Here is a 144,179-nt window from a genome sequence, read left to right as displayed (position 1 = left end):
CTGCAGAAAAAGCTAAAGGCTATTGTCTTAGATTCAGGTGCCCTGTGCAGTGCTCCTGTTCAAGTGCTCTGAGGCTGGAGACTGTATCACTATTGGCACCCCAAATGACTACAGGGTCAGAAAAAACACATATATGTTGAAATCATTGTGTGTATAAAACGAATACGAAACTAATACCTAAAAACATATCTACATTTTTGTAAGCGCTAAATGCATATAGGAGAGGTCTGGAATATTTCCTACTACAACCATCAGTGGATTGTTGTAGTAGAAAACCTGCAACATTACTTAGGAAATATATAGCAATAAGAAAATCTGATGAATCCCTGCAATGACATACTACAGCAGTGAACTTACCAGTGACTTTCAATCAGGGTATGCTGGGAATTCCCCTTTTGACATGTTTAGAACTTCTAAAAAAACACGACATCTTTTAACTGCAAATATGCAAACTGTCAATTGCATAACAGACTAAACATGATGAAGTTCTTCCTGCACGGAGCAATTAAAAGATAAATGTATTTTCACTTTATTTACTTCAAGGAGACTCTGAGTATAGAGATTTTTAAAAACATTATTGATAAATACTTTAAAATAAATCTGGTGTTCTCCTACTCTTATGATTGTGATTTTTTATTTAAAGTGTTTATTATTGCATCAGCAGAGGTCAAAAGCTAATCTATCCATCCTTTCCTTCTGAAGAAAATTCCACTGATATCTCCATGTGGCCTCCCTCCCCTTTTCAACATACTTTCAATAAAAGTGGACTTCCCGATAGCCTTACAGGTTTCTAAGTGCACCCACACCATCACTAACAAGGTTTACCTGGTTATTCACTAATCACGCAAGAAGATGGCTCTCAACATTATGACTGCCAGAGAAAGAGTTCTATGGCACAGACTGAATATGAGTATCAAAGAGAAAAAGAGACTGTAATGTCATAGGAAGGTGATTAATATCTAATAACTAGTTATGACTTAAATCTAAGAGAAAGAGACCTTGCAGGCAGGCCCTTAAATGTTCTATGCTGCATGCAATAGTTTATTATTTCAGAGATCAAACTGAGTGAGATTTTCTAGTTTCAGAAATTCCTCTTCCCTCGCTGAAAACATTATGCTTCTGTCAAGCCTGAGCTCTTTCAGATATGAGTGCAAATTCTAAGGTACTCCAGTGAGCAAATACTGCCCAGTTCAGGTTTTCCAGTTTACCCATCTTACCAAAAGCCGCTTTCTTAATGCCCTTCTCAGTAATTTGATTGTGACTGAGATCAAGCTTTTCTAGCTCTGACAGCTCACTGAAGACATCAGTAGGAATTAATGATATTTTACTGGCTGCTCGATATAATTCCTTAAGGGCGAGGGGGAGAAGTGGGGGTATGAATGCTCCTCAGTTGACTAAAGTTCATCTTCACCATGTGCAAAGATGTTAGGGAATGAAATGCCGCTTTGATGAAGGGTTGGTGGGTTAATCTGCTGCTGTGGAGGCTCAGAGCAGCCAGGTTCCTGCACTGAGTCCAAGCCTGCTCCTGCAGTGCCGTGGGTGCTGCTACTGCCCAGCCCCAGCTCTGCCATGGCAGTGGGCAGATCTGCTGGGATGCTACTAAGATTACAGTCACCCACGTGAAGACACACGAGCCTTTGCAAGCCTTCATAGGCTTCTTTTACAGCTCCATCACTGAATTGCTTGTTCTTCAGTACTAGGAAATCTGGTGACAAATATTCCTTCAGAAAACCCAGCCGGATGAATTTTATCCTGTTATTCATAAGCTATCTGGCACTAAAGGGGATTCCTTCAGGGATATCTGACAGCCTTTTGCCTGAGAACGAAACCACTCTGAAAATAAGATAAGAAAAGTGAAACCACCACTGTTATCAGTAAAAGCAGAGTTTCAAAACTATTTATGTGTAAATTCCTTTCTAATATCCATTTAGCTGTAATAGATGTATTGCCATTTACTTCCCTGCATCAGTAGTATGAATACAAAATTGTTACTATTTACAGTTAGACCACTAGTCATCTGTCCTCAGTATGTTTTATAAACTAAGCTCTCTAGGGTTATATAATTTGTTTTTATTTTGAGCTGATTTTCTGCTTCTCTTTTTTGAGCGTATAAGATGCATGTTCTGACTGATACCAGTATCCCCCATGCTCTCTTTGAGCATCTGCTTTCTACATTTTTACAATTTTTTTCAAGAAAGGGAAAATTATTAACTCATGCTTTGAGGTATGCTGACGTACAGTTTGTTCGTTTGGTAATCACATGCATGGGATATATAACCACAAAGGAACTTTATATTAAATGTGTCTCTAATTATTTATATCCTATGCTATGACCATTATTCACCTATGACTTTCCACCATACATCATCAACATGTATAGCTACATACCTTATGATAATTATTTTCAAAGAGCTTATACTCAGAATGTTACTAGATGACTCTATCAGGAGGGCTCAACTGCCAGAGCAAGCACACTCTGGAGGGCAAGAGTCATCCTCAGAAAAGGCTGGTAGTCTGATCTTCTCATCTTCCATGTCCCTATAGCATGACTGCTTTTCTTTACATTATTCTTCATCCTTTCACTTCCTTTGCTAGATTACCGCGTGTTTCTGAGCTCTTTGTCTTTGCTTTTTTATGGTTTAATAGTTCTTGGCTCACACATCCTTTTCTATTTTTTTCTTAACTCTTCGCTTCTCTTCCATTTGCTAGGAGGAATGTTAGTGGTCCTTCTCCTGACATTTCCTTCTGGACTAACAGTCTGACTCTCTGGCATGAGAAAACACGCACCCTTGCTGGATTTGTGGGGATGCTCCTACCCAACAGACTGGCCTTGATCTGTGCAGGAGAGGCCGTAGAGGCATGTGAGGTGTAGCGACAAACAGAAGATCACTGAGCGATTCACAGGTTGTACCCTCGCACTCTTCTACAGCTGTGGTCTCACCCGCACATTTCAAGACTTTGTGCTATTATGTTTCAAAGGCAAGACTGCATTTTTAAACTTCTCACTGAACTTAACAACCAATTGGAACATCTTCACTGCAATTTTTCCTGTTTTCAGGATTTTCCCTTTTCCTCCTACATTTGTCTCTGTTAAGGAAAAGGCACAAATACTTCTGGAAAAAAGACAGGAATACATATAAGCATAAAACATAAAACATACAGTCTATTAACATAAAAACCTGTGGATTCATTTTTTTAAATGACATAAATTAAGAAAACTTTTCTTGATGCTTCTGTTTTTTTTCTGATTTATAACAGCCCTGGGGACCGGGATCCTCTGGTAAAAGAGAATGCAAATTCTTTTTCTGTTATAAATGCTCATGGATTTTGAAGCAATTAAATACATTTCCTGTATTTCAACATGGGTCAGAATAACATCGCTTTTTAAACTGGAAATTGTATTTAACCCACCTTTTAACATACTATCAAGTCACTTCAGTATTTTTAGATATATGGCACATAACCTTCCTGTGCTGGGGGGACAAATTGCCAGTGGAGGTGTAGAAATAGTAAAACCTTGTCAGACAAACCAGTTTGTCTACATCTGTTGGAACTGTTTTTTAAATACTGAATTATTGTCTGTCTGCTCCAGGAAAGTAGAAAAAAAATTGGAATATTTATTACAGGCAATTATTTACATCCACACAATTATAATTAAGAAATTAATTTCTGCAATTGTTACATTCTTTCCTACCTGTCTATCTATTCATCCATCCATCATTTGTCAACAGACAGTCCACTAGGCTATCAAGTGTGACACAAGAGTTATTTTGTTTTAACTCCTTGTCCCCTTGTAATTTCTGAAAGTGCTCCCATCCTAGGTATTCAGAAAGAAAATCTAAGCTTACTTAAAACTCACTGTCTTGTTTTGCAGCTGAGAGGAAGAGAAGTGACAGAGTCATAATGATCTTCCTCACCAAGTCAAAAGTTTCTATCCTTTGCTAAAATGGATATTTAAAGAAAAACAAAAAGGAAAGATTTTAAACTTATAACAATTACACTGAAAATGGTGAAAATGAAATTAAAGTATTTCTTGCAACATTACTTTGGTTTTATTCTTACTTATATCCTGTGAGTATACTCTCCCACAGCCTTTCATTGGAACACAGAATTCAGCTAAACCCACCATTGAAGACTCTGTTTGGCACTGACCGCTGCGCCGCAGGCAGCAGCAAAGGGCATCCTGCAGCTTGTGTGCCTTGGGCTACCCTTCCCAAATGGAGTGCTTGCCTGGAAATGTCTCACATTAATGTTGACTTGGAAAAAAAATTTACAAGTCAGATCAAGAAGGGTTGGGACTTAATAAAGGGACAAGGCTGATGATGCCACCACCTTTGTAAGGAATATGTTTGACGGTGGTTGAGTTGCTGCAAGACTCACTATTGCTTCAGTATTGAAGTCTCAGAAGAGAATTTGAAAAGACACAATTTTTTTACAGTAACGAATCTCTAATGTGATACCCTAACTTCCCCGTCATGTTCCCCACAACTCCTCAGGACAATATCCTGTGGTAATCGCCACAGCCCCTGCTGCCTGCGACCACAGGGAATGCTCCCAAGCACCTTCCTGCAGAAGGTCCCATTTTTCTCTCTTTATGCAAGTTTAACTTCCTACAACATGCTCAGCTTCTTCCCATGCCACAGGTCTCCTCTGAAAACCCTGCTTTTCCCCAGCACTCCTGCAGTAAAGCATCTGCAACTGTCCTCTCTTCCTCCTGCCTAACTTTGTTGAGCCCGAATCTGAGCACAAGATACAAGATGCACTGGCAAAAGGAAGCTATAACTGCACTGCCGGGCAGCCTGCTCCCCCGGTGGGAGCCCCGTAATGCTATTGTTTCCTCATCCAGCAGCTGATTTTTTAATGGAAATTCTAAGACCTTAGTATTTAGTTCTCTATCAAATTTGACTGAACTTGGCCAATGGGATTAGAAGCTACAGGGTTGGGAGACAAACAGTATGATTGGGTAACCTCTGTTTTTTTGAAACAGAGTGAAATTAGGGTAAAAGTAACTTAAAAATAACATGTCTTATTATCAGTTTATGTAGTAGAGCATGATTTTAGCACAAGCTTTAATTCTTTAAGAATTATCTGGGTTTTCCAAGCAAAAACCTCACAAATGAGGTTATGTAAAAGTCAGGATGTTTAGAGCAAGCCAGATATTTCAAATCTCTCTATCATCAATGGAGGAAATTAAATTCCTTTAAGTGTGTTATTTATACCCTTTAAAAGAGTCTAAAATATATTAGGATGTGGGATTTCCAACCAAATATTGCAAAACTTCCTTTTTTTCCCCATCATAATTTTATTTTGCAAACCCCCCTAACTGCAAACAAGGTATAGTTAGGCTTTCTCACACTCTGTAAATTATTTTTCTTCCAAGGGAACAAAGATTATTAAAAGAACAGACTAGAAAAAAAAACCAACCAAACAAACAAACACACCAAACAACCCTTGATAATTAATAGAAATTAATATCTTCATTTTGTTAGCAAGTATGAAAATTAAGATGATTTTCACTGCTTGCTTTCATTTTTTTAATCTAAGATGCACATTTCTGGTGGTACAGTAACTGCCTAATGATTATGTGAAATAGATTTCCTACCACTACCTTCCGTAGAGATCTCTCATCACCCTGATGTGTGGCTCTATGTTATATATCTGACTCCAGCACTTTTTGATACAGTAATTAACATGGCCATGAAAAAGGAAAAAAAAAAAAAATCCAAAATACTTGCATTTTCAGAGTGCTCTGAACTTTTTCAGAGGTAGTTTCAGTAACAGGACACCAGCTTGGTAAGAAGATTGTGCCCAGCACATCCTTCACCTGCAGGAAATGCAAGAGCTCTCACTGCTGTAACACTGACCCCTGCAGCATCCCATAGTACTGATGTGCTGCCTCAGCCTGCACCCCTGTGAAACCACTGCACACCCCAGCAGCACCCCACCTGTCTGGCTGACAACAAGGAAGAGGGGCACGAAAAACACAGGGGCAGGGGCAGGGGCAACAGCACAAAGATTCATTCTCAGCTTGGGCATGCAACTTCCCATCTGAAGCCCCTCTCTAGTGGGGGGTGCCCCACAAGAGTTCTGTGCCCACAGCCCATTGAGCAGTATTTACCCCTTGCCCTGAGGGACTGCAGGGGCTCTCATGCTGACAGCTTTCTACAGTGTTCAGAGGGTTTCAGGAAGGCTGCTGAGTGCAGTGGTTTGCCAGGGAGCCTTCCATTTAGATTCAACAGCACCTAAATGTTTATATTAAAAGAGGTTGAGGATGGTTTTGCAGGGAAAGCAAAGGCCAGGGAGTCAGACCACCGTGATGTTACAACCCTGACAGTGGCTTTATGTGAAACCTTAACCTGAGTGTCCCACTCCTTGTTCCTGGAGTGAGATCTCTACAAATGCATGCGGGCAGCACCGCAGAACCACAGGTACCAGTGGGGTTGGGTATGGGAGAGAGAGCCAGGATGGTTCTAGCCAGAGACAAACCACAAACATGGGTTTTGGCACTTAATTCCCTTACCTCTAAACCAGAGATATAACCATAATGTTTGCCATTTGTACTGCTTAATGCTTTCGTACTTGAAAACTGTTCTGGGATCACTGACCAGAAGGTCTGTAGTAGTGCTTCGACTTCTGAACCTTCATTAAACAGACTGTCACTGAATTTTTAAAAAAAAGGAAAGAAAAATCTTTTTATCAATTACACATCTTCATTAAAAAAAAAGGCAACACACCACACACTTGACTGAAATAATTAGAAAGTAATTATATCACTGCATAAACAGTTTTGATTTCAGACAGGTAAGATGAAAATCCAGCAGTCACTTTCCTCCCGAATGCTTGAAATAGGAAGGATTGCCTCAAGGCTTTACATTACAATTATTCCACTATGTATTATTTTTATAATCATTTCCACTCCAACTATGTGCTGACATTTACATATTATGTTATAGGTTTCAGCATGTTCCCAGCTCTGACTGTGTTTTGCACTGTAGGCTAAATTCTTCTGTTATTACTGGTGTTATTTTTCTAATGTGTCTGCCTGAACTGTCCACATGGAAGACACTCTGGTCTGATGATATGCTTTGTTGGGATTAAAACTGGCTCAATTAATAATGGTCAGTGATCAGAAGCACCTCTCAGTTAGGTTACATAGTTTAACATGACAGCATAATTCTTCTGTCTTCTTTAACACGTCACCTGTCCCTAGAATGACATAGTTCAAAATATAAGAAAAGACTAGAGGCAATAAATACATATTTTGATAATGGTACCATTAAGTAAATGTACCCAAATCCCACAGAAGCCTTCTCTTATTGTCTCACACACCAGTACAACAATAATGTCTACAAAAGTCCCAGCTGTGAAAAAGAAAGTCCCTTTTCTTAAAGCCCCTTTCTTATGGTCATCTCTTAGCCTATTAAAAACAGAATATCCCACTTAGCATTCCCCTATGGCTAGAATAGAATACAATTGTGTGATGGTATGGTGGCATTTGCACACAAGAAGGCTCTGCGAAATGCCTTTGACCCATGCAGCATGGGCTACTCATGCAGTACTTATTCTTCGTTTTTCCTCAGAGGAGTTTCTGCCAAGGTACAGATTCTCATGCCACTGTGTCTACAGAAATATATATTAAGCTGGAACAGGACCAAATTTGGAGGCCTCTACAATGCCTTGCGTTGTCAGAGTACATCAGAAGTCCAACTTCCACTCCAGTAGCGCTGGAGGATCTTAAGTATTATTTATCATAAAACTCTCCCCTTGATATCTTTTCATGTAAGTTGTCTTTAAGATCAGTATCATTTTAGCCTCTGTTGCAAATTTGTTGAGTCACACAAAATATAGGCAGTATTACTGGGTTTGGTGGGGAGAGTGGTTGGGCAGAGTTAGGTTTACTAAGACTACCACATAAATGTTATGTTCAATTCTCACAAGTCAAGGTGGACATTTGAAAGGCAGAGATGTCCAAAAAGATTAATGAGAATGACTGAGGGACTTGAAGCATCTCTTTTCTCCTTTTCTAGGCTCCAAAGGATCAGTCTGGTGAGAAATACTTAGGCAACATGATCACAAATGAATCGTAGACATGGAGTAAAAAAAGATGATAAAAAGCCACTTTCCCACTTAGCAAAAGAGGTCAGACAAGATTAAATGGCTGAAAGTTGCAACCAAGACAGCTTTCACAGAAAATGCAATATCCATTGATCTCAGAAGGCAATTAATTATTGCAACACCTCATCAACTGTTGCAGCTCATTCTACAGTAACAGTCTGATTTTTTTCTAAAATTGGATGTTTTCCTAAAAGACATACTATGTTTCATACAGGAGTTAATATGAAAGTCTCGATGCCCATGTAATAGAGTAATTCAGAGATGATGTTCCCAGTGTTTCTATCCTCAGAAACCTGATCATAGATAGATCCTTGGCCTACAAAGCAATCCCTTAGGAACCATTACTCATTGGTACAGAGGAGAGCTGTGCCCTGTAATCCCACCTTTGACCTGCTCTGTTTCTCTGAGACACTGGATTATCACCATGTACACTTTCAGTAGATTTTAGATGATAATGTTTTTCTATTTTTATCGAGGGGCACTCATTTTCACTAACTCTCAATTTACTTAGTAAATATGCATAAAGGCATGCAGGGTTTTGATACTGAAGGTGATATTCTGCTTCAGACAGAGATATTGAAATTTAGGTCTGGATGTGTAACCTCTGCATGTAAGCTGGAATTGATCTTGAAGTGCTTTTCACCCCTAATGTCTATTTCCAGGCAAGCAGAACTCTGCTTCAGGTTCTAAGTCTTCCCCACCTGTATTTTACAAAAGACGAGTGTAAAGTGCTTTTCTGTGGAAAATGGCACAGGCTGGTAACATCAACACAGAGATCAGCCAAGTGGTTGATGGACCTAGAATGAATTTCACCTGTTCAGTGTCTTCACCAAAGTTGATCACACATGTGGATTAAGCAATAGCACCTTCCTCTGGCACCTGAAAAGCCGCTGAATTAAAAGTGGACGACAAGCTGTGCAGAGGGTCCTGAGTCACTGCTCCCTGCCAGCACAAAGTGGGACTGGGTTTGGTACATGTATGGGTGGTGTGTCACCTGAGGCACACACCAAACAAATACTGTGAAAGCAATATCTTTTTATCTGCAAATGCACCCTCTTGTTGCATCTCCCCAGGCTCATGACCGTGTTCTCTAATAAAGGTTTCCTTTATTACATCTTAGTCTGCCTTTATACTGGTAGAGTAGATGTGCCCAAGAGAGCCAATGATCATAAATCCAACAGTCACAGAAATGCCCAGCACCATCTATGTAAGTATTCTTGTCTTTCAGAGCAGGTGAGACACCCTTCCATGTTCAGACTCCCTGGACCCTGCTATCACCAGGGCTGGGATTCATCTGAGACAGTGCAAGCTGGCCTTGACCAAAATTGTGCCAGGAACGGACACTATCTATGAACGTAGTCTACAGTCTAATTGTAGCTGAGAATTAAGAAAATAAATAAAGCTGAAGATGCAAAAAATCATCTAGGAAAGGTGAGGCATTTGGGGTAATTAATACTTTGAAAGCTTTTGCTCAGTTTAGCAGGGGCTCTTCTATAGGCTGTGAATGGAGGAAGGAGGCCAAGAAGGGCAGGGACCAGCAATCACCAGCCACCACAACTTCATCTTGACAGAGGTTCTGTGTCAGGGAGCTTTAGCAGAATGTCTGCCACAAAACATGTAAGAAACTTCAATGCAATTTACATGGACTGAACTATACTGCTGAAAAGGCACTTACAGAAAAATGATTTCTGACCCAGCACTACCTGTGTCTGGAGCATTGTGTTTCCAGGGAGACAAATGGGGTGTTAGGCACAGCTTTTTTGCTTATTTTCCCTGAAACTTAATTGTTGGCTCAGATCAAAATGCAGCTGAATGAATCAGAGATTAGTCGACATGTGTAGCTTGGTATTGTAATTTCCAGAGCATTCCTTCTAAAAGCAGCCTTTCAGAAAGTTGTTTATTTGGATAGAGTGCTAAGGTAGCTCATATACTCAAATTTTAAGTCAAACATTTGAGGCTTGCTGGTTGAATGAAAAGTTGGAAAAATAGCCTGAGCTAAAATTTCTTACTTGATCAGTTTTCCTTGTGACAGCCACCCACTGCCTCCAAAATCTGAACCATTTTTCCTGAATATTTGAAGTGTGTCTGTATGGAATTCATAGCACATGAGTGAACGCAGAAACGGGTAGCAGTACCTACTGTACCTTGGCAGTCACTTGTGATACCTAACACATATTCAGCTGTTAGCAGTGCTGGTGCCTCAGTCTCTACTTCAGGTCACCAAAGAGGTGTGAGAAGCCAGGAATGGTTACAAATGACACTGCCTCATGCCACCACCAAAGCACCCAAAGCGTACTTGCTTGCCAAGCAAATACCATTCCCCATTCCCATCTCACAATTTTCTGTTGTCTTACCACCTGGCAACACAGCTGAGGTACAGGGTTTTGTGGTGCTGCTTCCCTAGTGAAAGCAAGACAAAGATGAGCCCAGGACTCAGAGAAAGTCCTACTTCAAAGCACGTGAGCATTGACTAAAACTAATTTATAGCTAGGGAAATTATCTCCATGTTCTCAGACCTGTTCCAAATGCAGTAATAAAGACACTGTGAAAAGCAAAGCTTTCTGTTCAAAAGTGGTTGCAGAGTTTCCACCTTGCCTGCCAGTGAGATAGTACTGCACTGTAACTGGGGAGTGCTGTAAGATTTTTCTGAGCTGTGAAAAAATTTCAAGTTTCCAAAAAGGACATGCCTTTCCTATTACATGGGCAAACTTTCAAGCACAACTATATACTTTCTTTAGGTTATATCCCAGTTTGAAGAAGCATAAAGATACCCCAAAGTCTTTTTTTCCCTGAGCTAAGGGGCAACACTCTTCCCACATTTCTTTTTATGAGCCTTGCCACAGTCACAGTAAGAAGTTCCACTTTCACCAATGTCTTTTTATCCTTCCAAGCTGTTTCCCCAAGGAATGGAATGCTAACAAACCACATGGTTTCCGTCCCCTTCCCCATGTCAGTACATAGCTGTCTTCCTGACTCGCTGCTTTTGGACCATCTGCTGCCAGCTGATGATCATCTTATTTGAACGTCTCCCCTCCACTGACAAATCCTCCCTCCTCTTACTTTTCTTCACTGCTGTTGACAACTGCACCCTTTCCTCCCTCTCAGACCGTGTTAATGTTCGATCCTGCCTCCCCAGTCTCTACCCTACATACAAGTTCTGGCAAAATGATGCTCAGACACTGATAGGGTTTTGGTTTGCTGTATTGTGTTCTGGGTCTTTAAAAATTATAAAAACATGACTCTTCAATGAAGTCTTAGGATAATAAACTGCTTATGCTTTGACAACTCTGGCTCCACATGTTACAACTTTGTCCAGTCTAACTTTGACTATACTGATGTCAATGCCCTTCAAACAGCTCAAGAGTTGAAAGTCCAATCTTAGCCTGACTTTGTGGTCAATTCTGTCTTTAATGTTCCTCCATGCAGCGAGTTTAAATTTCTTTAACCTGAAGGTCAGCACATTGCTGACCAGCTACAGAATTCATAACCTTCAGTCCTCATGCTAGCTCCAAAACTTCTCTTAGTTTTTTTATCACAGCATTATTTTTTTTACGTTGTTTTCCAAGATACGCTAAAGGCTTACACTAAAATCATGTCTTACCGTTTATTTACAACACACAGACTTCTCTCTGGCTTTCAGATGGGACCTCTCTGATGGATGCAAGCCTTCTGCTTTCGCATGTCATGAATAGTCTCAGATTGCACAGAAAGGATTTAAGACCAAGGCTGGGGTAGAAATCCAAGTCTGCCAGCCTAGAGGCTCCAAAACCCTAGAGGGATCTTCTAGCTGAAGTCATGAGCACTCAGACCCACCTCCTGCACTGATCAGTACTCAGAGGATAAATTTTAGGCCTCTGCTTGCTCACTTTCCACTCAGCACTAACTACATCATCCTTGTGGGTCACTTAGGAAGACAAAAATAAATATAGTCCATGGCAACCCCTCCTATATCATTCTGTGTCTGCTTTCTGCATTGTAAATGGTGTGTTATATGGCTTTTTTGCCACAGCTGTCTTTTCCAGCTCTGAGTCCTTTATCACTGTACCTATTCTCTCCCGTTAGACTGAAGTGTGCATCCAACTGATACATCTCATAAAAGATTTTCTGGGATTTAGCACTTCCCCAAGAACCAACTACGGAGAAATCTTCCGCTGACAGAAAGACAGAGATACCCAGTGCAACTATACGGGAACGTTTGAGCAGAAGACCACCTGTATTCCCCTTTTGGTTACTCATTCTCCCCTTTTTTCGAGCCAAAGAGTTGCGTAATCATGCACATCTGTGCAAATACAGCGTGTGAAGAACTCCTGGTAATCTGTGTCAGCTCGCTCTCTCCTCCTTGTGGTTTTGGCTGGAATGGAGTCTGATGATGGACAAGTCAGCTTCAGATCGAAGAGATTTATCAGACAGCCTTGCACGGAAAGTATATGCTGTCCATGGGCTTTCAACCAGCCAGCTGGACACCCATTTGATTTTGTTTTCAGTTCCAAATCTAAAATAGTTTTAGAGGTCACACCAGTGTCTACCATTCTTATTTTTTCACAGCTGTGAAGAAGTCACTGACACGGTACAGGAAAAAATAACATTAAGGATTACTCAATGCTAATGCAAAAAAAAAAAGTATCTAAAAACTGAAGTTTAATTATTTTAACTCTTTCCCTTCTGGAACCTGTGCATGCAAATGCAGTAGGGTGTGACTTGGAGTAGGGGGAAGGGCAAGGGTGGTAATATGTGTGAATGAGTGAGTCTACCAGGAGGTACCTGTGTAAAGTCAGTATTTTTCCTATATGGAAAGAAAAGTCCCTGAGAATTAGGTTCATAGCATGGGCAGCTGACTAGTGGCAGAAATGGTACAGAAGTGTATTCTCATAGCTGTCTGTGATGCTATTTGTGAAGGAAGACTGGCCTCAAGAAGATCAGTTTGTTTCCTGGGGTCTGGAAATCTTGCTTCTTTCTTTTATAGAAAAGGCTGTAGTCTGGAGGCCCAGGAATGTTTCTGGGTTGTTCACGGAGGAAAGGATTATCCCTAGGACCTCTGCAGTACTGTGACAGGTGACTCATAAACCACAAGTCTCCAAACTGCAACTGAAAGCACTGATCTGTTAGGCTGACAAAAGTGACTGCTTTTGTGAGTCCACATGTAAAATACAGAGATTGACATAAATTCATACAACCACTTCATTGAAATGATTCAAGTGATCCATCTTCACTCCTGAAGGCCCTAATGGTTTATCTCCATCCAATCCATCATCTGCATTTCATCAGCTGTGATGTCCTTCCATTGCAGTCAGTCTCCACTGTCAGGTTAAAAATTTCCAAGCAAGCATTTTCAGTTTTCTCCTATCTGTTCCTCATCCTTGGGAAGAGCTTCCAGCAATCATACATAAATCTACATCATTTCCCTTTCCCTTCCTCCTAAAAGCCTACTACCTCTGCTTCAAAGCCAGCTGAAGCATTGGGATTGCTTAGGTTGCTGTGGACCAAGGCAACTATATATCCCATTAACAGGTAAGGTTTCCTATTTCTCTCCCCTAGATCTGTTTACACTTTTTCCCTGACTGCAAATGCCTTTTTGCTCAGTGTATGCTGTGCCTAACGTTGCCTGGTCCAGGACTGGGCTTTCATGCAACACAGAAACACAAACAACTATAAATTAATGTGAGTGTGCACATGTGGGAGTGGGGGAGCACATTCCCAAACATTTCTTGACTATAGAGCAGTAAAATATATCAGCGGGGCAAAATATAGTAATTTGAATTTAGTTTAGCTTTGATTTCACCTGTCAGAAAAAGAAAACAGAGTTCAAATTTGTTCATTTGCCCAGTCTCTGTCAATGTCTTGCCAACAACAGAACAGATAATGAAAGATTTTACTTTTTCAGGTGTAACAAAATTGCTCTACAACAAGTAAGAAATCAGAAATTTAACTCAGTTTCTTCCCAAGAAGGCAGCTTATTAAGCTTCTCGACAGGGAAAAGCAGTCTGTTAAATGTTGCCCAGCACATGGCAGAGCTTCAAAGAGATAGTACTTTCCTTCTCAGAGGGGCCTTATTCTTAAAGTATGTAGTCATAAAAAATGAGGATTTAACAGAATGAATTTCTGTGGTTTAAGAGTTAGTTGGAGATAAAAATGTAAATGAATTATACTAGACTTTGCTATCAGTTCAATCAGTATGCTCATCATTGAGAACATCTTTATTTTTCAGGCAAACAATGACCAGATATACCTTCTGTGCTGATGCTAGAAAGCAATAATCTTACAATGGGCTTCCTTCCATCTATCAAGTTCAAAGCAGGGGGGTGTGGGTGTGTGTGTGTGTAAGAAATCCAAACTCACATCATGAACACAAAACATAAATTCCAGGTTGACTAATGAATGTGTGCACAGAAACTCATCTGTTAACAATATCAGCTTACAAAAATCAATTGGTTTAATGCATGTGAAAACATGTGGGAGGGATCACACACCAGCAGAGCTATTTAAATTAGAAAAATTTGTGCTTCAAGCAGAGAAGTTTTTGATGTATGATTAAAAAAAAGATTATATTGGCCATAATATGACTTATTTTGTTAACAGACCTCAGCTCAGCTGACACATTAAATCATCTCTCTTGTACCTATAAGATGTGGAATAAAACCCTATCCAAGCCTTAGTCCAAACTTTGGGAAACTTAGTTTGAGATCAGACTTCACAATTTCACTGTTCCTAATTATTTGGTTGTCAGGTTTTGGCTTTAGTTTTTATTAACTGTAACAAGCAGTTCTGATTTCACCAAAGTCCCCGTCCAAACCTATTAAGTCTGTCCTTGAGTAGTGATTTAGGACCACTAAGCTAATTCATTCTGTCTTCCCTTTCAGCCTGCTGCTTGATCTCATGTACTCTCACTGAATTTTTTGTTCACTTACTTTATTCTGATCTTCTTTTTTACCATGGGAAAAACTTCATTGGTGTCTTACAGAGCTATATTTACCTGTTTGGTGTAACCTAGGGACTGATATCCTGAAGCTCCCCTCTAGGCACTGAATTCAGGTATGAATCATTATGAACGATCTGAGGAACCACCCTAACTCATCCCTCCCTTTCTCCTCTTTTTTTCCCTGTCAGCTGACCGGAACAAATGGCACCTAAAGAATTCTACCAAATAATTCCCTTTTTCATTGTTTACTCTTTGCTGAATGTCAAGGCATAACCTTGGATCATGCCTAGCATAGCAAGACTGTCATTCCCATTCAAGAAGAAGAGAAGATTTTGAAGCAAGCCTGCCTGAATTTTCTCAAAGCATAAGCACACAGTGTCTTGAACTACTCACGCAGTCACGGGTTTGCCAAACATCTTTCTTTTTTTGGCCATACCTGTTCTGAAAGCTGAACAAAATACCACAGGTATCCAAATGCATGACTGCAATTGCAGCTGCACCTCCCTGCGACTGAAATAGCTGAAACAGCTTCGACAACTGGAACTGCCATATATAGTCCACTGATGGAACTGTGGTCAGTAAGTCATTTGACTTTCAGGAACATCATCCTATATTTCAGCCAAGGTCAGACACATTTATGGGATCTATAGAGACATTGAGCAAAATTCCATCTTACTAAGGAATACCATGAGATATTGTAGTGAAGCCAGAAGAAAAGTTATTTCAGTTATTCCCTTCCTTTAGATCAGACTTTTTGTTCTTTTTCAACAACATTTTCTAAGAACTATAGTTGGATTTGTAATAGCAAACATAGCTGTTACTTTCTTTGAAGTCTGTGTAAAAACCTTCAGCAGCTGTCCATCACTGTGTCTTTAACTTCATATTGTCTTCCCTGAACAAAACATCAACTTAAATACTGGATGCTGCAGAACTTGACTCATTTTTCCCCTTTGGAAGAGTAAGTAATGTGTTCGTGCCAAACAAAAGGTGCTGAAAGCTGTCTCCCGATGGCATTGTAAAAGCTATAAGCGTTGCTTTGTCAAAGACAAGCTCATTTGCCAAATCCACCAGCTGCACGTAATCAAGTATTGCTGTACCAGTTTTCTTGAACCTGTGTTTTCCAAGGTAGGAAGGATTTATTGACCCTTTCTTACTACTTCTGTCTGTTTATTTGTTTAGTATCCAGCTGAGGAGAGCATGTGTGCTATTTTTCATGAAAAGTATCATAGGCACAACACTGCTCTGGACCAGGGAAGCATCACACACCTAACTTCAGTGGTATTCTGCCAGATCAGTCCTTCACATTCTACCCATTTTGGAGACTGGTGAGTTCAGGACCCTCAGTGCAACACTGGACTACAGATCATGGACAATTCTGGGAATGTGATCAACACCACCTCTTACTTTTTCAGGCCGTACCCAATTTCACTGTTTGCAAACCAAATTTTAGGAGGTTATTTTTAACGAACCATATTAGCGTATGTTAAAGAACATAAAACTCCTCCTGATGTTAAGAGAGCCAAGAGGCTGTTTCCCTGGATTATTTTCATAGTCTGTCCGTGTTTCAGATTGGGTGCATTCATTTTAAACCTCTTGAGAAATTGGTTATATATGATGCAAGTTTGATTTTAAATTAAATATTCTTTATTATCTTGATATTAATTGTTCAGCCTGTTCAGGTGGGGAATCTGAATGGTTGAACAATAACCTGAATCTTTAGCACACGTGCAGCACACGTTGCCATACTGCTTAAAGGTAAAGATATCAAGTAAGCAACTGTTCCACTGTGTCTTGGCTCATGTAGCAGGTTGTAAAGAAGAGGAGAGAGGAAGCTAGTGCTGGTGTCTCCTTGGATGGAGATCCCACCCGTTTCTCTGCCAATGCCTTGATCCCATCAGCTACACTACACCACAGGTGCATAAAATGATAGCCAATGTCTCGAGCCATTTTAGTATTACTAGATCTATCACTAGACCCTTGGAAATGTGAAGATGTCATTAAAATACACAAATATATATCAATGGAAAATTATCTATAACATCCATCCAACTCTGGCAAGAGAATTTGAAGTCCTCTGTATATTAATGCTATACAATGAACTGAAAATACCCAGTACAGAGAGATGGAAAATTAATGAACAACGTGTACATATTTTTAAGGTGGTCTTGAAGTCTCTCCAACATAAAAAGGAATTTCCCAGGAGTGAAGTCTTACTTTTTCTCATTTGTGTATAGCATACTGAGGCCATAAATCACACACAATTTTCCAGCTTGTAATGGTCAGAATTTCAAATAGTTCTGACTTCAGATGGTTTTTCTCATTTGTTTCTCTTCTAAGCTTAGGGGCAACATTTCAGTGATTGTGAATTTGGGCTTACATTCTATCATGTTCTAAAGATTGATTTCTAAGAATGGCTGCAGTGCAAAGGTATGACTCCTGTGTGAAACAGGTGCTTGTAAAAACCCTGAGCAAGAAAATCAAGGTCAGTGTTACTGATATGGTAAGAAATTCCTTTTTGAATGGTTTTCTGTCTCCTAATGCTTTCCAGTAATAAGTCACTTTACAGAATACAAGCAAACCACAGTTAGGATAGAAACCAAGTACTCTGTAGAACACTTTACACAGAGAAAACTATTACCCATGTATAAGTTTAAAACATTCCTGAAAAGAGTAATTGGTTTTGGCTGTCATAAACATCACGTCTGCCTCATAACAAAAGGTGATTCTCATCTTTAGCTGAGTGACTGATTCACTTTTAACAGATTCTAAGAATGAGAAATGGAATTAAAAAATATACTGCCTGGATTGGAGCACTCTTGTACTCCTCAAAATAACATTCTATATTTACTTTTCAACTGAAGGATCGTGTCTTCTCTGATTGAAAGAGTACAGTATCTCACTATGCCACACAATCTGCTTCGATTTCTGTGCACAAGGCACAGCCTACTTCACATCACTCCAGGCCAAATGCAAAGTTGCTCAGTGGTAAAACTACTCAAATTAAACAAATCACAATAAATAGATTGTGTTGTGGGGAGCACAGAACAGGGGAAAGGAAAGCAGGCGCACAAGTAAATGCTATGTTTGCTGAAGTAGTGAATATCTAGTGAAGGTTATGTCATGGATCTAACTTCAGGAAGAACAGGGGACACAGAAGTCTAACCAAAGAATATCAGCATTTGAGAGTTTCAAATAAAGCAGCAACTTCTTAACTTTCTCCAAAGTGAATGGATTCATTTCACTGTGAAAGCAATATGGATCAGCTCTGTAAATTGTTGGAAAGAATCAAGCACTACAGTACTGACATTTTGGGTGACAATCCATGACTTTGATTCCTGACTCTCTTCCTCCCTTTCCAATGCCACAGGATATTAATTCTGCTGAGATATTAATTTCTATCCTTTTCTTTTCTTTTCTTAATTTTTTTTTTTTTCTTTAACAAACTTGGTTGATTTCTCCATTCAGTGACATCTCATTTCCACAGCACCTTGCAGCAAAAACACTTAGGATTAGAGGAGACAAACAAAACCCTTGCTCAGATAGCATGTGGTCCATGATATTTCCCAGTGCCCCATATACAAAGGACCATGTCGCTGGTCATGCCCTATGGAAGGGTGGTCTTTCCAGTTGCAGATGTCATACCTCTTCTATTACCCCAAGGTGTTGACGATTCAGGATGATTCATGTTGGTTCCTAAGTTCTACTTTTCTCCCATCTCTCTCCACTGCTTAGAACCCCTCAGTCCCATGTCTTCAGATTCATTTACATCTACGATAATTAAGATTTATAGAAGCAGCCTTCATTCCTTCACTGAATATTTTTTCTCTGACTAAGAACAGAAGGTAAAGTTTAGTAATGATGGCTTAGATCTCCCACTCCAGAAAGCAAGCCTGGGCTTCTTTTCTGCAAATGTCTGAAGAGTATCTGCAGAAACAGACACACAGTCTATGGGCATGGGGATGGCTGGCAAAACAAACAATATGTAAGACTGATAAAGAAACCAAATCTTTATATTAAAGTCTATCAGTTAAATATGCTTATGTATTTATATTAAATTTAGAATATTGAATTTTTTGGCTACAAAATAGCACAGTTATGCTGAAAGGACTAATGAATCCAAATTATACATACAATGTTCTTTCAGCTGTAAGAAAGTTAAGACATCTGCATCTTTTGTGGTTTAGAGGTGAAAGTCAATTTTGAGGAAGAAGTTGTTTGCAGCCAAAAAGGTTGAGTATCTTTTAACTGTGATCCACTGTATGGCGTCAATAACTACAGGGCCTGCTTGCAAATACTTCTATTTGGCTGAAATATTTCCATATCATTTTAAGGTCTGGCACCAGTATTTGTTTGGCTATCCATGGATTTTCTTACGGAAACTGATGTAAAACTAGTGGAGTTAAAGTGAATTTATGCTGGGGCAGCTGAAAAATGTGATGTAGCCCTCGATGCCTGTGATCTGGGATGAAATGATGAAACAAAGGCATTCTGCAATTTCAGTCTTGAAAGGTGGATTAAAAGCTGGTAGTACCATCTAGTGGGAAAAGAACGAATTGAAGAGCACAAATACAAGTAGCCAGAATCCTGAGTATCTAAGTACTATGCTGAGATTTAGGAAATATAATGGCAATAGATACTGCTTATAAGATTGATATGTTTTCAAATTAATGTGACAAATATATTTAAAGGAAGACATTTAGGAAAAATATAAAATAATTTGATACAATTTTTTCATCAACAGTGGCAAACTTCAGCTAAATATGATTGCTTTATAGCTTCTTTCTCCTAATTGTCAAGCCTTTTAACTCTGTTGGTTTTGGACTGTCCCATAAATATGACTAGACTCATTTAACTTTGGTTTAGATTCCTTCTTCTCTTTCTTTTCCAAAATCTACATCATAACTGTTACTGCCTCATTTTTATTTCAATGTAGCTCAAAAGGAAGCAGAACAGATTTCAGTTTTCTTTTCAAATTTATGCAGGATATTTTGTCCTTTTATCATTTTCTGGCTTAACTCTTTTAGATTGTATCAATTCTTGGAGGTTTCACAGCTCCTGGTTATATATAATATGTTAGTCTTAAGAACTAAGGAATTCTTAGTATGGACTGCTCAGTACACTCGGCACTGTAAAATGGGAGGGTAAAATGCTATTTCAAATTGTTCATCTCACTTTTGGTGACTTTGCGTAATCAAATTTATAAATTGCTCTTCCCTTTCCCTGTCTGTGCAAATTGATGAATCTTTTTGTCTCTTCTGGAAAATCAGAACTGAGTTTTGATAAAAAATCTTTACAAAATACTATTTTCAATGACTTTGCTTTTCTTCCTTCAAAGCCATTTATGCTTATGCATACCAATCGCTACATAAAAATAACATTCTTCAACAACTAGAGTGCTAGTAATTGATAACTAGTTCTTCACTTGGGACAGCGTCTCACAAGCAAGGATAAGTGAAGTATTTAATGAACATTTCTGGGTCCCTGCAAATACTCTTCTCTGATCTTTCATTTCTGTCTTGCTGATGGTGAGTCACCAAATTACAGTCATCTCAAGAGGACCGTGCTATTCTCACAGGATAATTTATGAGTGAAGAGTATGAGCAAAACCTGCCCTTGAGAGCCCATCCCTGTTTGCAGTCAGCCTGCGGAACCTGAGAGAACTACGCATTCCTAGATATCTTCAACTAACCAGTAGTGCCTGAGGATGTCTCAGAGAGGCAAAGTTTTTACAGGTTTACTTAAACTTCCTGGAGCAAATTCTTAGCTCGTGTTAATTGTCATCTGTTCATCTCAGACAGAGCTAGGTCAGTTTACAAGGCCTATGTTTCTACCTCTCTCTTCCCCCCACCAACTTATGCAGTGAGTTGTTAATAATGAATGTGTAGCATATGTTCCTGTGGTTTATGGGACTTGGCGGTTGTGAAACAGTAGTCAGTTATAAGCAAAAGCCCAGATGAGTGACAGGAGTAAAAATTATTTGGAAGGATATTACTGCAGAAGTTGGTGAAAAAAATGTGAACATCAGGATTATTGGTATTAAACGGTATTTTAATCTGGTGGCAATGGCAAGAATGTGGCAGACATCTTGTCTATAAAGAGCTTGCAAACTATTCACCTCCTTTTACTGAAATGAAACTCAAGATTAACTTAAAGAAAATTCAGAAGTTTAATAAAGTACAAAATCAGTAGGTGGCAACTCCCTGTGTTGGACTGCAAATGTTATTTAAGAGTAGTATTTCTACTGTAGGCTCTACAGTGCCACTTCTGGAGGACCTAGAAGTAAATCAATATATAGTAGTCTTAGCCTCAAAGAGTTCTTCACGTAAAATGTAATGCAAGCCCTTAGTAGCAGACTTTTCCACATGTCATATATAAATTATGCTACAGGATCCATATTCTGGTCAGAACTTTACCATTGTAAAGAACTTTACCATTGCCATTTACCACCTCGTCGTGTATCCAGGACTTTAAAACGACATTCTCAGTCTTTTATTGCTGTGGGTTTGCTTCAGGGGAGAGCAAGGGTGACATCCAGCGGTCTATTAAGCTATCTGTACAGACGGACTAAGCCTTCAGTGAAGTGAGATCCCACCGAGGCCTTAGGGACATAAAATGATAAATCTTAAAGCTTAGATCAAATTGACACTGCATGATTTCCCACGTGGGTCCCAGACTGCATCTTTTATTAAATCATTTCCTTTTCTCCATACATTTAAATTCAGAATTAGGAAGCAGAGAACATTAGTAAACAACAGGAGGCTAAAGAAATATTCTGAAAACTGGCTTTTGCTCAGATGAAATAGTTTCCTCCTCAAATTCAGCGACTTCCCTAGGGTGGATGTTCCAGCCATAACTGTCACTGATCAATGGTACCTGTTGATGCAACATTTATATTTGTAGGGCTTACCCTCCCCAGATTTCCAACAGAGAAACAGTGAGAAAAACTCACTATTTTCTTAATTTCCTTCATTTTCATGCTGGTTTTGAGTATTTCAGTATCAGGGCAGTATTATGTATAACTATGAAGAGGGTAGTTTTCAGCTTAAAACACTTAATTCTTCCAAACAATGCCTTATAGAAGGCTACTTTCTCAGTCATTCCATATTCACAGAGCTCCTAGGAATGGGGGCACTTTACTGGTCAAAGATATGCAGTGAATATATTTCTGTAACTCATGGCAGCATGTATTCAACATTTAATTTTAGGAATAGAAGCAAGCATAACATTTTTTTTCTGCTCTGCCTGCCTTCCAGCCCTCTATATGTCTCAGGGATAGCCTGCAGCATCCCTAAGGCTGTTCAGGCATATATTATGGCAGACAAATGCCATACATGTGGGGTCTTGTACATTCTGCAGGGCATCCTCCAGCTGCTTGTCAGGCTGTCTTTGGGAGAATGCTCACTGCAGGTCTTGAAAATCCACAGAAGGTGGACTAGATATCATATAGGGGAGGCAGGTTCCTCAGTATTAATTAACTTTCAAAAATGAGACTTAGGCCTAAAATTTTGGAGTTACGTGAGAGCCTGCTTTTCACTGAAACACAACACAGTTCCACCCAAACATTACAACTACCAAAAGTCCTCCTGTTACCCTCCCCTTAGAGGAAAAAAAAGGGTGGCTTTTAAATCTCAAACTGGCTTTGAAAAATTTATAGTAATGTCACAATAGATTTTTTTAAAAAAAAAAAAGCAAATAGTTTTTCTAATTAATTAATTAATTCAGAAAAATGGGAGCAAAAGTCATTGAAGTATATCTACTCATTCTAATATTCCTATGTCCCAGTTCTGTAATTGCAGAATAAGGATTTCTATGACAAGTGGATTGTCTCCATCTCTGTTCAATTTACTTACAGATTAATCAATTCATGAAGATTTGACAGATTGAACATTCATTCACTAATAACCCGAACTGCATTCACTATATTAAAACATTTTTTCTGGTCATATGTCATTGTGGTACAACTTCTGCTGTCAGGGTTAACAAAAAGCGATTTTAATAAGCTTTTGCAGTTGTTAAACCAAGGTTCCAATAAAAAAGTGTTGTTGCATGCACCTTCATGTACCATTTCTGTCTGATACTGGAAATACCAAGACTATGATGATCCAGATCAACAAAATTACCTCTGCGTCCAAACTGTCTGGTGGTATCCCAAGCCCTGATTTAGGCAGGTAGGACCCCAGTAAAGTGAGGAGGGCTCAGAGTGAAGTTACATCTTTTATTAGACCAGCTGATGCCATCAGAAGTAGATGAGCCTCTGGACTGATGACTTCAGACTGAACTCAGTGTAAAGACTGAGGCATACTATGAACAGAAGCAGAAAAACCTATGGGCTGAGTGGAGATATGCCCCCACTGTAGAAGCTCAGGTGCTTTATTTGAGCTTCTCCGCAAGAAGGTGTTACTTGGGGCTGACAAGAGGTGCCGATCTCAAGATGATTTTTATAGCACTGACCTTGATCTCTGCCCATCACACAAAGCCGAGGAGGGAGGAAGGAGTACGCCTCTCCCTTTTTCACAGCGATTCACTGGTTAGCTCTACTGTTCAGCGGGAGGGAGACCTGGACTACATCCCTCTTTGGTGCCTGTGGAGACCTGAAGGTCCATCTCAAAGGCCCCAGGTGAATGCTCCAGCAAAAATTATATTCAGAGTTACAGAGACAAGGCTCCCACCTCTGCTCTCACAAGTCTCTGAGCATTTCACATTTAGTGTTCAACAAAGCAGGAGTCAAGCCACCCCCATCCTTGTCCCCAGGCCATAGACTCATGCTTTCTCTGCCCTAATAATTACTTAATTATTGCCGCATGGAAAAGTTTCAACAGATGGTCTAGAGCTGAATAAATTCTATTCCTGCAGGCCACGGACTGAACAAAATTTGGACCCCACACCTCAGTGAGCCCTGTAGCAGCTGAGCCTGTGGAGCTTGCAGCAAGCCCTGAGCTTTCTACCGGATGATGTGTTTTGTGTGTGTTTTCCGTGAGTGCCTATCAAGGCTGTAGATAAAGGGGCACTGGGATCTGGGCAGCAGTTGAAGCAAGCATTTTAAGGATTGATGTTTTGGATCTCAATGACAATGAGGTAGTTCATAGGCCCTTGTGTCCTTTATTGATCTAACTGGAAACAGCTAAGGACTGTGCACATTTACAGCTTAAATCCCATTGAAAATATGTAGGGTAACTCCTTTTCATCAATGAATAGGAAAGGCTTGCCTCACACCTGATCCTTTCATTACTTTGTTTCCCCCACATTCCCCCTTGTCCTCCCTGCAGCTGCTCCTTCTCCGAGTCCTGGGTTTACAGTAATAGTCTGCACTGTGGAATGATGCTGTCCACTGAGATAATTTGTCCTTTTTCTTTTCTTTTTTTTTTTTTTTTTTTTTTTTTAACATTAACATGTGAACAAAGCAGGAAATCGATTAACAGATTTTAAACCAAGAGGCCATCATGATCAGCTGCTTTGACCAGTTGTATAAAACATGCCAAGCAATCTCACCTGGTCCTTTCCACAAGGAGATGCATGGGCCAGAGACAGGCATGTCATGTAGCACAGACTGGTGCTCGGCAGCACCACAAGAATACCTCAGGAGGTTCTGACAGGGCAAACAAGGCTGCGAGAAGGCAGCCCAAGCTGCCAGAATAATACCGTATGGCAGCTAAAACAGCAACACTTATTTCAGGACTGGCTTAAATATCACAGATATCCAAAAGCAATTTCTGGGGATGAAAATGAAATTTGCCTTATATGTGATGATTGTAACAATATTGGAAAAGATTGAGGGCCCACTGTACAGTTTAAATACATTTAAATCGGGCTGTGACCTGGGGAACAAGAGAGGATTGATACAAATTCTTGTTGGAAAAACCCATCAACGTATTCTGTCTCTGTTGGTGTAATTGAAGTTACACAAGATGTGAGTGAAATTAACTCAGCATCATCTGGAAAGCACTGTGTAACAGCTAAGGACTGAACTTATACAATACATACAGGGGGAAAGCAGCTTATTTTTAGCTGACTGTATGTAGCAAACAGACGTAGAAACTGAAAATGAAATGTGACAAAACAGCATTATCCTGAAAAGAGGAATGCAATAACTAAAACCAATCAATCAACCAACCACATAGCAATAAGAAAAAATGCAGGACTGACTACACAGTGCGGGAAGTCTTGACGTGTTCAAAGTAAGGAAGAGTTAAAGAGAAAACTATTTATTAAAATGAGCTTTGTATGCTGTGCTTGTATTTTTACAGATCATTAAAAAGGCACTTAACAGTGACTTCACACCACACCACCTTGAGATTTGCACCTCAAGTAGGATTAATTTTTGTTTCTACTCCAATCCATTTCATTTCTGACTCCTTACACATGCTCTCACCACCCAGCCAGGGATGAAAATATGGGATACTGTGAAATGCCTTTCAAGCTCTGCACTAGAGCTGACCAAGGACAATTATATTTTGTTGCAACTCAGAAAGGTGTTAGCACGTGGTTTTTCCCACTAGTTGGTTAAAAACAAAACCTTTCAGTCCATGACATGAAAATGCTGCGGTAAAGTGTCCCGTCTGCCTTGGTAGCAGGCGTATACCTGGGTCCCCCAGCAGACTCTGCTAAAGTCCTTCCCAGAGCTGAAATACGTGGGTGGGATGCTTGGCTCCATCAAAGAGACTTCTGCAAATGCCACTTCCATGAGGGGTGAAGGGTGTCACACCTGGCAGAGGATAAGCACTTTGCTGCAGTGGGCAGGAGCAGCAGCCCCAGGTTCTTTATCCTGACCTTTGCTGCTTCACAAGCTTGCGCCTGGTAGATTTTGCACAACATTTCACCGCTTAACATTATTCAAAGTGCAATGTTTGGGGCAGGTCTAGGGTCTGAACAAAGGACAGCTACCACCACCTGCTTTGTCTTGTGGGGTCTGATCAGACAGTGGGGACCAGAGGCAGCCTGTGCCACCAGGTTATCACCTCCCTGGCCCTGGGCTCTTCCAGAGACCCACTGGTGATGAGGCCATCAGGCACAGCAGGGCAGAAGAGACAGCACAAGGCAAACACATCTGCACTGAAAGGCTCATCTCTACCAAAAACCTCTTTCCACAGGAGAAAATTAACGAATGAAAACGAAACAATGCTGTCAGGGCCTGTTATCAGTTCAAACACTTGTATTAATAAGAATCTCCGTTTTAGTTGTTGTTTCTGTGCAAAGTACCCTTTCCAAATAACCATGATCTAATGAAAGATAAACTGTCCAGATGTGCTTGTATAAAAAAATGAAAGACGTAAGACACTTTGGACTCAATAAACCCTTTAATAATAACAGAAAAAAGCTGACAGAGGAACTTAAGAATCACTTGAAGTTTTCCAAGGGAAGAAAACAAATCTGGTAGGGTCAGCCTGAAATAGTCTAAAGTGATAATCTGAAATGTGCTTTTAATACTATAGATTTCGCTGTCACATCTTTCTGCATCCTGCTTAGAGCTACCTGCATAAGTAATACATGCGTTAATTAGCTAGATATATATAGGCAGTGACATGTATATATGAATTTTATGTAAATTTTCTGTAACATACAGCTTGACTCTTGTGTCTTTCATCTGCTGATAATCTCCAAGTGTGTGGATTTCAGCGGGCCAAATAATTTTATCTCTGGTGGGAGGACTTTTGGCAAGTTTTCTATTAGTAGGAAATGAGCTGGAAAACTGGGGAAACTTCAAAGCAACAGCTTAAGGTGATCTTTCATTTCATGAACTTCAGACTGTCTCTGCTGTTTAACAACATACTGAGTTCTTTCTCCCTAATACACTTTTAAAAACTGTGAATAAGATAAATTTATAAAAATCATACATGAGAGATGTGAGAGATTCTGTCACTCTGGAATACAGGGCAATCTCCAAATTATAAAGGTACTAAGGGAATTATTACAGCCTCAAATGCTGTCTCTTACTAGTGTATTCGTTTGTACAAATAAGTGGATCGTTTGTACAAATAAGTGGACTTTAAATCCTTTTAGATCTCAAGAGTCACATTTGCTGGGGCAGGAGGCACATTGTTCATTTGTTTGATTTCTGCTTTATTTTTTCTTCCTGTTTTGTTATAAACATCCATTCTTCTCAATCCCATATCCTGTGACAGTGAATTTCTGAGCTCTAGTAATGCCCTCAGGTACATCTCATGTGGCTACAACAAATTAGGGACAACATGAAGCCTGCTGTAACTCACACTAGGAAGGGGGGAAATCCAGCTAAAAATCCAAAGGGCACAAAAGCAATCTCTTCCAAGGCTTAAAGTGGCAAGACACAAGTAGATATAATTATAGGGAGAATGAAAAAGAAGTCTCAGTAGTCATCTCTTCAAAATATCATAAAAGGTCACTGGGACTCAGAGGTGAATGATGTGCAGAAAGCATTTAACTGTGCTTTCTCTTTGAGCAACTGATCCAGTTATTAATTGTCCAGTCATTAACTGGGGCTGTGCAAACAGCTTCACATGCCATGTGAGATCAGGATATATTTGTCATCTTGAACATTATGTGCAACTGCATTTCTCTCACTTTTAGTGTAATCATTATTCTTAAAAGAGTCTGCTTCCTTCTCAGAAGCATCACTTTACAGCAAAAATACTACTGAAAGTCACTGAAGTTACTGAAAGAAGACTATTTACATAATTATTGTTCCAATTCTTGGCTAAACACCTACAAAGCAACACAACAGGGTCTGAACATAGCGCATAATCCTGTCCCAAGAGAAATTAGAAACCACAAAAGCTTTAAAAGCAACCAGTTAAAAAAAAGAAACTATATCCATATTAACAGTTTCAGTGTTTCTTCACTTAATTATGACAATCTTGAAGGAAAAACAAGGAAATGATGCAGGTCTGGGAGATTACTTATTTTTTCAGAGTGCTGGAAGAACGTGGGATCTATTGACCTGGAACAGCAGCATGAACAAAAAGTCCAATGACAGTGCCTGGCAGCAGCTAAAAGCTGATGTTTCGTGGAAGGGGGAGGCTAGGATCCAGCACACACCAGCAAGCTTTCCAGAGCCACAGCACCACTGGCAACAGGGATCAATTTGGGCTTCATCTCAGTTGTTACCTTGCTGTACAGCTGTTTCTGCCATACAGTACAGCACAACTTCCCTAACCCACATTGGGTTGTGTGCCCTGTTTCTGCCTAAAGCCATCTGCAGACAGATGAAGGATACACCCAGAGATCTGATTATCTTCTCCTCAGTTCATAAAAGCGTGCATCAAAGCAATGATTAAGCAGGGAGAGAGGCAAGGCAGGTTAACTATTCCCTGATTAAAGGAAGCATTGGCAAGAAACAGAGGGAGGAATCAAATCAGACCCCCAAGGCAGGATCTGTTCCTGCACACCCCAAGTGAAGGAGAACAAGACTGGGTACCCCACAGATACTACATCTGTAGCTATCTTGTGTAACAGAAGAAAACCCTCCAAATTGCTCAAAACAGGAATAGGCCCAGATATTATTCCTCAGCTCTAAAGGACCATTACAGATGGCTTTACTGAACTGGCAGCAGCACCAAGGAAGCAAAGAACTCCAGACACCGCTGGATGGTGAAATGGGACTGGAATACAATCTCAGACCTTGGCTGGGGCAGTCAGTAACCGAGTCTTGTTAATTTGGGTAAGAACTGACACTAAGGTCAGGTTAGTCAGCCCTTGCATGTGAGATGTGGCTGGAATAGGATGGGACCAGTTCCCACCCTTACATTGTTCTACTACCATGACAGTACTGTAAATTCTATCAATCTTATCCCCAGTCTGTAAGGCAGAGCACATTTCCACACTCTCAGAAGTGGGGAGAATGCGAAGCTGACCCTATTAGCTGATGTAGCCAGTTCTGCTGCTCGTGTGTCAGGGATTGGGGACTGAATGCGGATCTCTGAATTTCCTCAGTGGATGTGCCTTCCCCATCAAAGAACTCCTTGTCAGGAGTGGTTCAGATATAGAAAAGAGCAGAGGAAATCAGCTTCTAATTCTAGTACTAAAATGAACACTCCCAAAGGATCTGTCTCTTGTTTGGTAAGTGCTTATCACTGATGCTTCCACCATTTCAGGTTGCACCGTACCTATGTAAGGACATCCTGCAAGACAATGCTAAAAATGAGCCCAGTTCAGTCAGAACCAAATTCAAATACTAATTCCCTCTTAAACCTTCACTAACAACTGCAAAAATAATCCACCCTGTATTCCCTCTGTTCTTCCAAAGCCTAGTATATGGCCCTTAATAAGGTCTCATGGTGAGATGCGGTGGCTCAGGACACTAGGGCTAGGGCTACGAGCCATTGCTTTGTCAGTTCACCAGGGATTCCATTAGAGAAACCACTTTCATTCCACTGGTATTTTAAAGGCAAGCCATCATAGGTTTGTACAACAAATGCTGTAATTCAGGGTAGGCCAGATTTACCCACCTCTTACTGTTCAACCAGGAACACCAAACAGGTGAGTTTGCCCTTAGGTGACTGAAACAATGATGACTTTTTCCCTGTGAAAATTGTTGCTATGCCTCCATTTCAAAAATGAAACAACCACAGAATGTCCATAGCTTAAAAATGTGATGACACATTAATGCTTCTCTGAACTTGAAATCCTTTTAAAAGTGGCTTGGAGAATAAAGGAAAGCAGCTTCCAGAGTGTTTCACTGGCACATTAAATCATGCATTCTAAGTCCTGGAGGTGAAACATTTTTAGCATTTATGGGAGCTCTGGGCTTCTAGTTCTCATGCTGAGCCGACTATTAATATGTGACAGAAAGCATCTGTGATCTACTGCTCACAGGGTTCAAGCCCCAAAGCATCCCGAAAGCCTGTGCATAATCCTTCACTCACACAGCTGATTGACCGCACCACATATAAGTCAATGTGATGTATATGCTCTGATGTGACAGGTCCAAAATATAATGTACTCTACAAATTATTTGATCTTAATTAGAACAAGGGTCTTTAACATCACAATTTTCTTTTAGAAAAAGGCATAGGGAACTGAGCAATATTAATGTCAGAATCTGTCCTCAAAACACAGAGGGAAGATCTGTTTTAAGGCTTGTGGATATGAAGTACACATTAACAAGAGGATTATGCTACTGTTAATGGGAAAATGATTGCCATTCTCACTTTGCACTAAACCAGACCGGGGTGTGTCATTATGAACACAGTAGCTTTTTACGGAGAGAACATCAGCATGGGTCTTCTGCTGGAAAATGCCTGGCCCATTTCTCTGACGTCCATCCAGGCTTCTGTTAGTCTCCATGGGAGTGCACAGGTGAGTGCATCATTGCAGGACCAGGGCCAAGCAGTTAGGCCAAAAACCAGACCTTTTTGAATCATATAGCCTTCGTTACATGAATGTTTCTACCCTGCACTGTTGGGTTTTTTTTTTTTTTGCTGGAGGACTGAATCAAAGCTGTCTAGCTAGAAAGCGATTTCATCCACTTCAGTCAGCATGGAAATATGTCTGGTTTAAACTTGAATTTTGAGGGGTGCATTTTTTCCCCACTTTGGTCTTCCTTGAGTAATCTGATTACTCTTTTTTACCTATTGTGGCATTGGTGCCTGATATCTAGCACCTCTTCCCTGTTGGTGCAGTTTCTGCCATTAAGATGTCAAGCTGATAAGCAGGGAAATTATGTAAGTGATGTCTGTGGGAATTCTGACTGAATGAAAAAAAAAGGGGGGGGGGGGAAAGAGAAAAGGTGTTATGATAAATACTTGGCAAAAGTAAACATCTAAGTAGAAAAGCATGTCTCCCTTTGCCAGCTTGTCTCAGAGCACTGCATGGGAGAACAGGATGTGGTCTCCTGATGCTTTGCCCAAGGAAAGCTTAGGGAAGGTCTGCAGCGCAGCTTGTGAAGTGGCTCATCACGCTCCTGCCGCAGGGATGCGTCCCTGTCGTGCCTCTTGCCTTTCTCAGGCAGCTGCTCGCTTTGGGTGGCTTGGGTGGGTTTTCTTCTGTGGGAGAGCTCGGAATTAGGAAGCTGTGATTGCAAGTCGGAGCCACGGAAAAACTTACTTTGCTCATCTCCCTGAAGTCACGGCATGGAAACATGGGTGTGAGACCCCATGAGCTGGAGAATGATTTTCCAAGGGACAGTCATTCTTTGCATTTCAGGGGTGCTGACTCTGTGATTTTCCCAAATGTGGGTAACTCAGCTGTGTGACTGTGGAGTGGGGGCCAACTCATGCACACCCTTCCCCAAAAACGAATAGCTAATGTGCACAGCCATCACATGCTCGGTTAAGTACACTCCACACATTGCAATGCCAATGGAGGGGAATGGGGATACAATCCCCTTAGCTCACCTAGAAAATCTGTGCCTGTTCTCACGTGCTGGAAACACAGTCTGAAACATAAGGCAGTACACCTGGGAACAGACCACAATAGCAATTTCCTTTACTGGCCAGATTAACAATTGTGGAAAATGGACGTGCATATCCCAGGGCCTGTTGAGGATTCACAAGAGAATTGCGGTCAATTTTACCACGTTTGGGCTAAATCCTCTAATGTGTAGTCATTTTAACTCACTTGATATGGAAAAAGCCTTTGATTTGACTACTTGCCTCCACAAAAACACATCGCATTGTTCATGTTATTTTCACCAATTCCAGTTCACCTCAATGCACAAGCAAAGCCTTTGGGTGGGAGATCAACAGAAACTGCACTAAAAAAAAAGTCACGGATACAATTCAAAGCCTACCAAAATTTAAAAAAAAAACCACATAATTTGAACTCAGAGTGATCAGAGTGAAAATTGGAGTGCTGCCACCCAGGTGTTCAGTATGGCCTTCGCATGAGCCAGAGGCCATGACATTTGCAGATAAAAATGCCATCACTTCCAAACAGCACATTAGATCATTTTAATGTCCACTGCTATACATTGCAATAGGCTGCAACTTGTCCTAGTGACAATTCATGCGTCCAGTGCTGTTTGTGTATTTTAGTCTTGCAAATGCGTTTTTCTACAAATGGGCTGCTCAGCAGTAATGATTATTCAGAGAAAAGTGGCAGACAGGGTCAGGCAGCAGCAGAATGAAAAGTGAAAACTTGAAAGATGCTAGATGAATATTTATGCAGAGCAATCTTCACTCTCGCATTATGGTGCATAATGGGATCAGCAAAGCTAACGGAATTCACACTGCGTGAACTTCCTCTGTGAAAACTTAAGTTTAATCTGCACATAAGACTGACAACCCGTGAACACAGAGAAAATGTTCAACGGCATGTAAAAACTTCATTGAAATAATGTTTCTGACTATATCAATGCTCTGGCAATGACAGAATAAACAACTTTTTTTCTTTTTTTTTTTTTTTTTTCTGGGCAGAATTTAAATCCACAGGCCATTTTTTTTTTTTTTTGAAATGGCATCCACACATTGTCACAGCAGACTTTGTTCTTTTGTTTCACTGCTGATTTGGTATGTCCTACTGGCAGCTGAAAAGCATCCATAGGGATCAAGTAATGAGGACAAGGACTTCAGAAGAGCCTGACACTGACCATCACTTAAGGGCTAATGACAATGAGGAGCAGCCAAGCAAATTTCTGCTCTGATATTGCAAGATTCGTCAGGGAATACTTTTCACTGCAAAATGAATGGCTGTTGGCTGACTTTGGAGAGACTGTCTTATTTTGCAAGACGCTCTTCTCGAAGCATCCAAAACTCTATCTCAGTGCATACAGGCACTGAAATCCATTCCTGTGCTGTAGGGTCAGCACAAAACCTGCAGGTCAACTTACTCCTTCTGGGCATTGCAGATTTACTGCACAGATAGGTCTGCATTTCATCCATTCTTTATATTTTCTGTAAGCAGGTCACCACACAGCCCCAAAAGCTATTACGATCCATCGTTATGCACAAAACCCCAAACAGCTCATCAACTGTGTATAAGTACCCATGTATTTACACAGATATCGAAACCCTTTATACAAGACTCTTTAAAAAGACCACTTTTTCTACAAGATACTGACATTGTTACTGGTTTAAGTCTTGATTTAAATATTAGAAGGACAGTTTTTCTCACTGTACTTTAGCATTTCCTTTCCTAAACTAGGAGCCCTGCTTCATCCCTGTACTTCACAGAATGCTTCAGCACGTCTAATCCTTCTGAGTTCAAGGATATATGAGGATGCTCTACTGAATCTGAACCTCTGTAAGAAACTGAAAATAATGCAATTCCAGTTATCTGAAATACCTGAACCCTCCAAATATTTAGTGTGTTACCTAAGAGTTTGTCTCATCTCTCTTCTCCAGAACCTACACCCCTATTCAATATTATTCAATAGTGACCAACAACATATCGGCAACGCATGAGTAACAGAGAAAACCCATCACTTACCTTATGTGTGACTTTAAACAAGAATATACACAATAAACTTTTAAAGACGCAAAATTTAGCTGTTACTGGTCAACCCAAACTTTCCCTTCTGCTACTGGCTTGTACAAGAGCCCACATACAGCCCTGTGACCCTGCCGAGGCCCACCACCCACCCCGCCGGCCGGCGCCCCCTGCCCAGCGCTTCAAGGCTGGGGGAAGCCAGCTGGGCGAACAGGGCGCTGCGCGGCCTGCACAGCCATCCTCGGTTGAGGCAGCCGCGGCAATTTAAGCGGTTTTGTTTGTTTGTTTGCTTTTTTAACAAGGTAACCTTTTATTTCAACAGCTTTTCTTTAGCAAGCATCGCTTGAAGCAGCGGGGTCTGGGTTTCTTCCCCGTGCCACTCCGCGGAGAAAGCGGGGGATCGCCCGTGACAGCCGCCGGCCGCCGCCTCAGCGATCAGCCCGCCTAACAGCAGCCGCGCACACCCCACCCCGCGCGCGGGCTTGTGCATGCTAAAAATAGACGGGAGAGCCTGACAACTGCCTTCTGATTGGCTGTCGTTGAGGTGCCGCCAGCCTATGGGGGCGAGGCGGGGCCTGGCGGCCGATGGCCGGCTTGGCGGGCCGGGCCGGGCCGAGCCGAGCGGGCGCGGCGGGTGGGGGCAGCCTGTGGGGGCAGCCTGTGGGGGCAGCCTGTGGGGGCAGCCTGTGGGGGCAGCCTGTGGGGGCAGCCTGTGGGGGCAGCCTGTGGGGGCAGCCTGTGGGGGCAGCCTGTGGGGGCAGCCTGTGGGGGCAGCCTGTGGGGGCAGGCGGCCGGCCAGGAGGGTGGGGGAGCCACCCGGGGGAGGAGGAAGCGCTGGGACAGTCCGGTGGCGCTGCGGAGGCGGCCAGCGTGGGGGCGCCGGGCCTCCGGGCCCCGTTGTTTGCTTTCCGGACCGGCAGTGCTTTCACCGCCGTAGAGCCTAACACCTCCTAAGTGAGGCCAGGGGTGCCGCCCTTGCTCCGGCCGCAAGCGCAGCCCTCCTTCCCGAGCGGATCCCGCGCCCCGCCGGCCGCCCGCCCCCGGCCTGTGGGGGCCGCTGCCCGCCCGCGCCGCGGCGGCAGCCGCCGGCCGCCCGTGCCCGCAGGGGGCGCTCGTCGCCGCAGCCGCGCCGCGGGCCTGGCCCGGTGGTGGGGGCGGCGTGCCCCTGCTCTTGCCCCTGCCCGTTCCGGCCCCCCGCACGCACACGGGCCGGTGTCACCAGCGTTGCTTTTCTCACTGGTGTCACGAAGTGACAAAGGCTCCGTCGTGTGAGCTTAATCGCTTCACGGGGACCTGTTACGGAGAGGTTTTCACGTGTATTGTAAGTTCTAAAGACATCTTGTGGACTTCTGTGCATGAAGTTGTGCCCGAGGCAGCAAATCCATAATCAGGGAACCAGTAGCTGAAAGCACCAAAAAGCAGTAGAAATGCAAGTTGTCCTCATGGAATTATCAAGAAACAGTGTTAGGGCACACAGTGGAGAATTGGGGAATGCCCTGGAATTTAATGTGAGATAAAAATAAGTATTCACTGTACCATAAATGCATCAAATCAATGGTTTCACTGGGAGGAAGCATCAGCTTTATATATAAATATAGTTACGTAGGCATACATTAAATGTAAAGTTTGATACCTGCTAGTGCTTTATAGTCTCAAAAAGTATGCTGGAGGGGCTCGGAAGGCAGGAGCGGGAGCTGATTAGGAGGATGCTGTAGCCTAATTTATTCAAGCACTGTGTAACACCTCTGGAACTGTTATAAGATCTCAGAGTCTCGAGGAGCAGTTTGACTCCTTTATATCTCTTTTCCAGAACCTCTTTTTCTCATGGGTGCCACACAGACTGATAATCACAGAGGTGCGAGTCCAAGTGTAGCGAAGGTAAAAACTGTAAAGAGGGGAAATGAAAGACTTTCTTCTGAAGAAATTTGCATCTGCTGATATTTTCTGTGAGCCTGTGCCTTGTTTCACACGGATAGAAGGAAGCAAGCAGTTCTGCATTCTGATCCACTTGAAGTTAAATGCTTTGACACTTCTAAAAAACATTGCTTTCTATTGCTTTTACGTTAGGCACAGGTAGCTGTCAGTGCGTGAGCATCATCTTGTCCATATGAGCTGTCGATGTCAGCTTGTAATTTAAATACTAATTGCTTGCAATCTTTAGCAGAAGAAAAGTTAACTGACCACAATTCAAAGGATTTCTTAATTATAAAAGGAGAGCACTTCACAGCAAAGAGTGCAGCCAATAATTATCTACTGCCAAATGCCAAAACACGTGTGAAATTAATGTTAACTGCTGGGAACAGAAAGAAGCTGATACCTGGTGTGGCAGTTTGAGGCTTCTAGTATAAAAAAGAAAATGAGTGTTCATGTATTCTGTTAGCTTCAAATGTAACGGTATTTTCTGTGTGGTGATAGCGTTCAGGAGAAATAGCATAATAAGTCGGGTGCTGTTAATTCAGAGGTGCTGCAAGTTATCTACAGAGGTACCATTCTCCACATGTATTCTGAGCACTTCTGAGGGCTTGTATCGCCCCTTGCAGCTGGTAGGACTTTTGCAGTGTGCACACAGTGACTACTACTCTTGTCTGTGGGCAGCAGCAGAAATTCTGTGGGTTTTATCCAGTTTCCCCATCTGATCATAGCCTAATCCTCTCCTGTGTCATCACCTCACAAGTCCAGCATGAAGGGGTTAAGGCTTTTTAGCAGGGTATATGTTAGTGTTTTTCTTGGATTTAACTGAAAAATTTCTCATGCAAATCATAAATGTGAAACCTTTCTAGATTTGCCCTTTTGCTATCTAAGTGTCCAGCTGGGTTTGGTTTTACTTTGTGCAGCTGTCGATACTTCCAAAGTTTAGGGAAGTGTAACAGCTTGGAGATCTGTGTCTAAAAAGTTTATACTGAGTGTACCCCTCCTTGAAGATTTATCACAACACTAGTAATAACTTTTTATATTTGTCCTTCAACGAGTACATCTTCAGCTTTTATTATTTTTTATATATTGCTTAGTAAACTTTTAACTTTTATTTGCAGATTAATCCCACCTGTATTTTTAGTTTTCTTCTTAATCTTGTCCTACACTTTATTTTCATCTTCAACACTGTTTCTTGTAATGTCATATGTAGTTTCAGTCTCTTATAACTTCTGAATAACCACTTTATGGTGACATGTCTCATAACATGCTGTGTTAAGTAAATATGATGGTTTTTGTTGATTAAGGTATACAGTTCTTAAGGGCATCTGTTCAGGGATGCATATATAATTTCTTTCACTATAATGTTTTATTTAGACCTTTTCTGAGACACCTGTATTAAATTTTCTTTACCTTTCTGCACAGTCAGTGTCTCTCGGCTGCTTTTCTGAGGGCTTTAATTATCATGCTGTTTCTAAGACAATTACATAATTAAGTGGTTTTCATTTTCATTCTGAATTTGGTAATTATAACTAAAACACTGAAAAGTGCATTAGCTGCAATGTGAAGAGACTCAATTATTAAAATAAAAGAAAAAAAAGAAATTAAAAGAAAATTAAAAGAAGAGAAACACAGTTGAGAAGATTCTACTAATAACCCATAAATTAAATTAAAATTAAAAAGAAATATGGAGAGTTGAACTTACTGGACCCCTTCAGTATGTTGCTTTAAATTACAAACTTGAAGAATAATAAGAATAGAGTGCTGGAAGGACAGTGTTTCATTGTTTCGTAATTTTCTGTGTTTCATATTTTTTTAAGAAAAGACTCTTATTTGCTCTCCCTAGTTCTGGCACTGCCCCAATCATGTGTGTACTTCTGTACATGAATACTTTTCCTTTTTTATTGAAACAGATGGCATATCTTCACTTTGAAGACCCAGGCAAGGGGGGCATAGGAAATATGATAGGATTAAAATTATTTTGAAACAAGATAACATCTTTGTCATATCCTATTTCCCACACACCTGTTAGTCTTTCAAGCAAGCAGTGACAGTGAACACTCAGAAACAGGGAGCATGTTTTGGTTGTGGTGTTCTGAAACCCCTGCTCTGTTCTTTGAGTCATCTTAGGTATTCAGTTCCTATGACTACCTGTTTCTCAAAAACAGAAGTCTTAAAAGTTAGCAGCTGAGCTCCACTGAGCTCAGCAGCAATACTATCAACCACAAAGGGAGCAGATTAGGCATTTGTTCCAGCTGTATTAGAAAACCTTTCCCCTAAATCCGCCAAAGTCACCTGAGGCTCAGTGCTTTTAAAAATCAGGTCATTTCTTAAAGCATATAAACATGAGTTCAGAAGCCTGATTTTCAGCCTTTTGTTGTGCAAACATTAGACAAGCTTAATTTCTTCAGAAATACTACAAAGTCAGGGTTTCTAGAATTTAGAACATGTATATGTGCTCCAGGGAAGATTTGGAATGCTATAAGTAAAACGCATATGAGTAAAATATTTCTGGCCTCTGTCATACACATATGTATGAAACATTATCCACGCGACTGTGCAGTGCAGGACATGTGATTGGAATGGTAGTGACGTCTCTGGAAGTCCAGGTGAAAAAATGGCTTGAAGCAGTTAGGGGTCCTGATTCAGTCAGAAGTTTCACATATGGTTATGCTGCCAACATCAGTGGATGTTTAGGCAAGCATTTATGCTGTTTGATGAATTTTCACTTGGTCCTACAGAAATGTCTGTTCAAATGCATGTTTGAGATACTTAACGTTTCTATCAGAGCAGTGGCTGTGAACGTTTTGAATTTTAACATCTATTTTAACACTTACTAAATGAATACAAGAGTTACATAAAATGTACAAGAGATGTTTCTTTGGGGCCTCAGTCCTAACCTACTACTGGTAAAACAGATTTCCCAGAGCATGTGGAATTCTGTATTTGTGTCAGAATGCTTGTGGATCTATCGTCAAACTTGATCACTGGAAACCTGGACAGGCGATTGTCCTCTTTACTCATGTGAACGTTAGCCATAGAATTGTTTGGCTTCAGAACATGTTTGGAAATATATTTTAAGAATGTAGTGCTTCTAAAGCTATAATTCACATCCAGATTTATGATAATACAAATGCAGAATGAAGAGCAAAGCCTGCAATTTAGCATTTAAGTCAGTCTCCGAGTTACACTGAAAAACAGAGTGAAACCTATGCTGGCAGGCATGAGTGCCTAGCTTTTTAAGTCATCAAGTTACCAAAGAAAGGATTAAATGGCTTGGGGTCTAATTTAGTAAAACAAGTTTTCCCTGAGGTTTGCAGGGACCTTCTTGGTGAATACTGGGGTTTTTTTCTGAGAGACAAAGCATCAGAAATTTTAGCTGGTGGAATGAAATCTGCTCAGTCCAGAGCTGTGCATCTCTAACTCCAAGTCACATGGCTTTGGTATGTGGCCCATAGCTAATCTCTGTATTCTGTTAAACAGCAAAACTGGTTGTGTTTTCAGTTATGAGTTTGGTGAGCAGGCTACATGACAATCCATGAGGAACTTGAAAAGATTGATGATTGTCCTTTGGCTCCAAAACTTGGGGAGCTGGTTTGAAGGACTAAGGTCTTATGTGATTTTTTAGGGCCTTAACCACGCGTGTCAGGCTAAATTTCATATCAGAAATGTTATAACCACAATCAAACGTTCCTCTAGTTTTCCCATAGCCACATTTTACAGTTGTGTCATAGTTCTTTCTGGTAAACCATGCTTCAAATATCATATTTTTATTCAACTTTCACAAGCCCGTGTTTGCCACTCAGCTTTCAGCGAGCAGTGCCAAGGTGTCAGTACCAATTCGTAACTGAGAAGGCAGAAGATCCCACAGACACATTAAGATTCATTATTGATCAGGACTTTGTCTCCACAAACTGAGGTTATTATTTTCACTGGAGTCAGGAGTCATGCTGCTTTGATGAGGAAGTAGCTTGGACCTTATCCAGCTATTGATATTTCTAAAGTGATGATCTGGCTGTAAATCTGGCCGCAACGATGCATTGCTTCACCACACAGATCTTATTACATGTGCCTGCCATTAGTAATGCTTCTGACTTTGACTTTTGAATGCCTTGAAAACAGAGCCTGGTGGTTTTAGTTTTAATAGGTTTTGTGTGTAGGGCTGTTCATCCTTTTACTCTTGTATAGTGTTGCCAGTGGATTGCTTGCTATTCACAATCATGTAAGAAAGTTGCTGTGTGTGCAAAATGTGCTGCTTGGGAGAATTGTGCAGTACTGGACTACTTTTGTAAAAAAAGGTAAGCTGCACTGGTTTTCACCACAAAACTTCAGAATTCAATATTAAGATCAAAATGACATGTCTTCTTAAAATTATGATTTTTCATATTCATAAATATCTCTGTATGAATCACTCAACAGTATTATGGGCTACTAAGAATATTTACTGCAGCTTGGAGGATTCCAGAGTCAGTGGTCCAAAGTTACTTTTTTCTTTGTTAGAGTTTGCATGAGTTGATGGAAATGTCACCAGGCTACAAAATGAGTAATAAAACCTGGGTTTGGTCTCATGTTTTTGGCTGCTGACAAGTGTGCCTCCCTCAGCTCTCACTGCGTGAAGCACCTATAGCACTGCAGGAGTACCCGTGTTCCAGCAGAGCTCTGGCAGAGCAGCCACTGCAAATCTACTCCTGCACTGTGAGGCTGAAATGCAACCCAAGCAAGGCCAAGGTGGTGTTGGTTAGAGAATGAGATGGTATGAAAGCCATCTTTGTTATGTGTATGCACACGCATCAAGTCAGTGCTCTTGTCTGACTGCTGAGTCAGCCTACATAGTTAGATGCAAGGTGATACTGCTTTCACACCACTGGTCAATATTTCAAGTAAAAGCTTAAAAGCTTGATGTCTGTACTGTTTGTCTCTTCAGGTGAGATCCTCACCAAATTTAGCTACCTGCTTTATGGTGGCCTGTTCTAGGTCACAGCCATCTCATTTCAGTGCACACATCCAAGTGTACTACTGTAGGTAATGATGTCTACTGATGTAGGCATTATTATTAATAGTTTGGATCCCATATTCCAAACTAGTGCAAAATATGACTGCCTTCCTCTTTGTATGCTACTTTATCAGGAGTACTTTTTTTTTGATTCTTACGAATCTATTTGTGATGAACAAGCCTATTCAAGGGCTTGATCTTCAAGCTCATTAGTAAAAATAGAAGCACATGTGATTCTAATACTAATTCTGTCTGAACCGTTGTCCAACTTAGCTGGCTTTACATGGACTTTGTCAAAGCCTGATATTGGAAAAAGTCTTTTTGATGTCCCATTAATTCCAGTTGGGATATATGTGACAATAGGAAAGAGATATTTATTAATATTTTATTTAAAGGTATACCCAGGCTTTGTGCTATGCATTTCAATGTCAAGATTTTTGTGTATTTTTTGTTGGTCTGCATGTTTTGGTGGTAATAATAGTAGCCCGGCATGCCTTTTGCCATTTGGCCTGTGCTCACACATATTTCATAAGTCAACTAGCAGAGTCATCACTGTAATTGTAGTAATTTTTGCTTTTTTATTTTATTTGGCATAAGGAACAAAAGACCTAAGCATATTTCTAGCTTTATATACCTTCTTAAATACTTCTTATGCATAGTATGGATTCAATAAACGCTTTGGCCTGGTTGAAAGGTTTTTCTCATTTGTTTTTCTTTCCTAATTTTAAATGAAGGTAAATTAATCCAATTTTAAACTGTCCAGTAGAAATATTTATTAACCATTATTTGGGTGAGTAAGAGTCCACCCACTTTGGCTTGATTTTTATGTAAAAGTACTGAAATATTCTTTAAATGAAGCCTGAGCAAACTAAATTATAGCAGTGCTTTGCTTCCCTGAGTCTTGCACTTCACCCGCTGCAAAAATTAGAGTATGGAAAAAATAAAAATGTAATACCAATTAAGTAAAACTAGCACAATGCAAAAGAAGATAATTGCATTGCTCAGCTTTCACAAGGCCAACATAAGAAAATGAAGTGACTCATCTTCCTTCACATGCACAGCTTGCTCAAACATACAGACATTATTATTTATTTGTATGGTTTTGATTCTTTAGCCAAATGTCGCTACTTTATAATGTGGTTTAACCACTTAGGGATTTTGTTCAAAGTGTTCATTTGTACCTTTATCATTGAACCACATAAAAGTGTTCTAGCCTTCAGTGTAATGAAGTTGCATGCAAGTGTTACATATCATTAAATCTTACTTTGTATGAGTACATTAGTTCAAAGATAACTCTTCTGCAAAGATAAGATACAATATGCAGTGAACAAGGGCTGCTTTCTAGTGAAGGCATGTTCCTTATCAAACCAGTGTGTCAAGTAAGGGTATGCTCAAGACATAAACAACAAGAAATCTTCATATAACTTTGTAATTTTGACTTTGGAGGTAAGCAGACAATTGACTTAGATCATTTCTTAAAAGAAAGTGACTAAGATTTATAAGTCAGTTGTGGTTTTGAGAGTTTTACCTATGATCTTATGAACAAAATGTATAAAAATCTGCAATACATAAAAATTCTGGAAAGGAAGAACAGTGGTTTAAAACTTTTGAATTATCATTGCCATTGATTTTAAAATTCCGACAATATGTAATACTCCCATTAGGTGGAGAGTCTGAAATAAGGAAGAAAGATTTTCTGGGTTGGAGATGTAAATATACTTTTGTAGAGAGTTTTTATGCAATGTTCAAGCTGAACAAAGTGTAACAGTTTTGCCTCATAGAATTTAATGTAAAGGTTAAGGCTGAGCAAATGGTATTCATGCTAATTTCACTTTTTCTTTTCTGGCTGAGAGTCATTCCTGGGTTTTGGGCAGTGTGTTAGTGGTTCATGTTTGCTGAAGTTACTTGAATGAATTTGAATATGCAGCCAGTGAGTTATTTACAAACTGTTTGCGTTGACTGTGCACCCTGCTCTATTAAATATTTGCTTTGGTTCATTCTATTGAATCTAATTAATCAGTGTCAGTACCAATATGTGCAATGTCTACAACTGCAAATGAGAGGAACCCTTTTGCTTCTCTGACTGGCATCAGGAGGTGCTTTGGCAAATCATATTGCACTGACACACTTCAGCATCTTTTTCTTTGTTGAAACAAAAATGAGGAAAAAAGGTAAACCTAGTACAAACAGATCTTTTTGTGATGTTAGTAGCAAACCCAGAAAGCTACTGTCAAAATAAGAAACTTTCTGAGCTGTATGAAAGTCAAACCATTCAAGATAGTATGACTACAGAGTGAAAGTAACTGTAAACAAAAAATTGCTGACTGGTGTCATTTTCTTGTCAGTCTTGGCAAGTATCTACTCATAGGCAAGCATCATAAGTAGTGACCCACTTCCTAGAACTGATTTTCCCTTTTTTTTTTTACAAATCTTTTGAAAGATTAGTTCAAAGGGAATAAAAAGGGTGACACTATGGTTGAACTTTCTGTAATCTAACTTGACTGAGGAAATGTGGCTGTTCCATCTGAGTTCCTTCCCCAGTTAAAGAGGGAAAATAAGCACTGTCAGAAACCAGTTCAGCTGGTGCAATAATGGGTCTGTATGGTAGGTCTGTTGAGGCTATATATTTCTTCCTTTAAACTAGAGATGCAAGAAGAGCTTACTTAAATGTAGGTCCTCAAGTTACATGAGATGGAGCCAATGCCAAAAGGCATGGGGAAACTGGCATGAGTTCAGCCAAGACCCACTGCTGCAGTCCAGGGCTGGAGCACCTGCCCTGTGGGGAGAGGCTGAGGAGCCAGAGCTGGCTCAGCCTGGAGCAGAGGTGGCTTTGCAGTGGCTTATGAGGCAGCCATCAAGAAGGTGAGGCCAGGCTCTTCACAATGAGGCAACATCAATAGGTTGAAACAAGAGCAGCTGAGACAGAATACAAGGGAAAACTTCACTATGAGAGTAGTGAAGTAGCCCCTTCCAGTCTGAATTGTGATCCTGTTTTACTGGAAAGTCTGACTTTCCAGGCTGAATCTAATGTTGGGTGAGTTGTTGGATCTCCACTGGTGCCTTCTGTCTCATTAAGTCATTAAAATGCTAAAAAATGAAGTCACATTGCTTCTATAAGAACCTTTTAAGACAGTTCACTGTTGGAAGATACCCCATAGTATCCACTCTGGTTGAGAGTTGTTTATTGTAAGCTCCTTTCACATCATTACAAAGGTGTGACGTTACAGTGTTCCCTCGTTTTCTCTTTATTTGGCGTATTTAAGATAACACTTGAACTATATTTCACTGTGAGTTTTATGAGCTTCTTAATACAAATGCTGAGCTTTTACCTGATCTTTTTTTAGTCCTTGCACCTGTAGTATCTTTATTCTCTCAAGGGCCAGCTGATGTAGCTCTTTGAACGTATGTATCTTGACATGTCTTTTTGTTCTCTGCTTCTCTGTCTCTCAGAGTTGCTCTATTAATATCTTTTCAGTATTGCTAAGGTAATAAGTTTACCAGCCCTGAAGTAGACCACAAATAAAGCAAAGCTCTTGTGTCCCTTATGTATCCTATTCCCCTTAAAACATTCCTAATTCTCCATCCAAAAGTCTTTCTTTCTCACAGTACAGAACTCATCCCATCGTTGATAAAAAAAAAATAATAATGAAGTCAATAGGTTAGGAAAAAACACGTAGATGCAGTGCTTAATGACATGGTTTAGTGATGGACTTGGCAGTCCTGGGTTGACAGTTGGACTTGATGATCTCAAAGGTCTTTTTCCGCCTAAATGATTCTATGATTCTATATTAAATGTATCCAGAGATTTAAACCCATTCACTAATGCTATTGGTTTTTCGGGAGTTTGTTGATTTTGACCAGTTGGTTAAGTATGATATCTTATTTTTATGACTTCCTCTCAGTTACCATATGAGAAACCTTGTATGTGTAGGCCACAAAGATGCTAGCAACACAAAGAAGTGGCATCAGACTTTAAAAGAAGGAACACAAGATACACTTTGAAGGTCAAAATCAAAGTGACAGCTCAACTATGAGTAGACCATTCCCACTTTTGGAGAGGTGAGAGTTTTCCGAGGAGAGATACAGTGTGCTGTAACATGATCAGCTTCACATACTGACAGCTGAAGTACGGCAGATGCAGCCTGGGCAAAAAAAGATCTGAAGGTTTAATTCCACCTTTCCCTTCAGACACAGTGCATCTTATTTCATGTTTCATGGGAGGTGAGGTGGCAGGGGATGGAGAAGGAAGACCTTCTCCTCTCCTTGCATTCTTTTTTCAAAGAGATGTGAGGCCTGGGTTTCAGTACAAGGTAGTAGATGGTGGACCACTGTCTTGTGAACCTGAAGAGGTGAGACTGAGTCCTGGGTCTGTGAATAACCATGTGTATTATGCAGGGCAATTACACATTTTACTGTGCTGATCGTCTGTTGCCCCTTTTGCACTTTGCATGTCTGCTTTCATAGGAATACATTCAGGAAAAAATGGGAGTCTGGCTGTGTGCTTGTTGAGACCCTCTAATGTTCTCTAAAATGTTTGAAAATCATATTCTGGCTATTTTCAAAAGTTAACTCAAGTCGTAAAGACAACCTGTGTTCTCCACAGCTTGATGGATTTTACCAATACAGTTCTTAATTTGATTGGCATAATTACTCATTAATGCAAATGTGTTTCTGTCATAAGCAACCTGTGCTAATTTCACAGTAAATAGAAATGAAACACTTAGGAAGAAAAACTCCAAGGCAGTTAAAATGTTTTTGCATAATGGCTCAAAAGCTGAGTATTGCACAGTTGGTTCTTTCAGTCCCTTCACAGGAACTGGTTGTGTTCGCAGCACCATCAGCATGCTTTATGTAGAACAAAGCTCTTCTGAAAGTTACTTGTGTTAAATCTGCAAGGATTTGTTTCTCTTTGTAGAGAAGGCACAGAAAAAGATTTGGAATTGAAGGTGGGGATGACCTACTCCATATCTGATATTGAAAGCAAATATAAACCCAAACCACACTCTCCCTTACCTTTTATATCCTCTGTGTGTGTCTCAGTACTAGGTACTACAGCTGTTTTTTTGACCAATTTCATTCTGTTGTTTCTCATTACTGCTGTTACTGGGAGTTCTTTGGGGGCTTGCTGCAGCACCAGTGTGCAGCTACTGTTTCAGGAAAAACTCCTTCAATAAAGCAACCATTGAAAGGTGACTTTAAGCCTAAAGGTATACATCTGGTGGAGTGCTTGCTCCTAAGTATTTTGGAGGGCATACTCTTGATGCTATCAGTGCCTTCAGGTCCAATGTCTGCTGCTTTCTTGCTCATTTGGAGGATTAGCATCTGAAGAGATTCTTTGGGATGTGTGCTGCTTAACATGTGTGATGAAGGTCAAAAATCTACCTCTGCTATGCCTCCTCTCCGTGATCCAGTAAAGGTTTTCCACCAGTTGTGCAAAGTAAGCATGGAAAGGGGAGAGTTTCCAGTGTCTGCTAGTCTCTGCCATCCTCCAAAGACGTCTGAAGGCCGTGTGGCTGGATGTGTCCTGTCACACGCTCTGGTTCCAGTCCCAGAGCTCTCCTTTCAGGTGTTGTGCAAGGCAGCTGGAGTCTGTGAAGCCCTGTGGGGTGTCAGTAGGCAGAGTGGTGGTGGCTGGATGTCAGAAGTAATTGGTGCTGGGGCTTTCTGTGAATCCTGATCCATAGCTGTGTAAGTGTGTAAGCCCTCACTTCTGGCAAAGAAAAATCTTCCCTGTCTCACAGAAAAAAAAAAGAAGACAAAAAATACTTTGAGCTGAAATACAGATCACATTTCTCCCCCAAGTGGTTACTCATTTCCAGGGGAGGGCAGAGTCTGTGATTATGGATCTTGACTTTGAGAGGAATGAGAAATGCTTCTTGAATTAACTGATGTGCAGGGTGAGGATGAGTGATACAGAAAGCTGGGTGATAGGCTTAGAATTACGAATTATAGCTTCAAGCTAAGACTGGAACTCAGATTTTAATTTAAGGCTCAAAGCAGAATCAGGTATTTTGTTTATGTTTTCTTTTTATGACAGAAATGCATTCCGTTTTCAATACACATTTCTAAAGATCACCTGTAGCCTAAAAATGAAAAGACATTTGAGTCAGGTGAAAAAAAACCCTTGTTGATAAGTCTCTTTTGTTATGTCCTTGTGCCACTTCAGAGTTTTTATTGTATTCCTAAAACCTTTTCAGTTACTGTTCTGTAATGATGAATCTGAGGGCATGGTATTGCCTTTACATCTGTCTTGTCCTTCAAATCTGTTATAAAAACATGTGTTCCAGAGTTCAATTGAATGTCTATATGGTTCTGGAAAAGGAAAAAAAAAAAAAAAAAAGAGAGAAACAATTAGGGAGACAAAAAAACCCACACCAACCTTCAATTAAAATAAACTGCAGAGTCACTATATGGGGCAACATGAGTGCACAGTGAGATTAGGAAATTTAAGGGAAGGAGAGGGACTACAGAGAAAGAAAAAGGAATGTGTTTAGTGTGTGATGTCTGTGTGTATTATATGTGAGAAGTTTTGCTAGTGTAACCAATAATAGTGTATTTTCCAGATCGCTAAGTGCTTCGTATTACAAAATACACTATTCTGCACTTGGAATTAGATAGGCAAGCTGAGTTTTCTTATGCTGGTTGTCTGCCGCAATCTGGGGGTTCTCTTCTTGTCTTCAAATGGTTTAGGTATTTTTTTGTGAGAGCTGTTCATTTTGCTTTCTGTTTAAAAATCCATCAATACTTGACTGTGCTGTAAACCAGGTAAAATTGTCTACTTTATCTGCTGAGCCCTGCCAGACATTAAAACTAAGCTATGTGGTGGGAGTTATATTTCTGGTTCTCTCATCTTTGCCCAGTAGTAACCCATGCACATGGGAAGAAAGCCATTCAGGTTGAATGATGATGGCACAGAGATCTGATCTAAACTAATTGGGGTGAAGAACATCACATAAATAAATTGAGACTAAAAGTTCTTAGTGTTGGAAAGAAAGGCTGGTTTTGAAGGCTGGTGCTTGCTGAGAAGGGAAAGGCAGACTGGTAATTGCGAAGGAAAGTAAGTAGCACTGGGAATCAGTAATGAGGAGAGACAGGCATATCAGCACTTGGTGGAAAACAAAGGTGAAAATATGCTTAAAATTGGTAAAGTATTGCCTGATCCCACTGAATTAAGGTGTCTCATTGTATTTCCTTAACTCTTGTGAGCTTTAAATTGTACTGTTAATGTCCTTTTAAGGCAGTTAAGTGAGTATAGCCCTCCTCACACACCCACTTATAAAAGAGCGATGTTTTGTTTTTCACCCATATATACGTAGACTCCATCCTAACTGTCCACTTCCATCATTCAAGCTGTGAAATGTGGAGTGATTTTCACTACTATATCACATGGCTGAGAGTAAAGAAAATACTCTGAAGTGCTGGCAGTGGTAAAAGCACTACAGAATAGTGCTTTAACAGAATATTCCTTCTTTTTCCATTGTGTGTTTCTGTAGAAAGCTGGTAATACCTCCAGAAGTTTATTATAATTACAAAACACTATTAAAACCAAGAAATCATTAGCAGTATAAATTGAAAACAAACCTAAATGATTTAAAAAGAAGGGGGGAAGAAATACCATAGCAGTCTTCTAATAAACTCACATAAAATACAATGATTAATAGAGATACAAATGTCATGAACTTTTCTGGCTACAGAAATCCATAATCACATAAGCAGTTGGTATGTGTTTCATTCATTCATGTTAATAAAGAGGTCATTTGTTTTAATTCTAGGGTCTTTTACGTGGGCTCAAATATGCCATTTATTTTGACTTTTTTTCACATGCTTTAATTGCCAAAGGATATCTCAAATGTTCCATTCTTCCATACGGCAGAAAATGTCTTTAGAAATAAATTCTCAGTTCTTTCAATGACGTTATTTGAAAAATCTGGGTACACTGGAACAGGAAGTTTAAACCCCCAAGACTTCACTATGCTTCTTTCACCTGAATTCAGTCATCTGTCATAAATGAGGAGGGAGTCCTGTATTCACAGAGCTGAAAACAGGCCAATTTGAGAAACTGGCTTACTGGCCTACTTTCAGATAGTATCTTTTAAAAAAATAGCTTTAATCCATTTGTTTAGTGCATTATCTTTGATATAAAGAGCTGAAGAATAAATGATCCATTTCTGTGCAAAAAAATACTTGACGTTCCTGTAGCTTTCCTTACGATACTCAATCGCTTTAATCTATTGCCACTGTTCCCTAGTGTTTGTTTCATAGTTTAATTCAGATATTGCTGCAGTCTTCAGAATTTACCAGTAAAAAACTTTCTTTAAAGAAGCACATTTTCCTGTGCTAGATACTTACAGCACTGAACATCCTCTTCAGTCTCCAGGTGGATGCATTACTGAACTTCTTCCACAACCTTTTCTAGACCAGACCTCTAATGGTTTCTCAGAAAACTGCTGGGTCACCAGTGGTACAAACACAGGACTAGCAAACTCTACCTGGTTTATGATAACTGCCTCACTAGTGTTTACTCTTCCTGATGACTTCACTGATAAAAGAATTTCCATTTGGTTTAAAGCATGTACCAGACCCTTTTTGTAAAAGTGATCCGTGTTCTCCACCTATACAGCTTTCCGGTGGAAGTGTCAGGCAGGAGACATCTACAGGTCCCACTTCCAGTTCTGCTGTGGGTCTCCTGATGGCTCTCGGTTGAGCCCTTTATGCTATTTAATGCTCACTGTTTTACATGGACAACAGAAAGGGTAACCTATCTTTCCCCTTGTGTCTTGACTCTTTTGTCTTCTGTGATTATACTGAGGGCTCTTTGTAGCAGAGATCACTTGTAAAAGATGCCTGTAATCACTTCTTGTAAATGTCCTGGATCTTAGCTCCAGTCTTTATCATGGGTTTTAGCGATGTAGCGCTTGAAATGTCATCTTTAGCTTTTCTGAATCAAAACATATTGTGCTGAGCTCAGAGGTGCTAGATATCATCAGTACCAAGAAAATACTTCCAGATAGCAAATAGTTCAGTCACTGTGAGCTAAAGGTATACAGCGATCCCATCCTTCTCTTTGAAGAAATCAATACGTCTGTGCTTCTTGACCTAGTGACATTTTTTTTGGTTTTTTTCATATTGAACTTCAAGTATATGAAATACGAACAGTAACTTTCTCAGCCTTGAAGGGTCTTTTAATACATCCAGAGACAAAAATCATACTATTCACAGCAGCCTTGGTGCTTGTTAAGTGTGAAGAAAAAATCTGTATAATTGCAGCTACCAACACTACTGCAGGAGGATAAGAGAAAGGCAATGTTGTGTATGAATCTTACTGAATTGCAAACTGCCTTCTCAGCAGTCAGCACTGCACGCTGGTGCAGATCGGATGCTTTCATAATGCTGTTATGCAAGGAGGGTGACAAGCACTGCAGTGATTAAGATACTTTTTGTGTGTTCATACTGTGTTTCTTTCACTTTGGAAAAAATGGATAAATCAATTGCTAAAAATGGACCATTCTAAAGTGACTCAAACATATCTCTGTATGGTGCTGACTTTTCACCTCATTTTTTGTTTTGGTTTGTTTGGGTTTTTTTTCCCCCAGGGTGCTGTGTGGAGCACAGCAAGGTGAACAGCCCCTTTTCCATGCCACATCTTGAGAGCACATGCATGTGCTGTGCAGGATGGCACAGGGCTAAGATTAGGATGTGGTCTTTAGCTGACATACAGATGAAAGAGCAGTTTCTAATTTAAGACATGTGCTCTGCATCACTACACATCCTGATTAATACAAATTATTGCATTTGTGTAGGGTCATACAGTAGTTATTTTTTGATAGAGCCCTGTCAGGAATCAGATTAGAATATAAACTTTATTCTTTTGGTTAGTTAGTACCAAAATAAGCATATATATTCTAAACATATCTAATACTGCTTGAAATATCTAAAGAGATTTTTTTTTCCTTTTATTTGTCTTCCTCCGGCATTATCTCTTTGCAAAGGGACTCATCTCTGGCAGATGAGTTGAAAAGCACATCAGATAGTAAAGACTTTTTTTTACTAATAAAATCAGTTTATTTAGAACTGATAAATCTGATGTCCTAATGGAAACTGTATTTGTGTGGTTTTGCGTGTCTGTGTCCAAGTACAGTGTAAAAATACAGTGTGAATTTTTTACATTTCACATATTCAGTGGTATCAATGAACTGCTTGTGCAGGGTTAAAAGACCAAGGATTGGTAACAGAGATGGTAGAACTACTGTAACCAACTAATTAGAGATATAAAGGTATCTCCTAGTAACTCTTTTTCATTTCTAGATGACATGCATAAGCATCAAAGCTAGCTCAGATAGCCTTAATCATTTTGAACTGATGAATTTCTCCATGTTTCTTAGATTAATCTTACAAGATAAAGCAAGTAACATTTCATGCAAAATGAATTAAGATAAAGTTAATACGGAATCGAAATAAAAGCTTATTTGCAGTTTTGTGATAGTAGCAGAAATAAACGGAATATGTTAAGTTTGGGAAAAAAATACTGAGAACATTTTTATGCTAAAAAGGGTGTTTATAAGATATTAATCTGTAGGGGGTTTTTTTAAGTTCCTTTAGCATACTCCTTTCCAATAAAGTATTTTTACAGCAATGTGAAATTGGTATGCAAATACTATAGATAAGGCCAGATCATAAGCAAGGCAAAATGTTACATGGTAAAGAAGAAAATATATCAGTAATTTGGATGATCTCCTTTTCCCTTCTCCACGTTTCTCCTGGGGTCACCAAAAACAAGAGTGTAGAGTCCTTTTTCTGCAGAGAGTGATGAATGAAGCACCAGTAGCTGTACCAAGTCAGGAAAGGAAACGGGAGGAAGAAGACAAAAGAGGAAACAATGGTTGAAAGAGCACCAGATATATTTATCCAAAAGTTTACACTATCCGTATGGAAGTGGTACAGGATTGCTATTAATTGCAACATACCTGTAGATTTCAGCTGAGATTCTGCTGTCTTGGCTGTTATAAAAACACATAGAAATGAGAATCTGTGCCTAAAATATTCTGAGCATTTGAGACAAAGAGGGTTCAGAAGAAAAGCAGGTGCTAACGCACCTTAGGTTCTGGTAGTGATTGTGGTATTGAGCTGGTTTTGATTGTGGTCTGACTGCTGGCCAGAAACAATATATTTTTAATGTCTATTTATATATAAAATGGTTCATCCTACATCAGTATTCAGATCTATGGCAGAGCCTGAAATAGATCCAGGTCACCTGGGAAACTAGTTTATTTCCTTATCCTGAGGTTAACTTTTTATATATAATATAGTGATCAATTAGCTGAATGAAATCTTCTTCCACCTCCCTTCCTTGTAACTATTTGGTGACATTAATTGTATTTCCACATTATCTGACTTTCCATATTTATTCCAGTGTATTAACATTCTTCCCAGAGAATTTAATCTCTGTCTCACAGGACAGCTCTGTGTGAAATATTGAAAAAAACCCCACTATTAAGAAATGGCAAATAAAAAGAACCTGGTACCATCTGATCTTACGTCAAATGCATCCTCTGACTCATAATGCCATAAATAAATAAAAGTCACTGATGTGAATTACATTATGTCTTTCAAGCCTGCTGCTATTATAAGTGACACTTGGATGGAAGACAATCAAAATCAAAAGAAGTAAAGACATTCCACCCTTCTCTGAGCTTTTACTATAATCACTGATCCAAGTGAATGGGGGCGTTTAGATGTAGCATTTGTGTCTTTTTGTATTTAATAAAATATGAAAAATAGCTTTACTTTATTACATGAAATAGGCAGCATGTTCAATGTTGAGGTGCATGTTAACATAAGGTAGTATTGCGTGTAGTTGTTCTTTTGGTATGCTGTTGCCAGATATTATAAATATTTTCATGTCCAGGGTGTGTATGAAAACTCAGTCCCTGACTACCTGGAATATATTGGAAAAGGAGTAAATGCAAAGGGTTTCTGTGTACAGTCTGGAAACAGGAGGTAATAAATTGTCAAGGGCATGGCAAAAGTGCTATTTCTGCATTCCCTTTGCAAGGCTGCTTTCCTTCTGATGGGGAAAAGAGAGGCTGCCCTGAGAGGAGCCCAGGCACAAAGATGAGTGGAGCTCCACTGTCTTACAGAGCCAGATGAGCCAAACGCACAGCATAAGCTCCTGCTTCAGAAACAAAGAGGGGTATTTGGTACATTGATAGGCACCAAACTTAAGTCCTATTTGTAGTCACTTATTCAAGCTGGGTATCTCAGAGGGAGCTGAGCTGTGGGTAGGAGAGATGTCATGACTAAAGCTTTTGACAGTTGGTTCTTAAGGAAATTCCTGATTTTTACAGTCCTCCTTTTGATTTTCAGAACAATTTGGTAAATCAAGATGCAATATTTTACTTGGGATTTCACATTGCCAAGTCAAATCAAACACAAAAAAAAAAAAAAAAAAAAAAAAAAAAAAAAAAGCTTTTGCTTTAAATTCAGTCTGCTTCTGTGTCAGGCTTTGTGAGCCAGGGGTTACCACACAAACACGGATTAAGGAAGACGTTTCGCAGTCATCTCTGGGAATGATACTTCCTCAGCTTATTTGTTTTCAGACAAAACCTTATCATGTATGCATTCTGTCATGGCACTGCTGCCAGTGATATAGCATTGACTGGCAAGAGGTTTCCTCTGTTTTTCACGAAAAGTTTTATCCTAAAATGGATTAATATTTTCTCTGCTTTCCTCACAGCTTTAAGAATATTTTTAAATGGATTCTATTTTTTAATGTGCTTTTCTGTTCTTATTACTCCCTCTGTCTCCAAAATGAGTCTGTAAGGAGAGTTGCTGCTGTTACGGTATTGCTATAACTCATTATCCACAGGCAGAAATGAAAACTGACCATGGCACAAGATGAATCTGTTCCCATCCCAGCACCTCCAACTGTAACACGAATGGAAAACGACAGCGTATTTGTTCATTCAGGCTGTGACAGGAATGAAAAATGGGACAAAGGCAGCTCTCTTTCCATCTAGGGGTATGCTTAGAAATGCTTTGGGTCCTGAAAATCTCAAAAAATAGCTGGTTTATAGAGCTTTTTTACTTGCCCAACTTTTTAACCAAAACATTAACGTTTTCACTATGGCTTGATCCTACAAGAAACTGGCAAACTGCTTGTAAAAACAGTGAAGGTGACAGAGAGTGTACAGAAAAGACACTCAGGACATGGAAATCGTTCAGAAACAATCTGTAAAGCTTTCCCATCTTCACACTGATGGAATGTTGGCAAAAATTGTACTGGTCTTGTTCGTAGTAAGAATAGTCAAAGTTGGATTGAAAAAGAGCCCGTTCTTGGTCCGTTGGGTGAACACTTTTGTAAGGATTTCTGTATGTGTGCACCATCCCCAGATCCTTAAGTTCTAGTCTGAAAAATTTCCTGAGAGGCCACACTTTTGGAACAGATTTATGTTGCTGATTTATAGTTAGTCTAATTCTAAAGTGTTGTCCTCTATTTTTTGTTCCTTGGCCGTCATCATGGCATATGCCAATACTTGGTGACAGTCCTACCCATATACTTCAGCTCTGTACCCTTTGTATACTGTGTGTTTCTGTGTTGTTCTTTCAAAAGAACATTACATAAAATGAGTCGATAAAAAGACATATGATAATAAGCATACATGCCTCAGGCTTCATGGTTTTAAAATGTCATGCTTACACAGAGAGCATTGTTTGCTGGAAGTCAGCAGTCTCAATAACCTATTATAGCTTTGTTTACTCAAGGGCACACAATAAGCTCTAATTTCAACTCCCAGCCAAACACTCCTTTGCTTAAACCCACAGTACCCCATCATGCACTCAGACTGCCATTTACCTCACGGGCATTGTTTCAGCACATGTTTTCCATAACATAAAGTTGCACCTCATGCTAGCACAAAAACAAAACTATTCTGTGAATCAAGGGCACAATTATTTCATGACTTTGGCCTTTGGTTAATTAGCCTTGAAGTAACATGTTTCTGTTGCTCTGGATCAAGACAGCACAGTAAGTGCCATGCTCTGAGATGATGAGGGTAACAGTGAGACACTGGAACAGCCACATTTTCAGAACTGCAGAGATTATTTTTGCAACAACACACACCAAAGGACAGGAGGACATCAGAATGGGTTGTGGGTGGAGTGAATTGTGTGGAATAATTTTGGTAAAGGATTTGTGCACTGAATGATATTCTCACATCTGGAGGGGAGAAAAAAAAGGAATAGCAGAAATCAAGCAGTCAAGTTCCTTTGATGCCTCCTTTTCCTATATTCAGGATAAAATACAGCAGCCAGCAGTAAAAAAAAAAAAAAAAAAAAAAAAAAAAAGGAAAAGAAAAAAAGTGGTGAGAAGAAGTGCATTTTTGTGCCTTTTAATACTCTGTCAGTTCCAGTCCATGCATGGGATTGTCTCTCTCCTGCCTGTTCTAATATTCAGTCGGGTCAGAAGTCAGCTGGAAATTCAAAAGTCTTGGTGGAAAACATTTTGTGTCATTCACATAACTGCACTGAAACAGGTTCCAGGACAGTTTTAGCACTCTGGCCCCTAATTCCAGGAAAGTAGAGAGGCATGTGGCAATTAAAAAATTAGAGAAGTTATCTGAACTTTGTGAACCTCAGATGATGTTTAATTTGGGTTCAGACCAAGTTTTGGCAAAGGTACCAAGGTGTCTTATTAAGTAAGAGCTTGTTTTATGCTCCCTGTAATTTGGACATTTGCATTATGCTAGATGTGTATATTAAATAAATATCACTGAGGTTATGAATTTTGGCAATCTTCATCATGTCTTACATTTGAAGGTAATTTGTAGTTTCATAATTTTCATAACTACATTTTAATTTTGTTAACTGCTAGAGGAATTATTTTTCTCCCTTAATTTTATTAAGCTGCAAAATGAATTCATTTCCTTCCCTCTAAGAAAACTGGAAAAGCAGGGAAAAGTCTGTTCTTGTACTCAGCTGGATTCTGTAGTGAGAGAAGCAGTTATGGGACTGCCCATGGTGCTCCTTGAGGATATGACAGCTGGTCACTGAAATCATGGATGACTTCTTTCTTGGGGATGCTTTACAATTGTTTTAGGAGCATGTTTCCTTACAGTTGTGTTTTAGAAGCACATCTTTGCCTGTTTTGGCAAGCTTCTCCGTTTCTTGTTTCACTTTTTTATCTCTGGTAAAACTTTTCCCTCTTAGTAGTTTGTTTCAGTGTTGAGTGTAACACAGCATCTTGTAAATCTTTTTTCAAGCAAAACAGAATTACAGAGGTAGTAGGGAACCCTGTGTCAAAGCAATTTCACAGGGCCTAGTGAGCGGCACCAGTGACCACTCTTCCTTCTAACCCACTGGGCATGCTGCAGTTGCTCCAGTTGTGTAGTCTATGTCTTTCAGTGTGTTCTCTCCTTTTCTCTAAAAGACTGTTTGCCGTCTTTATTCCTGCCCAGCTCCTGGCCTCTTTTTCTGGACTGTGACTGAAAATAAGCCACATTTAGGATGCATTAATTTGCCTACACTTTTTTTTTAATTGGAAATTGTGGTCTTGGCTCTTATGTTTGCTGAGCCTTATCACCGTTTCTATCTTCTTTTTTTCTTTTCCTTCCTATTTTGTCTTTTTCACTTGTGTTCTCACCAGTGGTTGCAGATAATGCTGTGGTCCCTACAGAGTGGTGTGATCCTTCAAATACCCAGTTGGAGTGGGAGTCTTCCCCACTGAGCTTAGGATTTAATGCCCATGTTGTAATGCTGTTGAGTTTGGCTTCGTGCACACACCTAAGCATAGCCAGAGACACGGCCTGCCCAAAAAGCATACTGTGCAAGCAGATGTGCAAAACAGAAGAAACCCAGGAGAGAAGCAAATGAAGGGGCTCACTCCATTGCAAAAAAAAGTAGTATTTATTCCTTTATTTTTCTATTTTGAGATACTTCCATTTAATTCCTTCCTTTCAGTATCTTAAATGGAGTTTGGATCTGTCAGGGGATTCTGAATTGTAGGATAGAAACCACTAATGGTACTTAAATGATTATTCAACTTTCTTCCATAAGCCTGTGTGGCTGAGAACTGGTCTTTTGTTGCCGCCAAGACCTATTATATTGAATGGCAGAGCAGTTGAGCAAGGTATCAGTATCTGGTACACAAATAAACAGTTTCTCCAGGCTGGACAATCAAAAAGATCAAATGCTATGTTTCCAAGCTACTGGAGAAGCTGTTCCTCTTTTTAAATGAGAATGTCCTACCAAGTATGACCAAAAGCCAAGACAACATGGTATCCTGACAGTGATGGGATCCAGAGTGGCTGCCTGCAGGAGAACAGGGCGAGAGAGGACTTACCTCCTGCCATAGAGTGCCCTCCAAGAGCTTTCTGTGTCTTTGTATTCCCATGGCTTGCCACTGCAAGCTAAATGGCCAGACATTACTGCGGTGGGTTTAGGTAGAGAACATGGAGGTTAATTTAACTGCCCGTGCAGCAGAGCTGGGAGAGTGGTTCATGGGAACACTTGCTTCAGTGCAAAGATGGCCAGCATAGAAAAACTTCTCAGTGGAAGTCCTCCTGGGTACAAGCCATGGCACTCACAGTGTCATGTTCTCTTCTCCTCAGTGAGGGAAAGGCTCTTGGAAAGCCACCCCACTTCCAGTCACTTCTAGTCAGGCGAGCACTGGGAGTTGATCTGTGTGATACATCTAAAGGTCCCGCCTGTCCTTCAGTGAAGCCGTGGTGGTACTCTATCCTCTGAAGGTGATCGCAAGTAGCCCAGCGAGGGGGTGTGCTGAGAACAGTACACCTCATTCATCTGCCATCAGTAAGAGAGGAATGCTCTTACTCCGTTTGGGGTGGCAGGTTACCTCATAGTCTCTTCTTGAACTAGACTGTTTTATGAGCATCACAGAACGCAGATGCATCAGAGTGTGAAAATAAACATGAGTTGGGTAGTCATGCGTTTAATGCACGCTGTGGTCCACCATCTCTTGAAAAGCTATTGCTTTGCTCCCTGAATTGCTGGTAGGTGCAATGTTAATCTATTTCAGGAAGAACACTGAGGACAAGGAGAGGTTAAAAAAGATTAAATCAGCACAATGCCGGGCTGATCTTGATTTTTTCCATAAAACATAACCCTAATTCCTCTACCTGGTAGGGTGACCAAAGCTTTGGCTCTATGTCACAGCTCACTGGGTGTGACATTCTGAAAAAAAGCATCCACTCTTCTCCTGGCAATGATTTTCAAAAACAATTTGCACTTTATCTCTGCAATACCAAGAGATCACACATCAGCTAACACAGTCAGGTATCAGGAGTGCATCAATGGCTGACATACCTCCCAAGGTCTGTCCCCTGTTTTTGTTACTGCTGATAGTGGAGCCAGCAGTTAAAAGGGCAGAGTGAGATGACCAATTTGTAGGTAACACTAGGTTTTGTACACTAGCTGAGCCTACTGGGGCACAGTTTCTGTTAGAGCGATGATAGTATTAAAAAACTTGCAGCATAAATTTGCAAATAGGTAACCCATTTTTGTCTGCCATGTGAAGCCCCACAAATATTTTCTTAAACAGCAGGATAAAAGACAGCAACAATAAGAATAACAAACCCAACAGCTATGTATGAAATATAGCAAGAAGCAGTGTCTTGAGAAAAATACACTTTTTAGCAACTAGAAGCAAAATCCAACATAAACACATGAAGTGGGTATATGACATGTGGTACTGGGATATAGCACCACATTTTCCATCGTCTTTCGGGAAGGCCACGCATATTGTCTGTGAATGTGAAGCAGCTGGGAAGTAATCTTTATCAGCCTGAAACTTATACTGGCCATCTTTGCAGCAAGATATATTTTCAGATTACAATTCTTGCACTGCTATATGGAAAGATGTTTAATGTGAAGAGTTTAATAACGAAAGGATTTTAAAGTAAAACTAAAAGATCCATTCTTAGCTCATTATTCTCTGATATGGGAACAAAAATACTTGTTAAGGATAGTTGAAGACTATCCCTACTCAAAAACCTCTAGCTGAGTTGCCTTATGTGGTCCTATTGAAACTAGCAGTAAATCCACTGACTTAGGTAATTTCTCTGCATAGTCTTCCATTGGCTCATCTAAGCATGAAATTCTGTCAAAACTTATGTTATTTCTACAATTTTTTCATCATTTTCTGCATTTTGTTACTCTGTAACTTGTGCTCATCTTTGCTTCCCACTTGTTCTTCTGGTCTCATGGTCTTTTTCCTTCTAAAGATTTAAAACCATTCTGCAGTCTTAATCCTAGATAACCCTGAACATTAACGACAGAAGAAGTCTTTTCCAAATATGAGTATAAACTTACTTAGTCCCTTGCTGACCATGACTTGAGAGCCCATTTTAGTCCTGCATGTTTTAGATGGACGAATAGTTTGTGTGTCAATTAGCAGCACTTCAGTGTTGGCTTTTTGTTACAAATCAGATGAAGAATCTGCGGCCAGGATGAATAAATAAAAGGAAGTCCTACAGAATCACACAGATTTTTTAAAAATACTTTGAACCATGGTGCTATATTTTCAATAGACTGTTTCCAGTTTGGTGTGAGTTGTGTCATTTGGAGTTCAAGGAGAAAGATGCCTCTGTATGTCAGCGCAGCTGCTTTTCTTAAACATGGAAATGCGAAGGATCTGAGGTGAAAGTGTCTGTTACTCTTCTCTTCACAAACACATTAGCTTATTTTATTTATTATTTTTTTTTGTCATAACCTGGTTTTAGCAGGAGTGGCTTTAAAATAATGCTTGTGAACACACAGATAAAGGGTGGCTGTGACTGCAGGTGGCAGAGCCTTTAGATGATTTATCAAGCTTTGTGCCTTGCCTGTGGTATTACCCAAGGTGGTCAGTCTGAAGGGTATGTGGAATAGTTATGGGGTGCATGTGAGGGGCTGGGGACAGAGCTATTTTGTTCTTCTAACTTTTCACAGTACTTTTACTTTCTGTTCTTTCCCCCATAATTATTGCTTTCCTTGTCTTCTGCTTTCCATCTTAGCCTCGGCTTTGACAGGAAACTTCTGGTGATATCTAAATATGAGTCAGAACCCACCCAGAAACATGGCTTGCTTACCATATTGATAGCCTTAGGCTTTTGCTGGGTTCTTAATACCCATTGTATAGAGCCATTTTTAAAGCACAGTGTGGCTTAAAACATATATTAGATCTAAAATCTAGGTCATCCTTCTTACTGAAGGGCAGATAAGAGGTTTGCTCATTTCCTAGTGAAAAATTATTTTTACTTGAGGATTTGAAAAGGAAAATAATTTAAAGCAGTGAGAGTGTAGATAATTATGCAGTTTGAGTTCAGGAGTGGTTTCTCAGCATTAGGCAGAGTATTGTTTAAATGCTATGGATGACAATGATTAAGGCAAATAATTGATGTCCTCTTTTAAAGTGCTACATCGGTATTCTAGGATGCAGTCAGGTGCATGCCAATGAGTTGGTGGGGTTTTTGAATGTGTGGAAACTGTGAAGGCAGGACTGGGTGCAGAAAACAATCTTTTGAGAAGTCTGTAATTTGAAGTATCAGACATGTTTGATTTTACATAAATTAAAATTTCCTGGGAGACACTGGGTATTGATTTTTGTTCACTTTGGTGAATGCTCCGATCTTCAGCCTTCCTCATTTGGCATTTGTGTAATACTCAACAAATCTTTCATTACTTGGTACCCAATCTTTTGCACACACGCAGAAAAATAGACATACTTTTATACACATATTTGTTCATACTAGGAATACATGTGGATATTTAAACTTTTTACCACGCATGCTAATATTACAGCATGGCTTCACACACAGTAAACTAGCTTTTGGAAATTCTGGTTTTAAAATAAAGAAAAAAGTTTCTTTCAACAATGTGTCATTGCTGTTGTTATGCATGTGTGCAGGACCAACTCAATGGTAAGCAGGTCAGAAATTTTGAGGTAGATCTAGTGCTGACAGCAGCAAGGTCTTCCACACTAAAACATGAAAGAACACTGTAGGAGCTCCAAGACTCAAAAAGTACCATTCATAAAAGTACTGAAGACGGCAACGATGTCTCAAATAGAAATTTCACTGTGCAAAGATCGGTGTAATGTGCTCTTTTAGAACAGCACAATTGGAAAGAACCCCAAAGCTGTTTTAAACTCATTCCAGATATGTTATGGATGCCCTTGAGAGTGAAAGACCAGAAACTGGGTAGGAATTCACATGTTGGAGAGAAATAAAAAAAAACCAAACAAAATGAAGCCATGGCCTAGTTGAAAAATTCAGTCTAGCATATCAGAATCTGCCTTTACATCTCTGTGTGCAGCCTCCTAGCACTCAACTTAGTTGATGCCTAGGAGAAACTGGGGGTCAGTCTGTGCCCTCAGAGTGGGCATGTCAAAGGGAAATTAGTACCTGCTTTGCAGAGGCCACATATGTAAAGTTTGCTCAATCTGGCCAGTCTGGCCAATAACTCATTAGAAGAATAAACATAATCAGTGTTGAAAAGATCTCTGGTGCTAAATTTACTTTTTAATTAATTCTGCAGAACAGTAGTGGATCTAAAAAAGAATACTTACTCTTACAATACACTCAAGATTTTTTTTAAAGGATACCATTTTATTGGTGGGATTCAAATTCACACAAATGCCTAAAGCTTCCATAGATTCCCATCCCAGAAGTGAGGAGCCTGTGCTCAAAGCATGTGGAGCAATAAGCTTCATTCCATCATACCTTGAATGATGTCTCTGTGGCCAGGAAAGTTAGAATTCATTACACAGCCCTTGAAAGTTATCTGTCAGAAGTCTAGAGTCCCTTTATAGTCCAAGGAAAGAAAAAGACATTTCTAGGACATTTTCTCTCATCCCAAATTAGATAGGTCAGATTAAGCACTCCCTAAGAGTACCCATTTGTCTCAATGTTCTATAAAAGAAACTCAAAAAGGAGACATCTGAATCATAGATACTGGAGCTTTCATGAGATCAGTCTCACGCAGCCTGTCTTGGCATGTCACACGTTGATGTTGATGAAATTGGAAACTGAAAAATGGAGAAGTAAATAGCAACTCAGTTTCATAATTTTTTTCCCTGAGTTTGAATTCACTGTGTTGTAAAAAAGTTAAATGTTAAGAAAAAAAGACAAAACGAGAACCCCCCTCTGACTAAAAGACAGGTGTTGGTTGGGTTTTCCTACCATTTATATCTGTAAAGTCTGTTTTTGTGGGTAAAGTGAATATGAAGATGTGTCCATTCTTTGGCGTTCCCTCTTTACAAATTGTGTGAATTTAGGCTGTTACTTTGACAGGAGCCTCTACAACCTTTTACGTTCTGATTCTTGAATCTAATCTTTTGATTCTGAACCACCATATTGACAGAAACAGACAAATCCAAGCCAAAAAATGAAGCCAGAATGCCTTGCCCAAAGTGGTCTTTTCAATAAACTAAAACAAAAGTGACACCCCCCCATCTCCCTCAAACAATCATGAGTTACACCGAGAAGGGTGACTTCCCTGACTCAGTTTGGCTTGATTTTGGATCCTTCATATTTCCTTAAGTTTTTCATTGTTTGATTTCCTTTCTGCTGCCAAGAAAGAGAGGAAGAAATAATCTTGTTTCCACATGAATTCTCCTCTTGATTCTGTAATGTGAGGTTGTCTAATAAATTACATAAACAGATACTCAAAGGGTACCTTGTCCACGGATTTTTGGCCTGAACCACTGGCAATACTGTTTTCTCTTCACCTTTCTGCTTGAAAAATGTTGAATTGTTGGTTCCGCAGATCTGCACATGTTGAGTAACTCCTGTAGTAACAGAAAATGGTTTATGTTTCATTGTGGGACCTCAAGATTTTATTGAGACTCCTGGCTCTAGGATGACCTGAGCTATGTCTTGCCCCTTATGGCATGCTCGCGCTGCTGTCGTGCCACCCCTGGTGCAGGGAGCAAGCCCCAGGCACGGTCTGGGAGGGAGCTGCCTGCACGGTGCTGCTTTCCAGCTTGGAGATTGATCTGGACGCTTGTGGGATCATGAGTGTGTAAGGGTTGTGGTGTGGACCAAATCTCACTGTTGTCTAGATATTGCCTAATCCTGCTGGATCCTTTAATTTAGGTGCGTAGGTGATGTTTTGGATTACGCTATAGATGTCTGCATAGAGGAGGCAGAGCCACAGAAGATGCTATTCTACTGTGTGACATGGTCCAAGGCTATATTTCAACTGTGCAGTGTGAATGCATATCAGGCTACAATGAATTTTGTATGTTTCAGAGATTTTTTGGTTGTAAAACGATATCTCAGACACTGGCTAGTAAAATTTGTGGACTTTAAATCTCACAATATAAATCACTTGGGGGAAGCGTTAAAAGAAGTGGTTGGAAACAACAGTAACTCATCTGAGGTAATTGAATTAGTTTATGAATAAAGGAAAGATGTGTGACCCTTATTGAGTTTTTCCTCTTTGAATACAATGGCTCCTGTTTGGAAGGAAGAAAGGAAAGAAAGGAAAGGAAGGTAGGGAAGAAGTTTTTTGCCAACTTAAAGTGGAAGCACCTCACAAGGACAGCAGTAAGGAACAAGATACTGGTGACCTAAGTATAATATGGGCAGGTTTAGAATTTGCTCACAACGTTGCATTGCTGAATGTTTAACAAGGCAGTCCAAACTTAAAGCCACAACTATTCTATTTTCAGTTAATCAGCACTAGTGAATTCACCCTATTTTAATTATCACATACTTAATTAGCTCTCACTGGTAGTGTCTGTGCTGCAATGTCTGTTTACTTTGACCTGTGCTTTTCATTTCTGTTTGCTGATTTTGGAACCTCTTAGAGCATATCAAAGCACCATGGGCATCCAGTTTTCATGCTAGAGGACACTGGGATGCATGGGGATATACTGCAGCCAGAATTCACATAGAAAATCATAGAGATCCACTCATTGTCCTGTGGTATAAGCACAGCTACTCTATCGTGAAATAAAGTTTCCATGATGTGTTTGCTTATTTTTCGTACATTTTAGATACAATTTAGATATTGAGTGTGTACATTCAGTAATAAAATGAGAAAATTAAAATTAGCAATTATTTTTGGAAGTCATTCCATTCTGCAACTGGAATTTGGATGTTTGTGTGTGTATTCAAAATATGATAGGACCACTTGCTTTAAGTTACATAGATATGACAATCTATCCTGATGGAAATAGTCTGTAACCTGAATTACCTTTTATTAAAAGAAAGGACGGACAATTTAATTGCTTTCTGTAATGCAAGGACTTCTCTGACTAGCAGGCTGAATTTGAGTGGCAGATCCCAGCTTCCCCCTGCTGATAGATATTCTTCTGCATTGCAATTATTCAAGTAACAAAAAGAGAGTAGTTAAAAAATGAAGTTTCTGGTGCTGATTTGATTAAGGTTGCATGCCATGCTGATTAATTCTAAAATGTATTTTAGAAAACCCTTATCTTGTCCTTGTTTCTTGTCACCTTCCTGTTTATCCCATTCATCATTTCAGCATTATCTTTTCATATGGGATTCACCTAACTTTAGCCATCTAGAAGTCAATAATCTAGTCTAACTGAGAGTCAATGAATGGAGAGTGTCGGGAACTTCCTGAGGGTGTTTCAGTTTATCCTGAAAAAGGTAACTTGGCCAGATTGGAATGAATTTCCCGCTGAAATTGGGCTACCCACTTAACTGTTAGACAGAATGCAGTCATCTAGCTCGGAGGAGATGCCCAACTGTAGGCAAAAGTAGGTGAAGTGTATCTTTAGAGTAGAAGCTGGTTGAGGAAGAAATTCAGGGCCACGATGTAAAATTTCTGAATGTTCTTTAGATACCTGTGGGATTTAAAAAAAAAAAAAAAGCCAAACATCAAAACTCATGAAAAGAAAAAAAAAAAAAAGAAATGAAAAGCACAGCTCAAAGTAAACACACATTGCAGCACAGACACTACCAGTGAGAGCCTTACAAAAAACCTCCACCATTCCAAAACAACAATAAAACTCCTAAACCCATAGAAGCATCTTTGGCTTCTACCAATAATGTTCTGTTGGCATCTTCCCAAGCTACTTCGAGAATCTTGGAAAATCTGGCGCTTTATGTCTGGATGCCTGAATAAGGCATCAAGATCTTGGGTCTGCTTGAGACCTGCTGGAACTACTGGGAAGCCCAAATCTTAAATGTCCAATGGTACTGTACAGTTCTTGTCAGCTAGCTCTTTTCTTAAGTTGGCCTGCTGAAGTTCGTAGCGTGCATACCTGATTTTTTAAATTTACTTTTGTGTGAAAGAGAAACTAGAGATATTGCATCAAATTCTTTTGTCACTTCAAGTGGCTTCTTTTTAAAATAAAATTTGTATTCATTAAAAAAAAATAATCATCTAAGAGTCTCTTCTTCCTCTTCTTGTCCTACACATAAAAGATTTAAAATTCACTTGGGAAAGAATGAAGAATTTTTGCAGTAATTTAAATTTTGTTGTGGGGTTTGGGGTTTTTTTTGGGGGGAGCAAGTTTTCTGAATGCATTTTCATCAGCTGTATATAGCCAAGCTGCTTAAATCATTATTGACTAAACACTTTGACTTAATTATCCAGCAGCATGGAGCTTCTTGATTTTCTCTGCTGGCTATGCTCAGGCAGAACACAGCCACTTTTCACTGCCTCAGAGATATGAAACAGTGAGACCGAAACCAGAAATCTGCTTCTGAAACGTAATGTCTGCAAGAATGATGGTGAAAAATTGTGGTTTATCTCTGATTATTTTAGAGGAAGGTGTCTTTACTCCAGGGTTATGAAGATGTTGTCCTGCAGTGTTATTACAACTGATGTTTACTCATTCTTTCAGGACCACTTCCTTCTAAATTCTACACATAAGAATTAGTAATTAACAAAAAATTAATCTTCCCTTTAAATGTTCTTGATATTGTGCACTGGAACATTTGCTTGCTTTGAAACAATATTTTTGATCCTCAAAATTAAAAAAAATTACTGCTTAGTTAGTCCTCCCTCATTTTATAGAGAATATAATTTAATCCTTCCTTAAACAGAAACCTCTGCTGGAGCAAGAAACAGCTACTGAAGCCAAGAGTATATAATAATAAACTTGTTTATGTCAGTGATGATGAGATGAGCTAGTATAATCCACCAATATGTGCTTGTTTGTTATTAACTGATGGTAGGCAGTCAGAGGCTGTGCATGGCGAAGCTCTCACCCAGCACTTCCCCAGACCTGCAGGCACAGTTGGCTGAAGGAGCATTGTCACCCCTCTGCGGAGGGTGGGGGAGAACCTGCGGGGCAGTGTTCACTCAGTCACAACACATTGTCCTAATATGCTGTACCTTGCAAACCTGAGGTTTTTTTAAGAAGACTTCATTAAGGCTCTTAATCACCAAAATCAGGTTTAAATAAACCAGCCCGAGACCCCTTACTTAGCTATTTTCTACATCTGTAGGTGCCTCTCAGGCTTTTAAGGCTCCCTGGCAGCTAAAATTCTGTTTCCTCCAGGACCATGAGTGTTGTGGTTGGATGTTTCAGCATGTATCTTCCATTCAAACTTGAAGGGAGTTCAGCAGAATGGCACTTATCTGTGTGAACCCCCTCAAGGGAGTAACCTGGTGTAACAATACAAATTAATGCTACAGCTTAATGGCAAGGGCACTTTCCCAGCATGTGTAGGGTTCCTGGTCTAGGCATCCTCTCAATCTAAAAAAGTTCAAAGGCCAGCTTTTGCTTCTGAAGTGGTGGCCTTTACCATCAGGTTATATGTACTTTTGGACAGGGCAAGCTTTCCGCCTCTCCTTCTCAAGGCATTACAGCCAAGACTCCAGAAGAGGGTAAGCAAACAATACAGAGGAGCCGAGTCTGCATCTTGGATATCGAGCTGCTTGTCTTTAACTGAGGCAGCCTGCATTGTGATCCTTACATTTTAAACTCAACAGCCATTAATTAAGTTAAACAGAGAAAAAAAAAAATAATATCCTGGAATCAAAATCTAACACCTGGTCAGAAACATAGACATTAGACAGGTCAGTTTACCACACAAGCTTTTGTTCTATCCCTTTTTATCCCTCTATCCCTTTCCAGCTTCTGGACCTTAGAGACCAGATCTAAAAATGCGTTGTTTTTCTCTGGGAGTTTTCTACATGAGTGACACCTTTTCATAATGCACTTTTAAAATGTTGCTTTCTGTAATTACAGTGGAATAGTGCTTAAGAAAAGGAAGAGGAAAATAACATTTTTAGAGTAGAGAAAACATTTGATGAGATCAGAATGCTGTAGAAATAGAAATGCAGCTTGACTGCAAGCAAAATTAAGTGAATGAAGCCAGGAGGTGGAAAAGCTGTGTTCCTCATCATAACTCTGCCACAAAGGTCCTGGCAGAAGAAAATGTTGAAAGCTACAGTTTGTTGGAGCTGAAGCTGCCTTCAGAGAGCAGCTCTGTTACTTTCTTTATGTAAGAACTGCATGTTTTGGTTTGGACTTTTTAAAAATCTAGAATTTACTGATAGTCTCATACAACGTTGCACAGATGATATCTTGCTACTAAAACAACTCCTGAGCAATAAATCTAAACTCATCATATTGGACCTTTCCTTGGCCACAATTCTGTATTCACTTACTCACTGCATAATTAAGATTGATTTACATGGGTAATCTGTCATCCATTCCCCTTGAAACGAGAAGAAACTTATTCTTGTTGTAATGTATGTACATGAATCCCTTAGAGGAACTAATAATTCTATATACTGCATAAATTTTTTTCAGATAAATCAGTATTACTAGTACTTTTGAGTAGAATTTGTACTTTTGAGGCTGATGGTGACTGATGCAGTTTCTGAAATGACATCATCCCAACTTTGACGGGCCAGTGGAGACTGGCATTTAAAGTAACACTGCTTAAAAGTAGAGCAGTAAAACGATCATAGCATTTGCCAGGTTAAAGGTTTATAAAAATAAATAGAGCATTCTTCAGATAAAAGCGAATAGATAATATATGAAGAATATGATTTATGAAAATGTGATGTGCAAGTATTTGCCATCATTTATTGAGTTTGTGCTGAAAATCCTAAAATTATTTACTTTTCCTAACCCTGTGATGTATTGAAAACTTTTTGCCTATTGTCACAAATGTTGAGTCTTACAGAATCACTCATTTGCAGAATGTAATCTGTCCTCTTCCCCACCACCACATTTCATTGTGCTCTATCAACCACACAAGAATCACCTCCCCCTCCCCTTCTTTCCTAAGTTGAAACACACGAGTATCGTAAATAATTTTCTCACACAGGCTGAGACACAGATATATGCTGTCAATGGAGGGATTTTATACTAAGTAACCTCTAAACCTGGGTTTTTTTCCTTTAACTGATGCTAAATAGGGGACCTCAGTCATGCAGACCCTCTGGTTTAATTTCCAAAGCAGTTATAGTCTTGAGTTCTTAGGTATCTTTTTTTGTGTACCAAAACAATTGTGTATACTCTTGTTGAGTGGCACAAAGGTTAATCTAAATAAATTTGTGAGGCTTTTCGTGGAGACTTGATTCTGATTGATTTGCTAGAATCTGCTGTTAAACAAGGTCTCCTGTTTTAGCAGCTGGCTAAAATACTCACAGGTGAAATCCTTCAGGAATCCCATAGCTTATACTTAATAAGATTTAATTATTTTACAACTTATCTCTCACATTAGCACTCCCCTTGCATTTGCCACATCCAAAGGAGCAAGTCCAAGTGGCGAATTACGAAAAATAATTCCAGTGTAGAAATACGGGTAAGATACACAAGGTCAAAAAACAGGCAAGAGTAATTTGCAACAACTAAATTGCTTGATGTAATACTTTGGCTTGACGGTCTTTAAGAGGAGGCTTTACATAAGTCAAAGGTCTTTGGAGTAATATGCAAATCAAAATCCTACCGCTCTCCTAAATCCTTTTAATCCAGTCGTTAATCTCAATAATGACCTAGTTTTTGGAACCTTTACAGTGTTCAGCCACTTAATCACATTACCTAGTTTGCCCTTTACAAACTTTTAGAGGAGAAATACGTGCACATAAATAACATCCTACTAAAATGTGACTGAAGCCCTCCTGAACAAGAGCAGTTTTATAGAAGAAAATCTCCTTGCACCTGCTGAAGTCTCATGTGACCTCTCTCTTTGCCATAACATTATGATTTTTAGCAGGTAGTAGAGCTTTGTGTAATACAAAGGAAGGAGGAGCTGGATACATAATTCTTACACTTAGCTGACGATTGTTAAAGAAACATCAAAGTGAAGAACGAGCAGCCGTTATATAGTCTGGATTTTTTTCTCAGTATCAGTTGCTGTGCATTGTATGATCACTGACACACCTATTTTTCTGCAAAACTTAAAAAAAAAAAAAAAAAGGAAGAAAATCACTGGTTTCACATAAGTTTTGAAATTCTAAAGGAAGAAAATTGTCAGCCATGACAACAGACACAGTAACATTTCTCACATGATTCTCTTACGGAGAAGACGACCTGGTTTAGATTTAGTGGAAGGCACTTCATTAATGTCAGAATTCCTCAAAAAGAGAAGCCACAGACCAGTTAAACCACAGTATGTACAGCACTAAAATGGTCTCTAACACCAAGCACAGGTGCTCATTAAAGCCTGAAGTTCACTTACAGTGATTGCTCAGCTGGTAGATAGGCTTTGTACTTTGTGTCTGAGGAAGCATGTCAGAAGAGTTTTACACAATAGGATGGATCACTTTCTGTGTAATTCTGCCAATGAGATAATCGCATACGTGCCTGGTTGTCAAATATCTGTCAAAAATGTTAAGCACATTTCAGATGAACTGATAGAACGGCGGGTATTTTGTTTTGTTTATTTTATAATTTTATTTTACTTTAAAAATTAAATTAAAAGCTCATCTATCTCTAATGTTTCATAGCTATCCTGCACTAGAATTAAAATTAAATAGTGTTTTTAGCTGTTACGCCTCAGAGAAAATACCGGAGAGTTAAAAAAGAACTGCACCTCCATGAAGTGCGTATAAAGTCTGACAGTAATGTATGCACTCTCCATAAGGATTCACAAAGGCTAAAAGCATTTGTTAGTCCTCTGAAGCCTAAAAGACCATGACAGGTACAATGCATGCTCTAGTGACTAGACACAACAACTCTGAACTGAGTTTATCATTATTGTGAGTTTTTGTTTTTTATCCAGTAAAAGAAAGCCAAAAATTATAAATATAAAATAAATGATTATTCACACTACTGTTGAGGATCTGAATGATGTGAGGGAGTCAAGAGTTTTCTGTAGAGAAGTAATATGGCTCTATGAAAATTATACTAAAAACCTTTCAGATTTAATAGAAAATGAAAATCTTTGTCTAGATTTCCTGAAGTGTCCCATAGAATTCTGTGGAAGTGATATAAATTTCCATTATAATGCATAGCCTAGTGCAACCAGGTTAACATTTTCTATCACATTAATGTATTTTTCAGGACTTTTCTCTATAGAATGGTTTCTTCAGCTCATAAATTCCCTTCTTGCTTTATGTCTTTTTAACCTTTATATTATTTTAAAATAGTTGTCCTTATGTAGTTAGCTTCTACATGTAATAAATTGATTGAATTGTTATGAAGTTTTGTATGTCCTTGCTTTACCTTTGTTTTTAATAATCCACATCTGTATTTATAAGAAGAGTTACCTATTGCACATGTCTGTTTTGAAATTCAGATAGATCCAACTGTTCAATGAGCAGGCTGAATGTCCTGGTTTCAGCTGGGATAGTTAACTTTCTTCTTAGTAGCTGGCGCAGTGCTGTGCTTTGGATTTGGTGTGAGAACAGTGCTGATGGCACACTGATGGGTTTGGTTGCTGCTGGGTGATGTTTACACTCAGTCAAGGACTTTTCAGTTTCTCGGTCCCTGCCAGGGAGAGGGCTGGAGGGGCACGGGGAACTGGGAGGGGCACAGCCAGGGCAGCTGACTTGAACTGGCCAAAGGGATGTTCCATACCATATGGCATCATGCTGAGTGTGTAAGCTGGGGGAAGAAGAAGGAAGGAGGGAACATCCGACATTACGGCGTTTGTCTTCCCGAGTAACCGTTAACGTGTGCTGCAGCCCTGCTTCCCTGGGGATGGCTGAACCCCTGCCTGCCCATGGGAAGCGGTGAATGAATTCCTTGTTTTCATTTGCTTGTGTGCACGGCTTTTGCTTTACCTATTGAATTGTTCTTATCTCAACCCTCGAGTTTTATATTCCTTTCCGATTCTTCTCCCCATCTCTCTGGGTGAGGAGGGAGTGAGCAAGCAGCTGCTTGGTACTTGGTTGACAGCCAGGGTTAAATCACGACACCGAACAATGGTCTATGGTAATTATTCAGAGTAGGTAACTTGAAAGTTTTTTAGATAATTTCTTTATACTTGCTGATTTCATGCCAACCACTGCTTTTGGATATTTGTGAAATAACAGAGAATCAGAGAATCGTTGAGGTTGGCAGGGACCTCTAGAGAGCATGTTCTGAGACCCCCCTGCTCAAAGCAGGATCAGCTTCACCAGACTACTTATGGCTATGTCCAGTCGGGATTTAAGTATCTCAGAGGATGAAGACTCCACAATCTCACTGGGCAACCTGGTTCAGTGTTTGACCAGTCTCACAGTAAAAAATATTTTTCTTGTGTTTAAGTTGAATTTCCTGTATTTGAATTTACACCCATTGCCTGTCATCCTGTCACTGGGCACCACTGAGAGGCTCCATCTGTTTTACTTCCCCCTTTCAGATGTTTACATGCATGAGTAAGATTTCTTGAGCCTTCTCTGCTCCAGGCTGAACAGTCTCAGCTCTCTCAGTCTCTTCATATGTGAGATGCTCCAGTCTCTTAATCATTTTCTTAACCCTTTGGTGGACTTTGTCCAGTACGCCTTTGTCTCTCTTTTACTGGGGAGTCCAGAACTGGAGCTGGCACTCCAGCTGTGTATCACCAGGAGTGATTTGAGCAGAAGTTTCAACTCCCTTGACCCATAGATCTTCCTAACACAACCAAGGACACTGTTGGACATCTTTGCTGCAAGGGCACACTGCTGGCTCATGGTCGCCTTGCTGTCCACCAGGACCCCAAGATCCTTGTCTGCTGAGCTGCTTTCAAGCCAGCTTGCCTCCAGCCTGTACTGGTGCATTAGTTTATTCCTGCTGAGGTGCAGGACTTTGTATTTGCCTTTGTTGAAGTTCATGAGGTTCCTGCCAGCCCATTTCTCATACCTGTTGAGGTTCTTCTGAATGGCAGTAAACCCATCTGGTGTGTCAGCTGCTCCTCCCAGTTTTGTGTCATTTGCAAACATGCAGGGCCTACATTCAGTCCCACTATCCAGATCACTAATGAAGAGCTTCAACAGTATTGCCCCCAGTATCAACCTCTTGGGTGCATCACTAGCGACTGGCTTCCAGATGGACTTTGTGCCGTTGATCACAACCCGTTAAGCTTGGCCGCTCAGCCAGTCCATTGTATTCTTACCGGCCCTGTACTGAAGTTGATGAATAGTATCAATTGCTCTGCCTTCCCACTCTTTGGAAGAAAAGATGAGTATGTACTAAGGGTAAAATTAGACACGCATGTATGGATATTTTTTATTAGAAGAACGCATGCAGTGTCTTACAGTTCACGTTCACCAAATTACATGTATTGGCCTCTATACACCTGAAAATATCCTTTCTACTGAATTTATGTAACTAAGAAAATTTAACTTTGTCCTGCAAGGTTCTGAGGATTTCATCAGAGGCTGTATGGATTTTTACTGCCTCTGGTAAAAATTTTCTGTAACATTTAAAGTAAGTAATACACCTTTGACCATTTGAAGTACAGTAGTAAATGCAATTTGCATGGGGTGTAATGTAGGAGAGCACAACACTAGTGTATGAAAATTACATCAAAGTAAAATTTCAGTCAGTGTAGTGACATACAGAAAGGAGTACGGCACATTATTGGCATTTTCAAGGTGGATTTGCCAGTGCTAGTGACTCATCTTTGAGGCCATTCTGAACATTGACAGTAATTAATAAAAATTACTATTAATAATAATAGTAATAAAAACCGACTTCTGAGGCACCAGAAAGAATGTCTTCTTTTCAATCATTTTCAGGATGCTTTCTTGATGAGCACAGAAAAAGATCACACATTTTTTTGTTTCTGTATCAGTGGCAACTACAATCTCAGTGGAAGCAAGATAGAAATCAGAAAGATAAAGAGATATAGCAATATGCAAATGTAGCAATTGAAATGGGAGTTTGCAAAAAGAAAATTTAAAAACTCTTGCAGCACTTGTGGAAAGGGGAAAGGTAGGATAGGGAAAAGATTGGAACAATATCCACATATTATCTATGTGTGATATCTACCTGTTCCACTGATACGCTTAGTTTTATGCATACAAATACTCTTAGCAAGATCAGTGACCAAGTACATGTGTAAGTATGTCCAGGATCAGTACTACTATAAAAAGAGGAAGATTTGGGATGGGTGGTGGAGGCAGAGTACTTAAGCTAAGAGTACACAGAACCACAGGAAAACTGAGGTTGGGTTTTAGTTGGAGATCTCTAGCCTGACCTCTAGCCCGACCACGTGCTCAAAGCAGCACCAACTTCAAAGCAAGCTTCTCTGAGCAGTCTGTTCCAGTGCTCAACAACCCTCATCTTGATGAGGTTTCTTTCTGTAACCTGACTGGATTTCCTTTCTTGGGACTTTCCACTGTTGCTTCTTGTGGGTCTCCTAAATTATCCGTAGGGAATATGGGCAGCGCTAGAAGGCAATCCAGCACATGCAAGTTGGAGCTACCTTCTTGGATTTCCTTTCTCCATGCAAGGAGCTTCAAGTGACTGTTCTTCCAAGGCTGGAAATTCACTGCACTGCATGGATCTGTCTCCACTTCTGCTCTTCCTCAGGAAGAGAAGTGAGTGAATTACACATAGGAATTCTGTCACTTGCTATAACATATATATCAGATTTCTTGAAATCTGTATTTGAAAGAGTCTTAGTCATTCAGCTGTGCCTGTTGTACCTGTACTGCTTTATGTTGGCTTATATCATAGAGTCTTTTTATATTTTCTCAGCCATGTATCATAACTACTTCATTAAAATACTACAGTATTGACTCTCCTTTCCAATGCATGTTTTCCAGGCTTTATAAAATTAGAGTTCTGTATACATTCCTGTCTTAAAATGTTGACACGTGTGGATTATTGTTATTTTAAATAACAATATAAGGCAAAAAAATTTGCTCTGGTAAATAACATAACATGCTGCTGGCAAATCAATTCCACATACTACTTACTGTATGCTGCGTGCATACCCCCCCCATGAGAATCCATCAAAGGCATTTGCATTTCCATGCATGATGTAGTGAGTCACCTTCAGATTCCACTGACAAAAAGGCACTTTGAAATGAGGCCGAATGGTTCACGTTCAGTTCTTTTTGTGAACCAAGCCTAACAGTCAGGGCCATGTTTGCCCAAATTTGATCTCATTGAAATCACTCAATTGTATCAGTAATCACGGAGGACTTGGTTTTCCTAGTTTTTTTATTGTAGAGGCAAAGGCCTGAAACAGACTTTGGGGTCACTTCCCAACACGCACAACTCCTTTCAAAAGAGGCTTGAAAATGTCCATGTCAGTTCTGATGGGCATCAAAGGCAGAGAGTAGTTTTGGTCCTTTTTGCTAACATCCATTCAAACAACGGCGGCACAGCTTTCCCCACAGTGAAGCAGGTTCTGTGTCTCCACACAGGTATTTATGAATGGAGATATCTCTGGCAGAAGAAGAAATGTCTGGTTAACAGTGGAGTCAGTCTGCTGCTAATTGATAACCTGAAGCCCAGTGCTACATGATTCTAATGCAATCTGCCAGAGGAAGAAATCTGTGCTGGCTCATAATTCAGACGGATATGATTCAGGTGTGGAAAGAAAAGAAGTGGGGGGAGAGGGGATCAATATTTGGAAATCTCATCTATAGCTGCCATCTGGAAGCTCCGATGACTGAGCTTTCTGTAACTTGAAACATTAATCTTGGTGATGTGCAGAGGTTGGGAAGGTGAAAAGGGAACACTAGATAACAGAATGAAACCTCTTAACAATTTTATCAGGCTTAGCTTTCACTGCCGCTCACATAAAAATTGAAAGGGCAAGCCTAAAGATCTGCAGCCTTTCAATACACAAGGCCTTTAAGTATGCTCATCTTGGTCAGGAAAGATTATTTGCTTAGTCAGCAAAATAACAGCTTCCTCTGAAAGGAAAAAGGTAGTTCTCAGGAGCATCCTTCTGAAAAGCATAATCTGAAGATACTGGTCATTCCACCACCAAGAAAATGCACACAACAGTTTGAATTAAAGCTTTTTTTTTGTGAACATACACTTCACACATACTGAAAGAGTGGTATATTCTTGTGCTCATTGGAATTCAGCACAGAATAAGCTTTAATAAGGCAGCTATTTATACAAAGAGTGGTGAGAGCCATCATGGTTTGAAACAAAGGCAAGATTAATATCTTCAAAATATCAAACTAAATTAAAGTGTAAAAGCGCAGCAAATCTAAATTTGTAATCATCTCAGACCCTTTCTATGTCAAAAGTCATTCACTGGAAGGAAAAAAGAAAAATACATGTTGGCTAATTTGAATTGTCATTTGTTTGATTCACTTCTGATTGCATCAGGATTGTCTGGGTTTTATGTGAAATTTTTTCCTCTTTTGATTAGTGTTCCTTCGTCCTCTGGATATCAGCTATAAATCACAGCATAATTGTGACAAAATTTGGTTTTGTTTGAACGCCTATTATAATTCCATTTTGCCTCATTTATATCCTAATCAAATAAATCCCACTGGAAGTTAACCAAGAGACAAAACTAAAGCAAATGACAGTAACTCAAGAACTGATTTCCTTGACATCCAAAGTTTTAACCTTTGTGGGACAAGTATTTAGTTTGTAATGAAGGTGAAATGCAGCAAAGAGAAGGCTGAGCTATCTGAAAAGCTCTGAGGCTGGAAGCACCTACTCTGCTGCCTTAAAAGTCCAGCATCAGCCCTGGAGATTGGCTTACACATGGCAATTAAGAAAAGGCACAGCTCATTAGAACTTGCAGGACAGATGGTTTCATGGGAGTGAAATAAATATTTATGTGCTATTACCTATAGGTTCCATTCCTCAGTTGTCACAATGTGCCAGTGGAGGTATAAAGTTACAAACAAAGTGTGAAATTACAAACACTGAGTACGTGCTTTAAGGTTCTCACAAGAGCACAGTGGTCCTCTAGTTTGGGAAGGCAGCACAGACCTGTAGCCATGACGCTGCAGGTGCCTGGAGGAACATCTCACGTGTCTAAGTGCCCATGAGAAATTAAGCAAGCAATAAATAGTAGGTTGCATTCCACAAAAGAAGACTTAAAGTAGTCAGTTAAAAATTTACCATTTTTTTGGTAATTACCATTAAACTTCAGGCTAATAAGATCTTTAGTTGTTTGGTTTTGGTGGTTGTTTTATTTTTTTCTCTAAAATGTGTATTAATCACAGAACTGAGCATTGGAGCTGGATGGTTCTGCTACTGGAAAATATTCTTATCCCTAACATAAAGATATTTTCTCAGGACCCCAGGGAGATAGATACTGCACCATATGAACAAAGCCTTGAAGTAGTATCCATTGTGCCAGGCACCATAAAAGCACACACAAAAATATGTCTGAAAGAGGTTTCCATGTGAGAAGCCATGTTGACTCCTTGTCCCAGAAGAGATGGAGGTGTGAAAGGATATTTGGGATGAGATTAATTTCATCTGACTTCAGACATCTACAATGCAGATCCTGTGTTTTAGTCACCATTCCCCTCGTGCAACAATGCAGAAGTAGACATTTTATGGCATGATTCACCTGACCTGTTTTGGATGTTTACTTCAGGATGAGAAAAATTGCTTTCTAGCAGTGCCTATTTCTCTCCACAAATCTGGAAAACAGCCTTCATGGCAGCTGTGCTGTAGGTATCTACACTTGGTCAAATGAATCCTCAGCCTTGTTACTTTCTCCTCCCCTCAGGTACACAAGCTGAGGCAAATACAATCTGCTGTTGAGATTGGTTTCCAAATTTCTATTTGGAAATTCTATAGACGACTGTCACCCAATCTGTGTAGCTTAAGGAAAAAAAAAAAAACACAACACCCCCCCCAAAAAAAAACCCAAAACAAACCACCAATACAAACATAGATTAAATGTTGTTAATTATTTCTTGAGCAGCAAGGCATCTAGTGGGTGTTACCCAGGTGCCTCCACCCCTCCTGTGGCCCTGCAACAGGCTGCCTGCCTTCGGTCAGAAGGTGAGCTGGAGGCTTTGTCTGTGTAGCAGTGGCAACTTGGAGCCTGAAAATGTGATGCACCTCTCCTGACCACCTTGTGCTGTCAGGCCACTGGTGTTTCTTATGGACTACACTAGCCTGTTGGCACCACATTCTGTCCTTTCTTGAAATGACGTACTTCACACAGGGCAGGGAATAAAGCATGAATTAATGGTACCTTCCTATCGTACCCAAGGCAAGATAACTACATATGATCACTTAAAATGCCCCTGGTATTTGTTTTGATTATATACAAAATATAAGAAAATAAAACTGATTTAAAAGTGGCCAATTACCAGTATGAAAAAACATTAGAATTATTGTTATAGCCAGGAATTGTATCTATATACTAACATCTTTTTTGTGAATAGAGTTGTCTGATTTTGATTTGTGTGGTTTTTTAAATCTAGACACAAGTATGAAAAGGCATGAAAGCTAAAATAAATCTGGATTTAAAATGTTTACTTTGTGTAGAATTTATTATGTACTATGAGCATATATATGCCTCACTTTAGTCATAAAACGAGAAGAAGTGATCCATGTGAATGTAGTGGGATGCCTGGCTATATTGTAAATTCCTCAAGGACAGAACAGGACATCAGCTGTGCATCAGTGCCATTCTGAGCCTGACAGCAATACAGCAAGAGATGGAGAAATGTTTATAACCATGAGGTTATTCAACAAAGAGTTTCATGACATTTAAATTAATTTATTATTTTGGTCTTGAACTAACTAAGGAAACAAAAAATGAAGTTATTTTTTTTAAAGGAATCAGTAGATTCATTTAGATGTGCTGTATGCAAAATGTTTCAATTTCATAAGGCAAAATTCCAAAGAAAAAATTTAGCTAAATGCAACTTTTAGCATTATACCAAATTTTTTTCTCTGTTTTTTTTCCTGTTTTCAGTTTCATCATCAAAACAATGAGTATTTCTCACGGCGATGTTCCCATGCTGCCGTGCGTTATCACAAACATGTTTCTGTGGAAGTTTTAAAACAACCTAGGCTTGCTTACCACTGTCAGGCTCTAGTCCAATATGTAGGGGCGTGTGTGTGTGTGTGTGTGTAGATATTAAACACAGAGCAAAATTACCAGTGCTATGAACTAGTACTACTCAGTGTGACAATGTTTTCTTTGACCTTTCTGATGATGTTATGATGTCATGGCACTGTAGCTTTGGCCTATTTTCTGCCTAGCCTCCACTGGGCTAGATTTGATGGAAATAAACATCTTACATAACAGTCCAGCTGTGCACTCGGCATTTTTTCTTCTCTATTTTTTTGGGTTTGTGGTTGTTTTTTTTTTTCTTTTTTCTGAAAGGAGATTTTCGCAGCATGAATTCTGCATGCATAATTAACAATTGCCAAATTTCATCTTCAAAATCTGTTAGGATTAAGAGACAGAGCTGATGTGCTTTGTCACCCTTCCCCTGTAATCACACAGCTTTGCACTAGGAAAGGGAGCAAGAGGCAGGTTAAAACTGCAGTAATTCCCTTGAAAGGAGAAGTAGAAGGCTGTGAATGTGAGAATTTGTACTACTGGGAATATTTAAACCAAATCCTTTCAGGAAAGAGCAAAGATTAGGTACAGACTACACTCACAGAAAGAAGAAAAAAAAAATACCCTGACCTGATAGCTTTTGCTGTTATGTTAATAGCAAAGACAAGGATGAACATTATTGCACAGCAGATCCTTTAACATATTATTTTCTCGTTTCTTATGTTTGTTTTGATTGAATATGTAGCAGGTATGTATACAGACAAAGGCTAGATAGGAAATCTTCCTAAAGAATAAAGTATGAAATACATATACAGAAATATTTTTAACTGAAGTGAATACAGAAATAGGTGCATACATACCAAGAAAAAAAATAATATGTACAATGAATTGCCATTACTCAAGTTGCATACACAGATTTTTAAAAATGGTGCAAGTCTGCAGGGAAAATTTTGCAAAGCTTTCAGAGTTGTTTACTTTTGCAACTAAAGTCATAGGAGATACCATCAACCTCTGCTTTCAAAATCGCTGAACAGTTTAAAAATAATGACAATTAAACCCCAGTATTTTCAGTTTTCTTGTAGTTTGTCTTCTGTTTTTCCAGCCTTATGGCTTTAAGTCACCACATTTCACTCCACAAAACACAGGCAGGAGAAAAAGCTTACTTAAAGGAAAATGAGGAAGGTGAAATTTATGGTAGTCATTGGGCACTTAAGCTAGGGATATTCATTTTTTGTTCATTTATGGTACCAGCTTTTCTCTCACACTGATTTCACCTCCCATGCCTGGGTTGGCATTAGGGGGATGACATGATCAGATAAAAAGCATGCTGAATGATCAGGCCTATAATTTCCAAATCAAAAGTGTTAAGCCCTCTGTATTAGAAAAGAAATAATTGACATGCTATAGTGGAAATGAAGTAGCTCTTTTTCATTTTTAATAATTAAATACTACCTAAGCCTACGTCCTTAAGCTAATCACTTGTGCGCTTATAAGAACAGCCTGTAGTACTGCAGACCTGCAACCGCAGAAGCCCCCAGCAGCAGAGCGACCCGCACTCCACGGTGTAGAAGAATGGCTGCAGAAGCATGGCCTTAGAATCTCTGAAGATCTGCACAATCCAGGCCTGGTATTAGAATAGGCCTGTAATCAGAATTGTACTGAAGTTGCTGTGCTGAAGATAACAAGCAAGGTAGCCTTGAGCTATTCTTGAATCCTGAGACTGAGTAATTATGTTGTGCCAACAGGCCGTGGCTGTAACAAGCTACAGTTGCTGGGAAAGCAGGTGCAGGGCCAAGAGAGATAGGGACCGGTATGGGAAAATAGGGAGTAGCAAACCGCAAGGCTGAAGCACAGCAACACAATTAGCTACATGGATAGAATGCTTATTTTAGTCATGATAATTAGGGGTGTGAGAACCGTGCGCATTTAAAGACTACTAACCAATTATATCTCTGCTTTACGAATATGCATGTGTATCGGTTCTATATAAGTAGTGGTAGAAACTAATAAAGTTGAGCAAGATGCATAACTCATATTGAGCGTCTTCTTGACTCCGGCAAACGCTTCTTCCAACACCATGGGTTTGGGATGACCCCATTCCCAGCTGTGGACTGCAGGATGAGTGCCACTGACCTCCTCCACCGGCCAGCCCGCCTCATAAACAGCCGCCTTACCGATCTACAGCACGCAAGAGAGGTTTCTGCAGGCATTGTTGAACTCATTACCACTATCAATAGGATATGTTACTATGTTTAATAGACCTCTTAAATATTTACTTTTCTCTGGAAATAACACCTCTTCAACTCAATATTCTGTCTAAAGATACGGGATTTTTGGAATAATTCTTTACATGGTATCCTTCCTGCCTCAGGAAAAGCTATGCAGGGTACAATTTAACCTACAGTTCTCACTATATCAGATCATCTAAATGTTCTTTCTGAGACAAAAATCCTCTACTTCTTGCTTTCTTTCAATCTTTCTTTTTCACTGTAAATTGCATTATCAAGTTGGAAGCAGTCAGAATGATACTGCAAAGGGAATCCTTGCCCACCTTTGAAGTGGCCTCCCAGTTTTTGAGATGAAGCAAGCCAAAGGATCGGAAATGCAAATATAACAACATTTCATTATCTACCTTGCCTTCAGGTTATGTACAAGTTTATGTCCGTAGAACATGAAAACAATAATTCAAATATTTGTTTAATGGATTTGGGTTTTACTTAATGTATCCCATGGGTCTAATAACTATAAAGCAAGAACACTCTGGGTTGATTCTTAAGATAATGTGTTTATTGCATTGGATATAAGCCACACTGCAAATCCTAATGTTGCCAGAAAATGGTAAACTACAGACCAGTATGTCACATCAATTGAGAATATATCACTGAACTTCAGACCTGGCAGGAACATTTACCTCTAATTAATGTTTAATTTCAAAGGAACAGCATCTAGTATCCCAAAAATAAGTAAAATCAAATTAAATTGAGGCAAGTGAAAGAGCGTTCACTGTCTATCAAAATAAACTTCTTCCATACACCAGAACCTTCCCAAATTATCGGCTTTGCCTTGTTTTTAAACTGGATTTGAAATGGCAAGGGCAATGTATTCTAGCAACATAAAGGCTATGTGTTGATAATATTTGGTTGTAATTAATATCTTCGGCAGAATGTCGCAGCCAAGTAACAGCAATGACAGTCCACCAAGGGACCCCTTTTAAGAAGGTTTGATTTCCTGGTGAGAGCGAATTCAAACAAAGAAATTCTGGAAGCGTATGCAGGTAAACTTGACAAGTCCATGCTCTGAGGAAATCAATCCCACAATTTCTCTCCTGTCTGAGCTGAGGAGAGAAAAGCTTTCGATTCTCTCCTGCTTCTGCACATTCTTCATCATAGATCAGCTTTAGTTTCTCAGAAGATCTTTCTGAAAGACAATTAACTGACACAGAAGTTGCTACTGAGTCTGCAAATTAGGTATAGGGAAAAAAAAAACACCTGCAAGTGGTGTTTATGGAACCACACTGCCCTTTCAGTCATATTCCCTCCCTTGCAAACCCTGATTTTGCTTCCACCTGTGAGCTTGATTCTGCAATTGAATTTCCCTTAGGCTTGAAATCCTTGTAAGAGTCACAAATAAAAAAAAAGACAAAGTGTCATGACTTGAGGTCAGGACCATAATTCTGGAAATGCCACTTTAGGAAGGACAAGCAGAGCAGCTCAATAAAAGACAATCATTGTCCCAGACTGCAGCTGAAAAATGCAGCTACTTTTAAAGCAAGAAGTCAGCCTCCACCCATATGTTGTATATTAGAGCTAAAAATGCATTGGTTACAGCATTCAAGAGGTAAAAATCCCAGGCATACAATCATTTCTGTGTGAAATGAAAGTGGAAGTTCTTAATGAAATAATTTCTGTAAATTTGTCATGTGAATAGAAATCTCTGGATCTAAACTACTACAGTTTTACAAGGCTTCAACCAAACAAATATAGATTCACTTTGCAAAGCCAGGTAGAAAAGATCCAGGTACCACACCTCTGTACCGTGTATATAAGAAGAGCTTAGAAAAGATGGAGGAATGGTAACAGTTAATTTGCCTTTCAAGTGGAAGGTGATTTTTTTGAAGTTCACAGCTAACAAAGTAAAGGATTATACACTTTATGGGAATAAGAAAAAGTGAAGTCTTACATGACATAAAGTAGCATAAAAATATAACATAATCAGAAGTCCGAAATTTAAATTGCATAAACACCAGATGTATCATCAAACGTTTTGTATTGTAACATTTTTTTATGAAAATACTTTCAGTTGATGCCACTCCCACAAAAAAGTTTTCAATACAACTTTATGAAAATGCTTAGATTTTTCCTGACAGTTTTGATGAAGAAAGTTTTGAGTTCACAAAAGTGTCAATAATGACCATTTTTCCTTCAGATATGCACTGAACATCACACATGCATTTCAGTAGGCTGATAAAATATTTTATTAGTGTTAATTGAATCAGCACTGCTTCTGTAAAAGAAATGTCCCGTTTTTCCAGAAACAACAAAAATACCAATTCTGTCTCAAAATTATGGTCAGCCTCTGTCTGTGGGTAAAACCCTTCCTGATAGGATAGAATTGTCATATCAAAGATCTCTTCCTGGGACAAAATGTCCTTTCTCCAATAGTCACCTTTAAAAGACATGTGCTTGTTTGGTTCCTGGGCGGAGGACTTCAAAATTCTCAGAGTCACTGAAGTTTTCTAAGAGTTGCCTAAGAGACGAGAAAACTGATGTGAAAAAGCAAAAGGACAAACATAACTTCAGCGCACAAAAATGCACGTTGAAACCACAGCTCTGCTGAAATCAGTGACACAGAGTGGTTCTGCAGCTTTCAGATTTAAACTTCCATAGCTAATTTAGGAAAGTAAATCTTCCCCTTCATCCCATCTATGTACAGCAACATTGTCCTCTTTATCAGTATAATCAAAAATAGAAAAAAATGTTGTCAAGCTTAGTAATGCTGAGTTTAACAAAATGAATAAGCAGATGCAAATCATGACCTCTTTATGGTAAATCAGATTTTAGTTTTGTCTGAGGCTTAGTCAAAGTTACAGCAAAATGGAAGTGGAAACTGTATGCCCATATTATTACAAGCCAGGTTTCCAGGAGAATTTATGAGCTGCATGGAATTCATAAGCCTTGGACATCCGTGCCTATTCCTCTTAAAACTGATACATACTGTGTATGATTTATGAGCAACACTGGTTAAAAATTGGATGCCAAATTGAACCTGTACCTTAAACCAATTTTATGTACATTTATAAAAATGACAGGTACAAGATACAATGTCAAAATGGAAAGGATAAACCAACCAAAAGCATTAACAAGGTTTAATTCATCACCTCCCACTTCTCCAACTACTGTTCAAGAGAAAGAAAGACATTGAGTGGATGGGGGATGGTCAGAGGTCTCAAACAGCACTCCCTTCCGTGTGATGGTACACAGCTTTGGAACATATAAGCTGGAAGTGAAAACATGAAAACATCTACTTATAAAGGATGATACTTTATGAGGCTGCCAAATTGGCTATTACTTAGCTAACAGTACACTGCATGAACTCTTAATGTTACATGAGGATTCCTGGTTAGATCTCAGACACTGAAATACACAGATTCTGTCAAACTCAGTGGCTGTGAGTGGTGATTAAACGATTGAAGTCCCCAGGCATAACTGAGAAGGTTTTCCAGACCTAAAAGACATCCTCCTTTACCTCATGCTGCCCAATGGACCAAAGTGTCACTTAGTTCTGCATCACTACCTGCGTCCAATGCTGAACATACCCCTGCCATTTCCAGGGCCTAAGAGGACTGCTCCAGACCGACAACTTGTGACTGCTTTCTGTGCACTTAAGCCAGAAGAGTGAAAAGCAGAGTTTTAGCAATGCCTACATAACACCTCTTGCTGTTTCATTCCGTTTACATGATGTGAAGATGCTGGACTAACATGAAGGTCTCATAAGAAATCTTCCAAATTAATTCAAGCAATATTCTGATTTGTTTTCTATCCAGTTATCAGTGGTCTTTCTTCCTTTTTATGCCCTGTTTTCATACTCATCACACAAAGGTATTAATGGGTGGGTAAAACAGATGCTGTCACCCTTCTGAGTCAATGGAAATTTGCACAGGGAGTGAAACTGGCTTTATCCAGATGATGTTAGAAATAAAATATCTTTGGGGGTCGGTAGGACTGACACAAAACTGGGTGAATTTCCTAGGTTTATTGTATTTGCTTTTAATTCTTCAGGGGCCTAGGAAATATTCCAGAAAAACTATGAGCCCAAATGCAACCTTTCTGGCAAATAAATCAGAAGATATAGAATACTTACAATTATAAAAGTATGTCTGCTTTATGAAAAGCCTTATTTTGTGCTTTCTTGACCTGTGCCCTTGACAATCAAGTTCCAAACTTTAGTTCATTGCATTGATGGCAATATGACTACTCATGAGTTTGCAGTTAAGTGAGTTTTTAGATCAAGATCTAAGCTGACTGTATTGCATGCTTTTGTGGGAATATCGGAACAGAGGGCTCAAGAGGACCATCTAAGCCCTCAAATTCAGTTCTTTGTGATCCATATAAATATAACATAAAGTGTGCCGCGTTAGACAAAAGAAGTTTAATTTAGAAGGGTCCCCATCTACATCACACCACCTCACCACTACATGGCACATTCAAGAGTACAGAGTAGCATCTGAACAAGAGCAAAACCAGCCAGAACTGTAACATAGTGCAGGAGCAGGCCAGGATGGAAGGAAAGCAGAGGTGAAAATCTTTTTTTTTTTTTTTTTTTTTTTTTTTGTAATCTTACACCTGTAAGAGTAGGGGAGCTCAAATAAAAATCTTCAAGATGAGCCTAGAAAAAAGAACAAATTTGCTACTTCACCGAGAGTAAAAAAAATCCCAAAGTTCAGCCAGTCTGACCCAGGGTAAAAATATTCCTAATGTCCAGTGCTTGTAGTTTATCCTCAGTGGATCAGCAGAACAACCACTAATGAGGTTTTACTGCATTCAGAAACATGAGTCCATCCCAGCCATAGCCAGCTGTGGTACAAGCGTAATGCTTCACAGGAATGCAAAAAGCCCAACAAAAAAACAACTTCTGTTGTTTATCTGAAAACCCTTCAGATAAAACACTTCAAAATCCCAACTGTTGCTTATATTCAATGGAGCTTGGTTTTGTTAGTTAATTAAAATAGAACTCATCAGACTAAAGATAGATGCCTAGTTGTAAGACATCATTTCATGATCAGTGGAAAGAAACAAGAGGCAAATTATTTTCTCCCTAAAGTACACATCTAAAATCAGTTGGATTTTTTCACCTTAAAAGTGTTTAGTAAAGTCTATTAATTGGAAAAAAGATCTAAGATAACTAGCTCCAAGGTAGGTGCTCACACTTTAAACATTAATTGAATTAACTGAATCCCATGCTTACACTGTAAGAAGTATTTTATTGATTTGATTTGGAATTGCTGGCTTTTTTCTTCCAATAAATTTTCTTGCTTTTTTCTTTCCACTCTTAGTGACTGGCAAAACAGATATATTTCCTAAGCACATACATATTTTTGTCTTATTCATTCCACCAAAGTTGAAAAAAAAGAGACTACTAACTGAAAAGCATGAAAAACGATAACTGCAAATAGTATTTACCACCTGTGATTTGAGCCCAGATTCAAGTGTTAGAGGAACTGAATTTTCCTGAGTGAAGATGTGATATTACTCATTATAATATATATGATTTACGTGTGATTATTTTGAAAGGAAAATATCTTGTAATTCCAGGGTATTTTCTCTAGGCTTATTGTCAGGCAAATTCTTAAAGCTGTTATTTGAAGTTTCCCACAGACATCATTAAAAGCTCTTTTCAGCACCAAATACCAGCACAAGCCTGAACAAGCTGCACTTAAAAGTTCATTCCCACAATCCATCCACTGGTGTTTCAAAATGGCTTGTTTCTTGCATTAATCTGTAAGGCAAAATTCCTCCTTGATAAAGCTGACAGTGGCTTATCTCACAGAAATCCAGCATATTGTGCTACTGCGTAACATAGAAAGGATGGACAAATGATTCCTGACCTGTGCAAGCACAATATACACACACTGGTTTGGGTAAAAATCCTTCTCGTTCCTGTACAAGCAGAAGCCAGTATTGCCATGGTGGGATCTGGAGAGCAAAAGAGCTAATTTGTCACCGGTCACTGCAGTTGTATGGACTCCTTTCTGCATACCCATGACCACATCCTCTGCTGTGACCAGCACTGAGAAGATCCAGCTTTCCTTGAACTGCTGCTCCACAACCTCAAGCAAGTTGCTTGGGGCCAACTCCAATTAAGAACTTTAGTGCCTCAAACAAAAGGGCTACAACAAATTTGTAACCTTGAAAATAAGCATTATGACTGCTGCCTAAACCTCGATGTGCCTGAGCTTGCTGGGGCCTCCTCTTTTCGTGATGTGGAGGTCTCCAAGCACACAGAAGTGCTCATACCCAGAGCTGATTCTGGCTTCTGGGTGGCTCAGCATGTCCTTGCTCCTGGGCACAGCTGTTCCTCAGCTTGTTTCACCCAGCAGGTCTCTTCAGCATGCTGAGCACAAACACAGCAGGACAGGGCTCCTTGCAAAACACAGCTGTGCTACCAGCTTTGGCAAATGCCAAAAGTCTCCTTGAAGCAGAGATCAGAAGGCATCATCTCCGATGGAAGTGTCCACTATGCTAGGCTGGTGAGCTGCACCCTCTCTTGCTCCTAGTGCAAATCTTGAACATTTTGCTGCACAGTGACCTGGCTTCAAAGGGAAGGTGTACAGCATGTCTCCCACCACAAACCCCTGTCATCCAGAAACATGACTTGAAAGTTTCAAGTGTTGACAGTGTTCACAGTGGAACCTACATGGATAGGGGTGGAGGGTGCATGAGAGTGAGGGTGACGCTTACCCATGCGCACTAGGTTTCCTACTCAAGCTCTGTGAAGTTGCCTGCTAGGTAACTGACTTTAGAGACAGTCCCCTCCTCAACTTGCTAGCCCCAGGCGGCTCCTCCTCCCAGGTCTTTAACTCTCCCATTGTGCCATCCAAAGTTCTGCAGCTGCTCTAAGTATTCAGTTCTTTTCCCACCAGCTGCTCCATGTCCCTGCCACTGTGAATATCACCCTACTCCAGTGACGCACTCCTGCTTGCCCTCTTTGCCCTGCAGTGTGGGGAGAATCGGGATGTCTCAGACCTGCTTGATAAGAAGACAGAGTAGAAAATGGAAGCTGCCTGTATTTAAAAATTATATATCACCAGTACATTACCCGCCTATGTACACAACAAAAATGAAATTATTTGGAGTCAAAATCTGTGTACCCATAAGAATATTGTCCTTTGTTTCTGTTCCTCACCTAAAAAGAGGGGATTGTTGTACTCCTCCTGATAGCCCTATATACCTGAGTGCTACAAACTTTGTGGCAAGGGCCTGCCTTTTTTATTTCACTTGATATCTTATACAGAGTCTCTACAAGTCTTGTTGTGTATCAAGGGAAATAATAGATACTACTTCATGTCACTCTGAGGCTTATGGAAGTATTTCTCAGAAGCATTGGTACTTTCAACTTCATTTAAACACATTCCTTAAATGAAAATTCCTCTGCAAAATATTTACATAAACCCCACACTGCCTATATTCTTACAAAATTATTTTCTTGTTTTCAAGATGCTCTTCTGGATTTCAGTCCTTTGCCCATGATATATTTTCTCAGCCTTGCATTTTGTGTTCTGAATCATGAAGCTAAGCTTTGCTACGACAGCTGTGAGATTTAGATCTTCTGCATTAGCTGTGTGATGCTTAGCAGTAAATTTCCCTAACCTACTGGATAAAATATGTTCAGCCAAAGCAAAAGTGCTTTAGAGTTGTGTTCTTTTTAACACAACAGTGACACCTCCCACATGCTGCAGCAATAGAAATAAAACCAATAGTCATTCTTTTGCCAAGCTAGATTGAAGTCTAAGAAAGGACTTTTTTTTTTTTTTTTTTTTTTTAACAGGATATTTTACAAATACATAAACATCTTCTGCTTCCTCAAAATGTCTTTGGTTTATCCCTCACTTTTTGGCTTTTTTCTCTGTCTTTTCTGGCTTGCCTAGGTTAAGTGTGAAAATGTAATGCTCAAAAATTTGGCTGCCACACACTAAGTCCACCCGTTTTGGAAGTCTAGTTTTGGCAAAGCAGTCTGCCTTTGTTATATGCTAAACTTAAAGCTTGAGGGAACCTAAATTTGGTTTGATTAATTCAACAATTAATGGCTGAATCAAAAAAATGGTCTAAAGACATCTATTCTGCTTACAATAGGGCTTTAGTACAGCGAAACAGAATTCATTAGGAGGAAACTTTATTGTTGTTAAGGGCATTGGCAGTATTCTCTCCACCCAATTCTAGTCATTGAAGCAGGTACCCTGAGTTTGAGCCTGAAACTATGCCCTGTGCCCCTAATAAGAAGCAGATAGTGAGGTATCACATTATTATTGTATTCCATGTTGCACATCCTTGGAGAATATGAAAATTAATTTCATAAATGAGCAAATGTTTGCCCAAAAAATGTTCAGAATGCTGAAGGCAGATTAAGTCCATATGGCTGTGGGTCAGAATGGTCTTCTGAAGAATATTCAAGATTATAATAACACAGATAGTTGGTGCAGTCCCAAAGGGACACATTTCAAAATTTGAGGTCTGTTTATCTGCTCTAAGAGAACATCCTAGATTTACAGTGTTGATTCATGCTGTTGATTTATGTTTGCTCATATCAGGACTGTGCTTTTGAAACAGATTTCCCAGTCATCTCACCTAAACATGCTTTGGTCTATATGTTGATGTAATCTTGAAGCACCTAAAGCAGAATACTTTAAGATGAAACTAAACCAGAATTACCCAGCACTCCACTGTATGCCAAGCCTCCAGCAGCACCCCTGCTGTATGCTAGTTGCCACTGGGTATTCATTCTGTGGGAAAAACTGACCCAAAGTAAAATCCCTGTATCACGCATTATGGGCATTTGCTCTTCTGTATCTCCATTTCACTCTGTATGTTGAGATCCATGCTCCTCCTGCTCCATGTGCCATACGGCTTGCCAATGTAAATACAGCCACTGTAATATAAAGAGAACAGGCCCTAATTTTAACTGCTGTTAAGTCCAGGTTCTTTCTTTAGCATCAGTGAAGTTGCACTGATCTATATCACTTAAGGACCAGTCTACTGAAATGGTTTTGAATTTGAATTTGACTTGGAAGATACGTCAGGAAAAAGATGTTACAGACACTGAGTTGGCAACTTCTGGGTTTTTGTTAGGTATTTCTTACTCTTCAGATGGCTGAAGAGTGACTTCAACGAAAGCTGCAAAGCAGGTGATGATCCCCTGCTCAAAACCCTTCACTGTGCTTCAGAAACTGCAGGGCTTCTTGCTAAGCTAAAGCTGCAATCCTTGAGAACTTAAATGTGGAAAGTAATAAAATAAAACAGATCAAAGCTGTGTACAGATAATGAAAACAAAAGGTTATCTAAAAAAAATTACTTTATTATATAGAGCAAGGCCTTTGTCATGCTGGGAGACCTTGGCTTCCTACATCCATGAGTTGGGCTTTCATCCATTTTATCATCAGACCCATTGAATAAAGACTCTCAGCTGGCATCTGGGTGCATAGTTTTAATTTAAACACTTATTGAAAATGCAGTTTAATGTAACCACCAGATTTCATACAGAAAAACTGCTGAGTTTCTGAGAAGGACGAAATCAAAGGAAATCAAATATATTTCACTTGCTTCTAGTATTATCCATTATTGTTATTATTAGTGAGTGGCTTGTGGTTGTGGAATGAATGCAAAAGGTTTCATATTCCCGTCGTTACTGATGAATGACTCTGTTATGTAGGAAGCCATTAAACTCCTTACACTGTGTAGTTCACACTTGCTTCCTAAGCAAGCAGGACTTGGATCCTTCTAAGCCCCTGCCATCTTGTTTTGGAGGTGAAAGTGGGTGGTTGCAGTGCACCTTCTGGCTTTCAGATATGCTACTTGCTTGTATTACAGCACCATCAAGACAAAACCCATTGTGCCAAGTCCAGTAGAAGACACATGATAAGAGAAAGCCTTTGCCCCTGGAGACCTCACCATCTAAATAAATACATTCGTTTTGTATTGTAGAAGTCAGCAGAGAATTGCCCTGAGGCTAAGCAAAAACCAGCCTAAAATACAATGATTGTGAATTGTTAAATAAAACAGAACAAGATGAATGTGAAGTGTCGCCATGATTCAGGTATGTTTTGTAAAGCTTCTTTGTTATTTGTCTCTTCTCATAACACTAACATTTTCCAAGCCATTAAAATACCCCTGGCACAGCCTATTAGTGTTGCAGAATGAAATGGGTATTTTCTTTTCAGCATCATTCTTTTACAAATACAGGTTTTCTACCAGTTATGTGAACTGACAGACATTAAGTACTAACAAATTTTCTCCTATATCTCCTGATTTGGAACCTGAACTGGTTAGGACCTTGTCAGTCAATGTGATGGACTTGTATCACTAAACAGTTAGAAAGGGTTTTGGAATGGGTAAACAAGCAGAATATGTAACTCTAAATCTGATGGTGCCCATCAACTTCTCCAGTAAGGCATTTTTTCCATGTGTTAGACTCATTTATTGACCTTTCATGCTGTGTGTTTCATGCTCCCACCAACTAATGCCAGCCAAAATTTTCAGTTAGAAATGCAGACCATCTGAAGAAAAGGCTGTTTCTTTGCACTTACATTTCTTCCTCATTTATTTTTGTAGTTTATTCAAGGACTCTGGAGAAATGTGAAGACCATATTATGCCCAGTTAATTTACAGCCCTCATTTTTATTGGGTTACTGTGAATTCCAGTTTTTAAATCAGCCTTGCTACGTCACAAAAAGACATGTGTGCACATCTTGAGTGCAGGGCTAATTTTTTATGAAAGTAAGTGCTAGGATGAGGTGCTAGAATGCTAATAGCATATTTGTAAGTTACACAGCAGCAGAGCTGACAGGCGAACAGATTCTGGCATGCCATTTCAGACTGTTTTGTCACAAAATTAGCTTTGTGAAAATGTTGTTTAGTGCTTTGATTTTGGTGTTGTGGATTTTTTCCTTCTTTTTTTTTATTTTTTTTTTTTCTGGAGTCTTCTAAATTGAAATTCATTGTGTTGAAGTTTCAAGTTCTAATGAATCCAAATCACTTTTTACTGGTTTTCTATTTAGAAATGTTTCCTAAGTGTGAAGGACATGGGAGGCCAGGGGAGGTCAAAGTCACAGTACAAGATATTTGATGTAGTCATTTGTTAATCATTTGTACCTAATTTCTGCTTTGTTTTTGCCTGGCTTCTGTCTCCAACCATTTTTATTATTTTTTCCTTTCCTCTTTGGAAGGCCCCATTACTTTCTTTCTGTGCAGTACATGATAACTAATCCTTAAGCAACCATAAAGTTTTGGTCTGGTTATTAATTAATTTTTTATCAGCTACAAACTCCAACACAGAGTCACCTTGTGTTGAGTAAAATGCTTTTTGTCTGACAAAAGACAAACAGGCAGTTCACAGACACATTATCCTGGAGCCTGAATGAGCACAAGAGATGGCAAAAAGCCAGTCCCCTCAGCTGTGGTATACCATGCTGGGGTCACTGAGGATTTGTATCTACACGCTTATTCTCTCTTAAAATTGCTGTAACCGTGTAGGGAATTATTTAGAAAAGTTATAAAAGACGACACAGCAGCCCTTTCAGGGCAAGGAGCAAACACCAGTGTGTTGTCTTTGTCCTCTTGAAGCTAACAAGGAATCTCATGTTGGTTTCAAGAGGGCTCTCATATCTCCCATGGTCACCTACTTCTCTTTCCATTGCATTCCTCCCTTTCACTAGACCATTCCACTTCCTCCAAAAGGTCATGGGATCCCTTTGATTTGCACCAGCCAAATGTTTTATTTAAATCAGTTCTGGGCAAAGGATGCAGGGTTGGTTGATCTGTTTAGCCTGTATCATTTTACTTAACACTGGTCAAGCACAAACCTGAAAATTAAATAGCTGACAAGTAGCCCTTATTCTTCCAAAGCCTCAATTACCATAACATTAGCAAAGCTGCCTGAAGCCATACGTCAGGGGCAGCTGGGTTTTGGCAGCAAAGCTGGCTTATGAGTATTTATTCATCCGCCATCCATCCCACTGCTGATGCCTTTCCCTCACACCCTCAGTGCTAAGGAAGGCGTAGTTGATGGGGCCATACTGCACATGACAGAAACGGTTAAGAGAAGGACCCTCCCCAAAACAACCCTACATTTCAGTGACCCCGCAGTCAGTGCAGTGCCACACTGCACTGTGGTACTGCCGCGCCAGTGGGAAAATGAACCGTGATGTGGTGACAGGAACAAGCACCTGTCAGGTGAGTCAGGTGAGGGAAGCAAACCACTCAGCAACAACTTCAAATGGCTTCTCCTTCCTCATCTGTGTGCCATGGACCAGCCCTTGCAGGAGACCTGAACTGTGCCTAATGAAAGAAAACAGTGTACATGCATAAAAAATGAATAGAGGGCTCAGGATATTACCGATGAAATAATAAAGTAAGAAAAAAGGATTTTATGACAGCTTCACAGAAAAAAATAATGCGTAGGAACGAGGTCTGACCTCTTCAGGGCGTATTATCAATATTTCATGAGAGTGTGATGAAAGGGAGCATTTAGCAACAGTGTTAAATTTCTAACAATATATACCTGTGGCAAGCAACACAAACAGTAGCTTGGACTCTCAGTCTGTGAAGTTTTTCAAGGAATTCAGAAATCACCTGTGTGAGACACATAAAATTGAGACTGAAAATGTAGTGTTTAAGGTCACTGAGTGGAGTTTTATTAAATAAAAATTCCTCAGCAATGGCTTAAAACAAAATTCATTTTGATAGCTTTCTGACAAGGAATGTGCACAATGTGCTAAGATATATTTTAAGTATCTCTAAGTTTTACCAAATTAAATGTGTCTTGGACTTGAGCATTTCCCTCCAGGTAGAAAAGATTGAGCAGTATGCTTTCAGGTTTAACAAAATGTTGAAGAGAGCTGATTAAAAAAATGAGGAAAACTGTTTCTATCTGAAAACACAATTTCATTGAAATGGAAATATGGAAATATTTTGAGTGAATAAATCAGTTCTAATGAAATCCTCTGGGGTAAATCTTTCAAAGGAGTTGTTCTGATAACATAAAAATACTTTATTTTTACTCCTAGCTCCTTTTGTTTAGGCTTTTCAGTCATATTACAATATTATCTTCTATACTATATTCCACAATGTATCATGTACTACATAAATTAAGAAGATTGCTTTTTCCTGGAAAATAAATGCTTCAGTATGCTTAATAGTTAGTATTTATTTTTGAACTTCATATTCTCCTGGAAGTTTCTGATGAGAAGTAAGGCATATATCGAAACACTGAAATTTCCTAGAGAATAGGATTCCATAACTCCCACCATCTTTGATTTCATGCGCAGTCTTTCCTTGGTACTCTGAGTGACATGCTATCCAGGATCAAGCCTGCTGATTTTTACAGTAAATTACTCTTTGAAGGAGATACCTGACCACATTTAAGGGCCTTTCCATCATTAGCGAATAGCCGGGGGTGGGGGGATGGGGGGGGTGGGGTGCAGGGGGGGCGATGTCAGCGTGAGAGGAGTGAATGAGGACTCATCCAACTGAGATCTTTATTAGCCTGGGAACGTAATTAAACAAACACATTGCTCATGACATTGGGTGAATTAACAGCCTCTCAGCCTGAATGTATTCTGTCTGAAGAGATGCTTTTCCATAAAAAATTCGCCACACTACCCTTATAATATGGCCTGGAAAACCACCCTCAGGACTAAAGGAGACAGTCAGCTTTTGTGCCGCCACAAATTGCCCTCTCTGCCAAGGTTACAAGATAGGTTAGTGGAGTGAATCTGTGATGGGAGCAGTGAGCCACCAAAGAATGCTTGAAAGCAGTAGCCTGTTTCATATAGATTACTAAAAACTCACAGGCATTCAGCTACAGGGGTTTGTGGTTGCTGCCACCCGTGCAGTCAGGTTGACGACTTCAAGCCCTGCACCGTGGGGTTTTCCAGGAGAGCACTCTGCCAAAGAGGAGTGGCACTCTTATCAGTAGTTTGGGATTATTTCCTGTCTGCATGTGTTTTCATAGCTTTTGCTTAATTTACATTTCTTAAAAGTCTATTTTACAAATATACTGCATCTGCAGTGATGAGTGTAAATGCCTCATTTGTTCCTGAGTCTGGATTGTGGGATCCCATCTAGCAAAAATGCTAATGAAGAACAAATACTTCCTTTTTTCCTGAGGGAAAATTTAATTCATGGAAGTACAGCACTTCTAAGTGCATTAACACCTGCAGTACAGTAAAGAGGAGTTGGCGGTATCCAATATTGCCTTCTAATCAGTTATGCAGAGGAGTTTTCATTACAGGGAAATAATGGCAACATTTACCAAAATCAATGAACTATATTGTAATTAGAACTGAGTGAAGTTTGTGTGCATATATTCATATATATATATTTGTGTGTATATATATGAATGAAGTATGGTTATATATTCATATTATGTATATGTATGTATATAATCATATGCTCAATCTCTTGCACTCTGTCTCTCTCATATATAGAGAGAGTATATAATAAGACTATACTATATCTTCTAATTGAGGTGCCCCAGTGTGAATTTTTCACAATTCCTTGGCATGCAGTCAGTTCATGCAAAGATCTTCAAAATCTCAGACTGGTTCCTCTCAGAATCAAAATCAACTTTGACTCCTATAGTACAAGTTCAGCTGCAGTGCAGATGGTTTTTTCATGCTTAAAGGGGTCTTGTGGTTATTAAGGAAATTCTACCTTGTCAGGAAAACAGAAACTGTAAGAAAATGTAGGTGGAAGTGGGGGATGAAGTAAAGAGGGAAAACAAGAGTCAATGTAACAGAGTTAACAAAAGCTTGTAAAACATTCATCTTTTAAAAGATAACTTTGGCCACAACAGATAATATAGAAAATGGAAAGTAGTGAATGGAATAAATACTGTGACTAAAGCTGCAGATTCACAAAGGGGATGAATTCTTAGCCACAGAAGAATTTGAATTAGGTCAGGAAACTATTAAGACCAGCTATATGTAAGGATAAAAATGTTTTTAAAAGTTTTTAGAAATGTAGCTGAATTCACCGAAATTCACTGGTGGGCTAAGTATCTTGTTCCCACTATTTCCTCAGTGGAGATAATGGGCATCTTTGACACCTTAACACGCTCTTTAGAACATGGTCTAATTCCCTGTGAAGTCAGTGGGATAGTAGAGGGAAATAATCACAGTCTGGACAAACGGCAGCACTGATATAAAAGTTCAAAGTAGAAGGTAACTGAAGGGAAAGAAACAATATTTCTAGATCCAGAGACAAATTAGCTCTCACTTTGAAGCATGTCAATGTGGAGTCACAGAATCAGAGAATGGTTGAGGGTGGCAGGCACCCCTGGAAATCATCTAGTCCACCTCCCTGCTCAAAGTAGGGTCAACTAGAGCAGGTTGCCCAGGCCTGTGTCCAGCTGAGTTTTGAGTATCTCCAAGAATGAAGACACGACAGCCTCTCTGGGCAACCTGGTCCAGTGTCTGACCTCTCTTACATGATTCTTTTCTTTTTTTTCTCCATTTAAGTGGGATGGCCTGTACTTCCATTTGTGCCCATTGTCTCTTGTCCTCTCATTAGGCACCACTGAGAAGAATTTGACTCCATCTTCTCTGCTGGAGGCCAGATCCTCCAACCTGAACAGTCCCAGCTCTCTCAGCCTCTCTTCGTTATGTCAGATGCTCCAGTTCCTTAGTCATCTTTGTGTAACATTACTTGTGATAGGCTGGATGAATGTGCTGAATGTGATCCATGCCAGTTTTCTAGGATCTGCAGCTGTAACTCTGTTGTTTAAATCTGGCCATTTGTTCTCGTGGATCTCTGCTTTTCTTACTGCAGCTCAGGTGTCCGTCTGGGTTGGACATTGCCGTTACTGTGGAATTGAGCTCCCTGGAGAATACCCAGTTAAGGCAACAAAATACAGAACAGTACTTTGTACTGGCCTTCCAAATACAATACTTGCTCCACAACTGTGATCAAAATTAATAAACAGTGTGTTTAAACAGCCAGGACTAAGTATCTGAGCTTTCAGCCTCTGGCAGTTCTATGCACCCTTCTTGGAGTTGTTAATTCTTGTAACCTGAAAACTTGAAACTGTCATGCTGGTTAGTTACAAAGTATGCTGGCGAAGCATTCTTCACAACTGGTCCAGGTAGAGATAAAAATCTGGCATTAGCTCTTCCCACACCATTGTAATGAAAGATAGAGACATGCAATTGAACGTTTTGGACAGCCTAGCTATAAGTGTACTCAGTTTCAACTTTGATGAGCTGCACTAACTGCCCATGTGCATATGCTTAACCAGTCCGTTTGCAAAGTGAAATGTGATCAGTTAAACTTCAACAGAGGTGGTTTAAGCTGGTACATATTCCTTTGCAATTGTGACAGCTATGGCATATATAGGGTTTATTATACTAGTTTATTAAGCTGCCAAACCCTATAGGTTTTACTTTCCTATATGCTGACATAGTGGTATTTTTACTAATATAGCTTGACTAGGGTGGGTATAGGTTCAGTATCATAAATATGCACACTCCAGTAGTTTATTCCCCTCCAGTTTAGGAATATCTTCTAGTGATAAGTATGTAAACACACATATAATTGTGTTTACATACTTCAGTGCCACTGTAACCCTGCCCAGACTGGGAAAGGCTGCTGCCTTAGTTTTGATTCTATCAGTATGGGTACAGCACTGTAATTTTTGCCCTGTCTGATTCTTTTTGTCAAAAAGTGGTGAGGAGAATGAAAAAATGCCAGCAAGCTAAACCACTATCTAATAGGCCAAATTGAGACCAGTCTGTTCATGATTAGTAACTGGTGACTGATAGAACACAAATGGATTCAATTTATGCCTTTAGCAGATATATTAATTCATGTATGTTCTCCATATGTGAGGAGATGTGACCATTTTCCAAACTTCCACTGCATCCAGCCCATGAATGGCAAACCATCATAATAATGTTTCCACAAGAAGGGCCAAATGTATATATGAAGAATAAATATTTTGTGAATGTGGTAAATGGCTCATGCATGGGTAGCTACTGACACAGTGTGGACACGAGAGAGGACTGTGTCATGTGCAATTGCAGTCACAGAGCGTAGACCTGTCCTCCTTGTGTAGCGGTGCAGGAAGGAGGGTAGACATCCTTATTTCTCATCAGCAGTTCTGTGCTGGGAAAGGTGCATGGGAAGTCCATAAGAAATTCAATGGTAACTAAATTTGTCTTCTGTCTTTCTTAGAAGACACTTCCTGTTGGAGAGAGAATAAGGGGAGAGGAAGACTTCCTGCTCAATGAAATTACGGATCAGAAATTTAAAGCAAAGAGAATAACATGCTTTCATTTTCCTTGGCCTGGAAGGTATCAACATGTACTTACAAAAGAGTGAAGTAGGAAATGGCACAGAAGAAATAACAATCAGAAAGTAATGAGTTTTTTCAGAGTAATTTTTCTTAAATATACATTTCTTGCATTATTCATATTTGTTTAGCAACATGAATTATGCTAACTGCTTATATCTAATTACTTCGTTTGAAAGCACCACCTTCTGCATAATGCCCTTAAGCTCCGATTGTGCAAGGATTTATGTATGTTTTTAACTTAATGTACCCTGGACCTTATTCCTAGTTAAACTGAGGCCTTTTTACATCAATGTAATGAATGTAAATGCACTTGACGACTACTTTTAGACCAGTCTTGCTACTAGACCATTTTAGAGAAACCAGAGAGTGAGTAAATAAATCATAGACCCTGTGAGTAGCCCCATTGATTTCAGTTATGCCATTCACAACGGGCTGCGTGTGCCTGTCTGCCTGTGCACGTGAGCATTCATATGTATGCCTCTCTCTGCAGAATCAGGTTACTCTTACGTGTCTGACCTCTATTATGGATGGAACCTAAGTGAGAACTCATGGTACTCATATCCTTCAACTCTTCATATTTAGTGCCATATAATGAGTTGCTGCTCCCCTTCCTTAATGATCAGGGATTGTTATTGCCTCTGGGTTGCATGATGAGATGATTAGGTTTTATTCTGAAATCTGTTATGTATGGTCCTTACATGTAGTGTGAAAAGCCCTGGAAGTCTACCACGGAGTATGAATTATCTCTTCCTGTGCCTAGATAGCTACAAACGCTGAAGGTAATGCTCCCCATGTGTGACCCTTTGCAAAACACGGAATACACCTTTTCATCTGCATTTCCGGTACAGTTAATCACATTGTGGAAAAGATTACACTAAATATATCATCAAGACCAAATCATTAACCAAATGTCTCTCAGATGTGTCAGTGAACACAGGGTGGAATCCAGAGATGATGTGTTTAATAGACTTTGAGCTTTCAAGTCAATAGTTACTCCGATTCTTCCATCCGTCAATACAGCCAAATGCTGTATTTCCAAACAAAGCTTAGATCTGACAGCTCAATATTTGTATGTGATCAGAATTGTAATTATTTTAATTTGAATGTTAATTAATTTATGTTTAACTGCCTCTTGGGATTGTGATCCATCTGGCCTGGTTTCATGTCTCCAGATAATATTTATTTGTGGTCTGATGATGAACACAAGGTGTGTTTATATATTTTTAAAGAATATCGTTTAATATCAGAATTTCTGATGAAGACTACTGGGTATTTAATAGTGAATCCATTAATTTCATCACCCAAATCTGCACCTCTGTTATTCTTTGCATCTACAGTGAAAACCTGAGTCAAGAAAGTTTCTCATGTGTACTACTAGCACACATAGGTTTTTAAAAAGCATCATGGGTTAGACTCAGATTATTTATACTGTTTCCACAGCCATTTAGAGAAAGCAAGGCATAGGTGTATTAGTTTAAATAGATAAAATTCAGAACAAAGGTAATGGACGTTTGGGAGGAACAATCTAAACTACTCACACATGTCTGAGTTTTAAATTAATGGCAAGCACTGGAGTTATTGTGGACAGCTCAATAGAAACATCTGCTCAGGCACAGCCCTGGCAAAATAACGAAACAAACGATCATTCAAGACAGCTCCCCACCTTTCTGAAGCTGTGGGATCGAAACGGGATTCAGCTCACTAACCTCAGCAATTTAAAAGTTAGACATCTAGTGTAAAGAAGTTACTGAAGCTCTTTCTGTGGTCAATGGAGGGAGACTAACCTCTGGAGGACAATCCAGCTAGCTAAAGTATGTCTGAAGTAAGTGGAATTAAGTGCTCTTTTGAGGTGTCATCTTTTCCACCAGCTGTAGAAAGGCAAAGCAGTTGCTTTACACAAGAGGTCTAGCTTCTAAATAGATAAATCTGTGGAGGATGTTACTGCCTCCATGCCTTGCTTCTCAGCCCTTTATTTTGCTGAAAAATTGTGGGGCTTGGCTAATAAGTTCTTGGCAGGTACAAGCAGGTCAGAGCGTGGTCTCCACAATGCTGTTATGGATACTGCACTTATCAGGCTTTCCATGTCAGGAATTGTAGCTGTCCTCACAAACTGTACAAGGAGTCAAGACTTTGTTGTTGCTCACCCCATCCAGCTTGGACTCTCCTGACCGAGAGGTTCATGGTCACAGTATGCCAGCGCTGCTTTCCTCTGTTAGTCAGCATTCCTGTTCCCTCTACATTTTCATAGTCTAATCAGTTAAAAATCTGAGGGCTGACTTGTAGTTAAGTTGTTGAGTTTATTATTGGGGATAGCCGTGTTCCTAACTCCTCATCTGATCTCATGGATTAACATAGCAGTAAATCACAAGAAGGGTATGCAATTTCATAAACAGGGGAGAAGAATGCTGTCACAAAATCTACTAATAATACGGATTATGGATTCAGTCTCCTATATTTCATACCTCAGTGACAGTTTCATTCAGGACCAGTGGGAGCTCCTTCCCCCAATGGCGATGGTTTTTCAGTGGTGTTCTAACAGTGAACAGAGATTACTATTCACCTCTTTTTAATTTTGAATATTCAGAAGAACCTTTGTAAAACTTCAAAGCAGGTACCTGGAAAGAACTTGTGCAGGAAGTAAACATTTTGGTTTCTGGCTTGCCCATTCCCACTACAGACAAAAAGATTTACAAGGTTCACAAGAAAAGGAAAATCTTTTTTAAAAAAATCTTTAAAATCTTGGCTACCTTTAGCTGTTAACAAATGTAATTTGAAGCTCCTTACTTTTAACATGACATATGAATATACTACATGAATGTAACAAGTGGCACATCTTGTACATTTTCAAACCTAATACAAATAAACTCAGTGCCCTGTGAATGTTGACAGAGGTAGAATTTCCATACTGAAGGATCAGGCTGTTTGTTCTAGTTAATCTGTAAAAGCTATTACACAGTACAGCAGTTAGCACTGTTCTTCCAGCTGCTAATGGCTGGTTTGGCTTCAAAAGGTTCTGTGTGCAGCCTGTTAGGATTGATAAATACACAAATCAGCAAATTCTGTCTGGGTATTTTCAATAAATTGGAGGGCAAATGCAAACAGAAATGTGAATTTCAAGCTATTGTACCTCCTTATGTCTCTACAAAGGTACACCAGATTGTCCATTTGCATATGTTTTCATTCATTTGCAGAAGGCCTTGTAAGTACCCACATGCTTGTGTTAAAATATAATGCAAAAAAACCTGACCAAAACCAACCAACCAACCAAAAAAACCCCAAAACCTCAAGGAAGAGACATAAATTCTGTAGTCATGTAGTTATGGGACTAGGGCCAATTTATGATAAATGCTATATAACTAGGTATGAATCCGATGCAAGGAGAGGAAATTTTCATAAAATGCATCCAGTTTCACTCCCATGATATTGGGATACATACTGCATACTGACAGTTCTCAGCCAGGCAGGACAAAGAAATAGAAATATCTGGTCAGATGAATTCTGATATAAACTGAAAAAAGATACAGGACAGCAACACTACAGAATTTCATAGACAAAAATTAGGTTATTTTGTTTTCTCTGCAGTGGAATTTTCTTGCTAACTTCAGACAGCAACTTAATCAGATCTGAAGTAGCTCCAAAATAGTTTCATAGCAAAATTAAAATAGGGATAAGTTTAAATTAGAATTATATCTCACAAGCAAATCTGTACTTGAATAACCTAGAAATAAAGTAAACAAGAAGAATATCTAGACAGCTTTGCTGTCAGGCTGCTGTTCAGTACCTTCTTGTAGAAGGGCAGAAGAAACTTGCTTACTTTCACCCTATGCAGAAGACCATGGAAATTCCAATTCACCACCTGGTATGTCATTGTCAATTGTTCTTTTTAAAGCCAGGATTAGTAATTATGAATTTTAAAAATGACTGATCATGCAAATCCTGGATCACTTTTATTCACACCCAAAATCTGATTCAAGAGCCACCATGCCTTTCTTACAACATTTAAGCAAACTCATCCTGCCATTATAGTAGAAAGACTACAAGCTGCACGTGAAAAACAACTCCTCTTTAAGCACGAAAGCAGATTAATTTTGGAAAATCCAAGTGAGCTTCATGGTGAGCACATTTGTCTTTTCACTCATGGCTGTAACTCTGAATGAAGTTTGAAGGAAGAGCACTCTCCCTTATCAGTACTGTGGGTAGCACAAGGGAATCCTCACTTTTTCCTGCCCAGTATATATTCAGTGTTTGCCTCAAGGAAGTTGTTGCTGGTCCTGACTCCAGAGGCAAAGATGTCTTTCACAGCAGTTCTTTTGCATTTTTGCTTTTATAGTCAGAGGTGATTAAATTTTTTGCCTTCTGAAAATGAGTAGTTAATTTTCTGAAACCTGGGAAAATAATATGGAAATATTTTAACAGTGTATGTCATGGCCTTGAAATGTATATTTTACTCAACATAAATATAGTTTCATCCAGGGACTCACCTCCAATATGTAATATTCATTGTTCAACATCTGCATGGATGCATCACACTTAACAATGTCAGTTAGTTGTGAGACAAAGGTAATGTCACATAGCAGGAGATGGCGCATTGTACATGATGAACAACCATGGAAAAGTGTCAGTGATATAACTAGAAAAAGAGTAGTTCATGCGTGTGTTGTAAGTTCAGACTGAGCCACAAGTGAACTGCTTGGCAAATTGGTTTTTTCACTTGCACAAATATGAATCTGCTGAAGATGTGCAGACTAACAAGACAGTATCTGTGATGAATAATTCAGCTGCCCAACTAGCCAGAAGTCTGCTTAATGTACCAATTGAAATAAATGGAAATGTTTTTCATTTGTTGACATATGTTATGTGCAAATTCAAAGAAAAAAGAGGGGGCATCATGGTTGTGACTTACTTAGGCTCCAGGAGTACAATACCCTGGGAAAAGTTTAAGACCATATCTGTTGAATTTGTTAATTTTGAGCTGAGTATCATTCCTGTCATAAACTCCGCATGGGTGAGAAAAGAGTCAAGTGGCATTGTGCAGCTGCTGGTGTCTCTAATCTGCACTCTGCTGCAAGCTCTTAAACAATTAGCTTCATTTTTGTAATTATTTTTGATCTGTGGTTTGGGGTCTGCAGAATATTAGGAGCTGTTTCAACAGGCATCCATAAAAGGGGTAAGCAGTGTTATAGCTGGAACATATGACTGAATTAATTTTCTCTCAGAACACCTGGAATCAATATTATCAGCCAAAACCATGTTGTGTCCTGTATTTTTTCCATTATCTCTCAATTGTGCTTTATGAACCCTGGGTGGTATAATGATGAATATTGTGACAGGAAAATGGATTTGCCGGGTTGAAGTGACACTGTACAGCACAGTGATACACACAACGCTTTTGTGTGAATCTGGGAGATATTATTTATTAATTTATTTATTTGCTTTATTGTATGTATCTGCACTGTAGTGATGCTGCATTAAACTGTAGTCCCTAGTGAATAATATTCCAACAACTGTTTCTAATCAGTGGAAATAAATTGGACCAAGAGTTTGTGTACTTGAAACAGAAAGAAGATATCACAGCAAGGTTGGACTCTTCAGCCACTGAGAAAGAGAATAGAACAAATTACGAGTCATTGCATTAATGCACCAGCACATTGATAATTCACTCAAGGTGGTGCGATGCTGGGCACTGATCACAACTGCCTTTGTGTGAACTGTGATTAAGTCAGCAGTTATCACCCCCCCAGTTTATGGCATTGGCCCAAAATGCAAAGGTGATTAGTGCTGTATGTATGACAGGTCAGTAGTTTTCTCATGGTTTTCAAGAACACCTGGTGATTCCAAGCCCAGGAGAAGGATTCAAATGGTTGAATTATTCTGTGTGTATTCACTCAAGAATAAAATATGTTAAAATATTTGAAAAAAAGCTAAAATATATTTAATTTCCCGTATTTTGCTACCACAAGAATCAATTTCCCAAAAAAGGTATGGGAAAATGGAAAGTGGGGAATTTCTCTCCCAGTTCTTCTTTAATTCTGTACTTTCAAATCTGTAGATGTGGGAGATTTCCAGGCTTTTAACATGCAAAGGCTTTCCTTGGTAATTCCTACAGAACTGCAACAATGGACTTAGTGCACTTGTCTGTCTTTGTCTCACCCATCATCCATTCCCCATTATGCTCTTTGGATTCATTAGTTGTAGAAATGATAAACTCATGATGTAGAGAAGCAGAGGATTTGTGATAGTTTCGAAGGTATTTGATGAGTACACACATTTAAAAAAAAATGTTGATATTTACATTAGAGCCCTCTACCTTTTAAGGAACTGTAATAGCGTTACTTGTTTGAAATGAAAGCTATTTGTTGTCTAAAGCTACAGGGTCATTTTTGAGTCCGTAATGATGAATTTATCAAGCCTACTTTTGATTAGGTTTTGAATGTGGAAACATATTATACAAGTAAAAATCACAGCGAGTCTTTATTAAAATGTGTTTTCCAGTGCTTTAATACATCAAAAATGCTTACCTAAAAGTTGACCATCAACCATACCAGGGGTAGCATGTGCCTGTTCCCAAGCTAGCAATCATTTTAAATGTACCCCAGTGGATTTACTCTGCCATGTCTGAATTAATTCTAAGGCTGTCCTGGTCATGGTTTCCTATGAAAGATGCCCATCCTGAGAGGATCCCCATACATATTAGCACTATACAGCCTCAGTGCTACCTGCCATCTGCTAGCCACCACATGGAGGATCCCCTTGAGTGCTTTCCATGGTGCAAGCCCACTGTCATCTCTCAAGGATGCAATATCACATGGGTACCAGCTCCAGCCACGTGCTGGCCAGTCCTGAGCCCTGAGAGAAAGACTGGAGACTCCCACTGTCCATATCAGCCCGGTCATATCTTGGCAGTACCCTAAGTTTGCCTGTTGGCCTCCATGTCAACAGTGGGTTGCTGTTTTCCAGGTACAAGCTTCAGGAATCTGTTCACATGGCTTTGTTCCAAGAGTTGGTATGGAGTACAGAGCTGAAGTACCTCTTTCTCTAGGCCCAGCCTCTTTCAGAAATAAGTATCACCCTTTGGGTATTTGGTGTGCCAGACCTGTGTGGGAACAGATGAGCAGTTCAGTACTGTCAAGTACCTTCTGGTGATGTTATTGAAATTTTGCAAAACACTCCTTAACTTGCCACTGTCCATGACATCCCAGTTATCATCACTGGAGTCTGGAAAAGTGAGGTGTCATCTGTGCTGAGATTATTAATGGAGCTGCTCACGGTTCTTGTGATTATTGCATCTGTAAAGGTGCTGTTCCACCTCAGGCACAGGAACCTGCAGTGAATATATGCATATATACATAACAACCACACCGGAATCTACCCGGCTCTCTTGTGGTGAGTAGAGCACCCTTTTGCCTCTCTCTTCTCCCACTGCTGATATATGCTGACACCCGTGGCATCATCAGCAATGGCATTAGCTTCTGCTGCCACAGGAACTTGTGGGGGTGACCTGACAAGCGCAGAGCCTAAAAGCAGTTCAGCTGTACCCATATGTCCTGCCAGCTGTCTGGGAAGGGCACTGCCCATCAGAGCAGGCTGGTGGAGAACCAAATCTGATGACCTTCACAGTTTGTGTTAGAGAGCAAGTCTCCCTGAAGGAGAACCCATGCACCCTCACTCTCACACCTCAACCAGCATCCTTATGATTACTTGTGAAAGATGTTTACCGCTCACCAGAGGTGCTTGGTGGTGGCTTCCCATCCTTAGCTCTAGTTCCTTTTAATAGAAACGTTTTCACAAGGTGCCCCAGCAACCAGCCGTTGTTCAGACATGCAGACTGAGCTGCCAGTGACTTAAGTCTCCCTCTTCTCCCATACATCTGAACCTGGCTCTGAGCATCCCGCCAGCCACAGCTACATATTGCTGCCAGAAAAAGGCTGAGTTTGTTTCCTGCAAATATTTACAAGGGTCTTAAATGTCCTCTGAGGCCCTAGTAGTTCCCCTACGGAGAGATGACACAATAGAGAAATTACCGATTAAATAAAATGCAATTACCTTCTCCTGTAGTTCCCAGAACAAGGATTTTCTGGGGAACCAGCCAAAGGACAGAAGAGGAGAGTGGGCAACATGCTATAATCTTTCAATCCCAGAGCACGGGGAGGTCCATAGTCAGATTCCCAGAGCACTGTAAAACCATCCTGTGTATCTTGTCTCCCCTCCTTAGGAGGTGAAGCACTGAACCTGGCTCCAGATACTGTTTCAGCTCCTTCAAAACAGTGACTGTGTACTCTGCAGCCTTCATTCCCTGTCAGGTATGCAAATTGAAGTTTAGAGGAGGTTTTTGTCAGAAACAGGCTCGTCTTGAATTTCCCATTTGGTTTCTGGATAGCCTAATGAAGAAAAATTGAGCAAAATGCCATAGGCATACCATAGGGTAATACTGTGACAAAGTATCACAAGTGACTCAGAGGCTACCATAGTAGTTTTTTTGGGTTTTGGGGGGGGCTGTTATATCCAAGGTCTGAATACTGCAGAAAGCAATGCAAAAAAAAACACAATGAAAAAAACTAGATATGCAGGCTTTGTGATTCACCACTAAACAGCTCTTTCAAGAATCTTCTTGTTGTTAAAACTGGTGTTGCCACACTGGTGCAGAAATTATATACTGTAGAAATAAATCAGGCACCAGGAAACAAGATCAAAATTCTAGATCCCAGAAACAACAGGATAGATCACTATGGCTAGCTAACACGCTCAAAGAAAAAGAAAAATAATTATCGATTCTTGACCTACATTCAAGTAAAATGCTACTTTTCAACTGCTCTTAAATCTTTTTTCAGCTTTATTCTAGAAAGGGTATTGCAGTTTGTAAGAAGCTGGAGCACATCTGCTTTGGTTTAAAAAGGCTGTGATTGCAGAATTCTAGACAGGACAGAAACTTCTGTCTTAAATGGTAAAAACATTCTTAATCTAGAGAACAACCATTTTTTAATTATTTTTTTTCTGTCCAGGAAGAGCTGCTAAACACAGAGAGATTATTTGCAATTTATATCAAATATCTGTTTTGCCACTTTAATTACAATACATTTTTTGCTTTTCCTTTTCTGATCAATTGTGCATTGTTCCATTTTCCCCTTCTCTTGTCTTTACTGGGACTTGCTGATTGGATCCAGTTTGTCTTCTTTGAATGCTACATGTTAATTCCTTTCCATGTTTCTGGCCTCAATGTCTGTTAGTCCAGGATTCTGGAAATGAAATGGCACATATTTACCTGTATATTCCAAAAATCCAACTAGAAGAAATCACTTTTCCATGTTTTAGGCTAGATCTAAAGGAGTTATTTTCTCTGATGTTAAAATTTCTGACTCATTCACTCTTTTTTTGGACTCGCTTGGTGTGACTCTTCAGAGTCACTGAATTTATCACCACTCCTGGATATTCCATAGTTAATATTAATCCTTCCATCCTTTGCTGGACAGGGAATGACTTGTTCAAATCACAGAGCAAAGTAATTATTCAGCTGTGCATAAAATGCAAGAATCCAAGGTTGCTAACTCTTAAAACTGTACTGTGAATTTTGTGATAACAAGTAGGTCTTTAAAAGTCTCCAATCTTCAAGTCTTGTAAATGTGTGACAGCACAGATCCATGAGAGTCTCAGCCTTCACTCAGTGTGAGCCCACCTCAGGAAATAGAGGTGAAAGAGCTAGACACCCAAATGTACTTCCTATGGCGTTTATCAATGCTGTTTGAAAACAGTTTTATTATTCTGGGGGACCTGACACACTGCGTTTAGGCACCAGGCGTGTGATGGTGTTGGTGGTGCTGATATCCGTTCCTTCTGTTGTTGAGACTTTCAGTGTTTGGGAGCCAGTGGTTTTACCAATTCTTCCAATCCTAATCAGGATCTGCATCTGTTACAGGAACTGTGGGAAAAATCAAGACAAATTCTCACTCTTAAATGTTTTCTGTTTGAATTTAGGGGCAGCATTTTACTGCAGATTTCTTCATATGAGTGACGCTTTTTTTAATGCTTGATGATGATTTATGAAGCCACAAAACCATTCAGCACAAACTTGTTCAAGCACCATAGCGATAACTAATGCAATTAGCACATTTGAGAACAGTGAAAATTGCAAAATAAGCATGCATCAGTCACTAAAGCAATAGATTGATTTTTCAGTGTGTGTTTCAGTGCTTTTATCAATACCATGTGTCAGTGCTTTCGGACTATGTCATTCTCCAGTCTGCTCTTTGCTGGCTAAATGTCAATAGAAAGTATAATATCTGAACCTATTAGTGCTTTTAATCAACTATAAATAATTTGCTACTATTACCAGATACTATTTGACAGTCAAAGAAGTACAGACAAGCATGGAAAAATGTCAGTGATAGAACGGCATGAATTATATTAAGCAATTAATTTACCCATTTCTGGGCCTTTTTTCCTCCTTTTGGAGGCACCTTCCTTTCACGTGCTGCCTTCTTTCCTTCCCAGAAGGGACAGGAAGACAGGCAGATCACATACATATAGATCATTTCCTCAGCTTGCTTTCAAAACTGTAAAACACTTCTTTGAGTATTCTAACTCTGATCCACCCAAGAGATAATAAATAGCTTTTGTTTTGAATACTTGAGTAATGTCCCCTAGTGTCAGCATGTGGCTAAGTTTAACCAAACCTAAATAGGAACGAGAGACCTAAAATAAAATTCTGTAATACATGAAGCAACTAATTCAAACATCCATCTGTGTTAAATTTCAGGATGATGGTTTTTTTCTATGTTAAGACTAGAAATGTTATCAAGGGGGAAAGCTGGGTTCAAGGTCCTCTGTAGAGTATAAACATTTTCATACATTTGCTTAAATGTACCATCAGTAAAAACACAGATGAAGGTCCTTCACTGGTATAAATATCAGTTTCTTTGATTCTTGTGGACTGCTGAAAAATTATCCCAGGTGAGGAACATGTCGCTTGTTAGCCAGAACTCTGCTTCATCTGGATGTGAAGAAAGCTGACCCAAAACTGGAATAGTACATGCTGGGATTTTTTCATTGAGCGAAATCCACAATTTAGGACAAACACAAGATGAACAGAACAGTCTGTTAAAAGACTTTAACTGAATATAAACTGAAATAAATAAAAGCCTGTCTTCAAAATGCAGAACTTTTAAGTTAGTCCTCACTGCAGAGGATTGAGCAAGTCTCCTATGAGACTATGATTTTCTTGTTCCAAATTTTGAAAATCATGAAGAGACATTTTTATATATCATGAAGAAGGCTTTACAATAGATAATACTGTTGTATAAATTATTTGTAAGTCTATGAATTATAGAAGCATTTAATCCTTTTCTGTAAAAAATAATAATTAAAAAAAAAAGCAAAAGCTACAGGCTTGATGAATGAAGACCTAGATGATAAATCTTGCTTAAGTTAGGCCAGCAATACTCAAAACACATTATTTACTGACTGGCTGAGCCAAAGCATTATTCTCAAGAGAATGTTTTGCCCTTTTAGTAGAGTTAAATAAGTAGTGGTAATAATATTTAGAACAACCTTTTGCACAGCAGAGCAAGAAGATGGCTTTTGCTTGGTAACTGTTTAACTAAGTCCAGCTGCTTCTGTCACTTGGGAGCTGAGTTTCGGGAGGGTAGCAGCAGCTTCTCTTTGAAGTAAGTCCAACAGGCCTCATCAGGGACATCTGTGGTACTCAAGAAACCCTGAGAATGCTTTGGGCCAGCTTAAACTTCACCCTTATTATATAGGACCTGAAATAGGAGCTATTTGGGGATTCCCTAATTAGTTTTCATATTGATCATTAATCTGCAAAAGTCAGGCAGGTGGTGTTGCTTGCAATAACCAGTTTTGTGCCGTTTGTACCTTCCTGAACATTTTTTGATGTACAGTTAGACTCCAAGTGTTCTGGTGCTTGGATCCCCTTTCTACTATTTATAGGCAGGATAGCTCTACCAGGGAAATCCTGGCCCCAGCTGAAGTCCTCCATGGCTGAATTGTGACTGTGAAGCTGTCATGACTGTTCTGCTGGGACCAAAACTGCAAGTCTTTCAGAGAAGACAGATACTGTAACAGGCTCTGTGGCTGAACATTAGGCAGGAAGCCAAAGGATGAAAACAGGGTACAAGAGGAAAGCTGAAGGCAATGCCCAGGTGGGTATGGCAGAGGGAGAATGTGTTCTAGCCTGTGGGTGGAGGACAGGCAGTCGATGAAGAACGGTAATACTCCAGTAACTTGTTTCAAGCTGAAAGGGCAGTGTTATTGTTTATATTGAGGAAAAATGTGAATTTTTACCATAAGAAAGGGGTTTGGCTCCTGAACATCAACGCTCCAGTGTTTGTGTGGGGTGCGTGTCCTGTATCTATGCTGTCCTCGCGTGAGTCTGGTGGCCTGCATCCAGCTGTGAATGGAAGGGAGCTGCCGCCAGCAGGGCATCTCAGTGAAAGCATGCCATTCTTTGAAAGGAAGCCTCTAGATGTCCACCTGGAGAAGGTGTGTTGGTGACCCTGAGCGGAGCTGTTCTGTAAAGGCTGAATACACTCGAGAGAAAGGAACGGTTTCAGACGTGCTTCCCAGGTCTGTGCCTGAGCAGTTATTTCCTAGCTCTAGGCAGCTCTATGTGGGTTTGATTGGATTGCCATACTGAGTCACCTAGTTCTCCCCCTATAAGGATTGCAGGCATCTAATTCTGTGTTCTCAGCTATCAGCTGGTTGTTAAATGCCAGGTAGAGAATCTTTTAATTCAGAGACACCTCCGTCCTGTGCTGTATGTGACCAACGGGAAGAGCAGTCCTGCCCTCAGTCCCTGTGGGGCATGCCAAGAGTTCAGTCATGCAATTCATTTCACAACGGTGTAAATATCACCCCTGCAGAGCTTATTGTAGATTAAAAGTAGAGATTAACCTTAAACTAGTTTGGCCAAATTTGACGATTTAAGCAGCAGTAAGTTGTTTTGTTGTGTTTGGATTTTTTATCAATCACATATTTCTATGGTCAACGTAGTTATAAATCTTTTCCAAAAAACCCAGTCAGATAATCATATACTCACTATGATCTGTATGTTTACTGTCAATTTTGCAAACCTGAAGGATGAAGACATTTAAAATATTGTGACTAATCTGTTTTACTGAGGAATCCTCTGCATTTATGGCATTTCTGCTGGGGATTCTGCCGAGGACTTTCCAAGGTTTGGCCCCAGTGTAGCGTCAGTGAACTCTGGACCAGCACTGCGGCACTTTCTGTGGTGGTGAGATTGAACTTTTGCTTTATTTATACTGCCTCTGATACTGGAATGATGTTTTACATTGTTAGTTTCTCCATACAGGGAAAAATGAACCTCCCAGCCTATTTGCATCCACTAGCAATAAAGACCCAATTTAATGAGAAAATGAATATTTGGACTTTACACTTTAGCCAGCAATGTATCATTTCTAGCAGCTGTGCTTTTTATTCACTCTGACTGAAAGAGCTTCAATGACAGCAGCCAGGATCCTCCCCTTCTGTTCAGTTTTTCCATAGAAGGCAAAATGAAATAGATGACTCTAAAGATAGGCCAGTACTATTTTAAGTCCTTTCTTTTTCATGGGATCATGCCAATAAACAAAAGAAAAAAACCCTCATTCCTACCTTTATCCTTTATGAGCCAAAACACTCTTTCAGGGATATCAGCTATTTCTTCCTACCTGTTTCTTCAAATTCACATTCTTCCTCTTTCCTTTTTATTTATCCTTCTTAGCTTCTTTTATCCCACAATAAAAAAAAAAAAAATTAGCTCTGTGTCAGATTAGGGTTTTTTTAAAGACAAAATAGTGTTATTTAATTGTTCTATAAGGTTTTAAAGCTAATGGTTCAACTCACAGGTAGGAGAACCACAGTGATTCATATCTTTCCTTGTAAGCAACATCACCCGAAGGGCATTATGCAACTCTGGTTTTGATAGGGTTTTTCTTTTTTTCCTGAGGCATAATGACTCCAGAGAGACAGAACACAACAGTGATCAATTGGGCTGCTTTCTTTTCCATTCCAGTTTTACACAACAAAGGGATCCGCTGATTTTATTTGTCATTTATTTATGCTTTAAGCAAGCCCAGTTTGGAAAATATTGGCCTGTCCAGTAGGTACTTCTTGGTCCCTCAGCATAAATGTATTGTTTCCCCTGTCTGAGATTATGAAGCAAGGTCATCTATGGTGTTACTGTGCTGAAATAAACAACAATATTGAGAGCTGCAGCCTTTTCTAGTTAAAGCTACAGAGAATTTTGTTGCTGGGAGCTGGCTATAATGGGATAAAAATCAGGAGTTGACATGTTGTTTGTTGACTTTGAGCCAAATCTAAAACATGCTGTAATTCTACACCAGTCCAAAACATCAGTCTTGAAAAGCCCCACATTTTTGCATCTGATTTAGTGTTTGCTTGAAGTGCTGAGACATTTTTCTAGGTGGATGCAGCTTGGTGTCTCAGCACCCTCGAACGACAGTGTGCCTAGGTCTGTCTAATCAAGTCAAGGTGTGGGACCTGGGAAGTCCACATCCAGCTCCTCCATCCTGTAGATGCCATTGGGGTGAACTGAGGATCTTTGGGTAGGATTCCTTGCCAAAAGGAAGCTGTGGTTCCCCTTGGCTTTAAGACATAGAGGGTGGTGATGATCATTTTCTGTCTAGTGGTGTTATTGTTAAATTATCTTTCCAGCAAATGGATGTCCCAGGTTTACGCTCTTTTGTCTAAGCAGGAGATTTAAGCCTCTTTTCTAAATATTTCAGGTGAATGCCCTAATCAGTGAGCTGGCAAACCAACAAAGAGTTTTATGTACTCTTTATGTAGTGAGGATATATCAAGCTGTAGCCCTATATATAGTAGTGTTACGCTTGAAAGGGGAACACTTGCCTCTGATAACCTATTCCCAAGGCCATAACATAAATAAGATGGTGTTTGAATAGCATGAATGCTATTCCTCTGCCCCTGTTGGAAAATAGGATGAGTGAACCAGGCTCAGTTACTCAAAAGAGAGCCAGTAGGTACCTGTTCTTGGGAAACTCCTCCAGACTGGGTGTCAAAACGGCCTGCAGCCTGTGAACCAAGAGCAAGGCATCTTTGCCCCATAGGGGAGCATGTTTGAGACTCCCCCTTGAAACACAGGACACAAGCCTTAGCAGTGGTACCTGCTGGGTAGCACAAGGCATCTTCCTGCTCTGGGACTTATGGGGTCTCCTCTGAGTCCCATTTCCATAGGGCCACTGAGCACATTGGGATCCTAGGTATGATTCTCAGTTCTCCATTGATGCCAGAACAGTAAAAACTAAGTGTCCCAGTGACTGACAATGAGATAGCAAGGCAAAAGGGTGCCTGTGGCTCCCTCACCCAATAGTACCACTACTCACATGTGGCTGCAGAGCCCCCCTCCCCATGACAGCAGCCACATCCTGTCCTGCAAAAATCTGAAAAGCTGAAACATCCTGACTCTTTCTGGCCCTGTGTCCTCTAGTCCAAAATATGCATGGACTTGATAAGCCTTTTGTTTTCTTGTAATTCTGCATATTAGTAGCGCAGATCTCATTACCACATATTGGTCACAATATCCTCTTTATAGCTACAAATATCTCTGGCATAGGTAGTTTCTAATTACCTTTATTCTCCATGGTAAAGATGTGAGAGCAGTGATACATACATTATTAGCATGCAACTGGAGAAGTTTGAAACCAACGTGCTGCTGATTTTTCCCCTCACTTCTTAGGAGGGGTCTTCTAGTTCATAGCAGCCACAAGGTGTGTATTTTGTATCTAAAAAGGAGATAGTTATGAGTACTTTGCCAATTATTAAAAAAAAACAAAACAAAAAAAATAAACCCCAAACAAACAACGTACTGTTCATTAGCTGAGAAATTAAGCTTTATGTTTCTAGAATGGTACAGTTCATTTAAGATACTATTGACCCAGATTTGTATTTCTGTACCAAATTGCTTCAAGTGAGTAATGCACAGTCTATTTATAGGGTCATTATTAAATCAGCACTTGCATGGTTTAAAGCCCTTTGTGCTAGATTCACAAGGGAGACTCAGGCACTCTTGTCACCCAGTGGGTAGCAAGCTTGTGTTAATATTCACAGGAGTGGTAGTTTGGAGTCGTTTTCCAAAAGGAGTAGCTCTTTTTGAGATGCCAATACTGCTTGCTATAAAATGGAAACTCATCTGACCTATTTTTGACTTCTACTTCTGGGCGAGATGAAATATACCCCTAAGTGCCTCTTTTCCACAATTCATTGGATTATGCTTTTACAGTGGAGTAAACAAAAATATTTTATTTTTTATTATTATTGTTGTTGATATTATTCATAAAAGTGTTAGATTTGTCACTTCAAAGTAAAAATGATGCTAAACACACTAAGGGCGGACAGAGAGGTTGTTAGCATAATGGACATACATGCTTAAGGGCAGCCAACATTAAATCCGTAGACACTTCTATAAGGATGAAAAAAAATAGTAATAATAGTAGTATTAATGATTATGATTATTATTATTATTATAGCAACATTTTTTGATCATAAAATCCATTTCACCAACATAGAAGAGTTAGCAGAAATACATACATTCTTGTACAGAATTCAGAAATACAAACATGTTTTTTGATAGCTAGAAAATTTTGAATTGAAACACCTAAGGAAACAAATGTCAGGGTAGATAGAAAAAACCCTGTAATCTACTACAATTCAGCTTCTTCATCATTGGCAAATATGTATTCAAAGATGTCAGACATTTGCTCCAGTGCTATTTTCTCTGACTGGCCAGGCTTTATTTAACATGCCCAGGCATAACTGACTTGGGTGAGGATTTTCTTCCCTGACCCATGAAGTCTTCCAAGGCCTGAGATAGGATACCTCTCACCTAATTTAAAGAGAGATGGATATCTAATGCAGTTTAGATTCAGCAGAAGTCCGAGGGATAAAAACAGGGGAAATGAGGTGTGATTCTTTACAGGAAAAAATGCAAGACCTCATATAAAAACACATCCCAGGGCATTCTGGACATTTCAGTTACTGGAATTCTGGTGTGAAATGTCTTTGTGTTGCTGGGAATCCTACTCATCTGTCCCACGGCTGTCTCAGAAGAGGGTGTGGAAACAAACCAAGTCCTGTCTTTGCCCCTGGGTGTAGTAACATTTTTACATGACAACATGTATTTTAAAAATATGGAGAGAGGGACCGAGTCAGGACTGCAAAGCAGCGTCCATGGGAATGGTTAGACCAACCCTCAAAGGCCAGCTTGCCAGCCCACTCAGTTCGAAGCATCTGAAATCCCTTCTCACACTGGATGTTGTTTCAGGAAGCTGGGTGAGGCTGTAGCCATTCCAGCAAGGTCTGCAGACTGAAGCCGGAGTTGCCTGTCAGGGGCCAGATGTGCAACTGACATGAGCGTCCAATTCAGCCTTCACTGCTGGAGCAATGCCAGTGCTAGGCTTTCAGTTTGGGGGGGGTGGGGGGTATGTCTCTTGAAAAAATTGCAATCACAAAGATAAAAAGGAGTGTTTGTCTGTCTTTGCATGTGTGTGAATGCGTGCAGCTACTGAAACTCTTAGACTAGATACAGCATAAATAAATGTTGCCCTTTTTAAAATTTCACACTTTATTTAAAGCTATACATTTGCATTTAAAACACTTTGTTCACTATGTGAACCATATACAATTTATATGATAATGGGTCTCTGAAACCAAAACACTGTTTCTGTGAGTAAACTAGCTTGGTGATTATGAGATCTATGTATATACAAAGTGGTTAAAAAAATAAGCACACTTGGTTATCAAAATATTATGTAGAATTATCTTCTGAAAAAAGCATTTCTATTTTTTTCTTGGTTTGGGTAATGACTTAATACCAAAATATTAGATACATCAAAAAAACACCCACAGGTACATATTCTGTGAGTCAGGAGTATGGTAAATGCATTGTGTTTTATTTATGAAAAGGAATGATTTCACTAAGTTGATGCTAAAAAGATGTTTTCTAAAATACTGTGTCACAAATGAAAAAATAAGAGCACACATGATATTTGTAGCTGAATTACATCTGTGGCATAAACGTACAGAAACCAGAAAAATCACAGATAGGACATACTTTTTACTGCAGAATTTCCTGACTTGTTGGTTTCTATCTCATCCTTAATGCTATCTAAATGCTGTTTCAGCCTATGAATTGAATTTTCTTTTCATTTGGGCAGATCATATATTCATTTGTCGACACTCTATCTTCATCCATCAATGCATTATGCCAGGCAGCTTCATCCCCTCCTGAAAGATAACTTTGGATTATGTCATGGCTCAATTCTGTATTGCCCCTACAGAGATAATGAATTTGCACATGTAAGAGGATCATTTACCAATGGGGTTCGGATGCTGTTTTGAGCATATAATTTCCATCTGCCACAGGATGATTCCATTTGCAAGAATCGATCTCCTGGAGGAGGATTTCTTAGCTGTGGTAAGCACACTGTAGGCACAGTGTAGCAGAGTGTGTTGTCTGACAGGAGAGGTAGAAGGGATCATCACATTGCTGCTGCTGCCGCACCCAGAAAGGCAGTGCTGCGGGGACGGGTTTGCATCGCTTCACACCGAGGCTGGAGAAAGGAACAAGGATGGGGTAAACAAGCCCTTTCTTCTTGTAGCAAGGGGTTGCAGCTCAACAGGACTGAGAGGAGGAACACACATGTCGGGGTGGTATGGTGCAAGCACAGGCATAGTTAAGCCACTTCTGAACAGGTTCAGCTCCAACTCTGACAAACTCTGTTAGATGCTGAAGCAGGCACTGCTGTGAGATGACCTCTTTTAAACAGCTTTAGGGTTCAGCTTAATGCCTCCCAGAAAAGAATTGAGCTCATACGTAATTAGTGTGAATAAAATTATGCATTTCATCAGCTGTAAACAATAGTAATCACACATAGCAACTTCACTTGTGTGGAGTTTGGCAAGAGGGAGTACAGATGGATGCCTAAGAAAGTATTCTGCAGGGGCTCCCAGGGTGGGCCAGGAGCAGCTTGATCACTGCAAGCCTTAGATTGCCACAGGCATCAATAAACAAGGTAAAGGAGATCTTGCATATTACATCAGTTTTCATATGCTAGGAAGACCAAGTTATGCATAAGGCAGAAGGAACCGCAGAGGTAGCTGGTCAACTTAAGGGCTATGAGTATTTCCATCCCCTGCCAAAATTTGCCAGAATTGCATCCCCTTTTGTTCCAGTGTTGTCTCTCACTTAGTCATGAGAGGCAAAAGACAGTGGTGAGTTTACAGGAGCAGGAGGACAGTATCTCTTTGAATGGCCTGAGAGCTACTGAGTAGAGTTGCACAACTTCCAGAGTGGCTGTGTACATGTGGAGCTCAAAAGTCCTAAGTTAAGTAAAATTTCAAGAAACTCACAGAGTCCTTCCATTTCTGTCTGTTCTCAGTGCTGTAGAAAGCACGAAGACTCACTCAGCATATTTGAAATCATTAACTTTATTTGCTATAGAACTGGAGCTCCACAGACCTATAGCCTGTTCCCTTGGTGCAACCAGCATCATACTGGCAGTTCCTCCAGCTCCTCCACTCGTGCTGATTGCAACAGGAGATTCAGGTTCATTCCTGGTCCTGGTGACATATATTCATGCCATGTGAGGAGGACAAGGTGTTTCTGTTTCGTGCAAGTTACTGATTACAGGCATACTTTTTGTTCAGTGTGTTTTCATGTTCATTTTCAGAGAAACATGCATGGTTTTTCCCCAAGGTCCATCTTTGCTGTCATATTTTGGTGTATTGCATGTCACTGTTCAGTGTGCACTGTGTCATAGCATGATCACATCAGCTGTCATAAAGTATAAGTTAATATGACAATTTGTGTCCTAATGTAGCTTGACAAGATGAAATTTGCAAAAAATAAACATGATTCCTGCCAATACCCACCGGTCATAATGACTTCAGGTGTACCTCCCTTAATTAATCACTAACTAATTATAGTTTCCTGATGAGGTGCCAGAAACAGGGTGCAATATGGTTATTGTGTATCTATGTGACATATTTCAGGCTGGCATACAGACTTACAGAGATATTACCTGTATACCATGCCATTCTTAATAGGTTATTTTGATTATTTTTTCTGCTTCTTGTGAATAGGCAAAAAAATATTAATTCACTGGAATAGCTTTTTCTTTTTGAAACACATGAATCAATCTGAATTCTTTGAAACTGCATTATTCTAAAGAGTGTTCATAAATCTTGGAAATATAATTTATTTTTCTAAAGATCTATATTTTACAAAAGACAGTTTAAATTTGCACCTGAGACCATTATAGTTTCTATGAAAAAAAAGAGAATGGCTAACAAATTGAATGGATGGACTCTCATTAAACATAAAATTACTCAACAAGAACCATTCTGAATCAATTAATCATAATGTAACAGGACTTTAATTTTCTGGCATTCTCAAAATCACAAGTAAGTATTTGCATCATTTTTCATCATAACAAATGTTATTACTTCTGTTTACAGTTGATGAAATACATAATTTCAGTCACAGTAATTAAATACTGGCTCCACTTTTTTATTGGGAGACATTAAATTGAATCCTAAGGTTGTCTAAAAAGGTTGTTTCACAGCAGTACCCTTCCACTCTTTACTCTTCTTTCTACACGCTTCCCATGAGCGTGTGCAAAAAGGATGAGAAAATCCAATTTATATGACATTGCATGATACTGTGAGACATATCTGCAGTTTAAAATAAGATTTGTCCCAGGTGCATTGCAGGGAAATAACACCATCCCTTCTATTTATGGTACTTCATGTGTGACTTATAAATGGACTTTTTATTTTAATAAATTATTTTGTTAATCAGTGTGTTTTGGATTTGAACCCAAGTTGTTTGATGTAGCATTATCAAAACAATCCAAATTCTGAACAACTGGAACTGCCAGCTAACAAGACAGCAGATTATTCAAGAACAGGCTGGTAAATTCCCTGTGGTCCATGAGTCGTGGGACTGGAGGGGGCTGCTTTGACACCAACAAAAGCTTTTTGCTTACATTGATTCACCCAGCAAGGAATCTTAATTATTAGGATAGGTAGAAAGGAAGTTCCTGTTTATTGTCCCATGGAAACAAATGTTTGCAAAACCCATTTTGAAGAGAATTTTCTTGATAGTGTTTCAGATTCCAATTAAATTAAAATTTTGAAAAGTAAAATAGAGAGAGGAAAGGGTTAAACAAATAAAACACTAAAGCTAGCAATTAATTTCAATTTATATTTAAAAAGAAACAAAAAACAGTTATGGTCTTGAACAGCCTAACTCACAGCATTTGCTGTAATAAATAAAATGTAGTGAACAACACAACCCACCCCCTCATGCCTGGCACACACATTGCCAAGGCAGCTTAAGAAAACACCAAATGCAGCTTTGAATTCTGTGACCAAAACATGATTCTAGTGAACTAAGCATTTAAAGCCCTCTAAGTTTGAATTTGGATTGTGAGACAATTTTAATGCAAACCATGCCTGGCTTCTCAAGTAAGTGGATCTCTCTACGCCAGTACAGTGATCTGTTTCGTTAAATAAGTAAGGCTACCTCTTTTGGGAAGTACAGCATTGTTTTAGAGAAACTTATAAGGACACCATACCAGTTATATTATTTGGTGTTTGTATACTTCAGGGAATATGACAGAAATATTATTTACTTATTTGAAGCAATCAGGAAAGGTTATTTTTCTCTTCTAGGGTGGCTCATATGATAATTAAATTTGCATATTTAAATAAAATTAATTTTCTGTCTCCCCAACTTCTGTCAACCTCTTCTATTATGGTGTAAGTTGTTTGGTTTTATTTGTTCCTAAATCCTAATATTCCACTTCCCTTGTACTGTTAGCCTGTATGCGTGAGGCCAGTATTTGGTGCCTTCCAGTACCTCCTTTATGGTTAACAGGGGATCTCTGCCATCACAGCCAGTTGCAGTGGTTATATGCAATTTACAGAATATGCAGCTCATCCAGGTGAGGTTAGGCTGAGTTATGACTCTCTCTCTATCTGAACACTTATTTCTCTTTGCTGCCTGCTTTAACGGAAGCAATATCAACTCTTCACTAGCCAAATTATAGACTTGGACCTAATTAGACACCAATATGTGCCTTGTGCTCTTTGGAGAAATATTTTAGTACCTTTGGAGCTGGCGAAAGCAAGGAGATAAAAACTAATGTCCTTTAAGCGTGAGAAAATATGAAAGAAATGCTGATCTGTACAGTAGGTTAAAATTAACCTGGGTACTTACAATACTCTTCCATCAGCACAAAATTGTTGATTTAGAAGGCCTTGAGGTAGATGTTAATTACCTGCTGAATCAGGGTTAGAATGCTTATACAGAAACCTTTACTAATTTGGCAGAGCAAAAGTTCAAGTGAAATATGACACTAGCTTTGAAAACTGTATGAAACTTTTGACAAAATGAAGAGTAATTCCTATAACATTGGGAGGTACCACCTTTTCATGCCTGTGGCCCACAGGTTATCCGTGGGCTTTTAAAAACATTCACACACTGCTCCTCCACTTTAATCCTTCCAAAGCAGGGCTCTTTGTGGGAGGATAATACAGGGAGCTTACCTGCCGGCAGGTAGGTGTGGATTTAAAAGGTGTCAAGCATAGCTGCCGTTCGTCACCCACTTGCTGAAGCTCTCAAGCTGTCTTCAGGCTGCCAGGTTTTGGGGGGAAGAGGGAGCTAGGGGATTATAAAGCCTTCTCACCATCATTGATGTAGATGCCAAAATCTATTGTGTCAGGGCTATCTTGGGCAGTCTGTCTTCTGGGTTGGTTCCCAAGTATCCTCCATGGCCAGTCAGGTGCCAACAGAGCCTCATCCAAGGCATCCAGTTTCCACTCTGAAGGGAGCAGCTCGGCCTCTCCTGAGGTGCCAGCCAGCCCTTTGCCCAGGCACAGGGTCACTGCCAGGCTTTCATCCCCATGGGAGCTCTCAAGCAGCCAGCAGCGCTGGTAGGGGAGAGGGAATGGCTCTCACCCCAGGCAGCTGGGGCTTTCCTGCTTGGCCAAGAGATCTCTTCCTGCATGGGGAAGCCCATTAGTCTGACGGTCCATGGCAGGTTATCTGAGAGCTTGCTTTCAAGGAACAATACATTTACAGGAATGTGGGTTATCTGAATTAACCATTGTATATATCAGTGCAGCACTCCTCTGCAGGTGACAGTATGTGAGAACAAGGTGCTAGAAAGGTGCCAGGAAGAAAGGCCAGGTACACATACATGTCTCCTGCTAGCTCCCACCACCGGTGAAGAGGTCACAGAGCCACTAGTCATCTTGGCAAGGAGGAGCAAAGAAAGACAGGGGAGACTGGATCGAGTGCAACTCTGACCTTGCTTCGGTCAATAGGTGTTTGGTTGCGGAGTCCAAGCAGAATTTCTTCCCTAGGGAGGCTGGTTAGTTCAAGATCACTGCTCGGCTGATAGCCCAGGATCCAGCGGGGTCTTATACTGATTAGCAGAAATTTTAATTTCACCCTGGTTAAGAGAGAGCAGATGAAGAAGGGTGCTGAATAATTCTACAGGCACGTAGCAACTCTTAGGCAAACATTCCTTTTGATCTACTGTGGTGAACAGCCCACACACTCAATTTTTACTTCCTTGACATTTTTTTCTGAAGGGGTCTTCTCCATAAATCTCCCAGGCTCTTGTTTTATAAAGTTACATTATCCCAAGTGAAGACAGTAAACAACCTTGCTGCTGCAATTCATTAGAATCTATATTACTTTATTTATACCATCCAACCAGCTTTGTTTCCTTTTGTAAATTTTATACAAAAATATCCTGAAAATATGCTCTTAGTAATGACTAACTTGTTGTTTAGGAATGCAAGTCGTAAATGTTAGTCATAAGAAAAACCTTCTTTTGCTAGTTTTAAATAACCGTGCATATTTTAATACTTTGAGTCATATACAAATGTAATTAAAAGATATATTAACTTTCCCTTACTGGGAATATCACTCAGAAATTAGAAGGGTAACATTTACGTCTTGTGAATAACTGTTCAAAAGATTAATTCATGTAAAATTTTGGCTTTTCTGGGGTTGCCTGCAAGAAGCTGATCTCCTAACTCAGGATGGCATCCGTGTGTGTTTACACATTTCCCATTCACTATTACAGCCACTGCCACGAGGAAATTGCTGAAATACATCTTAACTAACATACATATGACCGCTGCTTCCAAGGGTTATAAAGGTATGTACTAGTTTAAGGAACACTGTAGTAGACATAGAGTTATTGTTTGCAAAGTGAAAGAACTAACAACATCCAAAAAGGTGTGGGCAGCTGTAACTGATGGAATCTACCAGCCAAACAGTAGGGTGTTCTCTTATAACATTAACATCTACATGCATGTGAAGACTTTAAAGATTTTTATCAAAGATTTTAGAACATTTTGTTGTAAGTGGGCTCACAGATACAGAAGTTCATATATTATATATGAGTATAATCAGAACAATGGTATACAGACATTATTTCTAAGGGAAGTATATAGAACATAAAGAAAAAAACCCCAACAGATAGGCTTTTGAAATAATATTGTTGAAGTCCCTTTGACTTTTAATGCTTACCATCATGCTGGTTTGTTCAGGGCAGTAGTTAGGTCCAAATTTAGCACAGGTAGACTTTATGCAAGTCTTAAAAAAAGAGTAGGAGGACTTTGAACCTAGTCTGTAAGAGCTAATGAAAACCTCCAGAACATTTGGAAAAACATTCCTAATTTCTTGAATGTACAGTCATTTCTTTAACTTTCCTTTTCTGTTATCAGAAGAAACATAAGACTAAGGAAAACACACAAGCGACAAATACACGCCCAATGTATAGCACCAAAAAGAGTAATATTCGCTGGCTCCATGCAGGAAATCTCACTCAGGCAGATGTTTGAGTTGTTTGGTAGAGTGAGGTTTTTGTTGGTTTTTCTTCCTCTTCAACTTTTCCCTTTAACAATGGACTTTTTTCTTCATTGTCTTCTTACTGAACTCCCTCCTACATTTGTCACCTAAGAATAGCTTGGTCATATTCAAAATGCCAGATCATCTGGAAAGTTACGCTTTCCCTGGAAGTGGAATAAAGCTCACCTCTTGACTTCAAGTGGACAGAAAAACACACCTTATTCTAGGTTTCTCTCAAACCCTTTTGGGCATAAACCAGTGTGACTCCATATTGCATGCTGTCATTGCACTTCTCTCCCAGTGTTTTCCAGGTGGGAAAAGAATGTGAATAAGGTTCTTCAGGGAAGTTTTTTCTCAGCTACAAAAGGGGAATAGGTATGCCAGCAGTGTGAAACATGACTGCCTCACCCACATTGTGCACCCCACGGTCAGGACCAAACCAAATACCTCTGGGATGGATTGAGGGCTTTGGCTAGTACAATCTCCCATCTGCAGGTTCAGTAAAGCTCTTTATTAGGGCCCTCCCCTCTGTTTACTTCTCCAAAGCTAGCAAAGTACATTTGCAAAGACAAGTTGCTGCTGGTTGCAGCGCCGACGCCAGCGAGGGGTGGAGCAGTTCCCATGGTTGTGCAAGGCTCTGGGCTGTGCCAGTGACAGCAGGGACCAAGGTTACCCACCGTTCAGCAGGGACAACCCTGGGGGCCAGGCCAGTGCCACCAGCCAGGGGCTGCAGCCCACAGCAGGCTCCCGTTTCTGTGCTATCAGTTGGTTCAGTCATCATCTTCTCCCCACTTTTCTCTTTTTAACTTAATACAGAAGGTCACATTTTGGCTCAAAGTCAATAGTTTTTACCACTGATTTCAATGTGGCAGGAATTTCATCCAAACCCTTCATGCCTCACTGAGGACAATAACACAAAGAACACTATTTTGGGGGAGAGAAAGGCATCATGTTTGCCAGCAGTTTTATTTATTGTGTTTGGGGGCTTCATGATGTAGTTGCCCACCCATTTTTTATTAAATGTTAGTTTGGCTTTTGAACATTTTATAAACTAAAACTACAATATAATAACAATTAAGAGTCTGTATGCAATTTCCAAAGCTGGTTCTCATTCTTTAGGGTGTATTAATTCTTGTTTAATTTGGTTTTCATCTTCATTGTGCAACAAAACACAGTTTGTTTTTAGAAGGAGGATCAAACTGATACTGAAATATGCATACGTGCATTGGCAGGCATTTCTTGAGGAGGGCTGCAGCCTGTGAACTTGGACTTCAAACAAAAAATGTGCAGAGCTCACATGAACTTGAAGTTGCCCTTTTATTTGTGACATCCATAAACATTTATGATGCTTTGTTTTCAATCCCAGTAAGTCTATGCTGTTACTCTGGGTCTTTTAATAGTGTCTATTTATGTTGTGAAATCATGACAACTGTGTTGTCTTCCCGTAAAGCCAAAAGTCAAAGGTCTGCTACAGCAAATACTAACACATGTGAATAGCTTCGCTCATGTGAATAATCAGACTTATTTTAACAGGGAGGTGTTTTTAGGGTTAGGCTCCCAATATTTTGACATACTTCCTGAAATGTTTTGTGGATAGGAGTCACTGACTTTCATATGGTGATAAAATGCTCTGAACACATGAAAAACTCCCCTCCAAAAGACAGGAATATGTTTGGGGTTATCAAGTTTTAACAATTACAATGTTACTTGTTAAGTTTCTTTTCCTGGGTGCAAGTAGTGTTGGAAGAGCACTTAGAAGAGATCAAACAGAATTAGTGTTAACCATTTCTATAGTCAGTGTATATAATACTCCTCTCCCTTCCTCCACAAGACTGTGTGTAACCACATTTGGAGTTAGAGTATTTTTTTGCTTTCATCTTATGGGAAAAAATGATGGAATTAATTACTATTACAAAAGTGATGTATTACATTTTAAAAATTATATTGCATATAGATAATTGCTGTGATGAAATAGAAGAATATATGCAAGATAAAACTCTTTAATCATAAGAACTATAAAAATTCATGCTTCCTACAATAAATACTATTCTATTTTTAAGGCTATACTGAGCTGTAGTGCTTCTGTAGTGCATGTGCTGTGAAAGTAAATAAAATATACAAAATTCCAAATATACAAGGCGTACATAAACTTGAAGGTATTTAGAATAAGCATCTTGCCTTATAAACAGAATTTCCTACTTGGCTGTTGGGATACTGCAGTGATCCTTGGAAAGGTTTTTATGAATATGCTAATCTAGTTTTTCCTGTTATTTGCACAGATTCCAGCTGTATTAGAATGCAATTTTTGCAAGAACTTGTCTCAGACAAGCATGTCAGGAACAAATTGTTTTTCTGCTTTTTATTGCAATATATTCAAGGGGTTGCCATGTTGTATTCTGAACCTTATTCCCAAAATACATATTCTATGCCTGTGACTTAACTCCTACTATTAGATCAGGGAGAAGCTTTACATATGTTTATTCTTCCTATACAAGTAGAAAAGTTTTGGAAGAGCTGGAGTGCAGATGAAAATTTATGGATATCAGTATCTTCTAAATTTCTAAGCATTCATTAGTTATTTTCTTCATATTACCTTGCTAAAATATCCTGCTTGAAACATTTCCTTAAATAGTAATGCCACAAAACTCACAAAGAACCTGCAGCCTAGGTGTCATAACCTTCTTGACAGTAAAAAGAACACATTTTCCATTAACATAGTCATGTGCATGGTCTGTCCAGTGATACACAATGTCATTTAAGACATTCCATCATTCCCTGCTTGAGCACTCTTCCCTAATCTGATGAGGTATCCAGGGAAGAAACAATGATAGCCAAGGCATTAAAATGTAATCAAGATATGCAAATTCATATCTAAATGTGATTTGCTTGGAAAGAAAAATTAATCTAGGCATGGTCAAATAAACAGTGTGTAATATGGATAATTAATCACCAAATTAGCAGCTGTAGTCCCATGAGAAGATTATGCAAATTAAAAAGGCCCCCATCTACAGTCACAATTAGACTATTTAATACCAAACTCTAAACAAAACATAGCCCCAGGAGCACTATAAAACAAGCAAGTCAAACTTAGTGGGTCATCCTCCAAATTTCACAAACAGGTTTTGTAAATACTTTATTTTTCCTGATATACAGTAACTGATTTATTTTCCCACCAACATATCAGGCTCGCTGAATAACCTGCAACCTTGAAATGCCACTAATTTAACTTTACACAAGACTAAAGTACCATTCATATAGTCTAAATCAGCATTTTAAAGAGGTAGGACTAGAGGGTAAATCCTCAGCCCTGGGGCCCCATCCACATAACAGGGATGGATACTGCAGAGGTATGTTAGGAGCGTTCTGTACATGTAGATGTTATCTCCAGCAATTTCAGTTACTGCTTTGCAGTGGCATTTCAATAACAGCTTGTTTTGGGAATGACCTTTGAGCAATGCAGGCAAGAAGTTCCTCAATGCATCCTTGGTCATCCTTGGAGCTTCAGTCTCTGGGCACCTGTCGACATAAACATTTATGGGTGGAAGATACCTTTGAAAACACAGCATTATGACAACCTGGCTCAGGGTAGATCTGTCCTAAACTGTCACTTGGAGTGAACAGAAGTTGAGTTTGTAGGAAAGATTTTGGTGTTGTTCTGACATGTCTGTGTTGGTCTTCTGATACTCTAGACCATGACTGGCTTTCAGTTGCTCTGTGTATGTTCAGAATAATTTGCACTCCTTTCATTTCATTTAAAGTTTTAATTCCTTCTTATGGAGTTACTTGTGTACTCTTTTGGGAAGGTTTTCAATAACTTCTTTAAACAACTATGTAACAGTTGTGTTTTAAGGCTCTTAAAGCCTCACAGTAACAATTGCTTTCAATGGAGAATAGCCTACACTTCTCCCAAGCAGTTAGCTGACACACTGTGTGCAGTAGTTTCATGCTGTGTTATCAATGCAGTGTGGTACATGCCTCTTGCAAACTACTGCATAAGCTTTCTTGCTAATGTACATTTTGTCTTTGGACCTGAGCCGATGTGAATCAGGAATAGTCTCAAAGGGGAAGCACCCGTTACCGTCAGATCAGGATTGCAGAAAACGCCATGCAAATTTTCATCCTCACTGATGGTTAGGCACAACCAAGAGGTCTTTTCTCATTGGTCCAAGTCACATGTACCCCTACTTTCATGATGTAATTCAACTCTCACCAAAGCTTCCAATGTTGCCTTGTATGTTTTCCAAGTGCAGTACCAAAATACACTCATGTTTTCCACAAGCTGTGTCAATCAAAGTATCCTGGAAAATGGTGGGTGTCCAACTCATCTCCTATATGCTATGGAGAAACTGCAGAAAATCAGAACACAGGGAAAAGGAAGTGTGGGATTTCAGCTGGCAGATTTCTTGAGCTTTCCTGAGCTTAAAGCCAGGATATGTTTGTAGACACCAACTAAGATGTTAGACAAACAGACAAGAAAGTAAGCAATCCTCTTCATCCTTGGAAGTTCATTGGGCTATGGATGGATTGTCCCTGGGATTTAAAGTACAGACGGCTTATGGCTTTGGGCTTGAGGACTATTAACAAAGGTATTTCTTAAAAGGCCACAGACAACTGTGAATCAGACTGGGAAAGTACAGCAAGGTTTAGGAACCTTGTTTGTGAGCAGCCCCACTGAGGTTGCAAAAGCTATTTGCTCAGTAGGTTTGTCACCCTTTGTGGGTAAGGCACAATGCAAATCCATCTCCCCAGAAACAGAAGTTTCAAGCACCGTCAGAGCTGCAGACTTATGAGGCAATGGAAATCAGTCACAACCAAATTGTAACCCAAAGTGTTTCCCAGCCCTGCTGAGTTTTGTCTTCTCTGGATAACTCTTCTTGTCTTGCAACAAACTATTGGGCTCACTACTGCGTGCCGACTCTCAAAACTAGTAGTTTTGGAGGGAGTTCCAGGGAGTCCTGACAGAAGCACTCCCTCAGCCATCCATCTAATATGACAGTCCCCAGTGCAGTTAATCTAGCAATGCCATTTTCTCATTTAACGTGCCCAGTGTTGCTGCAACTGTCACGTGTTAGCAATTACAATCTGAACTATATAAATATATGCTAACTATATGATGGTCCAAGTTCTGCTCTCTGTTACAACTGGTTTAAGCCTGGAAGAATCCTTTTTATAAGTGAGCCTACCCCACCACTGAGAAAGAGAGAACCACCAATATGCTAGTTATACAAACACCAGCAACTGATCAAACTGAATTTTTACCTTTTATATAACTGTTTGTTATAGTTCAGAGAAATGTAATTCCAAATAAAATAAGAAACCTGCAGTGAGGACACAAGGGAACAGGCAAACTAGATTAACTGGTAAGACAATGATATTGACAGCATTTTCTTAAATTGTTATTAGGAAGATAATGTCATCCAGCACATGAGCAGTGTTTTGAGGGAAAATTACTCTCTCCAGGGAAATATTTTAATTAAAATAAAATTGTTAGATTGCTCTGAATTTCTTGGTTTGACAGTCTTTGTCACAGTATAATTTTTCTACTAATAGTGTATACAAGTTAAAAAAAAAATCAAGCAATAATTATTTATGTGAAGAATAAACTGTCTTGCCAAAAGTGCACAAGTAGGAGTTAGTTGTTTAATTTATATTTTGTATCTCAGAAATGCCAGCAGGAATGGGAACACACCAAAAGGAACATGCATCCAAACAGCCAGATTACTGAATCTGATTATTAATGCACACTGAGCATTTCCATCCTTCCAGGGCTCCTATTTCACAATAATAAACCATCAGTGCTGATAGGAAAAGATTGGACCTGATGTCATATCTGGAAACTAATTTAATGGGAAATCAGATAGTGACAAAGTGGTGATGATTTATTTTTAATGGCAGATGCCTCATTCATTATGATTTATTTAGATGACCTTCCCGGTCCTATGGTATTTCCCTTTTCTCTGCATCCCACGCACTCCAAAGCCCTGTACACTCCAAAAAGAGCAGAAGTATGCTGCTGATCAGGTACCTGGAGGAGGTAGGTAGCAGGAGCAGACCTTTACTCTTGTTGGTTAGATCCATTAATTTCCATGGTCCTGCTCGTGTATGGAATGAGCACAAGACAGGCCCCTGGATCATTATTATAAATCTCTATGTATCCCTCACAGGATGCTTATTATCAAGTATCCTGAGGCAACAAAAGAAATACTGTTCTTTTTGATTATTTTTTTTTCATTGACTTGTATTTTCAGATTGGTGGTGAAAGTGACTTTTTTTTTTTTTTTTTTTTTTTGCCTGAAATGCATTGAATAATCTCCCTGGCTCTCACAGGAATTAAGAATGCCATGCTTGAGTCATTATTTAAAGTGCATATTTTTGGATTTCTTCTTCCAAAGAAATCAACTTAATGATTGGATGTTTAAACTGAGAGGCTAAGAAAACAGCCCAGAGAGTCTCCATTAAATGAGAAGAAAACCAAGAACAACAGAAATCTATCATCTTTGTTCCAGCAGCAGGGCTAGCAGACTCACGGATAAGCAGAGGCAGAAAGAGCGGGCTTCTCTTCACTGCTATCCCAACTCTCTCCAGACATAAGAATCACAGCCACTGCAATTCAGAGAAGTAGTAGCTTGCAAAGCTGAAGTACATGGTGTTCTTTACAATCCACTTTTCAAAATAATTCTAGTTTTAATGGTGTCTTTCACTATTTTTCCCCATCTACTGGTCTATCCTGTTAAGGGAATTAAAGTGAATTGAAGTGTGATTGATTTTCCTGGGTTCCTTAGGCTGATTTCAGAGGGGTCTCTGAGAGTGGGAATTCTTATTATATCAGCCTTTGCATTTTTTTCAAAACTGTGCTTTATGTTTGGTAACCCAAACAATTTTGCAGTCTTCCTTGAGCAAGCCAGCATTAAAGTCCTCTAAAATTCAGTTGGGTTCTTGTTTTGATTGTAAAAGTAGCCTAGGCAAAAAATTTGTGACACATATGAGGGAACGTCCTGTCTTAGCAGACAGTTTTTTTTGTGTAAACCTCGAATTTTATTTTTGTTTTTTCTTGCTGGTGTCGATTTTAATCAAATAAATAATTTTCAGTTTTCATTGCCATTTTCTTATAGATATATCTAGTTAAACATTTTCAAGCCTCACTAAGAATAGAAACCAGTCACCACAGCATTACAGAGGGACTTTTATCTCACCATGTTAACATAATACAAACTACTTTATGCTACTGGAAGGTCAAGGCTTCCCTGGCTTCATGTCATCCCCAGTGAGCACAACTGGTCGCTCAGCACAGCAGCCAATGCACCATTAAGATGTTGCTTCCTGGTGTGCTGGTGGCTATGGACACTGATGTACCTTAACCTCCTAATACAGAGTGCAAGCTGGGTTTACAGGCAATCTGAGTACTTCTGTGTGAGAAAGGTAGTCACAGCCTGGAGCTAGGTGATGAGAATGATGTATCCTGAATCTTGTCTCCTTTAGTACACTTAGCTTCTTGCTAAACGCTTTAGCAAAATTATTCTACCTATTTAAGCTGGTCTCACATATCTGCCCCTGCGAGTAAGTTAATAAATTATTCCTTAAAAAAAAAAAACAACAAAACCAACAAACCCCCGATATTTTCTCAAATCAGTTCTTGCAGGTTAACTTTTCACAGTGCAGGCAGGAATCCAGGATCCCTTTTGTCCACTCCTGCACTTAGGCTCCAGGTTGCAGAGCTGTGTTCTCTCTTGCACTCACAGTTTCAACAGATGTGATATCCCTTCTCCATATCCTAATGCTTTGAGCAGGAAAAATCGTTAAGATAACAGAGAACCAGACTGATTTTCCTCTACCTTGCTAAATATTTGAACTGTTATAGGAAGGAACAGCACACTCTACGTCTATTAAAAAGTGACAGGTGCATTTCATATGGGGCCTGATGGCCTCAGAAGGAGGTCTCAAAGCCATCTGAATTCCTGAAATCTCATTAAAAATATTTTGGGGTTGGATTTTGAGTTATACAGGGTAGAAGATGCGGGCTGTTCTCCAGCTGGTTAGAACCAAGTGTCAAAACTTGCATGTCTTTTGTTAAAATGTTTCATTTCAAGAGTTTATTTTTTGATGCTCGTCAGATCTTGCCAAAGAAAGATGACCCTTTCCAAAAGTCTGCAAAAAAAAGAAAAAGGAAAAATTGTAGAAAAATTATTACCTGGAGGTATTTATGTCTTCAAAGCCCTACAGAGAAGGCATATTTTAGTTCAGCTTGTCTGAGAACACAGACTTACTTGTTTGAAGAATATTTGTGCCTATATTTATTTGCCAAAACCTGAGTTTCGGATTCCTTTTTTCCTGTGGAACCATTGATGATAGCATCTCTTACTTTCCCTGAGGTTCAACAAGTTTCACTGTTTATCAGCACACCTTTTTTTTTTTTTATTGTGATTGCCTGGGGTTGCCTGCTTCGCAGCTCAGGACTCACCTTTGCCACTGAAGAAACACCCATCAGCAGCAAAATGGAACTTTATCTCCCAAGCAGGAGCTGCACTTGCTTAGAATGGAGTTGGGTGGACCTTCTGAAGGGCAGTAGGCTTGCCTGCACCCTATCCCCCACAGATGGCATACCCCAAGTTGTCTTGCTGCAAGGCAAGTGGCACAGCACTCAGCTCCAGCAGGAACAGCCCCTGGCTTTCTTGAATAAACCTAGCGAAGTTATTCAGAATGCTGCAGAAAAGATCAACTTGTTTCTCCATACAGATCTCTCTGGCCTTTTTTCTTCACTACTGTTTATTAAATCTTTTTGCACAAGTGGTAGTTCCAAACAGAACCCCAGTCCTTGCAGGTTTTCCATTGCGACAGAAACAATGAAATGTTTAGTATCATTTTGCTGTTTTGAGATCCAAGGAGTTGAAAGCACAATGCATATGGGGAAAAGATCACTCCAATGTGCATTTTTCCAGGGACTTTATGTTAAAACCTGAAACCAAACATGACCGATCCTCTGGTAAATTAATATGAAATAGATTTAAAATTTGAAAATATTGAAAATAATCTTACCATTCTTTATCACTGCAGAAAATGGAACAACATAATATATTTATGAAACAAAGGAAAGTGAAATGTCTGACAGCACTAGTTCTAGCTGCAAAAAAATCCATCAGTATAATATGAAACCAACCATGCCAGTCTTGAAAGCCAAATTGGTTTGCAGAGCATGCTGAACATTAACTATTAACACTCCTTTTTTCTACCTCAGGCCACTTTTCTTGCAAATAGCGAAACCACTAGTGAGCTGCCAAACTATATTTTCCACTTAATTTCAATGCTGAAGAATCTAGACATGACAAAATTTGGGTTATCAATGAAATATACAGAAAACAAGAACTCAGGGTTTTCATGCCATTTTTTTCTCTCTGCAAACTCCATAATCTTGTCTAATTGGAATAATTATAAGCTTCACAGGGCTGACAAGGTTCACACAGGTAAATCACTGTGTTATCTGCTGCATCTGTGATGAGGTGAAGACTTAAAGGTACACAACTGAACATCAACTTTTTGTCTGTTCCCCCCTTCTGTAAATCTTTGTTATGTAGTTCCATACAAATACAATATTGGTGAAAATCGTTGTGATTGAAAAGGACCAGGGATATCTCCAACCATGAGTTAAAATTTCATACCCAGAAGGCTCAGTAAAAGATGGATAATCTCTTCCAACCTGATCTTTACTTTTAAAGGTAGAACATTTTTTGAACGTCTTAATTTTTTGATAGCTTTTAAGAATCTTGCCTGCAGTTAATTCATCTCCCTTTCTCTTACAGCATGGCTGTGTGGATATGATTGCTTATCTTATGAAGTCATCAGGCAGCTCTTTTTATCCTTTCAGCTGGATGTATTAGAAAGCTCAATTTATTATATCAAAATATAACATCTTTCTATCCTCCAAAGATCCTTGAACAGCACACAAAACTCAGCAGCCAAAAGACAATATTCAAGATGAGTTTTCAATGGTGGGGAATAATAAAACCAGCCTCAGATGATGATTATGTTAATCTTCTGTGTTACAGTAGTAGCTAAAAGACATGATCATGTCTTGGGTCTTTTTGTGCTAAATACTGGAAAAATATAAGTAAGGATAGGAACCAGAGGGATTTGTGCTATACATGAGAAATGTCTCATTGATTGGAAGAATTCATTTGCAAAGCCCTAGGCAGAAATGCTGATGTTTCCGTGCATGTTTTCTCCAAATAAGTTAGGAACCTATTGAATCAGCTCTAAAACTTCCTGGGAACAGTGGGACGACTCCCACTGACTTCGGTAGGCTGTGGCTTTCACTTCTATATGTGCATATGCAAGTTTTGCTCAAACAAAGCAAATCCATAGAGACTACCACTTAGCTCAGAGGTCCCTGCTGAATGCGTGCTCTTTAGCAGTGTGGGCCCGGCAGCGATGTTGTCATGCTCTAAAGCCCCAGGAGGAGACCTCAGTTCCAGCTCCAGCTACACACTGTATTGAGCAATGGGTCACAGCGTGGGACTGGCTCCTTGGCTCTCGTTAAAGGAATTAAAATGGTTGTGGGAGGGTTCCCGCACCCCAGAACGCTAGCCAGAAAAGGTCAAGTTACAAACACTACCAGATCTGCCAGGGTCCTGTAAAGTTTGTCCAAATGTCTTTTGCCATTTCTTATATATTGTTTTATTACAACCTGCAGAAAAGCCAATGGGGTCTGGGAGGCTGAACTGGGAAAGGGAAAGATCTTATCTACAAAGCTTCATGTGAAGCTATTTTTGGGAAGGAAGATTTGGCTCTGAGCAGGCTGTGGGAAGAAATCCACTGATTTCTGGGATTTCTATAGCTTCTGAAGGAAGCCAGAAGCACTTACAGAGAGGGTCTGTGCCCCCAGTTTGTGTGGGGACATAACACCAAGCAAGCAAAACAGAAATATGTCAGGCTGGCCAGTTCATCCTCCCTATCTCCTAGCACATGTCAAGCAAAAACCTTTCCAGTTTGGGGAAATATTTGAGGATGAGGTAGTAGTTTTAATTTTAGACCTTATCCAAAAGCTTTACAGATGCTTTTCAGCTCTTAATGGAATAACAATCGTAATGAAATCTTTATATTCACTTCAACATATGTAGGTCCAAGCAAAGGGCAGGATTTTATTTCTAGATCCAGATGTTCATGTTAATTTTATTTCTTTGTGTCTAAACCATTTGGGTTCTTCTCGGGTAGCAATGATTTTAAGGGGGGAACATGATACCTCAGACCAACAAGTCTGGAGGTGGACTTTCTGTATGTTTTACTTAAATTGAGTTCACCAAGAACACCAAAAGTATTTTCAGAATCTAATGTGCTGGGAAGGGTTAACTGTTCTTAAACAGACAAGTCAGATGTACTAGGCAGGAAGGACAGATGAAAAGAGAATGGATGACAGTCAATTCTCTTTCTGCCCAACATCTCCCAGGAGAGAGACAATGTTTTTCTCTCCACGCTGCTTGCTCTCAGGCCAGCAATTTTTCAGTAGCTGCCTGCACTGCAATAGCCACTCTTTTTCTCCTTCAAATCACAAAAAGAAATCTTGTTTTTGCTTTCCTAGGAGGCTTGGCAAGGTGTTTCCTCCTTTGCCTGTCTCATCCTGCACTACAAATAATTCCTCCAGCCTTGGCACACTCAGGTGCAGTTTTCCCTGATTTTGGGCAGCTATTTGTGAACCGACAAACAGGACAAAGCAAAGGAGAGGTCTTCTTTTGCCTACCATAGGGCATTGCATGCTGTCCACAGCAGTATGCACTGAACAAAGCAATATAAGAGATATAATCAAGACAGATTCATTTAAATACTTTTTTACTTCTTATTTTTTTTTTTAAACTATTTTTTCCTCTTTTTTTAGTGTGAAAGAATGAGATGCCTGGAAATTAAAAGGACAGTGCTTCATTTATTATTTCTCTTTATCATTTATATTATGAAACTTGAATAGGAATAAGAAGTAACTGCTTGATCCATTCTTATCCCATTCTTTATGATGCATGACTAGCCGATGCTGGAGGTATAGAGCACTGTTTGTAGCAGTCATTTTGTCTCATCAAGTATGGACACTCATATTCATGGCCATCATAGTAATTTCACACTCTTCTTGTCAATGTATGAACATTCAAGGAGCAAATGTCCCTTTGCAATACATATTTGTGTGGTAGTAAGATAAAGCAATTGATAATTAGAATCACAGAAAGGACCTCTGCAGGTCGTCTGGTCCAGCCTCTCACTTGGAGAAAGGCTTTGCCATTAGACTGAATTGCTTAGACTGTATTATTGTCCTTGCAACTTAAAACTACCGTGCCAATATAGGATTTTGCACTCCACTTTCTTTCCCCATCAGATTGAAGAGATGTGTAAATAAGTCTCTTGGGGGCTGTGTTAAGAGCATGATTTGTACGGTCTTGCACTTGCAAGAGGATATAAAGGTGCTTCCATATTCCCTTCCTCTCACAGCTTGGTCGACAGCTTTCAGACACTCGCTGTGTCCCACCCTTCACCATGGTCGACGTTTGGGACAAGAGAGGGTATAGACATGGAACAAAGGATATCAGTTTGCAAAATGTTATACTTTTCAAATTCCTCTTCTGTTCTTGCAGTCTTCCTGATTTTCCATATGGGCACTTTAAAGTGGAAATGTAGTATTTTTAAGCCTTCCTTTAGATAGGTTTACCTGGAATTTATTCCATCTTTCTATGGATGGAATTTTCATTTGAGTTTTTTACCAGTGCTAACTTTCCTGCCAAAATCCTCTGTGTTTATATCAACTGTTCTTATTCAAGAGTGGCAAGGATCTGCTTCACTGTTTTCTTGTGATTTAAGTCAACTGTGTTTTGTCTCAATCTTTCTCTTAGGCTGCAGTTAGTAGGAATACATGGGGTGTGTATCCTATGACAACCACCATAAAAATACAACCCCAGAATGACCTTTGCATCCTGATTTTTCTTCCTTTTCTTTTTAGGTTTCTATAGAATCAGATTCAGAGATCTCAAAAATCTAACTCGGGTTATGCAAGTGGTGGGGCAGACTGGACATAAAATTGATGTAGTTTAGCGCTTTCCAACTTCAAAACACTTGACAAATTCTAAAATCTCTGCTTTTGGCACATGAAACATCAGGAATGCTGGGAAAGAGTTGTACCACTTGAGTGGTAGCAGATGGTGATGTTAAGTTTGCAGATCATGCTGAGCTAGCAGTGAGCGTGATGCCAGAAACAAAGGGAAAGCAATACAGATCCAGCAGAGACAGTTCTGTTACTAGCTCGGCAGATGAGTCATTGTGTGCCCGAGAGAGTGACCCATGGGATGATTTCAATTACTTGTGTCCCAGTTCTTCTAAAACAAACAAACAAAAACCTGAGGAATAAGCATAATATATAGCAATATATCAAAGCCAATTGAATTATTTGCATGCTTATTTTTTAATTATCAGCATGTACATTTTGTGGATCAAAACTATGTGCTTTCAGTTTTGGAAGTGGCAGCTAACTGTGATGCGGGGGGTGGGGGGGGGTGGGGGGGGGTGGGTTGAAGCATGAATCTCTAAGGAGACCATGATCTAAACAGCTGAGTCCCAATCTCCTTCTCTTCCTCATATATGTGAGGGTGTTTGCCTTTAGCCTTCAATTGATTCAGCTTCCCATCCATATATGTAATTGCAGACTTAGATTTGCTTCCTTTAAGAATCCTGAATAAAGCATTAACCTGTGAGCCACAACCACTAGTGTTAAGTCACATGCAAGATGTTTCACTAAAATCAACAGGACCTTCCTTGGAACAGTTAAAAGGCAGGGGTTTATGCCATGTGAAGATTTGCTTGCCAGAGGCTTTCATATTGTTAATTTATAGATGCTTCTATTGTTCTACAGTGATTTTACTGGTAACTAAGTGGATATATCAAGTTCTTGTCTTTTTTCTAAGAGAGAGTTGTGAACTGGGGTTCTAGAAATACTGTGGTGAGCTCGCTGTGTGATCTAGGGATTAAAGAATTCTCATAATCCAGTATTAATGTATAGCCTTTAGAATAATTTTGAAATCCACAGAAATGTAACCTTTAGAAAACATAAGTCTGTAAGTATGGACTCTTTGCTTTGCTATTCTCAAGTAAGAGCATGCAGGTGTGTACCACAAAAAGATAACAATGAAATAACCACACCGAACGATGCAGACTGGTCTATGACATCTTCTAGGCCCATCATTTGTTCATGTCTGTAGGCATTTCCAAAGATGGCACAAGGGAAGAACACAGGACAGTTTCAAGGCAGTAATACATTTTTGTAAGACAGTTTACTCAAGGAAAGAGAGTGGTAAAAGGTATTAGTAACTTGACCATGTTAGTAGTTCAGAGCATCCAGAATAATATAGAAGTTCTTCAAAAGAACTGAAGTTCAAAATGGAAATGAAGAATAAAGCAGTACCTTTTTTCCTGTATTACTCAGAACTGCTTTGGTTTTAAAGGTCACAGTTCACCAACACCCATGCATATATAGCCATTCTGTTCACGGCACTGGAAGCTAGTAATGTAACTGGAGAGAAAATCTGGCAATAAAAATCCGGTTTACTTCTCAGCAACACATGCCATTTGTATTCCTCTTCATTCACATCAGTCATCCAAGCAGTGAAATGACAATGAAGGCACAAAGTAAGTTGAAAAGAGGGAGATTTCCAAAAGCATTGGACAAAAGTGTGCAGGCATTTGAACCCAACCTGCATATGCAGAGCACCAGGGGTTTTTGTCTTGCAACCGTGCATTTCAACACTAATTTTCCTGTATGTGCATATGCAAATAAGCTTTTACATCAACATGAGTAAAACCTGCGTAGGCTTAATAGACATTATTGCAATTGTATCACAGGTATTCCACCTTTCATACTGTATGTGCTAGCAAAACAGCTTTCCTTTGTTTCAGTAATTGGAAGGAAAATATGAATTATGTACAGATAATCTTCTTGACCTGAATGCTGCATTATGCTTTCCTGAAAAAAATGATACATCTGTGACTGTTACCAATGGCATACATACAGAAAGGTGGGTGTTTCAGAATTACTTCTTTCTAGATAGTATCTTGATTTTGCAGTGTGAAAAACAGGAATATTGCAGAAATTCCAATTAAATACAGTGTATGTCTGCTGACCAACAATGTGGCGAGAAGCTATTGAATCAGGAAAAAAAATCCCAGAAGAATAAACAAAAAAATCTTACAGATTGATTTTTAAATTTGCTTTATCTTCAGAATTATTGCTTGACTAGCATCCCCAACAATATTAGAATGACTTCCATTTGAAACTGCTCCAGACTTTTGAATACATTCATGGCAGAAATGGATTAGTGTGCAGAACACAGATGAGAGGTTAAAGGTGGTGATAATTTATCATGTCGATACTGCCATTGTGGATTAAAACTGAAAGATACATTTGCACAAGTTTCCTTTTATGATGCAACCTCTGAATACCATCAAGTACATCACATAATTTCTGTGCCTCTTGTTAGTGAACACAAACCATATTATCTATTTCCAGTAGTATTTTAATATTGTCACAAGTACTAAAGCAATATTGTTGTAGAAAGCAAACCAGCTAACCAACGGAAGCATGCTCAGTCAAGATTCAGTTCTCAGGAAATCTAAGCTTTTAAAAAGATAAGTACCCAAACAGTTAGAAATCTGCTTTTATATTGATGATGTAAGGTATAAAAACGTTGGCATGCTCCTCTTGTAGCAACCTTTTATCTTATCAGTGATTACAAACATGAGTAATTTTGCTCTTATTCCTGCAGAAATTTTGTATTGACTACTTTAAGCCACATATTGTTTAAAGGAAAACAATATATTGCATAAAAATATAATAAAACAACAAATATCTTAATCTCAATAACGTAAGCTGAATCAACAGTGCTATTTGCAAAGAAAATTGGAATTGACTGAACAGTTAGAACACCATGATGTTGGTACTGCAAAGTATTTCTTTAGCAGAACCACAGACTTCAGTTAATGACAGTAAAATAAAGGGAAGATTGTAGCCAAAAGGGTCTATAAGAAGTCAGGCAATATGAACTTCATTTTGGCAGGTGAGTGGAAGGGAGAGAAGGCATAAGCATGCTGAACATTCTTGAAGGAACATTGACCTGAAAAAGCAGAAACAGGAAAAATTTTGTGTCTACTTTCTTGAAAAAAAAAAACCTACAGTAGATGTTTCAAATCATCTTGTCTGTTCTGCATCCTATAAAATGAGAACTTATTTTATCCCCCGCCCCCCCCCCTGCCCCGAGATATTTAAAATTATTGGCTTCTTTCCCTCTAGCCCTGTGTCTTATAAGATACGTACACTTGTTTTTCTTACTTTTTTTCCCAACGCCATTGAATATCATCTATGTGAGGTCTCAAAGATAATGTCTAGTTGTTGAAATGCTCATTTGGTGATTTTCTGAAATGAATTTCAACAGAATCTTTAGTCAGAAAGATCTAACTACCCTAAATGTTATTTCTTTCAGAATTCTGGCCCATATGATAAAAACTATTCTTTTGGGTGATTTAGAATAACATGCAACATTCTACAAAGTATTTGTATTTAAAGCTGCATACGGTTCATAGTTTGACTCTCTGGCCAACACAGATTCCTCTTCTATGAACTCCCCGATGTTTATTATTTTACTAGTTCATATAAAAGTCATTACTGTTGGTCATATGCTCTGACAAAAGATTCTGTTCAAATAATACTACCCTCTATTTTTCTTATTGCCTTGTTTATACTGATGATCACAGCTAAGCCTTATTACAACAGTTTACATAAACACTTCAGTATGAAAAAAGTAGCACTAAATACCTCACCTTTCCCTGGATCATAAGTTGTTCACCCTCCTTCCTCCTTCAGAGGTGGGCCTACGTTTCCTCTTATAGTTTTTGCATTTGTGAAACTTTAGTTTTCCCTTTTATTTCCTTTGCTCACTGTGACTCATTTTGCAGCTTGCCCCTCGCTCACTTTCCATTTGCAAGGAGAACTGACCAAAGAGTTATCTTTGTCTTCACTGCTTCGGAAGATAGATTTGCACTTTTTTAGTGGTTTGTATTTTACAATGAGATAATAAAAGCAAAGTAGTTGTTTTATGGTTCAATCTAAATGAACACTAACTCTGCAGTTATTAGAGAGGTAGCTCGACAGGATTCTGTAACTGTGTTAACACTTCTGTAACCGTGCCCATAACTGTCCTTATGTATTCTACCTCATGGTAATAATTTATTGCTCCCAATAGGATTTTACAATAGCATAAGAAAAGTTTGTGATCTGTCTTACAGAAAAAATATATGTTTTGATGGTTATCAGAAATCTTGCTCTCCCCAGAGGCACTTCACTGGTCTCTAGCAGATGCGATTCCTTTGTTACTCTGCCTTTGTGTCTGTGTTTGGTGGCTTAAAACTGATGCTGTCAGATTGCTTTGGTCTCAGTGCTGGTCCAAAATGTGCAGGTGAGCAGAGCTTTTCTCATCTCTATCTGCCTACTCCCTGCACATGCTGGAGTGAAGTTCCCTCAGGTGGTCATAAGAAATATGAGGTGTCCATATTGGGGTGTTAAGAGGTTAACTTTGAGAAAAAATCTTGAGGCCTTATTGCTGAAAGGAAGATATATACTGAATTTAAACTGGATAAGGTCATAATGTCTGCAACCAAGATAAACACATTTTGCACATACATTATAAAGCAGTATATGCCTTAGACATATATACATACCATACTCACCTCAGTATTTTCAAATGCTTCCTGAAAATCATGTGCTTAGAATTTGAAATACAGAAGTCGGATTCTAATAGCAATGAAAATGTAGAAAACTAATCATAAAGGAATGATTTCCCTATCAAAATAAAGAATCTTCTTGTCACACATTATTGCCAAGTCTAAAATTCACAACTTGGAATTGAATTCAATATTCAGTCTCAAGTAGAAATGAATTCTCTGGTAAAATATTAATCCTCAGTGAATCGTGAGCTACCAGCAGAATAGAAATCTGGGGAAAACCAATAACTGGCATAATAGCCATATGTAGGTCAGGAACTGGAAATGCTGAGACTGTATATTACATTTGATCTGTTCTAATAATCCTTGTGTTCTCAGACATGAAATTAATCTAAATCTTTCTTCCAAAATAATGAATTTGACTTAAAATAGAAGGTCTATGTGGGAGAATGCTTCTAAAGATAGACCTAATAATATTTCAACACATTCATTTATCAGAAATGTTATCTGTGACTTTTGGGGGTGCTAGTTGTTAAAAATATTCATTAATTAAAGAAGTCTCTTTTTCTTCAAACCATCTGCTGTTCTCTTCCAGTCTGCCAATGAAGTCATAGTACAGAAAGAGTGATATCACAGGTATTTCTTTGCCAAGAGACGATACCCTCAAAATTAGATATTATGGCATCACTGAGAAGTTCAGTCAGTAAGAAAGACCTTTATTCCTATCATTTGGATGTTTCCCTACATTTTCCTACCTATTTCTTTAAAAGCAAGCAAAACATTAAACTTTTCCATAGGCACCCACAAATGTTTTACATTGTATGTGCACAGAAGTCCCCTTAAAATTGTGACCACTTAGACAAGACTTTGACAGGAAAAGTATAACGTGCTGGAATGTGATCTGCAAAGAACTGGTACATCTGCATCCCACTCATGTGTAATTATGTGGTTTTACACTATCTGTTAAGCTGATCTGCTATTAACGCAAACTGTCAGTCATTAGTGTCACAAGGATCCCTTATAAACAAGAAAGTTAAAGGGTGATGCCAAAATCTCACTTTGTTTATGTGTGTAAATTTAGGGTAGATCCATTGGCTTTCAACCCTAGTTCAGCAGTGAAATGGTAACAGAATCTGGCTCACAGGTTCTGCCCTGTTGCCTGTGCAAACTTTGTTGGACCACACAAAGCAAGCAATGATAAAAGCTGCTGACTGTAGAAGTTTAGGTAAGGCAGCCTGTGTGGGGGAACTGCCACTCAAGGGTAGCTTGTGACAGTCAAAATGTATTTGCTGAACAGGAGCAGCAGAAGCCAGCTTCCAAACTACAAGGAGAGATGTCTGTTGGGCAGGTCTCATTGCCCCTTTCCTTATACTTTGTGAGGATTAGATCCTCTGAGAATTTTCAAGATAATCTTTTTTTTAAAGAAGTTACTGTTCAGTCTGTTACACACTTTTTTTCATCTGACAGCATGAAGATGAATTTTAATAACGTATCTGAGACTCGTTTTCTTCAACTTCATGATCATGGCACGTATCATATGAACATGTGGAGCTGCCTCCTCCTCATGTTCTTAGGTCATTTCTTTTGATGTTAAGAAACAGGCATCAAAGTCATGGTCATCTGCAAGAAAGAGTTAAAGGGTTGAAATATTTATTATGCTTAGCTCCTTAAAGTATAAAGAAGGCACATTTATATCTTGGCATTTCCCTTTTGCTTGTTTTGCTTTTAATTGTGGAGGTTTTCCTACCTAACTAAGTGCTTTTCTGATTGACTCAAGAAGCATCTTCTTTCCTGAGCAGGCTAACTGGTTTTTACTGCTGAGTAATTCACATTAAAAGTTAATTAAACTTTTGACCTGATGTCCCAGTTGCTTCTAGGCACATAAGGAGTCTAGGCCACTTAGTTTCCTAGGAAACCAACAAGAAAGTCCCTGTTACAGTTGCAAACTGTTTAAATTTCCTTGATTTTGTACTGCAAAATATTGTGCTATGTAGCCATATTATTTTCTGATGCTTATGCCTTTCACACAAGCAGGAAAATTCTCTTTGCCTCTTTCTCTTGGGAGGTTATAGTTAGTGCTGGGAGACAAGCATTTACACTTCTAAGCTTTATTTAACAGCCAAAGAAATGCTGCATGATTTTCTTGGTTGCACAGGTAATGCAACCTGCTATGCTTTTCTGTGCAATGTGGCCTTACCCATTGAAACAGATACCTGGTATTTTGCTGAGTGACAGATACCTGGTATTTTGCTGAGTGAGTCAATGACATAGCTGAGTCAGCAGACAGTAGTAAGGCCTCATATGCAAACCATTCAAACAGTTCATTTTCAAAAACCTGTCTAAATTAGTATTTTCAGAGGCCGAATTATTCTGGGCTGCGTTTCTGTGAACGTCTGAGGAGGTTACTCTGAAGTACCTCATGCTTTAGGTGAACGCTAAAGGAACTCAGTAGATTAGTAACAAAAGTAGATCACAGTATTTTCTATGAACTTGCTGGATCAAAACATCAGCTATAGCAGACAACCACTGAATTCTGTAAACACCTTCAGTTTACAATAGCTGAATTTAGCGTCCTAGTGTCAAAATAACAAAAGGAAGTTTTTCTAACTAGCACATCAATGGGATAATTTATACTTTTTATCTAATGAGAGTAAAATTAGAACAATCAGAGGAATTAAAGTAGATTCTGTTCTGGATTTAATTTTAATGCCAGTCAACCAGTTAATAGATCATAGCTCTCCACAAAAATAAAATGTGGATTCAAAGTTCTCATGTCTTTAAGATAGTCATCTAGCTCAATTTTTTCATCAAGCCTGTCCTCAACTGGTCATACCATGTAGCTTTAAATAGCTACTATTCATCAGATGTATCTTGTTGTACAGCTGCATCCCTTAATTAGGTTTATATCAACTGTATACACACATAGTCATAAGGAAAAGCTGTACTAGATGGAGAAGTAAAGCAATTGCCAGTAAAATGCATTTTAAAACCATTGCATTTTAATGAGTTTCCAATTACAGCAACAAATCAGAAGAATTGGCATCAGTGAATACTGCTCATACAGACTTTGATCTCTTCCAGCAGATCACATTTCTTTGATTAAAGGACGTGAGAGAAGACTTTATGTCTGGCTCTGATGAAATAATTAGCCAAAGCTTTATTGACTCAAATCAGCCAGGATCTTATGTGTCAATGTCAGAAAGAAAAGAACTAGTCCTCTTGAAGAACTGATGCATTTACTTTATAGTTACAGGAGTATACATGTCCTATTGCAATTCCAAATATCACCAGAATAGCATTCAGTTAAAAGTTTGAGTTGTGAGGAAGAACTATCACTATTTGCTATGTTTAATCCTATTTATATTAGGCTAACTCTTTGATTTAGCAGATTAGAAGACAACATGTATAAAGCTTTTTAACTTGTACAAAGTCTTTGATCAATTATAGACAGGTATCTAACAAGGAAGACTTTTGAAAAAAAAAAAAAAAAAAAAAAAAGAGCTGCTCAATAACCGCTTCCACAGTTAATGACTTCAAGCGGTTCCACAATAAAACAAGCTGTACATCTGAGTGGAGGCTTTGCCTCAAGTTCTTGAGATTGCAGCAGTACTTGAAAGAGAGGTGGTGGTAGGAAGGGAATCTTTATGTTGCTAGTTTTCATGAGAGGCGATTTATCTTGCGTGTAACTATACTCATGGTCTTAGGCAACTGGCACATGTTTTTATACATAAGTGAACAGGACATAATGAACAGGATAAGTACTGTCATCTGAATTTATGGTTTGTGTACTCAGGCATTTTCTTCCCTCTGCAAAAGTGTCTCCCTGTTCCCTCCACTGCTGTAAACTGTGTTAGCTCCTAAAATAACTTTAAAAGAAGCAGGATTGTTGTAGTTTTCATCTACTGCTATAAATACATCATTCTGGGAAATATATTCATGTGATTTACCACCACCCTGAAATCTAGGATCTTATGAAAACTCTGCTCACTTTTCCTTGTTTGGTTCAAAATACTCTCAGCATATTCTGTTTAATGATTATATAATTTGAGGAGAAAACAGACTTCACAAGTGCCTGTGTTCTTTAGCCAGTGGTGTACGTTACCTTTCCTTGGCCAACTGCATGTAAAATCTGTAGATGCTCTGATTTTTAATCTTTTATTATTCCCAGTATTACTATGTATTTCTTCCCCTTCACCCTGACCATCAAATTGGTGGTTTATATTCTAAAACTTTATATTATCATATTTATATTTTGTGTTTTATATGGAGATAAGTGAGGGTGGCAAGTTTTGTCATAGTGCTGAGGCCCTGCAACCCCAAACAGTTACTCAAGATTTGTCTGGCTCTGCTGCTGTCTAATCTCAAATGGAAGCTGGAATATGAAGCAAGATT

General features: G+C 39.4%; 1 long non-coding RNA gene across 1 annotated transcript; it reads left to right on the top strand.

Annotated features, from left to right (window-relative positions):
• Window positions 1-35,926: 35,926 nt before the first annotated feature.
• Window positions 35,927-97,532, top strand: LOC129784810 (uncharacterized). The gene is made up of 3 exons (XR_008747911.1): window positions 35,927-36,307; window positions 89,770-89,881; window positions 97,015-97,532. It is a non-coding gene; the product is annotated as an uncharacterized LOC129784810 (long non-coding RNA).
• Window positions 97,533-144,179: the final 46,647 nt, after the last annotated feature.

Source organism: Falco peregrinus, chromosome 6 (assembly GCF_023634155.1).
Source record: "Falco peregrinus isolate bFalPer1 chromosome 6, bFalPer1.pri, whole genome shotgun sequence".
Classification (NCBI taxonomy): Eukaryota; Metazoa; Chordata; class Aves; order Falconiformes; family Falconidae; genus Falco; species Falco peregrinus.
Note: the sequence above shows the minus strand (reverse complement) of the source record. Positions and strands in the feature narration are given on the sequence as shown.